Source organism: Gymnoscopelus microlampas (genome assembly GCF_963454915.1).
Source record: "Gymnoscopelus microlampas genome assembly, chromosome: 16".
NCBI lineage: Eukaryota > Metazoa > Chordata > Actinopteri > Myctophiformes > Myctophidae > Gymnoscopelus > Gymnoscopelus microlampas.
Genome location: NC_139953.1, coordinates 39,436,902 through 39,581,080, shown reverse-complemented (window position 1 = coordinate 39,581,080; position 144,179 = coordinate 39,436,902). Strand labels below are relative to the sequence as shown.

General features: G+C 42.7%; 6 protein-coding genes across 9 annotated transcripts in view; 3 read left to right on the top strand and 3 right to left on the bottom strand.

Moving 5' to 3' along the window:
- Positions 1-57,143: 57,143 nt before the first annotated feature.
- LOC311063220 (forkhead box protein A2-like) lies at positions 57,144-61,131 on the bottom strand. Its single transcript, XM_084082506.1, has 3 exons — positions 60,807-61,131; positions 58,945-59,273; positions 57,144-58,494 (listed from the first exon to the last, which is right to left on the bottom strand). Exons 1-3 carry the CDS (start codon positions 60,885-60,887, stop codon positions 57,522-57,524), a joined length of 1,383 nt encoding a protein of 460 aa, XP_083938632.1. The 5' UTR covers positions 60,888-61,131; the 3' UTR covers positions 57,144-57,521.
- A 5,942-nt stretch (positions 61,132-67,073) lies between these two features.
- LOC311062982 (beta-1,3-galactosyltransferase 2-like) lies at positions 67,074-68,183 on the bottom strand (the record flags this gene model as incomplete). Its single annotated transcript, XM_084082202.1, has 1 exon — positions 67,074-68,183. The coding sequence occupies one exon, from the start codon at positions 68,181-68,183 to the stop codon at positions 67,074-67,076; it is 1,110 nt and encodes a 369-aa protein (XP_083938328.1).
- A 2,050-nt stretch (positions 68,184-70,233) lies between these two features.
- On the top strand, positions 70,234-74,328 carry LOC311062563 (protein CEBPZOS-like). 2 transcript variants are annotated; one of them, XM_084081696.1, is made up of 4 exons: positions 70,234-70,365; positions 71,845-71,968; positions 73,168-73,212; positions 74,182-74,328. In XM_084081696.1, exons 2-4 carry the CDS (start codon positions 71,851-71,853, stop codon positions 74,265-74,267), a joined length of 249 nt encoding a protein of 82 aa, XP_083937822.1. In that variant the 5' UTR covers positions 70,234-70,365; positions 71,845-71,850; the 3' UTR covers positions 74,268-74,328. The 2 variants fall into 2 exon arrangements, with proteins under 2 accessions (XP_083937822.1, XP_083937823.1); XM_084081697.1 differs by having other exon boundaries at positions 70,236-70,365; positions 71,849-71,968.
- A 6-nt stretch (positions 74,329-74,334) lies between these two features.
- cebpz (CCAAT enhancer binding protein zeta) lies at positions 74,335-95,928 on the bottom strand (the record flags this gene model as incomplete). 2 transcript variants are annotated; one of them, XM_084081694.1, is made up of 23 exons in its annotated part: positions 95,703-95,928; positions 93,892-94,098; positions 93,465-93,650; positions 92,731-93,064; positions 91,578-91,891; positions 90,636-90,818; positions 88,707-88,874; positions 88,353-88,492; positions 87,451-87,685; positions 86,545-86,701; positions 84,760-84,845; positions 84,088-84,141; positions 83,530-83,632; positions 83,186-83,257; positions 82,435-82,501; positions 81,223-81,332; positions 81,069-81,129; positions 80,181-80,383; positions 79,081-79,116; positions 78,583-78,675; positions 77,752-77,828; positions 75,618-75,699; positions 74,335-74,498 (listed from the first exon to the last, which is right to left on the bottom strand). In XM_084081694.1, the coding sequence occupies exons 1-23, from the start codon at positions 95,895-95,897 to the stop codon at positions 74,335-74,337; spliced, it is 3,327 nt and encodes a 1,108-aa protein (XP_083937820.1). In that variant the 5' UTR covers positions 95,898-95,928. The 2 variants fall into 2 exon arrangements, with proteins under 2 accessions (XP_083937820.1, XP_083937821.1); XM_084081695.1 differs by having other exon boundaries at positions 79,081-79,110.
- Positions 95,929-96,594: 666 nt separating this feature from the next.
- Positions 96,595-114,803, top strand: LOC311063378 (protein arginine methyltransferase NDUFAF7, mitochondrial-like). Its single transcript, XM_084082793.1, has 10 exons — positions 96,595-96,764; positions 104,837-105,003; positions 105,518-105,598; positions 106,162-106,272; positions 108,189-108,402; positions 109,236-109,294; positions 109,757-109,867; positions 111,558-111,701; positions 112,276-112,449; positions 113,212-114,803. The coding sequence occupies exons 1-10, from the start codon at positions 96,704-96,706 to the stop codon at positions 113,431-113,433; spliced, it is 1,344 nt and encodes a 447-aa protein (XP_083938919.1). The 5' UTR covers positions 96,595-96,703; the 3' UTR covers positions 113,434-114,803.
- A 6,515-nt stretch (positions 114,804-121,318) lies between these two features.
- The window catches only part of LOC311063592 (serine/threonine-protein kinase D3-like), a 68,100-nt gene continuing 45,239 nt past the window's right edge, over positions 121,319-144,179 (top strand). The window contains exons 1-2 of one of the 2 annotated variants that reach the window (XM_084083101.1): positions 121,319-121,645; positions 124,642-125,793. In XM_084083101.1, the coding sequence (XP_083939227.1) occupies positions 125,458-125,793 (336 nt within the window). In that variant the 5' untranslated portion in view covers positions 121,319-121,645; positions 124,642-125,457. Of the gene's footprint in view, positions 121,651-124,641; positions 125,794-144,179 lie in introns of both variants that reach the window. The other variant, XM_084083102.1, reaches the window with a different exon arrangement.

Genomic DNA, 144,179 nt, shown 5'->3' with positions numbered 1-144,179 from the left:
CGCCATGAGCCAAGGAATCCACGTTTGCTTGTACAGTACAACCTCAGGTTCAAGAGTTATACGCCAAAACACATGCGGCCTGTTATAGATAGCGCCACCATGAGTTCTATTCTAATAATTTGGGATGTAGGTTCTTCTGAATCTTGCCCTACTGGGAGTGTGCGAGCAAAGTTTGCTGGAGATTAGCTGTTCGCACACGCACGCACGCACGCACGCACGCACGCACGCACGCACACGCACACGCACACGCACACGCACACGCACACGCACACGCACACGCACACACACACACACACAAACACACACACACACACACACACACACACACACGCCTCCCGCTCAGCAATGACAGATAACGTAGCCACAGTGTTATGGAAAAAGGACACAGCGTTTCCTCCCTGCACTGCAGAAGTGAATGGACGTTGTGTACAAACTAGCATCAGGTAAGATGTATCTGGATGCGGGCGCATTGAGCAGCGGGCTGTGGGTGCATTGAGCAGCGAGTGGAGCCTTGGGGATGTTTACCCCATGATGCAGTCAGCCCAACTCCCAACCTGGGTGGTACAGAGACACATGAAGAGGCTCAGAGAGCAGGCTGCCATGATGAGATAGTGCTGTGGGTGTGAAAAAGACTGAGTGGCATGGAGGTGGCATGACAGAGCCACAGCCACAGCAGATTAGACGATTGACGATTAAACTCTGTAGCGTTCCCTATCCTGGTCAATGAAGTAGAAGCGGCCCCCTGTAGTAACTCTGAGGACCCCCTAGGCTTAGGGATCCCGGTGGGAATGTGTGTGCAAAGTTTCACGGTGAACGGGTGCTATACTCACAGACGGATGGGCAGACAGACAGACAGACTCACATGACCAAAAACATAATTTCTCGCCTTAATCTGCAACACAATTGTATATAATATGCAGTGGGGGTCGCTGCTTAATCTCTCTCTCAGCTAAGGGGTCCTTGGCCTGAAAAATGTTGAAGACCCCTGTTGTAGAGGCAACAGATTTAGTATTCATGGATTATCGGAGCGTTAGCTTTTAAAGGTCCACGTTGTATATGAAACAACACCGCAAATATGACAATATGCAGATGCTATTTTCATGTCATGCCACCTCTCCAGCGGTACATTTGTTGAGTATCTGTACTCTGTACTTGAGTATTTGTTTTTGTTTATGCCTTTCACTCGACTACATTTCAAAGATAAATATTTTACTTTTGACCTCTACATTTCCCTCACAACCACACTGCGAACCACACTTATGAATTCACCACAGATGCCCTATTTTACAAATAGTGAAAATAGCCGATCTACAAGCTCAAAACGCACACAGGTTGTGAGCTAATACTCGACCAGGAGCATGTATACTTTGACTCACAAGTACTGTGAGTAGTTTGTGCACCACTGCACCTCTCGGCCACATGATCTCCACACACAAGGCCTGCGTGTGGACCACACAGGTCAGGGCAGAATGTCCTCTCCTCTCCACGTCTGTCTATCCAGCAGTTTAAAAGCTCCCAGAGGAAGTGCCGGAGGTCTCGGGGTCAACAACGGCAGCGAGCGGCCTAGACGGGAACTTTGGACTATTTTCAAAATAAATGACAAGCTGATGGAGGCGGTGAGAGAGCCTCGTCAGAGCCTGTTCTAAGAAAACCCTTACAGGCTGTTAAAGGCAGTCAAAATAACTTTTGAAACAGAAGTTTGTTTTGGGATAAAAGTCGGTTAGCCGCGTGAAGGCTGGCGGCTTTGGAACAGAGAATGGCAAAATGCTGGAAGAGCAGAAATCCTCATTTTGGTCGAGGCACAGAGTAAAACGTCATGGAGTTACATCAGATCAATTCACTTCCTCTCAGTTTGAACCAAGACTGTAATGATTAATGTCAGATAATTGACTGAACACTCCCTAGCACAATCAATACGTATAAGTACCCGTTTGAAATTTGAATACTTCTGTACGATTGTAGTTTATATCTTTGAGTAACTGTAACTGTGTACTGTTGATAATCTAGGATCAAATCCCTTTCAGCTTTCCTAAATTATATTAAAAATATATATTGGGATACTAAGTATTAATACGCAGGTCCTGGGGTGAACATTTGGTAAGAATAGCCGATCTTCAAGCTCACTGATAATTCTTACGAAGAGCCTTGGCGTAGAGGGAAAAAGGAGCGGGCCTTGTATAGACCCCTGGGGAACTCCGGTCAATAAGTATATAGGGTTTAACCACTTGAACCCCAGCATCCATATTCTGGGGGAGACATTAGCCAGAAATAACAGATCTTCAAGCTCACAACGCTTTCACAACGTGATGTTGTGAGATGTTGTGAGCTATAGTAGATCAGCTATTTTTGGCAAAGATATTTTGGTGTAGGACTATACAGGTATACTCCGTGGCTCGGTAGGAAGTCTCTGATTGGCTGACGTTGGCACGGAAGTAGCCTTCGCCTCCGTGTGACCCCTGGTGCTGTCCGTGACCTCTCCGTGACCGCTCTGTGCCCTCGGCGGGGTCATCATGGGAAGGAAACAGATGTCGGGGGGGTTTCTTTATGGTCGGGACGGAGTCCCCCAGCACCCGTTCCACATCTACTGTTTGTTTTTCAAGAGCTGCTAAAGGTTCACAACTGGACCTGAATGGGTTGCATCATGTCAGCCGAGAAACACTGGGAAAACGCCAAGAACCTTGTATGTTCGGTGTGTTCTGTGTGGTCTGTGTGTGTGTGTGTGTGTGTGTGTGTGTGTGTGTGTGTGTGTGTGTGTGTGTGTGTGTGTGTGTGTGTGTGTGTGTGTGTGTGTGTGTGCCGCGCGCACACACACACGCGTGCGTGCATGACGGTTCCATCACACTTTAATAAAATGTCGTAGAAGGCAGGCTGCCCACTCGCTTTAGTATCTTATACTAAACCAGTGGTTCGTTCAGGTCCATTGATTCAGGTCCATTCCATTTCATTCATGTATGATTCTATCCCACATTGAATACTGTTCCACCAACTGGTTGTCTGCTGGCGCCACAATCCTTAAATCCATAGAACAGCTTTTCAAGAGAGCTATCAAGGTATTTGACAAAACACAGCATATACTCATCACTGTACCATTCTAGGAAAAAAAATCACTACTTAAGTTTTGAAAACTTTTTTGAAAAGGTTTGTATAAGTGCTTCTTTCATCTACAGATGCCTACAGGGACTGGCACCCCCTCCTAAAAAGGAATTAATTCACAAGAAAAGAGTCACTGGACGTGTCACGTGGCACTAGGTCAGACACCAGAGGGGACTGTGAGGTACTGTACACTACAGGTGGACCACCTTTGGACAAAACGTCCTTTCCATACAAGGCAGCTTAAAGCGTGCAAGGTGTCGAAATTTAGACAACCACAGTCTCCAATTGCTGAACAGCCTCTGTTGGGGCAACTGGGAGGTTGAGTGTCTGAACTTAAGGCTTCGAACCCTGAATGATAAAACTGAAAAAAGCTGCGGCCAACTCTGAACTTCTTCAGACGACGGATCCAGTACAGCCACTGGATAGCCTTTTTCACAACGCGCGCGGGGTGTGTGGGATACTTGAGGTCCTCATCGATGCGTGTGAACTCTCAGACCCTTTCCACATCAGCGTTGTCGATGAAGATAGGTGTGTGCCTTTTCCTCGTCCACGATCAGCTCCTTGGCCTTGTTGACATTGAGAGCGAGGTTGTCCCTCCTGACACCAGAGTGCCAATGAAGTGACCTCATCCCTGTACAGGGTGACTCGTCGTTGTTGACAATCCGGCCTATCACTGACTGTCGTGTCGTCAGCATACTTGATGATGACGTTGGAGCTGTGCGTGGCTGTGCAGTCATGTGTGAACAGGGAGTAGAGGGCTCAGTCCTGGGGGGGTGGGGGGGTGTTGAGGGTCCTGTTGAGGGTCAGGAGGTCAGGTGCGATACTGCCCATTCTCACCACCTGTGCGGCGGTTCGTCGGGAAGTTTAGTATCCACCAGTCGTATACATGCTCGGATGAGTGGATTTATAGCATATGTGGGGCTAACAGAAAATGTCAGCAGAGTTTCTGTTTTATTTTTACAGAAGGTAGAGATGAAAAGAACAAACAGACAGTCAGTGAGCTCACCGTTATTCCATTATGATGTCATTAAAGTCAGTTCCACCCATGATGTGTTGAGTTATTATGGCCAACTGCAGGTCTCCAGTGCGAGCCAACGCAGCCCCGTGGGCCAGTGAGCGCAACGCTAAAGCTAGTCCAGCCACTTTGATCCTGGTTACACAAACATGGCCGCCGGCGGTCTCTACAGGTCCGGCGATCACACTACACCCACATCTATCGACGTCAAACGTAGAGCGGTCAGTCTGTGGTGTCTGCGTGTCAGATGGGCCGCTATAGCCAAAACAATTGGGGGGAAAATACCCATGGCGCTATTACACCACCCCTTCAGATCTGCAAGCTTGCTGGCCTGAATTGCACTCTCACACACACAAACACACACGTACACACACACACGTTTGTATCGCTATACTTGAGGGGACATCAACATTTTAGGACACCATTGAAAATAGCTGAACGTACCTGATCTACAAGCTCACAATGTGCTTGTAGACAACTTCGGTGTGTGACATCGCCACACAACTAAGTATGAAATTGGGAAAAACTCTGACCCCACCCCTAAACCTATAACCTCTAAATGTCTAATCCTTTTTTTTTTAAGATTTATTTTTGGGCTTTTTATGCCTTTAATTATAGACAGGACAGTAGGCTGACAGGAAATGGGGAGAGAGATGGGGGGTGCCACACATCAAAGGCCGTCGGGATCGGGACTTGAACCCGCGACAAGCTGTCAGGCTTCATTGTAGCCTAGGTACCTAGACCACTACAGGAGCGGTCCAGGCCCTTAATCTATAATAATCCTAACCCTAACCTGAATCTTTTCCTAATTATAAACCAAACTCTAAAAATCTTTATAAACAACCATTTCTCTTGTGAGGACCAGGGAAATTGTCCCCACAATGAATGTTTTTCAAATTCTACTATACTTACAAGGACATTTGGACCTCACAAGTATAATAACACACACACGCACGCACGCACGCACGCACGCACGCACGCACGCACGCACGCACGCACGCACGCACGCACGCACGCACGCACGCACACACACACACACACACACACACACACACACACACACACACACACACACACACACACACACACACACACACACACACACACACACACACACGCATTACACACAGACATACCTCTGGCTCTGGACCCAGCACACACACAGAGGTCCAGAGCTGCTGCTGATGTAAGAAAGTCCATGCGTGTTTGGCAGCCATCTTGTTTTCACAGCCTTTTTCACGGTCCCATCTGAGCCCGGCGCAACAGTTTGTTGCAGCTTATTTGATAGATTCTGTCTGTTAATGCAGTGTTTCTCAAACATTTTTATGTCAAGGACCCCCTAAGTTGATGTTTATTTGGCTGCGGACGGACCCCCATCTGAAAATATTTTGCAGGGACCATTTGAGAGAGGATTTGTGTTTTTAACAATATAGGCAGGGTTGGTCATTTCAATTAACAAGATTTAAAACTTTACTTGTATTTGTTGTTAATGGAAGAACAATGGCTTCTATTTCAGCATGCTAACTATACAGGAAGAGAAAGGACATGGACATGTAGTGTCCTATTAGCTTAGAATCCCAATCGATGATATCATCGGTAGGCAGGTTTCTGAGCTGTCCATAGCCCACCAATGAGAGTGAGTAGACAGAAATGCTGTGTCATCTGTCAATGGGCATTATTGAGGAGGACCAATCATCAAGATATGGTTGAAAATGGGTTCAAGTGCTCCTTTGAGTCAATGTACTTATTTACTTTCTACCACTGGTTAGCTGCTCAATCATTCATAATCAAACATGCACGTATGTTAACTGACATATAACGGCCTTCTTGTCTCATGGAGTCAAAAATCACATGGTTCGAGAATGTCAGAAAGCAGGGAGAGCTCCTCTGTGGGACTATTTATTTTTGCGTGACTGACGGGATGTATTTTTTTCCATGAATGATGGGGAGGGAGTAGGCTGGTTATTTTGGCTGTTTTCTCAGCGCCAGCCCCCCTGCTGTCCAGCAACGCTCTGTCCCATGGCTGCTATTAGCCGTGTCAGTGTTGTACGCGGTGCAGATTTATGATCCTCCGCTGTTGCAGTTCACATTTGGCTATAACAGGATATTGTCCCTGTCCGGTGGAAAAGCTTGTATGGTCCAAACCGTTCCTTTTTTTATTATAATTGTATCATTCTTTTTGGGGTGAAAATAGCCGATCTACAAGCTCATCTTTCACAATGTTTGCGTGTCACTCTTGTATGATAAAGTAGGGCATTAATTTACGGTACAAAAAAAAGAAATTTGAAGTTTCTGTTGTACTGGTCAGCTCCCAGTGACCAACAGTACAAGACTGTGGTTGTACTGGTCAGATCCAAGGTGTGAATGTGTGAAATCTGGAGTCTCTGGACCCCAGGAAGAATAGTCTCTCCACTACGGTGTAGACTAATGGGGATCCTTAATTTTAAAATAAACAATAAAATAAAAGGTTTGTGAGAAATCTAAGCCCTTGACCATGTGAGCTTCTGAACACACAACAGTAGCGGGGCAGCATAGCTTAAATTGTTGCACCAAAACCCCAAAATCTAAATAACTGACACAAAACAAAACCTGTTCACCCTCAGTTTCCCAGAGAAGCACCAACTGTCATTTAGTAAGTATAAATCTTGATCAATAAATGATCTCCCTTCCTTCTTAGAGGAAAGGTGTGTTTCATACCAACTGTACAAACGCACGCGCACACACACACACACACACACACACACACACACACACACACACACACACACACACACACACACACACACACACACACACACACACACACACACACACACACACACACACACACACACACACACACACACACGCACACGCATATTATACACAGTAAAGAGGATTACTGAATAATGGTCAATACTTGCACTATAAGGGTCTACAAAGCCGTTCATTACTGGCAGAAGTCTCACTGGCCCAGACTGTCAGTCCAGTGGTGCTATTGGTGTGATGCCAAGGACACACACACACACACACACACACACACACACACACACACACACACACACACACACACACACACACACACACACACACACACACACACACACACACACACACACACACACACACACACACACACACACACACACACACACACACTCTCTCTCTCTCTCTCTCTCCAGGTTGAGGACTTTAACAAGTGGGGCCTGGGTGACCTGGGGAAACAGCTTAATTGCCCCCGGTGGACCCTGGTTTCAACACTGCTAGGCTGGGTGGTCCCCCCCTCGTCCCCCCCTCGCCCCCCCCTCGTCCTCCCACCACCACCACTCCCTAATACATACATCATCACAATGAGAGCTAAGTGTGTCATAAATGCAGAAAGATATGAGTAATAAATACATCCAGAGACTGCTAGAGTCTCAGAAGAACCTCTCTCTCCTGCCAGATTGTATGAGGTTTTAGGACACAGTGTGCTCGTGTCTCATTCATCACACAGCACGACAACAGCGCTGCAGCAGTTAGTTAATCGATGACCACATTCAGAAGCCGGGCCTATTCGACGCAGCACCAGAGACGAGGGTATATGGCTACACGACACGTGACTGAGCTGAGCCATCCGATGATACACCAAAGAATTCCATTCTGCTGCCTGTACTCTTTAAGTAATTTCCATATGAATATTTAAAAAACTGATGTAGTCTCTCTCTATTACATAACACTACAGGGCCACGGAACAGCAGTTGGGAAACGCTGGTCTAGATACTGTATGTCGTAGTATGTATGTCAATATCTGAAGTTGACCCTTAATTAACCCATTAAGACCGGGAAAGCATGTGTCATTTTAGATTTGAGCCTAAAAGCATTATTTTATACTTTGGCTATTAAAACAATTGCAAATATACAAGCTTGTAGATCTGCTATTTTTTTTAAATCTGCCAAATCTGGCACAAAATATTTTGAGATGCGGGGGTCCAAGGCCAAATAAATATTATTTTGGGGGTCCTTGACATGAAAACGTTTGAGCACCACTGATATAGCGACATATGTTTTTCAGAAAACTGATTTAGAAGACATTTTTAGAATTGGCCTCAGGGATTAACTCTGTGGCCAATCGAACCCTGAACCTGGACTACCTTTTGTTAGCCTCACCTGTACTGATAGCATAGTGTGCTATCAATTAGTTAGCAATGTGCCAAACTTGGGAACCCACAACTAGGCCTATGTGTTGCTGTTTGTATTGTACTCTTCTGTATTAACTCCTCGTCCTTTGCCACTGCACCATAACCAACTATCCTTTTCAGTTGTTGCTTTGAGAAAACTTAGGTACTTTCTGAGTTGTCATACATAAATAGCTTGTGCATCACTTGGTCTTTTTGTCACAATGTGTTTACCGTGGTCTTGCTGAAAAACGTCTGGCACCTTTTCTCCACACCTAAGGGGAATGATTTGAAAAAAATATGCTAACTTCTCAACCATCTGTAGGTTAAGTAAGTAATAGTTTGCTTACTACTTGATAGAGATATATTACAACCTTATATGCTGTTTAATTTCTACTGTGTGACGTACATCAACCAGTCATGAAGGATACGTCCGTGATTGGACGTGGCACTGGCTAGTGGCTACCACTGTACATCTAAAGGTCCAGTGTTTAGTTAGCGTCCTGCTGGTTTATGAGGAAACGGCGCCGTCATTAAAAGCAGTGACATGTACCTCTGGATCACAGTGTCACCTTGTCATCTGCTGTTGATTAGGCTCACGTAGCCAGACAATTATTCCACAATCTCCGTAATGCTATTATAGAGTCTGGAACTACTCGCCTCCTTGAAAGCAGAGAAAGGAAGCCGTCATCTGTCCGGCATTTCCGTTCGTGAAAATATGTATTTTTTACAAATCTTTAAAATGTATTTCCATTTCTGATTTATGCTTCAACTAATTTGATGTACACTGGGCAGATGAAAGACGAAAAGGAGGCGGGACATCCTCTTCACTCCCGGATCGTTTTCAGTGCTTCCTTTCCTCCCCTGTTGTTTTTGTATACCATGATTAGTGTCATCAAAATGGGCATGTTGGGCATGTTGGGCATGTCAAAAGCAAGTTTTTGGCAAAACATAGGCAAACATACTATATGAAAATAGGCTATTATAGAGATTTGGTGTTGTAGAGGGAAAAAGGAGGGTACCAAGTATAGACCCCTGGGGGCCCCGGTCAACCAAATATGGGCAGTGGTGGTTCCCAACCTTTTTTGTCTTTGGAGCCCCCGTCTTACATCTGACACAAGCTGAGACCCCCCCCCCCACACACACACACACACACACACACACACACACACACACACACACACACACACACACACACACACACACACACACACACACACACACACACACACACACACACACACACACACACACACACACACACACACACACACACACACAGACCCCAGATTGGGAACCGAGCTTGCTTCAGTGGTTAAGAGTATCTCTAGCACTACACAAATCCATAAAGAGCCACTTTCCAACCTTTTAAAGCGTTGATTAAAGGTAGGCTAGCGTTGGAGCAGAGATGATAGCACAGGATCAGAGAACAAAGAGGGTCACGCCATACGGTAAAGAAGTGGAGTGGATCTGCAGTCAGATCATATAACTGGACCCGTGTTCATTTGGTTTAAACTCCTAGTAATTAGTGCTACTGTACGTTTTACTACAGGTGAGGAATTTTTATGACTTTTCCACAACTTTAGATCAGGTGACATTGTTATGCTGACAGAGGAAGAGAGAATGATTGAGTGTTTTTTTTTTTGGGGGGGGGGGGGGGGGTGGTCAAATATCAGCCCTGATGCTCGTTTGAGCATTTTGCCTACAGTTGATGGGGATCATTTGGACCCCTGTTGGTCCCCGGATCTCACGTGAAAACCATTTCAAATTCATTTTGAATGCACTTGCACCTCATGGTTCACTAACATCTCATGTCACTAGATCAAAACCTAGAGACCTCTCAAAACAAACCATTAAGACTACTACTATGCCTCACACTCAGGTGGGGTCCAAACATGATTTTTGGGGGGTCTCCAGATGACAGTGAAGTGATAATTTAAGGACTTTTAAGACCTTTTTAATATCTAAAAAAATACCATTACTGCACCAAAAGTAATCAACAAACTATACTATAAAAACTGGTCAAACATTGGCCAAATTGTCAAATAATATAAGAAAGAGGTAAAAAGTTTGAAAATAGAAAATCTACGAGCTCACAACGCCTTGCAAGCTATTTTCAAAAATGTTGACTCTTTCTTAAATTATTTGTCAATTTGGCCAATTATTTATCTATGGAACCGAGTCAAACTAAATGTAATGCCTCAACTCCTACACTTCTAAGTGCTTGTCAGGGTGGGCGGGGGGTCCCCAGTCTAAATATGATTATTTTGGGGGGTCGCGGCCTGAAAAGGTTGAGACCACTGGTCTAGAAGACAGAGTGCATCTTTCAACGGGTCTGGTCTTTAAGATACTCAGAGGATCAGTGCCCAGTTACCTGTCAAACTACATCTCTAGAGTGAGTAATGCCCATGGCATGGGCATAACACCAGAGGGACCTTGTTCCCCCCAAAATTCAGCTCAAACATGGGGAAAAATGCATTCTACTATGCTGCCACCAAAACGTGGAATGCCTTACCAGAAGCCATTAAAGATATCTACTCCCAACTCAAACTCAAAACTAACCTAAAATAATGGATGACCTTAAAATACAATAGGGCTTAGCCGAACACCTTTGAACACCTACAGTACAGTATATGACGCAGGACATTGGTGTGAAATACCATCGGTAATCACCAAAAATGTATTATAATAATAGAGAGTATAAGGGAGTGCCGGTACCTGTGTTTGGAAGGGGAATTTAGTCACGTAAAGCATTTTCTCCTGGTATAAACACACTTAGGCTACCCATGGTATCTTAAAGAGCAGGAGCTGTATACGTGAGAGGGTGATGTGTGATAGATACAACCCGCATCATGGACTCACTCAAGTTTTGACATAAATGCACCCTTCTCCTCTCTCTGGGTGTTTGTTTTTCTCAGACAGAGGTGAGAAAACACCCTACCTGCATCATTCTACTGTTTGTAAGCATGGTGGGACAGACTGATAATCTATCCTGAGAGGTAGGGGCAAGCATAAAATACCTCTCGATGGGGGTGATAAATCCTGTCAAAACTGCAGTCCCTCTATTACAGTGTTGTTCTCAAACATTTGTATGGACCCGCAAATTGATATGTAGGGTATTTGGCTGAACATATTATTTTGTCATATTACACATTTTTCATAATTCTTCAAGATTTTTACATTTTTTTTACAAGCTGACAATGCGTTTCATCACTATGCGTTGTGAGCTTGTAGACCGGCTACTTTCGAATAGCCTGAGGGTCAAACTGATGGAGGGAGATCCCTCTTAGGCTAATGTAGATCTGGTCCATAGCGACTGGATACAAAAACACATAGATTATACAGAGAGCTCTGGTCCATAACTCTGGTCCATAACTCCTTCCATTAGAAGGAGTTCTTCTAACCTCCTCAAGGATCCCAGTTTGAGAACCATTGGTGTACCGTTAACAGTCTCATGCACCAACAAGGAGCGTGCACGTGGGATTCAACACAAGCTGAATTCACACGCACGCACGGATTCTCTTTGCCCTTTGTGGCGTCACATTTCACCTTGACAACGCCAGCTGCCTAACAACCAGAGATATTGAGGCTAATATTCCATATTAATGGGAGTTGTTCATTATTGTTTCGCTCCCTGTTTATGAGCAAAATAGTCATGTTCTTTGGACGAAATCAGATGGAAAACATATTTGGAAATCATAGCCACGCAATCAAAAGACAAACTTCCACACAGTTCTAGTCATGAAATCACCAGTGAGTTATGTGTTTTACTTGCATATAAACCTCCTCTTGCAGCTGTTTGTGCTTCCATGTTTTGTAATTTTTTTGTTTGGGGTTAAAGCTATGTTTTTTAACAACAGGCGTGGGCCCTCAACCATACAAAGACATACTGTACACTGTACCTCTGTATAAAACATGACTAAGGTTTATACATTTGCTAACCCCTGCATGTATCTGTCCTGTGTTTCATACTGCTGTGCTGCTATGACAACTACATTTCGCTCGCAGGATAAATAAAAGTCTGTCTGTCTGTCTGTCTGTCTGTCTGTCTGTCTGTCTGTCTAATACTTTGATACTTTTGTTCAAATAAAACTTTGAATATAGAAGTGGTTCTCAAAGTGGGGTCCGGGGAACCCCAGGCTCCTTGGGTTCCAGGGAGTCACCAGCTAAATTTGGCTGCTCAAAAATAGCAGACATACAAGCTCACAGTTGCAAGCTTAATTGTCTGCGGCCAAATACACATCAATTTGGGGGTCCTTGACATGAAAGGGTTTGAGAACCAGTGGAATGTAGGACTTAAAGTATACTTGTAACAGTGTATTTCTGCATTGTTGTATTGCTGCTTTTACTTAAGTAAAAAAATATTTAAAAAAATATATATATCCACCGCAGACTGTATGCAGCAAAATGTGCTCTGTTGGTCGCACTATTTGTTTGTTTGTCTTTTTCTGTAGTCTATAATTGGCACTTATCTACCATTATAGATTAAGGCTGATATTGCTCACTAATGTCAGCCAAGCAACAGCTCTGTTTGCTGCAATGTAATAGCTCTGGCTAAACGATAACCATCTTGGGGCGGATACACACACACACGCACGCACGCGCTACATCTATGATAGTCTTGATCCAAGGCTGCTACTTTTGATGCTTTTGTGTGACGCTGCAGTATGATCAAGTAGAGCATTCATTTACGAAAAAACTCAAAAGATATAAAAGCCCGGTGATTGTGAGTCGCTACAAAACAGACTGACAAAGAAACATTTTAAACTGCTGTATCGAGGATTCGTTTAAGTTTAAATTCAAATAAACGCAGAAGGCCTTCCATTGTTGTGGAGACAATCTCAGCTTCCCTGATGGCTTTAAAAGATCAACCAGCTTCTAATAAGCAAACACTCATCTGTCTGTCAGCTCCAAGCAAACAGCAACCCCTCTGCCTTGACAGCAGTGGTGGAAAGTAACTAAGTACATTTACTCAGGTAGCTTACTGTTAAGTACAATTTTTAGGTACTTTTTTTTTTTTACTTTACTGGAGTATTTCCAATTTGCAATACTTTTACTTCTGCTCCACTACATCTCAGAGGCAAATAGGCTATTGTACTTTTGACTCCACTACAATTATTTGAAAACTTGAGTTACTGGTTACTTTGTTGATTTTGATTATTAGTACAGAACATACCATGCCATGCCACTTCAGCTATTTGAAAATAGCCGATCTACAAGCTCATAACGCATCGTGGTGCGACACGTTGTGAGCTTGTAGATCTGCTATTTTCAAAAGACTTTAATACATTTTGTACAGGTTAAACCTGCACAGGTTAAATCAATAATTGGCAAGCCTGTATTTTCACAGTAACTAGATAGTGCAAAGCAAACGCCACAGCAAATTCATTACGATAGCCTTAAGTGTCTCTGTCTCTTCTTTCTTTCTTTCTTTCTTTCTTTCTTTCTGAATCATGAATCATTAATCATTGTGTGGAAGAAGAAAAAAACTGGAGAAAAAAACCCTTTAGTTTAATTTGCTTTGAAGCAAGTGATAACTGAGTTCACAAACTGACATAAACTCAAAAGGAAGTGGAACAAATGTACAGTATCTCCTTCATATTTTGTGTTTGTGTAGAAATGTACAGACATCAATTAGCCTAAACAACTCACACTATCTAATTTGTTATATCATTATTTAATTCAAATTGACCGTGTGAGGCATGGGCCTTATTTTACTGTTGTATGTTGTCATATAAACTAATTACAAACTTTTAGTTAATAGTTCAAAGTGTTGGCCAGAAGCAAAAATAGACTTATGACTTGATATGATATATCTAGGCTAATTAACAACGGCATAGCAAGCGGTGTATACAATGACAAATAGGGGTTATTTTAAAAACCCACACATAAACACTCCAAACCGTCTCAGCCATTATAACAAATGGCTACTAGATGATGATTATATATGGCGGTGTTTTGCCTTTCAAGTGCTGGATTTGAGGTATGTGGACCGTTAAAGGGTCTGTAACTCAGAAGGTGTACAGAATGGAACCAAATCCATTTGGTTCCATTCTGTACCCCCTCTGAGTACTAAATAAAGCACTGAGGATGTGTAGAGTGTGTTAGACTGGATGGAATGCATAGTGCTATGAGGGTCTCTCACAGAGAACTATGGGTCTGAACTTGCAAGGTGTTCAACATTCTGCACAAGAACTCTCCATTTCTCACCGTGATTGCAATTCACACACAGTCATGCGTGGAGCACTTCACTATATAGGCCATAATCTGATTTCACACACACACACACACACACACACACACACACGCACACGCACACGCACACACACACGCACGCACACACGCACACGCACACGCACACGCACACACACACGAAAATAACATAACATGTTCAAATACAAATGAAAAAAATAATAAAAAACTTGCGCGCACACGAGCGCACGCACACACGCACGCACGCACGCACACACACACACACACACACACGTACCTTTTTAATTTCAACAACCCCCCAGTTTGATATGGGATGCAATAGGTCACGGACCCGGATTTGATTATAGGCTATTTGTATAATCTGTTAAAGTCCTCAATTTTAACCTGCATGGGGCCATTTGCTTCCATTTGTAGACTAGTATACACTCTTAACAGACCCTTAACAGTCAAGCCACTGTGTCTGTGTGACTTTGATTTGTGGTGCACAGTACGCACGCACGCACGCACGCACGCACACACACACACACACACACACACACACACACACACACACACACACACACACACACACACACACACACACACACACACACACACACACACACACACACACACACACACACACACACACACACACACACACACACACACACAAACACACACACACACACACACACACACAGAGTTATTTTTTGTGTTCTTAGATCACCTCATATAAGAACTGTGTTTGAACAATAAACACACCACCCCGGTGTTGCATTTTACTCATATGGATATGAAGCATCGACTGAAGGCAGAAATGTACAAAGTTACCAAAGAGTAACACAATAAACGCCAGGAGCGAATCAAACGACCCAACGACTACATTTCCCATGAACGCGGCTGCTGTAAGGACAGTGATTTCAGACACGGAAGTGTAGTTTTTAAGACTTTTAAGGCAGAATTGGTAACATTTTCTCCATAAATACGATGTATCAAATATGAATGAATATCATAAACAATGCAGAGCCAACCCCCTGACAGAAACGCCCGGATGATTTGTTTATTTTTGGAACGCAGTTCTTATAGACCCCTTAACAAACGACGTCACGCTGGCTCCAAACGTCATACTGGCTCCAAATGAACCCGATTCTATCAGGTCTCGCTAGGACGCGCCTCACTCGCCAACACACAAGAGGGGGTTGGGGTGCGCTGAAACCAGTGCACCCCGAAACAACAGGTTGAGAATTGATTGCATGAAACAATCACCTGTGTGTCCAGTCTCAATGTTAGTATAAACAAATAATTGGTCCATGATGTAAGATTTAAGAAAATAACACCGCGACCCAGGGGGATAGCGCCCTCTAATGGCACTGACGTCAGACTTCAGCACTCTATTGATAATGAAAGGCTTATTATAGGCCTTATATAGGTTGATGAATATGATGTGAATAATGGAGATATAGGCCTGTTACTAGTGTAGCAGCACAATGGTTCGCAACGTTGGGTCCGGGGACCACTGGGGGTCCAAATGGATCACTAAAATTGTGTTTCAGATTAAACTTTTTTTTTTTACTTGGCCTGCTCTCTACACCTTTGCCAAAAATAGCCGATCTACAAGCTCACACAAGGCATTGTGAACTTGTAGATCGGCTATTTTCGGCTATAGCCTATGTTCCCCTCAGAATAGGGATTCATTAGGGTTCAAGTGGTTAATGTAAAAAGAAAAAAGAAAATATTTGGTGGACCCCCAATAGTAGCTCCTCTGAGGACCCCCTAGAGGTCCCGGACCCCCTGTTGAAGACCCTGACTTAGCACGCCACAGTGTCACACAGAAATGAGCCGATCAGACCTACAAGCTCACACTACTCAATCATGGCAGACAGTCCAATGCAGCTGTGACTGTCTCTCTGTGAGCTTGAAGATCGGCTATTTTCGACGCGCAACTAAGTATAAATCAGGCGTGACGTTTTCACGGTGCGTAAAAATGCGTCAGAAAGCTTGATTCTCCATTCATTCACACACTGGGCTGCTTCTCTAGACACAGCATAAATCTGCAGGTCTACGGCGCGCAGCCACATTGCTGCCAACACACACACGCACGCACCCACGTGCGCAAACAAGCACACGCACGCACGCACGCACGCACGCACGCACGCACGCACACACACACACACACACACACACACACACACACACACACACACACACACACACACACACACACACTCTCTCCTCTCTCTCTCTCTCTCTCTCTCTCTCTCTCTCTCTCTCTCTCTCTCTCTCTCTCTCTCGCCTTTTAGTCCAAAAAGTCTCCAAACAACCACATAATTTCACACAAAACACACAACCTAGACTCCAGAGGCGACACCTCCACCTCAACACAAACCCAAAACGCCACCCGATGTGTCATGGTTGTCCATGGCGACTTTGGAAAACTGTACTGTGAAAGAAGCTTCAATCTTTTTTAATTAGGCAACACACGCGTGTCTTCCAGTCTATTACCTACAGAACACCGCCACCTAGTGTTATAAATAAACCTAGCATTATATTTAGGATGTTTAGACCCTATCACATACTCATTTTCTTCTGGATTTCAAATGGTTATTATTATTTTAATAGTTCGTTTCATTATTTATAGGCCTAGACGTGGAGTCAAAAGTAAAACTATTTGTCTTTTAGTGGAGTGAACCTCCTATAAGCTTCCTAAAAAAAAATAATAGCCTGTAAAGTACATACTCAAAAAAAATTGAAAATTTGTAAAAAATATGTATATATATATTTACTGTCCACCACTGTGCATGACAACCAAACTATGTCTTTGATGGACTCATATGAAGTTTCCACCAGTCTGGTGCCTGTCTGTGAGCCGTGGTTTGGTACAACGGTAAGAGTTTTTCAAGCTTTTAAAAGTGACCGTGAGGCCAGACGCCCGAGGGAACGGATGCTTGGTTGGTTTGAAGTGGTCCAAGTAGGCTAAATGCACAATAAGTCCAGCGGACGGCTGCAAAATCACTTAGGACAGAGTACAGCTGGACAGGACAAAGATCTACAGCAGACAGTGTTGTGTCTTCTCTGGAACTTTTTCTTTTTTTCATTTCAGGGACCCCCATAACCAAATGGACCCTTAAGTGGTCCAGATACAATTCTACTTATAATCATAAGCATGGTCAGTATCATGGTCAGTATCATGGTCAGTATCATGGTCAGTATCATGTCAGTATCATGGTCAGTATCATGGTCAGTATCATGTCAGTATCATGGTCAGTATCATGTCAGTATCATGGTCAGTATCATGGTCAGTATCATGTCAGTATCATGGTCAGTATCATGGTCAGTATCATGGTCAGTATCATGTCAGTATCATGTCAGTATCATGTCAGTGTCATGTCAGTATCATGGTCAGTATCATGGTCAGTATCATGGTCAGTATCATGTCAGTATCATGTCAGTGTCATGTCAGTATCATGGTCAGTATCATGTCACTATTATGGTCAGTGTCACATCACTATCATGGTCAGTATCATGTCAGTATCATGGTCAGTATCATGTCAGTATCATGTCAGTATCATGGTCAGCATCTGGTCAGTATCATGGACAATTTCATGTCACTATCATGGTCAGTATCATGTCACTATCATGGTCAGTATATGTCACTATATAGGGACCAGTAGACCCCTGGGTGACCCTGGTCAATAATGTATATAGCATATAAATCAGACAACTTGCTTACTTGCTTATGGTAGTCCATCGTATCCGATGATGACTTCTACTTCTTCCTTTGGTGAGTTGTGAGGTGACTGTGGAGTCCAATGCGAGAGCCACATCGTCTATTGCAGTGGGGGCAAATCAGACAATGAGCTGTCATAACCACACATTATGCTTAGCTATAGGAAGTACCATGATATTCATAAGACTTTATAACCTTTCATGCAAAATGGGTAGAGATTATGAGCTTATTGTAGTCAAACGTATAATGCCTTATGACTGTTGATAAGACATCTCTTTATGCCTGCTTTGTAATTCCTTATGAAGGTATATAAGACATTATAGACATGCGCTTATACCGACATATCTCATAAAAGCCTCATAATAAAAATGAAGATGAAGAAAATGTAAAGAATCAAATACAAAAAATTGTGCAAAGGAGAAACAGGAAAAACTCCACATGATTCAGTTGTTCACACGCAGTGAAATCCTCAGTGTTCACTGACCCTCTCAAAGTTAAATTAACACCGATGATTTTACAGTGTAAATTCTGGTCCCAGAAAAAAAGTATCAAATGGGGGGGTCTATGGCCTCATGCATATCAAACTGCGGTCCTTGACATGAAAAAGGTTGAAAATCACTGTACTTGACCGAAGCACCTGTACGGGTAGAGAAAGACATTTTTGGGGGGGTTAGTGAGGGGGAACATCTTGTGAGGGCTGGAGCGATCTGTCCTCACATAAAGCTGAATGGTCGGACGGGGAATAGAATGGAAGTAGTAAAAATAGAAGAGGGGGAAAGTGGTCCCTGTTGGCCTGTAGCGGTGGTCTGTACATCTCTCTCTGGGTGACACCGCTACAGCTGAAAACACTAGGCCCTGTTTATGTTTGAAGGAAACATTTTCACATCTATCACTGCCTCCGGGGGGTTCAGAGTCTGTCATTTCTGTCAATTATTGTAGAGAGATAGAGGGAGAGGGGGGCAGACTATACAGACAGACAGACAGACAGACAGACAGACAGACAGGCAGGCAGGCAGGCAGGCAGGCAGGCAGGCAGACAGACAGACAGACAGACAGGCAGGCAGGCAGGCAGGCAGGCAGGCAGACAGACAGACAGACAGACAGACAGACAGACAGGCAGGCAGGCAGGCAGACAGCTTAGGTAGGCAGACAGGTTAGGTAGACAGACAGACAGACAGACAGAAATTAAGTAAAGATTTGGGGAATACAGAAGTGAGAATGTATGTCTGTGTGTGTGTGTGTGTGCGTGCGTGCGTGCGTGCGTGCGTGCGAGCGAGCGAGAGAGAGAGAGAAAGTAGCATTTTCTTTTTGATGCATTTTCGAGGCGCTGTGTAAGAATTGTGACAGTTTATTTTCTCCCTCTTTGAATACTGATTCATTCATTCACATCTGAGAGACTCAGTGACTCAGAAAAAACAGGGTCCCCAGATGACAGTGAAGTAACCATGGTTCACATGACACTTGTTCAGGGCTAACAGTGAAGTAACAATTTCATGGTTTAAGACTTTTTAATGCCTCGAAAACGAAAAAGGAAAAAAAAATACCAAAACTGCATCAAAAGTAATCAACAAACTATACTATATAATCATACACTGCAGAGCGGGGCGGGGCGCCTTTTTTATTATTTTATTATTAGCCTACCATAGCTTACTATTTTATAGCCTGCCCAACATCCGTGGCCCTTATCAAGACGAACATTTGACAAATAATTATAATTTCACTATCATAATAATTATTTATAATTATAATTTAAATGAGCTGGCTGCCATCAGTAAGTTAAAAGTGTCACTTTTCTCACCTGATGCAGTGATGTCAAACCCCTCCCACCTCGTTATCCTTGCAGCTGCAAACAAACAACTTGATTTGAGACAGACAGACAGCTAGCATGGTAAGTTCACTCCCCCATCAATACATTTTGCTTTTACACTTCACGTTTTGTGCAGACTTTAGACTAGCTACAAAACATAACTGAGACTAGCTACAAAACTTAACTGAGATGTGTTCATTTCGTGAGCTTTTGTTTGCTTTGTTTGTACAGAGTCAGGTTAATTGTTTACCCCTCAATCAATTTGATAACATAAGTAAACTGGCTCCTGGCTTTACTGTAGCTGCAGAATTATTTCTCCCTGGTCTGCTACTGCTGAAGCATGCATGTTAAGGCATTAGCTGTTTCTCACCTCAAATGTTTTCAGGTAGCCTCCATATGTTAGTGTAGCCTACTGTTTAAGTTTAAAAACAAGTAATGCACTATCCAGCCTAGCTAACCAACTAATTAAAATCAGGTGTGTTTGGAGGATGAAAATGGGAATGATGGCCAATAGGCAATTTGCACTGATGAAAGTCCCACATGGACTGAAGCTGTCAAATGAAATGTGTTACTTTGCCCTTATCTTAAAGTATATGCTTGGCTGTTTGTGGTGTGGTGCAGGAGGCAGAGGAGAGGGAGGTTATGGCAGTAATGACACGGGCCAATTTATTGTGGTCGTGGAATATCTTGCTTCATTAGCATAAGACATCCAATGTACTACATTTCTGGTGTGAAATGGCACAAGGGACCCCCACAAAAAGACCACCCCAAAAATTGGCACGCGCAGATGTGCCCTTTTGTGGAGTTTGAGCACCTGCCCCTTCAGTGCTCTCTGCACGGCCTTGCAATAAATAAAAACTGGTCAAACATTTGGCCAAACTGACAAATGATATAAGACAGAGGCTATAATTTGTATCTGTGGAATCGAGTCAAACTAAATTGAATGCCTCAACTCCTACATTCCAAGTGCTTGTCAGGGTGGGGGGTCCCCAGACCAAATATTATTATTTTGGGGGGCCTGAAAAGGTTGAGAACCTCTGATACGGGTTGGCTTATCTAGAGTAAGTATATCAGATATATAAGACTGAGCAATTTTGCCCCCCCCCCTGGCGACCGTCCGATTTGTATAAAAAGATATATATAATCATCTTTAAATTATATATATTTTTGCCAATATATGGCAAGTATATGCAGGTATATATATATATGCATATATGTGGATATATAGGAAATATAGGTCTCATATATAGCTTATATATGTCCACATATATGGATATATGTAGGCCTACATAAATGTTGAGCCATGGGCTAGGCCCTAGCTCACTCTTCGCGTCGGAACGAGTTGTGAGCTTGTAGATCAGCTATTTTCACTATAGTTTGGGTCCCGAGGATGACATCAAATTTCTCTTTTGGGACTCTCGACGCTAAAAACGTTGTGAACCACTGTCCTAGGAGACATACAACTAAAAGTCAGAGCAGGTCAGGCCCAGTCCAGACCTAAACTGGAACACAGTCATCATCATCTCACCTCAGACTCCCTGGAGACACCCTCCCCACCTCCACCCCCGTGTATATTTTCCCTGGCTGGTGAAAGTGCCGAGGGTGCAATATATTGGTGTGTCCCTTTTTAGGGTATTATTTAACGTATCGACTCCAAAGCTCACAAATAGACTAACCCCAGCGGAATGTTCCAGATCCAAACCAAACGCCAAACAAACCATATATCAAATACAAAAAGGCCTGATTTATACTTCGTCGTCATCCGACAGTATGGGACGAAGTATAACTTGGGCCATATAACCAGTGGTGGGAGTAGAAGTACTCAATTTCTTTATAAAACTTACAGGTTAAAAGTAGCACTACCACAATGTGTAAATACTCACATTATACTCACAGTTCCAAGGCCTAAAAATATACTTATATTACCAAACGTAAATGTATTCATTTACATTTTCATTACGCAGAATGGCCCACAATCATATTGTAATTAGTAATGCATCAATACATCACTTTAATGTTGTAGTTCGTTAGTTCTCAAAGTGGGGTCCGGGGACCCCCAGGGGTACTTGAGGCGGTACTAGGGGGTCCCCAGCTAAATGATGGATAGGAACCAAATGGACCCTTATGGGTCTGTAACTCTGAAAGTGTACAAATGGAACCAAATTGACCCGTTTTTGTACACTCTGAGTTAAATTAACATTGATTTTACAACATAAATTGGGGTCCCAGAGATAGAAATGCCATTAAATGGGGGTCCGTAGCCCTAATGCATGTCAAACTGGGGGTCCTTGAAATTAAAAGGGTTGAGAATCACTGCTATAGGGCCATAAAAATCTTCTCTTATGGGGGTCCCTGGCTTATCTTTTCAAATGGGGGTCCGTGGGCTAATAAGTGTTCACTTGACATGAAAAAGTTTGAGAACCACTGTTGTAGTTGGTAATGGTGGAGCTGACTTTTATGACTGCATGTGTGGGCAGATTAAACTATATAATAATACATCATCATTTATCACTTCATGTATGTTTTGTAATAATAATTTAAATATGCAAAGTAACAACAAGCTGTCTGTCTGATTGATTGATTGAATACTGTACAGTCAGACATTTATGCTAAAAGCATAACACAATAAAGTCCTGGGGTCTGTTTCCGTTCAAATAATTGTACAACATTTTGAAAATACTTGACATTAAAAGCACCAAAAAAACGTTTTAGTCAAAATTGTACTTATGTACAGTAGCCTACTTGAGTAAATGTACTTAGTTACTTTCCAGCACTGGCCATAACCAAGCAGAGTGTTGCGGTCTAGATCCAAGCCAAATGCCAAACAAGACATATATCTCTGTCTGCTCAGTTTTACAACATAGCGTCACTGGCAGGTGGAAACCTTGTATGTCCAAAACCTACATTTTCAGGAGAAATAAAACCTGTGTTCCAAATGTATCCAACTAGAAGTTCGGGCCGCTATGCGGCCCGAACGTCTAGCGTGACGCGTCGTTCACTTTGCAGTGCCACCTTACAGGCACCTCACAGTGTGAGAGAGAGTTTTGTGCTCTCCTAAACTTATCACTATGGAAGCCGTCGAAGCCGTCGAACTGGTGCGATCTGACGGCATCCTAGAATTTATAGGTAGGATGTGAAGTCATGCTGTCGTGAGATTACGTCACACTGGCGTTGTGTCCATATTCGGGACGACCGTCTCATCGTGATGTCATGCTGTCGTGAGATGACGTCACACTGGCACATACAACGTTACAACGTACATACTGACAACCGACATGGCGCAGGATTCAAATTGTATATATAGATTACTATTTATCACTATGGAAGCCGTCGAACTGGTGCGATCTGACGGCATCCTAGAATTTATAGGTAGGATGTGATGTCATATTGTCTCATCGTGATGTCAGATTGCGTGATGTCAGATTACGTCACACTGGCTACATACAACGTTAGGTAGGATGTGATGTCATATTGTCTCATCGTGATGTCAGATTACGTCACACTGGCGTGATGTCAGATTACGTCACACTGGCTACATACAACGTTACAACGTACATACTGATGGCGCGTCACACTGGCGTGATGTGGCGTGATGTCAGATTACGTCACACTGGCCACATACAACGTTCGTACATACTGACAACCGACATGGCGCAGGATTCAAATTGTATATATATATATACTAGAAGTTCGGGCCGCTACGCGGCCCGAACGTCTAGCGTGACGCGTCGTTCACTTTGCAGTGCCACCTTACAGGCACCTCACAGTGTGAGAGAGAGTTTTGTGCTCTCCTAAATCCACGGCAGGCTTTGAAAGTACCCACTTCAGAAAGAGGTGACGTGCATCACCTCTCCAATGACCAAAACCCACTATGGAAGCCGTCGAACTGGTGCGATCTGACGGCATCCTAGAATTTATAGGTAGGATGTGATGTCATGCGTGATGTCATGCTGTCGTGAGACGCACTGGCGTTGTGTCCATATTCGGGACGACCGTCTCATCGTGATGTCAGATTACGTCACACTGGCGTGATGTCAGATTACGTCACACTGGCCACATACAACGTTCGTACATACTGACAACCGACATGGCGCAGGATTCAAATTGTATATATAGATAGATAGATATAGATATAGATATAGATATAGATATAGTTATTATTTAGTCCCAATCTCTTGTTAATACTTTTCATGGGTTAGATATTTATTATAAACCCCACAGACACAGTTAACCATTTAACCATTTGAGACCGGGAACGCATCTGTGTCATTTTAAGATTTCTTTGGCTATATGAAAATAGCAGATATACAAGCTCAAATCTTTGTTTTCGGGGGATTTTACAAATATCTTCTAAATCCTAACAGGTTTTTTTCCTAAAGTTTTTTTTTTCTTTTTTACTTATGTTGCTATATTATCAATGGTTTTCTAACTTTTTTCTTGACAAGGACCCCCAAAATAATATGTATTTGTCTAATATATAATAATAATATTTTGTTCCAGGGACCACCAGAAGCAAAGATTTGAGTTAAAAATGTATATAAAAGATTTGCACACATTTTCACAATTAAAAAAAAAAAATAGCAGATCTGCAAGCTCGTAGCGCGGCAGCCGCACTACGAGCTTGTATATCTGCTATTTTTGAATAACCAAAGACATCTTAAAATGACACACATGCGTTCCCTTCCCGGCCTCAAAGGATTAAACTTGAGCTACTTTTTGTATGACGCTGTGGTATGATGCAGTACGACATACATTTACAGAAGAACATAAAAAGTTAGAATATGGAGATAGGAGGTTTTCTGCCTGACAGTCAGCGACTGTGTTGAAGCCAGGGGCCGGCTGGACTGATGGATGCATTCCGGATCCAGCCCTCCGTGTTTCCGCTTGTTCCTCCGTCTGTTGGTGGTCAGTGGTGGAAAAAACTAACTAAAGCACATTTACTCAAGTACTGTACTTGAGTATAACATTTTGAGGCACAGTACTTTCACTTTACTTGAGTATTTCCATGTTTTAAAATACTTTATACATCTACTTTGTACTCCACAACAACTATTTGACAGCTTATAGAGTTACTCTGCAGATTTAGGTTATTATTACAAAACATAGGGGCCACACATGGGAAACATACGGCCCGGGGGCCGGACCCGGCCAGGCTCTATGCACAGCAGCCATATTGGAAAGAAATTGGGCCTCTACTTACTTCCTTCACAGGTGTTACCAATGATGCTAATGAAGGCTCTGTTCCATTCTGGTCAGGGTGCTGATATTGTGCACGTTGGCTCACTAGAAACACTCCATTTTGGTTCCCAAATGGCCCCTTATGGTGGGTGTGTAACTCTGAGAGTGTACAAATGGAACCAAATGGACCCGTAAGGGTCCATTTGGTTCCATTTGTACACTCTCAGAGTTATGGGGCCCCTTTAAAATAAGACAACCACTATGCCACACTAAATGGAACAGAGCCTTAATCTGTATTATTGGTGACACCTGTGAAGGAAGGAAGGAAGGGGCCCAATCATTCCCAATATGGCTGCTGTGCATAGAGCCTAAAAGCCCTCAAAGAAAAACAAAATGATCCCCCCCCCCCCCCCAAACAATTCTAAGTATGACATTTTAGTACTTTTTCCACCACCATACTTTTACTTATACGTAAATCCTCTGAGTACTTTCTTGCACCGCTGTTGGTGGCCCATCTAACCCTGATTCACCTCCAGGATCCCACCGCGACCATAAGCTGCCGCTCAGAACACACTATTGAGTCCTTGTGTGGTGGGCCAGCCTTGTGTCCATTACAGCGTGCATGGTGGTGGGCCAGTAGGGTTTTGTTTTGACATCCCCCGGACGCTAAATCAAGTTTTATTTTTTCAGATATATATTATTTTAGGAGGCTGGGGGGGAAACGTGTCAGTTCTGCTAAATGCAGATTTATGCTCATCTGACTTGAGAGATGACGTGATAATTTGACTTCTGACAGATGCAGAGAGGGAGAGGAAGAGAGAGAGAGAGAGAGAGAGGGGGAGAGAGAGAGGGGGGGAGAGAGAGAGGAAGAAGCAGGGGCGTCACGGCCATTCACTGTGCGTACGACGCAACACCCTCTCACTCTCAAAGATCTGTGATTTCATACCCCCCACTTTTTGAAAAAATAAAAAATATATGTATTTTTTATAAATCGGTAAAATCAGGCAAAAATAAGAATTAAATAACCTAACCCTAAAACCGAAATAAAGTAACCAAAACACGAAAAAAAACTAACAAAATCCACCCAAAAAAACGTTGCAAAATTTTGAAAATACAGAATTTGTTTACATTTGACAGTTACAAATGCTTTTCACGCTTTTTCAAAAATAGCAGATCTACAAGCTCATAGCGCGGCACTCGGTGCCGAGCTATGAGCTTGTATATCTGCTATTTTTGAATAGCCAAAGTGTAAAGTAAGGGGTATAGTCCACCGAAAGTCCATCCCCCTCACCTTCTGAGAGCCTGTGACGTCCCTGGGAAGAAGGGAGAGAGAGAGCGAACATAGTGCAGACAGGCAGATGGATCTATAAATGCCATTCACATACATCTCTGTAGAGACATTACATTACATGATGTGTTGATACAGTTGTCTGTAAGCAGGCCAGGGGGACGGTATAGTTTCTATTACCTCTAATATTTCCAGATGTGTGCAGATTCATCACCTCTGGCATACAGTGTCAGGTACGCTGTCAATCACACTGGTTCTCAACGCCAGGTCCGCGGACCAAAAGGGGATCCAAATGGACCCCTTAAAGGACTGTACCCATTCTCAACCTATCTTTAATATGGTACCATTTTAGAACATTAGAATTCTGTATGAAATGGGAGTAATGTTATATTATCATTAAAATCATAGTGTTTTGCCAATTAGCTGGCATATAATGTTGAGAATCACTGCTTAAAGAGGTGGTGCCATGGTTTTGCACTTTTTCTGTTTTTCATGTGTCTATGAGGTTGATAGAACTTCATTAAGCCCCCTGGTGGTGTCACTGAAAATCACGGCACCCCGTCTTTAATGGGTCTTCTAAATGTATGGTATTTTCCTTACCAAAATGGAAAGTGCAGTTTTTAGCAATTGTGATTTCTTATAGCCCTATACTTGATTTTTTTTTTTCACTTTCAACCTGGAGCCCCTATTTTTGGACGTGTCGTTATGTTATGCCGATACTGTATATTATGTAATAATTGTCTAACAGTTTCCAAAATAGTGAAAACAGCAGATCAAAACATATCACAACATGTGCTGTGAGTGAACTTGTAAATGTGCTATTCACTGTTCATTGTTCAACGACCTATATAGGGTTGTGTACTTTTTGAACAGAATACCAGCGGTCCAAAATAAAAATGTATCTGAGAGTCAAATAAACACTGAGGATTTTACAGAGTACTGTAGATTGCCAGTGGTTTAGAATGTGTTTTGAAGAATGTTTGTGTGGTTTGTGTGCAGGTACACCCATCATAGAGAAGATCACAGAGGCCATCTATGGCAGCAGAAAGACCATCTGTGTGATCAGCCGTCATTACCTGGAGAGTGAATGGTGCTCTAGAGAGATCCAGATGGCCAGGTGGGGGCGCTATACCTGACATTATGGGCCTTTTTTCTTTCTTTCTGTCTTTCTTTCTCTCTTTCTTACTTTGTGTGTGTGTGTGTGTGTGTGTGTGTGTGTGTGTGTGTGTGTGTGTGTGTGTAACTAAAAGGCCTGTGTTCAAAATGTTACTTGAGTAAAAGTACACAGAGTATACACATATATATATTGGCATCAAAATATACCAAAAGTACAAAATGTTTGAAAATAGCCTATGTTTAAAATAGTGGTTAATGTATGTTTTATAACATAATAATGTATATCTGCAAAGTAGCTAAAGTTTTCAAATAATTGTACTGGAGTAAAAATACAATATTTGCTTCTGAGATGTAGTGGAGTAGAAGTAAAAGTATAAACAATTGGAAATACTCCAGTAAAGTCAAAATTGTGCTTAAGTACAGTGCGTCACATACAAATGCATCGCATCACAACAATCTTATTAAACTACAGTGCAATATGTAGCACTAGCATATGTATCTGTGCTGTGTGAACAAAACTATAACAATTCAGCCTGTTTTCACATGCATGCTCTGCATTGCTATTATATGTCTGTCTGTCTGTCTGTCTGTCTGTCTGTCTGTCTGTCTGTCTGTCTGTCTGTCTGTCTGTCTGTCTGTCTGTCTGTCTGTCTGTCTGTCCCTTGAATGCCCTGCACAGTAGCCTATACTCTGACAACTGATAGAGCGGGTGCAACAGCTATACTCGATTTGAGGGTGTCGGGTGCTGTATCAGTTCTCCAAAAATATCTTTAAATCCACAAACTCCCCATCGAGATCCCTGACGTCATTAATATGATGTTTGCATCTCTGTCTGTGTCCCTTTTGTGCCCATATGGAGATCCCAGATGTCATCAATATGATGTCATAGTGCTGACGTGACGTTACATCAGATGTAATTGTCCTTTTAACACCAGTCCAGCAACTTCTGGAAACAAATTGCCCTGCCTTCTAACAACCTCTTCTGTAAATTAGTTGCACTGATTCACAAAGTGGTGCTGGTGTGTGAAATGTTTCACTGGACAATACATCTGAAAGGAGGACCTAGGCATTCCTACGCAGCTGCTGTGGTAGTCGGACACAAGCTGTACTCATTTGAAGGATGCGGTAACAAGAACAACAGTGATAAGATTGAAGTCCACGTTTTCAACACAGTGTCTCTACGCTGGAGGAAGTTGCCCCCATGGACAAATGGAAGAGAAGAACATGACCTTGAGGTTCCCTGCGTGCGATGGGGCCACACAGCTGTTCTGGTAGAAGATGTTGTCTACATCTGGGGGGGATATCCTCCTTACTGCAATGTGCTTTATTCATTTGATGTTGACAACCACAGATGGTACAAACCCAATATGTCTGGTATTGTTCCAGAGGGGAGGACCTACCACTCAGCCTGTGTCTTATGGAAGGTCATGTTTATCTATGGAGGAAACAACCAGCTGACTGGACGCACTAATGACATCTACAAGTTGGACATCACCACAATGGTCTGGTCTTTAATTAACACCACAGGCACTCCACCATCTGTTTCATCACGTCACTCTGCCACCATCATTGGGACAAAGATGTTTGTATCTGGGGGCCGTCCGGACCAGGACAACAACATCAGAGTGTTTGACACAGAGACCAACTGCTGGCTGAACACGCCTTCTGCACAGCTTCTTCCAGAAGAACGCTGGGGTCATTCAGCCTTTACCTACAATGGAGAGCTGTGCATATTGAGTGGATACAACAACTTCAATGATGTGTGGACATTCAATCCACAGACCTGCTCATGGAGGAAGATCGAGCCCAAAGGGAAAGCCCTGTGTAGGATGTATTGGATGACTTGTTGTAAGGTGGGAGATCGTATCATCCTCTTTGGAGGAAACGACACACCTGATGACCTGTATATCTTAGATTTAAGTCCAACGCTGAAAACACTATGCAAGCTAGCAGTTATTCAGTACGGTGTGGAGCAGTCTGAACTCACACATGACATCAGGTGGGAACTGACTGTCATGACTGCCAACAAAAAAAGATACAAACGGAACAAATGCATGAATAAATAAATAAACAACAGGTTCCAAGCATAATATAAGAATATTACGACATGATGATTAAGAGAAAGATGATAAAGAGAAAGATGATGGCTCTCAGGAGAAAATGCAGATGAAAAAGAAACATAAAAACATAAGGCAGAGGGAGAGTAGCAGCCAGGATAACAGCTTATGGCACTGGGTGAAGAAATGGGTTACAAAAATTGTGGGATAAAAATGTAAAATCAAAACAAAACAAAATGTGATTCACTGTGTCATGTGTAGACCAAGGACCAGTGGAGGTTATACCCAGAGCTAAGTGGCTGATGTGGGAAGACAGATTCTCTGCTGGAACACTTACCTCCATGACCCTCTGGATAAGTGCATCAAGATGGCAAGATGGATGGATGGATGGATGGATTCACCACATTACGACTAGAGAGTCAGACAGACAGAATACCCCCCTTCTTTTTTTTCAAAGTATCATATTTGAAAATAGCTTAGGGCTGACAGTTTCTCCTGTCATACTGTACCTTTGGACCATACTAAATGTACTTACGGTAGTGCATTTCACCACTGCAGATTTGATGTATGTGTTTACTGTCGCTCTGGATGAAGAGCATCGACTAAATTGTAATTTTTACTTTGAATACTGAAGAATTTTAAAAGCATGTAGCCTTCTCCAGTGCTTTAACAAATTTGACTATTAAGCAACTTTCTCATGTTATGTAATTGTAGATAGTAATATTTTACCAGGAGGAGTATCTATACTTTGTCCACCACGGTCGCGTGTGCGTGCGTGCGTGCGTGTGTGTGTGTGTGTGTGTGTTATAACAGCTGGAACACATAAACAGTGTCATCCTCCTTATAAAGGTGTATGAGCTGGTACTTACATGCTTTGGCCACAAGATAGAGCCATTTGACTACTATATCTCAGAGAGACTGTCTTTGTTCTAGCACAGGCTCCCAAACCTTTTCAGCTGAGACCCAAAACATGCATTTGTTGTAACTCTGACCCAAAACATTAAGCCCCATTTCAAAAGCTTGTAGATCTGCTATTTTCAGTATTTTGTAATTATTATTATTTTTAATTCATGGAAGTTTTAGTTTTAGAAATTCTTTTGAACGTTTTATTAATAGTTTTTGATATCCGGAAAACATTTATTTTTATTTTTGAAAATATTTTTTAAATGGTGTTCATTTATTCATTCATATATTTTTTTTAATAGGAAAACATACAAAATCTATTTCCTCAAGATCCATAGAAATGGGTCTGTGACCGTGACCCAAAAATGGGCCCCGACCCAGTTTTTGTGAAACAGTGTTCTAGCTAGCCAGTATCAAAATGGGGCTCCTTGAAATCCAAATAAAAAACAGTTTAGAAGCTGGGTGGTTGTCAAAGTGGGGTCTGGGGACCCCTAGGGGTCTTTGAGTGGTTTCTAGGGGGTCCCCATGAAAATGAGTTAGTCCTAATACAGCATTATAAGCAGGTTAACCACTTTCACTCTATTCATACTATGGCTATTCGGCAATAGCTGATCTACAAGCCCATGTCTTCAACGCGTCGCATCGCGACACGTTGTCTCTGGCCAAAGATATTTTCAGATGGGGGTCCGTGGCCGAATACATGTCAATTTGACGACGTTTGAGAACCAGCGGTTTAGAGCAGTCAGTGGTTCTCAACCTTTTCAGGCCGCGACCCCCATAATAATCATATTTGAACTGGGGACCCCCCACCCTGACAAGCACTTGGAATTGTATGAGTTGAGGCAATACATTTTGTTTGACTCGGTTCCACAGATGCAAAATTGTGAGCATGTAGATCGGCTATTTACATTTTTTTTTTACCCTTCTTATAGGTAAAATTGTACAATTTGGCCAACGTTTGACACTTTTTTAGTTTGTTGATTATTTTTGACGCAGAAATTGTCTTATTTTTCTAATAATCGTAACTTTAGCATTGCACATTATATGTTTTTTTTAAATATTAATGTTGTATTGTCATTAAAATCTTAAGTGTTTTTCCAATTAGTTGGGGGAGGGGGGGCCCACTTGCAATATCCTCACGGCCCAACAGTATGCCCCGGCCCCACAGGTTGAGAACCGCTGGTTCAAAGGCTTAAAGGGCCAGTTGAGATAAACAGAGTGTTTGCGTTGTCCGTGTGTGAGCGGCCACTGATATGCAAATTAACCATTCTTCCCTGGACCGCTTTCTATTGACCCTCTTAAGCAAACAATCTGACGGGGGTCCGAGTCCAAATAACTTGACTGATTGGTCGCCTCTTGACGACAGACAGTTATTCCGAGGGGAAAAGTGGAAAGCGGCCATTTAAAAGAGTCTAAAAAACAAAAACAAATCAGTTTTTTTTTTACCCGACTTTATTGTATTAACCACTTGAACCCCAGCATTCCTACTCTGGGGGGGTTCGCCGAAAATAGCCGATCTACAGCCTTGCGTTGTGAGGTTGTTGTAGGTTTTTTTTAGATTTATTTTTTGGCTTTTATGCCTTTATTGATAGGACAGTAGGCTGACAGGAAATGGGGAGAGAGATGGGGAGTGACATGCAGCGTCGGGATCGGGAGTCGAACCTGCGGCTGGATTGCCAGTCAAGGTGCCCAGACGGTTACGCCAACCGTCCGGGCCTGATCGGCTATTTTTGGTGAAGATATTTGTCTACGATTTGTATTTGTCAGCTTTCAAGTGCGTTTCGCTAAGCATCTGTATTGTGGGAGAAAGCTTTCCACAATAACAGGAAACAGAAAAGACTCTAGGATAGAGCCTTGAGGGACTCCGGTCATTCAACCATATAGGGTTTAAGTGGTTAAGGCTGACTCAGCGTTTTGGTTGACGTGGTTTAACCACTGAAGCCCTATACATAGGCTACTTTGTCGTATACGGCCCATAATATCGACGCAGGTCCAGACAACCAGGCATTTGGAACGAGAGCGACCAGAGTTGAAGTTCATACGAACACCAGACTGGGTACGAGTACGACAACATGACGACCGAAGACCGAACAACTTAAAGGGGAATACCATTCATTTTCAACATTGAACTGTGTCTTTAATACACCTTAGAGCTGTTGTGTGGCTACTTTTGGCTACACCCCCTCAGCCAAAAGTACACCTTGCGTATGTCCCTGATCACATGACCTCAATCAATTATCCCATTCTAGGCAACATAGAAGGGCTTTTGTCTTATTTCCACACAACAGATCTAAGGTGTTTTAAAGACAATCCCCTTTAAGGAGGAGTACCAGGAGGTGCAGCAGGCCATTGCTCTCCTGCAGGACTTGCAGAAAGGCCTGTAAAACTGCTCCGGAAGATGAAGGACTTGTAAGACGATCTTTATGTCCGGTTGCATGGTAAAGGTCGAGAGACAGTTTGGAAATTAATAATAATAATAGGGATGCCAGGGTTAATAATGGGGTTTGTGCACTTGAGCAAGACACTCAACCAACCAACCAACCTCTCCACTGCTCATTGGCCAACAGCATAAACACTGTGACAATGCTGAAAGTGTCACTGGTGCAAGTGTCACTGATGTGAGAGAGAGAAAAAATAGTAGAGTAGCTACTTAAAAGGGGTCCAAGCACCCCCCCCCCCCCAATTGATTTTTCGAGTCTGGATTTTTGGCATCCATAGGACTTCTACAAAAAATAGATTTTACCAAGAAAAAAGCTATCCACATTGGTTTTTAGTTTTATTTTTTTAATGTTTCATTAGTTACCCCTAATAATTGTCTTTCAGAGACTGTGGCACGCTCACATTTTGAGTGAGCCCAAAGTGAGTGATACCTCTATGATTCTAGACAACCTCAGGTTTTCAATGGGACCATCCCTATCCATGCTACCTGGTCGGGAAGGAGGCTAAATACCTAATGATTAAAAGTTAGACAAAGTTGTGGCGATCATGTAAACATGGCCATGACCATTTTCCAAAATGGTCCCTTGACCTGTCACCTCAATATACTGCATGTGATTAGAATGGGTTATACCTACAGGCCTCCCCAGTACAGACATACCAAATGTATGCTAAGCTAAATTAAAAAAGGGGTATCAAACGACTGTCCATGGACTTATATTCAGACTGGAATGAAAAAGGTTGAGAATCACAGAAATAATAGTTTCTGTTATAATAAATTATATATTATAAATAATATTTATAATTTAAAATAGTAATGTGATTTTTATTATATTTATTTACAAATACAGGCCCTATACCACATAGAAGCATCTATACTGCAACATGTCTGGATAATATTCATAACTGCAACTACTGAATTCCCTTTCTCCTGCAATCTCTCTCTCTCTCCGTCTCTCTGTCTGTCTGTCTCTCTCTGTCTCATTCTTTCTGGCTCAACCCCCCCCCCCCCCCCCCCCCCTCTCTCTCTCTCTGTCTCTCCGCCACACACACACACACACACACACACACACACACACACACACACACACACACACACACACACACACACACACACACACACACACACACACACACACACACACACACACACACAGTGTTTGCTCTTGGTGAGCAAACACAGTGTAAACTGGCTGATAATTCTCCTGGCTGACAATGTCATTTACTGGCCTGTCAGCCTCTCTCGGGCAGGCAGGCAGGCATGTTTGCTTTTCATTCAAACAGGACCACAGTGGAGGAGCCCCCCCTCTCTCTTTTCGCTCCAGCTATATGAATGAAAACCACCGCATTATTATTTAACCCCTAATCTAAAATTCATTGGAAGTAATCTGACTTTTTCTTCTCGTCTCTTTTTTTTACGTTTCAGTGGAGACGAAACAAAACAAAAAAAAACATCTCCCTCTTGTTTACATGGATTTTTATATTGTCTCTGTCGGGTGGAAACGTCATAATGTCCAAAACTGTTACTTTTCAGGATTTAAATTCAAAAGTAGCAAAAGTAGCAGATCTACAAGCCCACAAGATCTACAAGCACGTGGCTTCGCGCCGCGTTTCGAGCTTGTAGATCTGCTATTTTTGATACTTTTGTGTGACGCTGTAGTATTGATCAAGTAGGGCGTTCATTTACGAAAAAACACAAAAAGTAAAAATATGGAGATAAGAGGTTTCTGCCCGACAGCAACGATGTAAAGTTTAGGACGGCAACTATTGATGATTTTCTTAGCGATTATTCTATTGATTATTTTTTCGATTAATAGAATAATCGAGAATCGCTTTTTAACATATTTTGGCACATTTTTTATAATGAATCAATGAACCACATAAGTGTAATTTTATATACTTTGTCACACAACGGTGTCATGCAAAAATAGTGAAGATAGCAGATGTGCAAGCACATACAAATTTAAAACTAAACACAAATCTTCTCTTATGGGGGTCCCTGGCGCAAAAATATTTTCAGATGGGGGTGTCTGCAGCCAAATACATATTGATATAAGGGACGCAGACAGACGGACGGATGGACGGACGGACGGACGGACCGGACCGGACCGGACCGGAAGACAGACAGGACCAGACAGGACCAGACAGGACCAGACAGGACCAGACAGGACCAGACAGGACCAGACAGGACAGGACCAGACAGGACCAGACAGACAGACAGACATCTCCATATATGGGCATAAAACGGACACAAACAGACAGACAGACAGGTACTCTGACAACAGGTGCAACCGGTATAGCGTAACCGGTTTGCCTTTGTGCGGTTTTCAAATATTGCTTGACACAGAATCAAATGTTTTATGGTGATGATTCACCAGAAGCCTGCGATGGCTTGGTTCCAGGCTTAAACTAATTAATATAAATATTTTCGGAAGTCTCTATCTCCACAGCTGTATGCTCCATTGGGTCCTTGACATGAAAACGTTTGAGAAGCACTATTGTATTATGACTTTATCACTCCTATGACTATGACTGTATAATGAATCGTTTATGGCAGGCAACAAAACACGTCAGTGCAGGTGTGTGTCAACGCACGCTCATCTCAGGGTCTATATGTATATGTGTATCCATGGCAACCGCGTCAGGAGGACTGAATAGGAAAGGCATGGTGTTGTGTTTGGGGCGCAGGTGGAGCAGCTTTCACCCTTCATGCTCCTCTTACATCCTGTCATCACACAGTCAACTCAACAACGCGGGTGAGGGTTAGCTGAGATAGCTGAGCTGGTATCCCATCGTCCGGAGGGATGGCCACGACGCTATTGGCTTGATGGTTGTTAAGGCAACCTCTCCTGATGAGATGAACACAAATCCCTGTTTGTTACTGTAGCCAAGACAAAAAAAAAGATAGACACGCCATCTCCGGTTTACTTACCGTATCTGTGTGAAGTATAGGTGACCCTTTTTAGGAGACATGAAGCAGGTTGGAGTCTATTAATTCCAAAGGGAGAGTGAACGTGAACACAGCTTCTGAACCATTCTTTAGCCCCATGGTCACTGAACTAAATATTGAACCCGGTCGTCACAAGCCACACTATCTTCCCAGGATTTTCATACTAAAATGGCTTTTTTTCAGAGAGACAAATCAACTTTGTTATCGACCATTCTCTGTCCCACCAACACACCCTTGCAGGATCTAGCACCGGTAAACATAGGACGTTTGTGAGATTTAGAGACTTAGGAGACCATTTGTAGGATTTGTGTACCATTTCGCCTCTAGTGGCTCCAATTGCTATGGTCTATCTTTCTATATCAAACATCTTTGAACGTAGGCCTGGATTTCCATGAGGTGGCATACCCCTTTCCTGTTCCGCTTTATTTTCCCATAACTTCCTTTGATCCAAGACAAACAATACCAAAGCAAGACTTTCCGTTTTAATTCCAGTATCTGTGTGAAGATGTAGGCCGCCTCTTTAGGAGACCAGAAGCAGGTTGTGAGTATTAATTCCATTGGGAGAAGTGGACAAGCCACACATCTTCCGAACATTCTGAAATTCTAAAGACAGAAAAATCTGTATAAAATCAACTTTTAATGATCTTTCTCTATCTCAGAATCGCGAGAAAAGTAATCGTAGGACGTTTGCTCCGATGTGTGAAGTCAGACGGCACCCACAGTCTACTGTAGGAGACCATTTGTGTACGAAGCGTGGGATGGCAAGATCTTCGTCATAAAATAATTCAGCATCTTTGATTTGATTGTCTCAGCAGCAGATTTGAACGGTAAACATATATGACACCTTCACTTGTGTTTTCCAGTTCAAAATCATCTGCTTCTGAGCCAATCAAAGGAAGCTTTGGGAAAATGAACCACAACAGGAAACAGGTAAGCCACTTTATGGAAACCCGGGACAACAGTTATGCACAGAGACTATTAATGAACATGATCTTTCTTGTAGGTCCTTACATTTTAATACATTGTTATTATTACTATTTTACAATTATTATTATTATTATTATCATCCAGGTGATCATCCCTGAACCAACCAGCCTATCACTGTGTGACTGTCCCTTCGGGCTATGGGATGTGTGGTATGGTCAGAATGCAGACTGTTGTGTTGTGTTAATGGGATTAAGTGTAGCTCAGGGGATGGGCTGTTAATGTGGGAGAACACAGGCTTGACAAAGCTTTCAGTGACCACCCACATGCACACACACAGACCCCCCCTTCCCTCTCTATATACGTATATATAATATCAAAACCTCTTATCTCCATATTCTGACTGTTTGTGTTTTTTCTTAAATGAACGTCCTACTTGATCATACTACAGCATCACACAAAAGCATCAAAAGTAGCAGATCTACAAGCTTGTCGATCTGCTACTTTTGCTATTTTCAGTCTTCATACTAGGACTTATGTGTAAAATGTCCAGGTGACCCTTGTGTCATCTTCAAGATCTTCAGCATCCACTGGAATGGATTATTTTGTGTGCTGCTCACTGCTCACTATGCACATGGTTTCTATTGCTAAGTCATGGCTGCAGCGTTGATTTTAACAGCTATTTTTGATTTAGTCTTTGATGAGAATGCTAATGACTTTTAGTCACATTTTAGTCATTTCTAGGGTGTGTCAGTCAGCTCCGTATATGGAGGTCTGGGTGGTTAGTAGTGTCCTTATATGGAGTTCATGACATGGACCAACTAGCAGCAATAGCGGTAGGACCTATCAAACTAACTAGATGACATGGAACAAACACTGGCTCTGTATAACAACACTGTAAAAGAGTACTGTACACACTAACACTTTTAGTTCACCGGCACAAACGGCTCGCAGAGTTTGGCCAATCCGTGAAGCTGATAGATTCACGATGATAGCATTGGATAATCAAGGGAGCCGGTGCCTGTCATCTCCCCAATATGGCAAATTGACACGTGTTGTGTTGTGTACTGTAACTTTACCACACTACACTGTGTTGTGTTGTGTTGTGTAACTGTACTACACTAGACTGTGTTGTGTTGTGTGTGTTATAGAGGTGTCAAGATCGGTACATAGTACATACTATCTTTGGAGTCATGTGATCAAAATGAATATTTAGAACATTTCATTCCAATTGGCTATTCCACATTTTGCAGGCCCTGGGTAGGCAACACGGGCCGAGCAGTGATCTGGCTCAGAAAAAAAATCCTGAGTGTTAATTTAAACATTTGAACCAGTTTTGGGTGCACTTGTACTGTAGGCTATCCTCTCAGAGTTAAATGGTTAAATGAGTATTTCACAGTGCAGTCTTTGTCTTTTCTTAGTTGGCCATAGAAAGTTTTGACGGTTCTCCTCCACACCAGTACCGTCCATGGCTCACCTACGCCTGACCCTGCCTCACTTTGTTCAAGAAAGCAATCACCAGCCTTATGAATAATAATACCCTGATGTGATGGGACTAATGGAGAAGCTGCACCATTCTTAAGCTTGAGTTAGCAACCGGAAAATAGCCGATCTACAAGCTCACAACGCGTCGCTATGCGCCGCGTTGTGAGCTTGTAGATCGGCTATTTTCCGGGTGCGTGACACACCCACGCGCAACTAAGAATAAATCGTGGCTTTAGAAGCAACCGAAGGCTTTGCTGCAGAGCTTAGCCGCCACTGGCTTGTTTGGATAGCGAGCGTTTACCATCATTGATCCCTTGGCTGTGGGCGTGTGCATGCATGCACATGCATGCACACCAGACTCGGTTAGCAATTATGCACAGTTATGGTTTACGGGCTTTTTAGAGACATACAAAATAATGGACGGAAACTGGGGCTTCTTTCCTAACCCTTTTCTTTTTGTATACTGTATATATTCTTTATTCAGTTTTTATTTTGTTTGGATAGGATAATACACTAGGGGTTTCCCTTTTCATAGCGGAATAATAGCTTAATCTGTTGGTTTGGTCTTAGTCGACCAAAGAATATGTTCGTCAATTATTTGTTTTATTATGCATGTAATGGGAAATTCATGTAGCATTCGTGTAGCACAGTGGCCAGGGACTTCTGTAGAGCAGGCCTTAGGGTCCAGCATTCACAGCTGTATATGCCATTCCGATCACTCCATGCAAGCTAGGGTGTCCCCCTGCAACACTCTAGCCAGGATGTCAAACTCCTCACTGTTGCCATCTGGGGTCATCACCTTGCCTCTTGCTCTTGTACTACTGTACCTTCTTTTTTCATGTATCATCAGATGTCCAGCTCAATGTCATGTAGCCACGCCCTCGTCTCAGGTCCCACATCAAAGAGGCCGTCCTCTGATGCTGGTCTATACCGGGGACAGGTGGTGATGAAGTTGTTTGGCAGTCTGCTCAAGCTTCCTGCACTTACATGCTGCGCTGTCTGCCAGGCCCCGCTTCTTCATACATTTTTTTAAGCAGCTGACCCCGGTACGCAGTCGGTTCATTGCCGGTGTGGCAGGTCATCTCCTTTAATGCCATCTCCTGGGTCCCAGAAGTAGTGGTGACAACATGTGGGCCCAGTTGACTCCCTCTCCTGCTTCCAGGATGCCGCCATCCATGCCTGTGTAGACAGGTCCTCAGGGATAGAACTGATCGTCGCTTGTGCCGCCTTGTTGTATGGGTGGCGGGACTTGAGTCTGTTTGGAGACAACGCTATTGTAGTGGTGTCATGCAGGATATGCCAGTCATGTTTCTGGGCTTTCCTTGCTAGCGCAAGAGTTGCAGCCTCTCTTTAAAGGCCCAGCTGGAAATGTTACTAGTGTATGCCTTGAAATAAATTGAGAGATTAAATAGAAATCTAGATAGATAGAATCTTTAAATTAAACAATCATTGGTAAACAGTTAAGTATGAGGTTTCATATTTAGTGCTGTGACACCCCAACAAAACATTCTATTTATTCCTTCAAGCACCTTAATTTCACCTGTTAATTTCAGTTCCAAATCTCAAACATGCATGCATGCACATTAACTCACCTGGAGAATAAACACAGTTGGAAAGAAAACGACCTATATGCACTAGTCTTTCAACTGCCACAGATGTGACTCAGCACAATAATAACACTGACCACTCTACTCAACTTCCATGTGGCTGAACGTTACATTACATGTAGTTTATTTAACTTTTTTTTAAACTTCCAAACACAACAGAGCTTGTAATGGAGACTCTCTGTCTGTTTACAGCAGGTGTGGGCGAAGGAGGCGGGGCAAGCGGAGGGTTTTAAAGAGTTTGCCTGAATAATGCTTATTAGGGAGTGTCTACCAATAACCTGCATTCACAGTGTTTTCACTTTCTAGGGAGTATCTGACAATAACACATTATATTGTCTCTTTTTCCCCCTTTTGTTTTGAAGACTATGTTGCCCTTTTAGATGTTGCTCCCAGATGTTAATCAAGCACACTTTATATTAATGCCGGTTGTTCAATTGTGCCAAACAAAGAGAATACAGTCAAAGTGAAATAAGACTAAATAAGCCATCACTATCACATCACTATAAGGCAAGTCAATGGAACAGTGGGTCTGCTTGTTTCAACAGGATATTTGTGGTGCTGTTAAAAACAAAATATTGGCATATAGGCTCCTTGTTCTCTCTCTGATTCCGAAAACTGAACATTCACCCACTCATCCACACATTCACACAGCAAAGGCAACCATGCAAAGCGCCAACCTGCTCATATGGCAGTGGTTCTCAAACCTTTTAGTGCCAAAGGACCCCCAAATTGATATGTAGCCTGTTTGGCCGCGTACCCCCATCTGAAAAGGTTTCGTGCCAGGACCCCCCCCCCCCCCCAGAAAAGAAGATTTGTGTGAAAAAAAAATCAAAATCATTCAAAGCTCTCCAAGGTTTTAAAAAAAAAAAGTTCTAATGTACAAGCTCGCTGCGCACCACGAAGCTAGTATATCTGCTATTTTTGAATAGCCGACTAATAAAATATTCATAAAATGGTTAAAGTGATTGTGATGCTGTGTTAACAAAATTAGCTGGGGACCCCCTGTAACCATCTCAAGGACCCCTGGGGGCCCCCGGACCCCACTTTGAGAACCACAGCATTAATCCACCCATCCATCCATGGCTCTTTCCCTCCACACCTCCTCCAAGCCTCCTCCAAGCCTCTCGTCCAGCCTGTCCTCAGTGTCCTGTGATCAGTGCATATATGCCCTCGCTCGGGGCTGAGCAAACCCTGCCATGTGGGCGGCCATCTTCCTCATATTTGCAGTGGGCTTTACGGAGCCCTGATCGGTCGGTGTCCAGGACAAACTTTAGGGGAGAAAAACAACAACGGCGACAAGGCTGTGAGCCAATAGACAGAGCGACGATGGCCAGCACATGCGGCTGGCCCTCGGTCAGTGCTATTTAAATGCCCCGGGGGAAGTGTTTTTCTAAGGATTTCTAAGGAAGTGATAGGAATGAATGAGCCACTAGTGGGGTCAAGGAGATGTGTCTCGGCGAAGGCTTTGTAGCCGCGCGTGTGTGCGTGCGCCCACACTCAAAAGCATGTGCGGTACTATGGCTATTGTGCTACTTTTGTGTGACACTGTAGTATTAGCAAGTAGGGCGTTAATTTACAAAAAAGCACAAAAGGTTTGAATATGGAGATAAGAGGTTCGCGCCGCGTTTCGAGCTTGTGGATCTGCTGCTTTTGATGCTTTTGTGTGACGCTGTAGTATGGTCAAGTAGGGCGTTAATTTACAAAAAAAACACAAAAGGTTTGAATATGGAGATAAGAGGTTTCTGTCCGACAGCGACGAGTTTAAGGGTTTAAGTGGTTCAGTATTATAATGATAGTGTGCAGAAAGCTAACATGTTGGTTGGTCAACATAAAGTTTGAGTCAAACAGGGTCTCTGGATGTTTACCCACGCACAAACATTCTGATCAAGTACGGACACGGCTCTGTAAATATGACTTAATGAATGAAAGACAAACGCGCACACACACACACACACACACACACACACGCACACGCACACGCACACACACACCGACCCAGTACTATAGACAGCCACAGAGCCAAGCAAAACTAAAAAATGTATAAATACACTTAAATCCTCAGAGTTAAATTAACTCTGAAAGTGTACAAATTGACACATTTTTTGTCAATCAGACACAAACAGACACAACACACGCACTACATGACCCATGAACCATCATGGATCTATTAGTCACTAATAGACCCATGATGGTTCATGGGTCATGTACTGTAGTGCGTGTGTTGTGTCTGTCAACCCTGGATTTCTACATAATTTCATTATTTTATGCAGCTGGTATTTCAAACCATTATGGTTGGATGTTATAGCCTGGTAAACCACCCCGGTTACGGAAATCACAAAATGTGAATTCCGAGACAGGGGTGGGTTACCAGGCTAGTTGGATGGGGCCCTCCTCGTGCCCCATTCATTCCCTACAAGAGGTCATAAAGCCTACTTGACTAGAATCTAGTTTGTTTTGTTTCCTCTGGAAACGAGTTTGCTCAACTTCTCATCAGCTGCCTCGGACTCATGTGGCCGTGCATCGCCGTCACCCACTGAAAATGGCAGATCTGCAAGCTCACAGCACATCCAGTTGTGTTGTTTTGTGAGCTTGTCGATCAGTTATCTTCAGTGCACGACTCTGAGGCTGTATTCTAGCACACTATACAGTATATATATATATATATATATATATATATTGATCGTCTCTGTCGGTCGTAAACCTCATACGTCCAAAACAGGTTTCAAAAATACCAAAAGTAGCAGATCTACAAGCTCAAACAAGCGTGTGGATCAGCTACTTTTGATGCTTTTGTGTGATGCTGTTAGTGTGATGAAGTATAGGGTATTCATGTATGTGTTCTTTTACTAAATCTAACCCTGGTAAGTATAGGCTGCAGTGTGATGTGTAAGCAAATGAAACGGCAGTATAGTGTGCTACAAATGTTGGCTAATCACTCCGGGTGGAAGCTCACAGATGTGGGGCGGAGACGAGTGCCGAGGTGTCGTAGGACTGGTGGGGGGGGGGGGGGGGGGGGGCATAGCTGTCCTTGTTTGCCGTTGTCCCTGACAGCGCGTGCGTGGAGTCCTAAACACCTGTATTTGCTCACCGGCTTTCCTCAAGCTCCCGAGGAAAAAGACAGCGGCGTGTCACGAGACATTACAGATAACACCCCCTCCCCTCCCCCCGGCGCTGACAGAATACAAAGCCTCATGGGCCTTTTAATACTGTAAATGATTAATGGGCAGATATCTCTTTCTGTTTGATTGATATTGATTGCGTACTTTATTAACAGTTTGCAAAAAGACACAATTATGCAATAATGCTAAAAGGATAACACAAAAAAAGCCCTTTGGGCTTGTTTTCATTGTGGTCCTGTGTATTCAATTAATCACGACATACAAACGATCAATTCTAAGAGCAGTGAAAGTATATTTTTGTGACGCACGCGGAACTGGCTCTCGCCTACAACAACTGCGGACAATGTTTTTGGGCCGATAAAGTATAGTTTTGGACCGCGACGGAGGCGTGCCGTCTCAAGCGAACATGAGCCACGAGAGGCACCGCCGAGCGAGCTAAAGCGAGCGAGTCGCCGGGCCGAACGTTGCGAAGTTCGCTTGAGCCAACTAAGCGCTGTTCGACTCAAAGTGGCAAACTGGCCAATCACAGCGCATCCTTGCACAAGCGGTATCACCGGCTTCGAATGCTATCAATGCATTGAATGGGAGATTATCACGTTTTATCAGACCATTGAATGGGGCGAGTAGGTGACGAGTAGGCGATACACGGACCTACCTGCGATTTGTCAGACCATTCATTGGGCGTAATCAGGAGCTACTGACCTACTTTGGAGGCGGAGCAGTCCCCACAACAATATTTACGATTCTGTGCCTATCGGTACATAACTCCAACGGCGCTGAGTAGGCTCAGGCGAGCGTCGCACCGCTCAGGACGGCAACTCGGTCGCTTTAGCTCCCTCGGTGGTCCTTCGCGGGGCTCCAGCTCGCCTGAGACTGCGCGCCTCTGTCATGGTCCGAAACCAAAACAACCAAAACCAAAACCGAAACTGAACTATTTAAGTCATCTCCGTTGGTAGGTCAGTATGTCTTGATAACACCCAATGAATGGTCTGATAAATCGCGGGTAGGTAAGTAGGTCGCCTACTTCGCCCATTCAATGGTCTGATAAAAGGTGATAATGTCCCATTCAATGCATTGATAGCATCCGAATCATGTGGCGGTATAAGCTTTGGGATGAAGCGTCACAGACAAGGTCAGAGAGAGAAGGATGAGGCTGACTGGGCAGGCACTGCGACAGGCACCTGGAACTGGTGGCAAGCAAGCAGTCATGCCAGCCTTGTAAAAATGGCTAAGTGCTCATGTGCCTGAGAAAGTTGTCCACCAAACATATATTCTTAAAAGTATGTGAAAGGTTATTCATCTAACTTTTTTCTATGCTGGGCCATAGACCCTCATTCCATCTTTGTTGAGTTGGGAGGAGAGAGGCTCCCAGCTCATTCTGAAGGCCGAGTGTGTTCATTAATTAATGAGTGTGTTAATTAAAAGAGGCCCTCCAGCTCACATTCACATTCAATTCACATTCAATTCATTTAATGAGTGAGAGTTGTGATTAGCCTTTTCTGGATTATATTCACTGCTGATGGACTGTAGTGCACTACACCGCAGAGACCCTTGTTACTGAACAAACACTCTATAGCAATGATTACTATCAATATATAGTGTTTTAACCTTTTAACAAAAACTTTTGTTTTAACCCCCCAAAAAAATCACTTACCTTACCTTTAATGTGCAACATTGTTTTCTCACTCGACAGTAAACAAACCAACATACAGTATAAGTGTATACAGGGTATGTGCACATTTCTAAAGTTAGAAAGACTTTTAAGACCTTTTTGATACCTGTAAAATTTAAAATAATATTAATACTAAATAAGACAATTACTGTTCAAAAGAAATCAACAAACTGTATACTATAAAAATGATCAAACATTGGCCAAATTGTCAAATATTAGAGGCAACACTTGCGTTGGGAGGCATTGTGAGCATGTAGATCAGCTATTTTCATAATATTTATGTGTAAAACCGAGTAAAACTAAATGTACTGACCACTTTCTTAACACGCTGAGGAAGGCTTGACGCTGTCGTGGAATTCTGGATCAATCAGCAATTGATGAGGCACATACTGTAGGAGTCGAGACAATATTCTAGGTGGTGGTGATTATTATGCTTTATGTACATGATATCGTGGTCAGAAGTACATTAACACTCATGTCAGTGGTACGGTAGTTCTGCGTTGAGCACAGGGCAGGGATCATAGTTATACTGTAGCTGCTTGAAGGACAAACTGAACCATAACAAGATAGGCTGCACCAAAACAATAGCTATTAGGCCTAGTGGAGACATTTAGGCTCTTAAGCTGTCAAATATCATAATGTATTGTAGAAGTATTAAGTGATGGTATAATATATAGAGGTTAGATATAAGCAGCCATATAACTTCTTCCTCAACGCCGAAACACTATTAATTAAAAAGTTCCATGAGGTTTTTTTTTTTTTACCCGTTAAGACCGGGAACGCATCTGTGTCATCTTAAGATTTCTTTGGCTATTCAAAAATAGCAGATATACAAGCTCATAGCGCGGCACCGGGTGCCGCGCTATGAGCTTGTATATCTGCTATTTTTTTTTAAATCCTGAAAAAATTTTTTTTTTCAAAAAACTGGATTTAGAAAACATTTTTGGAATCGGCCTCAGGTCTTAATGGGTTAACTGTCAGTCTTGACTTACGGGGCGAGATGGTCCGGTTGAGGGGCCGTTGGTTGAAGGGGTCACGCCCCGCTCTGCGACGTCGGGCCTGCTAGCAGCCCTGCATCATTCCTTGTAATCAAGAGGGCATTGTTTTCAACAGCTGAGACGATGCTGCACCTTGCACCCTCTTAACCCTGCAGCTCAGAACATGCTACACTTTAAGCAAACACTCCCAACGCCGAGCTTTAAGCCCTAACCAAAGATTAACCTGAATCCCTTGCAGCCTCCCTGACTGACACTTAAAATGAGTCAAAAGTAAAAATAGAGAAGTCATATATAAAAGAGGTGGAATGTCGTCTTGGAGGTATAGGTGCAGGTAAGATGGATGTCTGGTTAAACATTGACTGCATACCTTTGCCGGGTGCCATGGCAGGGTCAGAGGTCAAACAGGGTCAGGTATATGGTATTGTTCTCCCAAGATTGCGAGTTTCTCCTTCATACTCTGGAGTTAATTTCGTTGACTGAAACTATGACGAAAAATGTTTTTTTTTTCACTGACAAAAGCAAAATAAAAACGAAATAAAAACTAAGCTATGATGACTAAAACTATGACTAAATATATTGACAATTTTGTCAACAAATAAAAAATAAAGACTAAATTGTTAGGGAGGGACTAGTAGAGAAGAGATCCCGTAGAACTAAGACTAAGTCATTTTATGCTTGTTTACGCGTGGGTGTCAAGCTCACAGGACTAGGTGTGGCTTCATGTGGCCAGTCTGTGACATCAGTCATCTATGATATCGTCGCTGTTGGGCAGAAACCTCTTATATCCATATTTTAACTTGTTTGTGTTTAACGCCATACTTGGATAATACTACAGCGTCACACAAAAACATCAAGAGTAGCCGATCTGCAAGCTCGAAACGCAGCGTGAAGCGATGAACGTGATATTATCGATATTATCTATGATGTATCATTCCATTTTGGGCAAGGCGTGTTGAAGTGCTGCACTCTACGGGCAATATCAATAGAATCTTTCTGTGTTTCTAGCGTATTTAGAAAGGCAACGCCGTAATGTGCAAACGGAGACAGAAAGAAACGACACAATAATGCACAGAGACATCTCTTAATAGTTGGATCTCTTTTGAACCGTTATTATGCATGTCAAAAGTGGCTGCGTTTTTCCACACAGACAGCTGTTTGTCATTCACGGAGATGTACAATGTGTACAATGACGCTTTCTTAAGATGAAAAGGACTTAAGCCGTGTGCTCTGTATGCCTTTCAGACCTGCAGGCTGCACGCCCAGCCCACCCACACAGCCCTATGGGGATGTGGTGATGGGCTTTCTGGGGATGGATGGGGAGCAGAAAAATGGCCCGGGGGCAACGGCAGCAGGGACTTGTAAGGATGTGCTTGTAAGTTAGTGATTCTCAAACCTTTTTTTAACTTCTAGGACCCCCAGTTTGATATGCTTTAGGTCACGGGCGGACTCCCATTTGATTCCTTTTTGTTGGGGACACACCCCATGCAGTCAACCCTTACGTTTGGTTCCCTTCTTGCACAACTCTTGAGTCTCAGAGTCACAGACCTGTAACACCTCAAGGACCCCTGGGGGTCCCTTGAGAACCACTATTTTAGCCCTATTTTGTACTTCGTCATATGACAACGTCACGCAAAAGTAGCAAAAATATATCTCACAGGCTCACAATGCATAGTAATGTCGTGAGCTTGTAGATCTGCTATTTCTTTGCTATTTTTGAGACATTGAAACATTTTGAAAATGTTCGCCGATAATAACATGTCCATTTGGAGGCCAGGTTGTAAGTGGGTCTGTGGGTTTTATAAATACTTAACCAATATTAACAACAAGAGCTGCACAATGCATCGCAGCACAGCACATTGTGATCTATGTAGATCTGACTGCTATTTAAGAAAAGAAAATTGATTCTCTTTAAGTGAAAGTGGTTAAGTGTGTCTGTGAGTTTCATAAACATTGACCTAATGAGTGGCTAAATAATAACCACATTGGATCCAACACAGGTTATTCTTTGCCTTTCCTGAAAAGTAACAGTTTTACACGTACAAGGTTTCCACCGAACAGCGACGATATTATGTTTTATATCCTCATCTAATAGCTGAGGATGCGAACCCTGCCGCAAACAAAAGAGGCCCTAAGACGGTGCCTTGATTCATGGGAGAGAGCATGGCTCTGCCTTTTGTGGCGGCTCTTCTGCAAAGCAAATATTCCAAACTGTTCATTGCCCCTGTCTCCTCCTGGCACATTGTCTGTGTCCTTGCATTTCATTCTGACGGGGGGGAGATTGCTCTCAGAGCCAGAGAGCAAACAGTCTAGAAAGGGAGGCTGCCATCTTGTCTCTGTTCCCAAGAGAACCTGCATTTTCTTTTTCTTTTCTCTCTCTCTCTTTTTTTTTAGCTCCAAGCTGTCACGCTGAGCCAAGAGTTTAAGTCAGAATGCTGAATTAATTGCTTTAAGCCACGGGGGCCTGGCCCACCGAGCATGGGATGCTCCTTTTTTAAAATGCAGTTTCTTATTCATTCTTATTATTATATGCTTCCTTCTTATATCATCGCTGTCGGTTTGGAAACCTCATATGTCCAAAACTGTTACTTTTCAGGGTTCAAATTCTAAAGTAGCAGATCTACAAGCGTGTTTCGAGCTTGTATATCTGATACTTTTGATGCTTTTGTGTGACGCTGTAGTATGAGCAAGTAGGATGTTAAGTATCTCTATCTCCAAATTAACCGCAACATAATCAAAATAATGAAACTTGTATGGGGGGGTTACATAAATGTTTATCATGATCTGTGTTTGGGTGTTTTCACTGTTTGTTTTGGTTGGCCAAAAAAACGTCCCCATCTACCAAAACAAACAGTGAAACCCCCCAAATACAGGCAATGTGTTTCTGCAGGTAAACACCACCACAGTACTGCAGCGGACCAGTATATAAGTCCTGACGTCACTCGTTCATCCCCTGGGTCGCGGAAGTCATTTCTCTATGGAGAATAACATTGGGTCATCTTAGAATCGTCTCATATAAGAATTGTGGTCCAAAAATAAACCAATTTCCCGGCGATATTTTCAGGGAGGTGGCTCTGTATTGTCTCTCATATTTGATACAGTCTGTTTCTGGCGAAAATGTAATTAATTTGGCGGCGGTAACATTAACATTTTCTCGACGTCAGTTGATGCTTCATATCCATAAGAGTAAAACCGCCGGGATCATTTGTTTATTGATCCCGGCGTTTTTTTTTTGGGGGGGGGGGGGGCGTGACCCGGGTAGGATGTGTAAATTACGTCAGCCTTCGGTGCTTTGTTGAGGGAAAATGATTGGTAAATTTTTATCAGCTTGCAGAGCTGATCAGTAAAGAGACGCTGCAACTAGGCGTCACTTTATCCTCATTGGCTGGCCTTGGTAAAAGACCAGCCAATGAGGGTTCGCCATTTGGCTTCCCATGTCATCTCATGTCATGTCAACAACTAGGCAGCATATGGGATCTAAACATTACGGATGCGATACTGTGTTCGGCCGCTGTATAATATGTGAGGAACAGCGCCATCAGATTTACCATAGAGATATATTATATCTCTATGGTAAATCTGTGGCGCTGTTCCTCACTCGGCCAGCCAATCAGAGGGCTAGCTCAGTTTTGCAGAAGCAGCCATCTTGTTTAGCCTTTATGCAGATAGAATCACAGACTGGCAAATATGGTTTTGTTTAACGATAGTAGAATGCAAAAGTACTACTAAAGTATTACTAAACACATGTATGACATTGTGTGTTTAGTCAGAATGCTATGCTGGCCATGTTCGATGAAGAAAATGGTTATGGAACATTTTTTGGACCTGGTTTGAAACGCTGTCCAATTCGCTTTGTAATAGGGCATCGCAGTTCCCGCCCACTTCCTGGTGCCGGAAGTAAATAATCAATGCATTTTTCCCATTGACTTTTCCAAAAATATTTATATCAATTAATTTAAGCCTAGAATCAAGCTATCCAGGATCCTGGTGAATCATGACCATAAAACGTTTGATTCTGTGAAAAAACTTTTTTTGAAAACGGCAAAACAAAGGGTATTTATTAAATATAGTATATCATATCATTAAATATAAAATAAAATAAATCACAGAAAAAAAGGTTTTATGGTCATGATTCACCAGGATCCTGGATGGCTTGATTCTAGGCTCAAATGAATTGATATAAATATTTTTGGAAAAGTCAATGGGAAAAATGCATTGAGTATTTACTTCCGGCACCAGGAAGTGGGCGGAACTGCGATGCCCTATATGCATATCCGGTCTACAGCGGACACGGAAACAGCTGTTTGTGTTCATGTATGTGTGAGTTGAAATGATCAGTTACAGTAGGCGGGATCTAAACCCGGACCAACTTGGGAACACTATCATGAGGATTTATTGATCATTCTGTCTGTTTTATCACCCCAAAACAAGTTCAATATATATATGTTTGGTAATGTTTAGTGAGAGTCATGAGTTGACGGGTTTAGCTTGCTGCAAGCTGATAAAAATAACTCTGTGAAAGTTCTCATTATGCAGAATGTCCCATTTGACAAGATTTATAAAAAAAAAAAGCTTTGCAAATGTGTCAAAATCTTTTAAATATATAATCTACTAGCTCACAATTCATCACATCGCAACTACGAGGTAAAAGTACCTCAAAATTGTACTTAAACACAGTATCTGAGTAAATCGTCTATGTCGGGTAGTAACCTCATATGCCCAGATATGTCCACAAGCTATCGGACATATGAGGTCGAAACACGCCGCGTTTCGAGCTTGCAGATCTGCTACTGCTTTTGTGTGACACTGTACAGTACGATCAAGTAGGGCGTTAATTACAGTGGTGTAAAGTAACTAAGTACATTTACTCAAGTACTGTACTTAAGTACAGTTTTGAGGTACTTTTACTTTACTGGAGTATTTCAGAAAACTTAGTTACTAGTTACTTTGCAGATATAAATTATTACACAATAAAACATACATTAACCACTTTAGCCCTGTTTCATACCTAGGCTCCTAGGCTATTTGAAAATAGCCGATCTACAAGCTCACAACGCGTCGCATCGTGACTCGTTGTGAGCTTGTAGATCTGCTATTTTCAAACATTTTAGTACTTTTACTTTTGGTACTTTAAGTACATTTTGATACCAATACTTTTGTACTTTTACTCAAGTACATTTTGAATTCCGGTCTATTACTTGTAACGGAGTACTTCTACATTGCAGCATTGATACTTTTACTTAAGTAAAGAAATTGAGTACTTTTTCCACCACTGGTTAATTAACGGAAAAACACAAAAAATTAGAATATGGAGATAAGAGGTTTCTGCCCGGGGCGACGAAATGTACTTAGTTACTGTCAGTCCACCACTGATAAACACCACTGTGTTTGTTGGGAGCATGTAGCAGCTGTAGTCCAGGTGATCGACACAGGTTGCAGTTGGAGTCACAGGGGTTAATAAATAACTTAGTGTGTCTACAGAGAGACTGTTTCATTGACCAGCCTAAAAGCCTTATTCATCTTCCCGCCGTGTCGCGCGCTTAGAGCTGCCCGAGAATATCAGATCGACAAGCTCAAAATGCGTCGCTTCAGCGACGCATTTTGAGCTTGTAGATCTGATATTCTCTGCCGTGCACTGAAGTATACGAATCGGGCGTAAGAAGAGACATGTCACAGCCTGTCTGCAACGTTGATCTTTCTTTATGAGAGGAGATGCGACCGATCCAGGGTATAGCTGGTGATGTTATTGCATTTTTGTCTGTTGTTCAAGCCAGTGGTTTCTCAAAGTGGGGTTCAGTTTAACCACTTTAGCCCTATTTATTACTTTGGCTATTAAACAAAGTACTAAACATTTAGAAACAATGTGGGGAAAATTGCAATCATTTTGAAAACCTTTTAACACTAAGGTTCTCTTATATTGGGCCCTGGCACAAAAATTGTTTCAGACGGGGATCCACAGCCAAATACATTGTCAATTTGGGGGTCCTGAGCTTGACATGAATATGTTTGAGAGCCACTGATTAGACTAACAAGCTTTCGTTCAGCTGGTTATCGTCACTTTGCCAAGTCAGTGACGTTAGGGTCCACAATGGAAACAAGCCCCTAGGGCTTTTTGTGTTATCCTTTTAGCAATCATTGTAGTATCGTACCACTGTACTATTTGCAACTGTTAATAAAGTATTCGATCAATCAAAATCTAAATGTTCTACACATGGGTGAACTAGGCTAGTTGAATGAAGCTTTGAATCACGCTTATAAGGCCTTCAGTCACTGTTGAACAGCCCTGCAGAGATTAAACACCCCATGAAACCTTGAATTCATGGAGATTTTTTTTGTTTTTGTTTCTTACTGTAAGTCAATAATTTGATGACCAGCGGATGTCTCCAGTGGGAGACTCGAAGAGTCTCGAGTCCCCTATTGACCGATATCCCGGTCATCAAATTATTGGCTCAGGAATGCGACAAAAAAGGAAAATGTCCATGAATTCAAGGTTTCAGCGGGTGTGTAATTGATAGAAAATAAGTCATTTTTGGGGTGAACTACTCCTTTAAGTGGTTAGTTAACCTTAGAGATCCTGAAATTGTCCTGTCCTGTTTGTCAATGGAGACACATCTGAGCGCTTCCTGGGTGTGTTACTCTCTAATACAGCTGGATACATACATGCTATAATAATGTTCTTTGTAAATGAGGCCAGTGGAGACAACGGGGTCCCAAATACAAGTCAAAATAGCAGATATACAAGCTCATAGAGCGTCACTTTATGCTTTGCGCTATGAGCTTGTAGATCTGCTATTTTTGAAAAATCGTGAAAGTGTGTGCAAATCTTTGAATATAAATATATTCTTTAAAGCGAACATGTTTTGAGATGGGGGTCGGCGGCCAAATACATATCATTTTGGGGGTCCTTGACACGAAAAGGTTTTGAGCACCACTGATACTGTACATAGCAACATGAGTGATTTGAACTGTTAGGATTTTTCCCAGTCTACACCACAATCTCTTATAGCCGAATGTTTTCCCCAGAAACAGGGACGCTAAGGTTCAAGCGGTTATAGGACAGAGTGCAGTATTTTTCCAATGAGTTTATTTGCATGCAGTCACCTCACATGAGCACTGACACGCTGTTCAGCCAAAGGGCAGGAGATAGATTTATTGAAGGATGAATGGAGAGGGTTTACTCAGTGTAAAGAGGTGTGAGTGGGGAAAGGGTGAGGCCAGGCCGGGTTCACATAGAAGGCGTCTCTCTCTCTCTCTCTCTCTCTCTCTCGGCCCTCGTCAATGGAACCAGTGTTGACACACGGCTTTCTGGGAGGGACTCTCGAGCCGCCCAGCGTAAACGTTGCAGAGGCTGCTGGGCCAGCCCCGTGAAAAAAAAAAAACCTCTTCCCTCGCTCAAACAAAAATGTCACACCAGTATGATGAAAAACCCTGTGCTGTCAAGGCTGCAGTCTCACCCATCACCCTTCAAGAGCCTTGACTCATGCTGCACATTCTTTGCTGAGAACGGACGTCGTCCATCTTAGTTCTAAATATCTCAAACAGACTAAAACCATTTAAACCCCCATATGGTTGAGCGGAGTCCCTCAGGGCTCTATGCTAGTGTATTTTCAGTTTTATGTTACTGTGGGGAAAGCTTTTGCTGAAAATAGCGAACATTGCGAAGGCCGCCAGAGCCGACTCGGCGCCGTTCGAGTTATGTACCGATAGGGACAGAATCGCAAATTATCCCCCCCAGGCAATGCCAGCGCTGAGCATGCTTTTCCACCACGGAGGAAAGCCGGGCAGTGCTGTCCTCCTGCATGTGAAGCATGACGTAAACAGCACTTTAAATATATTTTGATACCAATACTTTTGTACTTTTTCTCAAGTAAAATGTTGAATATAGGCCTTTTACTTGTATTGTGCTAGGGCTATACTTTTACTTAAGTTCAAAATCTGAGTAGCCTACTTTGTCCACCAATGGTGACAGACGTTGGTCGACTGAGACCAAACCGACCGATTAGTCAATTAATCAGGGTTCCTTACGAGGGTTCCAGGGGGGGTCCCCATGGAAAATTAATAAATATTGCATCAAAATCAGTTTAACCAATTAAGTTTAACCCTATATTAATCATCAATTTGAAAGTAGGAGATCGTCAAGCTCCATTTTTGAAACATTTCCATGTGTATTTTTGAATCATTTTAGATGGGGGTTTGTGGCTAAATATATATTAATTCTGGGGTCCTTGACATGAAAATGTTTGAGAACCTGGGCTGGAGGACAGCCCTATATATTAAAGGACCACTTCACCCATTTTCAACCTATATGATCATAATTGGTCCTCACTAATGCTCATTATAAGATGGCACCATTTCTGTTCACACTGTGTCTCAGAGGAGGGCTGTGGACAGTTCAGAAACCTGCCTACCAGTGACATCATCATCGGTAGGCAGGTTCGGTCATTTCAGACAAATATTTGAAACTTTTCTTCTTTTGATGTTTACAAAGAAGAACAGTGGCATGCATGCTAACTTTCCAGGAAGAGAAAGGCTGTTGTTTATAGCTTGGAATCCCCATCGATGTCCAGTCAGCCCATCAATGTCCAGGGACCCCCAGGGGTCCTTGGGGGGTTCCGGCGGGTCCCCATTAAAAGCCTCACAGTCATTTTAATCACTTCATCCATATTTTATACGTTGGCTAATCAAAAATAGCAGATACAACATACAAGCTATACGTGACACGTTAAAACGTGTCACGTATACCGCCTGCAAGCTTGTACATCTGCTAGCTTTGAACATTTCTGAAAAATATCTAAATCGATTTTTTTCCTTTTTTTTTTACATAAAACTTCTCTACTGGGGGTCCCTGGAACAAAACATTTTCAGATGGGGGTCCTCAGCCAAATACATGGCAATTTGGGGGTCCTTGACATGAAAAGGTTTGAGAACCACTGTAATATAATGAGCATTAGTGTGGACCAAAATATATATATGAAGATAGGTTGAAAATGGGTAAGAATATTACGTTTGATTAAAATCCAGTGTGTGGGAGGGGGGGGGGGGGGGGGGGGCTGGGGGGGCTTGATCTTCAAGGCTGTCATGAATATAAAATCCACAAGTCACACAGAATGAGCCCCCGATGGTCCAAATTGTACTGCACCCCATTAACCTATAGTTTGAAGACTGCAGAGATGCAGGGCCGTGAGCGCACATCTGTTACCAAGTAATTGACAAATATGAAGTCTGCTTTAGAAAGTGAACAAATCAATAATTCAGTGAGGAAGACTTGTATAGAAGCAGGGGCTATAGGAAGAATTTGCGTTGACGCAATGTGACATAGCTCTGTTTAACACAATGCTGTACCCCCTTCAACTGTATATGTACTTCCCCATTTTCTTACTGTTTTTATGATATTTTGACACTTGCTTTGGCAATGTAAATGTACAGTATGTTTTCTCACGCCAATAAAGCTCCATTGAATTGAATTGATATCCCAACTCCATTTTATGAAGAAGAAGAAGAAGAATAGGCTATTATTACATTATAAATAAACCTCATGAGCCTCTTTTTAAAGTAATTAGGTCTACAGTACACTGGTTCTCAAAGTGGGGGTCCTTGGGATGGGGGGTGGGGGTTCTCAGCAAAATTAGTTAATATAGCATCACAAATCACAACCATTTTAACCACTTTAACCATATGTTATACTTTGGCTGTTCAAAAATATGCTCATAGCCCCTCACTTCCTGCGCACTATGAGCCTGTAGATCTGCTTTGTGCAACAACCCCAAAAAAGTGCAAATCTTATATATATATTATTATTGTATAGTGAAAAAGTTTTACTCAAATCTTTGCTTCTGGAGGTCCCTGGCACAAACTATTTTTGAGGGGGTCCCAATTGACATGAACAAGTTGGTTTGAACACCATATTGCCCTACAGGTTCACGGTGAAATAGAATTACCATTCTTCATACAATTTTGTTAAAATAACAAAAATGTTCATGAGGACCAGTCAGTGTTGGGGTGCGTGCGTGCGCGTGCGTGCGTTGGTAGGTAGGAAAGGTGGTGCGTGTATGCGTGCTCCATATGCCATTGTCAGCTGATCTAAAGGCTTTGTTTTGTTTTCAACCTGTTTGACACTTTTTTTTCACCACGTGCTGCTGTTCAGTTGATGATGCACTTTTCCATTCGATTATTTGTCATGATATAAATAATGTATTAAAGCTAAAGCACTTTATAAACCATGTAAATAAGCTGTATACAAATAGATTTTTTTAAATCATTTATGATAAGGATAGATGTAGGCCAGTGGTTCTCAACCAGTGGTCCGGGGACCACCAGTGGTCCTTGGGGGGATAGGCCAGGTCCCCGATGGTTTACCAGGCTAGGGTCCCCATGCAGTGAAATTAGTTAACATATTGTCACAATCGCTTTAACCACTTAGCTTTGGCTATTCAAAAATAGCAGATATACAAGCTCATAGCGCGGCACCGAGTGCCCATGAGCTTAATTGTAGATCTGCTATTTTTGAAAAATCTTGAAAATGTGTGCATATCTTTGAATATATATACTTTTAAAGCGAATATTTTTTACTCAAATCTTTGCTTCTGAAGGTCCTTTTCAGATGGGGTCCGCAGCCAAATGTATATCAATCTAGGGGTCCGTGGCATGAAAAAGGTTGAAAACCACTGATGGAGGATATAAGGATGGAGAGGACAGGGGCAATTTGTCAGTCAGCCTATAAAAGCCTGCACATTTTCTATTCAACGTATAAATTGAGCCTAATGGTCGAGACTTCCCCTTATCGTGTTGCACGATAACAAAACGTGACGCTAAACTGGTTTAAAGATTGGTTTTAAACAGCACCGATTGTCCATTGTTCCAACACTTATCTGGAAGACAGAGCTACTAACCCCAGGGACAATGTAATCTCTTTTCCCGTGACCCTTTAGTTAGGTGATAATGAGACCAACATATAGTAGGCCTACATGTGGGCCTGCCCTGCAATGCAAACTGATTGTATCAAACAATCTTGTATTGATCTTTTGTTTACAATTCATTCTGTTATTATGTTATGTCTTCACCTGCATGGGCCCTCAGTCTGAAATAAAGAAAACGCTACAAATTAAATTACACAATACAAACCGTTTGTTGATGTTTGTTCGTGTCAAGGACCCCCAAATTGATATGTATTTGGCCGCGGACCGCCATCTCAAAACTATTTTGTGCCAGGGACCCCCAGAAGCCAAGATTTTAGTTAAAAGTGTTCGCTTTAAAAATATATATATATATATTCAAAGATTTGTGCACATTTTCAAGATTTTTCAAAAATGGCAGATCTACAAGCTCATAGCTACGAACCAATGTTTTACTACATTTGACCATGTTTTCACAGCACTTTCGTTCACTTTATAATTCGTTTGGCATGCATGCGTTGGCTGAAAATAACGAAAACAAAAACGTGTCAGATATTAGAAAATACATCGAAATAATATTTTATTTTATATAAAGATTGCATCTGTTACACACAAACTTGTTGATATAGGCCTACAACATGAAAGACATTTGGACTTTTGGACACATTTCGCAATTGTCTTTTTTTTTCTTCCCCCACGTGAATCCTTCGTTTAATTGGAAAAGATGCGACAGGCCTGAATTAAGCCTATAGTTTATTTCATCCCAAAAAACGCCACCGATTTCCGAAAAAAATGTGACGGAACATCATTTAGTATAAAAATCCACAACTGTACAAATGCTGTTTTTTTATATTGTAGATCGTGAATAATTCCCTGTCCTTTATTCCGTTCCATCATGCCATGTGGAATTAGCCTATATTATAATCTCACGAGGAGTTCATTATTGGCCTAGAATACACTCCTTGGTAGTAGGCCGAAACGTCCGTGGAGGACGCCATGCTATCGAATCCCGACTTGTGGTGTGCCATCGACCCACCCACGGACAGATGATGGGGTCCTCCGGGGGGCACCGTGGACCCCCCACCACCACCACCATACCCGTACCCCATCATCACCTGCTCGTACGTTTTCAGGTCCATTTTACCGTGGTGGCTCTGCTGCTCCAGTGACATGAGGTTGTTGATGGAGAAGGGGTGATTGAACGGGTAGTGAGGGTTCTGGTGGGGGTGGAAGTGGTCCGTAGGAGGAGGACCGCCGGGGACGACTCCCAGCGGGTGGTGATAGTGACCGTGGCGGGAGTGGAGGTGATGTTGGACGGGAGACGAGGAGGACGAAGGTTCGGTAGCACCACCACCAGCTCGCTTGGTGTTCTTCGCCGTAGAAGACGGCGCGACGGTGGAATGCGGAGATCCGGCGGTGCCGTTGCTGCTGTCCTCGCCGGTTATGGAGACGCCCTCGCCGGGCAAACCTCCGCCGGTCGTACCCGGTGCGACCGGCGGAGGTTTGCCCGACGAGGAGGTCGTCTCCTCCCCGGCTTCGTCCTCCACTTTCTTCTCGCACTTGAAGCGCTTCTGCCGCCGCAGGTAGCAGCCGTTCTCGAACATGTTGCCCGAGTCCGGGTGCAGCGTCCAGTACGAGCCTTTGCCCGGCTTGTCCGGCGAGCGCGACACCTTGATGAAGCAGTCGTTGAAGGACAGCGAGTGACGGATGGAGTTCTGCCAGCGCTGCTGGTTCTGCCGATAGAACGGGAACAGGTCCTGGATCCACTGGTAGATCTCGTTGAGGGTGAGCATCTTGGAGGGCACCTGCTCGATGGCCATGGTGATGAGGGAGATGTAAGAGTAGGGCGGCTTGGCGTGCGTGTAGCTCCGGCGGTACGTCGTCTTGTTGCTGGGCTCCCTGGACCGGAGAGGAGGAGTAGGACTGTCATGTCAGTTGACGATCATTTTGTCACTCAAATAATTGCGATTGACGATTTCGTTGTGTGTTTGGTGTTGAACATTGGAACATAATGAAGCCTTATATGGCAATAAAAAAAATGCACAGGGCAGATATGAAAAATAACTGAAATATTCAAATAAATTATTGACATATTTAATTATTTTACATAATGTAGACAAATGTAAATGTATAATAATAAAAAAGCAGAAATAGCTGATCTATAAGTGACGTGTTGTAAGCCTGTAGATCTGCTATTTCTGCTTTTTTTTTTATATTTGAAAATGTGTGAACATTTTTCAACATGGAACCGATTATGACGATTATGCAAAAAAAAATGCGATTATCTCAAATAATTGCGATTATTAGACGATTATGTAATAATTGTGACAGCCTGCCATAGGCCTATACCTGAGAGGCGACTGATGGCCGTGGTGGTACACCGGGCTCATCACGGCCATGCTGGGGTACGACGAGGAGGGGGCCTGCGAGTTGCCCATGATGGGGCTCAGGCTCGGGGGGTTGTTGAGGCTCATGCAGCCGGCCATGCCCACTCCCATGCCGGCGTGGTGGTGTGCATGGTGGTGGTGGTGCATCGCCCCCCCGGGGGTTGGCGAAAGGCTCAGCCCGGCGGACACATGGTTGACCACGGCCGGGTTCACGTAGGAGGGCATGTTCATGGAGCCAGACACGGGCATGTAGGAGGACATGGAGGTCATGTTCCCCACGGTGGAGTAGCACTGAAGAGACAGACAGAGACAGAGATCAGACTATACATCGTGGCGGCCGGTCACAGGCAGAAATCTCGTATCTCCATATTCATTTTTTACTTCAGTGGTTCTCAAACTTTTTCATGTCAAGGACCCCCAAAATGATATGTATTTGGTCGCGGACCCCATCTCAAAATATTTTGTTCCAGGGACCCCAGCAGAAGCAAAGATTTGAGTTACAAATGTTGGCTTTAAGAATATATATTCAAAGATTTGCGCAAAAAAATAGCAGATCTACAAGCTCATAGCGTGGCACCTCTGCTATTTTTTTTATATAGTCCAATGGCCCTGGGGGTCCCCAGACCCCATGAGAACCAATGCCCTACTTCATGATACAGGAGTCTATCTATAGTGTCGCAATGCAATGCTGTGTGAGCTTGTAGATCGGCCATTTTCCAGTATTTTATATAATTGTTTTTAAATAATAAAAAAAGGAACGGTTTTAGACATACAAGGATTCCACACGACAGCAACTATATCAGAGACAGCATGTAGGCCAATAGCTTATATTTTATAATCAACAATTATTATGTATATATTTTTACCACTTTCAAACCACCTGCCATCTATATGTTTTGGCATATCATAGCCTAATTATAGACGCATTTAAATGATATGTATATTTTTGATATGTCATAAATTATAACAAATTTGATCACAACTATCGAAAATAGCAGATCTATCCATAAAGCTCATACAATGCATCACATTGCAAGGCGTTGTTGTGAGCTTGATGCGACACGGTACGCACAACGAAGTAAAACTGGGCTTGTGGTTTATTTGAACAACCTTGAACAAAAAGATTTGACTTGTCAAATGCTCAGTGCGTGTACGTGCGTGCGGCAACTCACTATATGTAGGCTACTAGGCCTAAAAACAAAAGATAAGGCAATACGTATTATAAGTATAAGTTAGCCTAAAGTCTAAAGAACATTTAACTTTAGCCAATGTGCAAAACAGAGCATCGATATGACATTTGTGTAGAGAATGACAGTAGAATTGCGCACCTATATACCTGGGATAGTGAAAAGTGTATAACATGGTGATTTAGGTTAGGATATTATAGGCCTCACATTGTCACAATACTATAGTATATTTAATAATGCATGAATAGTAGCCTATATAATTGTAGGCCTATATTAGATATCAAAAAAGGAATGCAACTTGGTTTAGTATTTATTGCCAAGATCATATAGCCCATATGCTTCTCGTATTTCGTCTCATTACAGAACATAAAATCTAGGCTTAATAATTCTTCCAGGGGACAAATCGAGATATTTATCCAAAACAAAAATATAATATCATACAATACACAACTAGAACAGAATAAACAAAACCAATGTTTGTTCTTCTTGCATGTCTGTCACTATCAATATTTGATCTCCCTGTTGATCTCCAAGTTAAAATTATCTCCAGGCTAATATCGAGATGGAATACACAACAGCATGGGATGATAATAATACATATATACAGTATAAACCCTGTCTCCTATATTAAACCCACCTCGGCCTCGGCGTAGTAGCCGCTGCCCCAGTCCGCATGCGTCTCAGAGTGTCCTCCTTCCATTTTAACGGAACTCAACATCGTGGAATAATAATTATAAGCTCCACAAAAAAAGTTGCGTGACTCCTTTAAAGGTTCCTCCTGAACGGGGGTCCTGAACGGGGATCCTGGATGGATGGTAAACCGTCCTCCTCCTCCTCCTCCTCCTCCTCAGGGTGCAGTCAGTGGGGTTATATATGTGGCGGGGTGCTGCTGACCTGGCCGGTAGAGGTGGTGGGTGCTGTGCTGCCTGCTGGCTGAGGCTTCACATTCTGTCTGTCGTGTGTTTTCGGTTGTAGCTGAAAGAGGGAGAGAGGAGGGGAGGTGCACTTTAATACCCACTATAAGGAAGGCAGTGGTTCTCAACCTGTGGGTCGGGATCCCCATGGGGGGTCCCTGCATGATTTTTGGGGGGGTCCCTGCAGGTGACATTAAAGTGTCAATTTGAGGACTTTTAATACCAATAAAAATCAAGATGCATCAAAAGTATAATGAACAGATTATACCATCAAATAATATAAGACATATTATAGGCAACAACAAAAAAAAGCTGATAGCTATTCGTAAATTTATATGGAGCTGATCTACAAGCACACAACGCCTCGCGTTGGTGTTGTGTGCTTGTAGTTGTAGATCTGCTATTTTCACAATATTTATCTATGGAACCGAGTCAAACTAAATGTAGGCCTAATGCCTCAACTCAAATATGAAAAGGTTGAAAACCACTGCACTAAGACACTGTTTCCCAAACAGTGGGTCGGGACCCATGTTTGAGTCGCGGACCGATTTTTTTGGGGGTCGCGTGTAAATATCCCCCTTTTTCGTTTCCTAATGTTTTACACGAAGAAAAAAAAAACAAGAATCCATAATTTTTTTTTAATTCAACTGTTGAATGGATTTGTTTTGCTGTTGAATTTCAACAGCAAAAAAAGAAGAAGACATATATCATTTTTCAAAGGAATTTCATAAAAAAATAAATCAAAGAGATTCCATCAAAGTAGTGAAAATATAGCCAATCAAGCTCACAACGTGTATAGCATCATGACATGTTGTGAGCTTGTAGATCTGCTATTTTCACTATAGTTTGGGTCCTGCTAGAGATGTCAAATTTCTCTTTTGGGTCTGGGAGACGCTGATGCTACACTTTGAAATCCGTAGTGTTAATCATGTAACCCCCCGTGAGTGTACAAATGAGACCACATATGGACCCAACAGAGGTCTCCCCCCCCCCCCCCCCCTCTCTTTTCTTCTCTCTCTCTCTCTCTCTCTCTCTCTCTCTCTCTCTCTCTCTCTCTCTCTCTCTCTCTCTCTCTGCGCGTGTCCACTTTGAATATCCTATAATCGCACCTTGTTGTTGGGTTACCCCCCCCCCCCACCCGTTAACACCTTGTGAGTGATTGATTTTTAGGTCATCGATCAAATAGAGAGGGCTTTTTTTCCCCTTGTCGAATCAAGTGTTTGTTGAAAAGGGACAGGGGGGGGGGGGGGGGGGGCCGAATGTGCACACAGCATTTTAATGATTTATTTTAGCACCTCAGCATTTAACTCTTTAGTGATAATTTAGCATATGACCTATAAAGAAATGAGCAGTTGTGGGAAAAGTACTTTTTTTTTTACTTAAAGTAGTGGTTTTCAACCAGTGGTCCGGGGACCACCAGTGGTCCTTGAGGGGGTTCCAGGTGGTCCCCAGCTAAATGATGGAGAGTTGGTAACCAAATGGACCTTATAGATCTTACGGGTCCATTTGGTTTCATTTTACACTCTCAAGAGTTAAACTATTGTTGAAAACATCTGCATTAATTATATAATTGTTATTTTGATCAACGTTTGCCTGTTATCTCTCCTATGACACCAACCAATACAGCATGGAATTGTGGACAAAATCTCATCCAAAGATAACAAAATATTCTAAGTTTTGGGTCTGAGAGTCTAAATCTCATCAATCTCATGGTGGTCCGTGGCTCAAATGCAGAATAAATGATGGACCCTGATATGAAAAGGGTTGAAAACCACTGCTTGAAGGGATATTTGACTTTACCCCCAAAATTGGGTCATTTTATCGTCTACTCAGGCGTTTGTGAGAACACCCCAGACAGTTTTTAAGTTACTTGATTCAGTATTTAGATATTTGATATTCATTTTTGTCAGACACACCCCCTTCCTATACAAACCCATTATAATCAAAAACACCATGCCATGCCGATAGGGTGGATATAAAGTGGTTATATAGCTAGTTCATTATATTAACTAATTTTGCTGCATGGGACCTCCTGGAAACCCCCTCCTCCAGGACCCCTTGGGGGTCCCCGGACCCTGCATTGAGAACCACATGCTGTGATGGAGGAACCATGAACCTTTCAACCAGGCCTGTTTGTACAAGAGGAGGGTCCACGAGGTCCAACATTGATTGGATGGTGCAGTATGACATGCCAGTGAGGGGCCAGATAAGACAATAACTGGATTATTTAGAACAGTGGTTCTCAAACTTTTTCATGTCAAGGAAGGACCCCCAAAATTATATGTATTTGGCTGTGGCACTCGGCTCATAAAATAATCATATTTCAACTCGGGACACCCCCCGGGACCCCCCCCCACCCCCCCCACCACCACCCTGACAAGCACTTGGAATTGTCTCAATTGGTGGTTGAGAACCACCGGACTATAGAGTCTATATATGCACCTGGGGCCAGTTGCACCACCTCACACTAAGTTCAAACTTAGCCTAGTTATAACTTAAATGGCTTTTAAAAAAGCCATGTGTGCAAATCTTTAAGTATATATATATTTTTTTTAAATATATATTCAAAGCTTTGCACTCATTTTCACGATTTAAAAAAAAATAGCAGATCTACAAGCTCATGGCGCGGCACTTGGTGCTGCGCCATGAGCTTGTATATCTGCTATTTTTGAATAGCCAAAGAAATCTAAAATGACAGAGATACTTTCCCGGATTGAATGTGTTTAAGCTATAACTAGGCTAAGTTTGAACTTAGCTGAGGTGGTGCAACTGGCTGGGGATTAATGAGGATCAATCTTGAACCGTTACCTAAAACACGTTTACATCTTCGTCAACAAATGCATTAAAGTAAATACAAATGCATTGACCACTTGAGCCTGACCTATGTCAAGAATGTAACGAGAATATCCGATTTTGCATGGCAGGTTGTGGTTAAAGGAAAATACCACTCATTTTCAACATTGAACTATGTCTCTAATACACCTTAGAGCTATTGTGTGGAAATAAGAAAAAAGCTTAGAACTGGATAATTGATTGAGGTCATATGATCAGTGACATACTCAGGGTGCACTTTTGGATCGGAACCCCTTGAAAACACACACACACACACACACACACACACACACACACACACACACACACACACACACACACACACACACACACACACACACACACACACACACACACACACACACACACACACACACACACACACACACACACACACACATCATGTTTGAATACTATGTTCAGCCTAGTAGCCTTAGCCTACTTGTTTCTTGTTTTAGGTGAGAACCTTGAATACCTTGAATTTTAATAATTGTTACCTTATATACTGTCTTTATTGTGCGAATACACACACACACACGCACACACACACACACACACACACACACACACACACACACACACACACACACACACACACACACACACACACACACACACACACACACACACACACACACACACACACACACACACACACACACACACACACACACACACACGCACACAAAGCTTGGTCACCCCAGCTGTGTGTGTCTAAGGTGAGCAAATACTGTCACGTATTAGTTAGACTTGTAAGGTCCTTGAAGTGAATGGATCTTTATTGTCGGGGGGTCAGGGAGTGTAGGTGGTCCTAGTAACACGTACCATGGACTGGGTATTTAAGGGGGGGCAGGTGGCACTGACACTTTAACCACTTAAACCCACTAGACGTAAGGTAGGGTAAGTGAATTGTCTTTGGCTAAAATAGGTGTTAAATAGCTCTATATTCTGATAGCACTCATTGTGTGTTTGTGTTCAGTAACAGGAGTCGCCATGTCTCTCCAGCTCTTTAATAAACAGACAATGCATTTTCAGGGTCAGGAATCAGATAGCAATTCTATCCAATCAGGATAGAGCATTGGTTCTCAAAGTGGGGTCCGGGGACCCCCAGGGGTCCTTGAGGGAGTTCCAGGGGGTCCCCAGCTAAATGATAGATTAGGCACCAAACGGACCCTACGGGTCTGTAACTCTGAGAGTGTACAAATGGAACCAAATGGACCCTAACGGGTCCATTTGGTTCCATTTGTACACTCTCAGAGTTAAATTGACGTAGATTTTACAATATAAATTGCGGTCCAAGTGATAGAAATGCCATTAAATCTGGGTCTGTAGCCCTAATGCATGTCAAACTGGGGGTCCTTGAAATTAAAATGGCTGATAATCATTGCTAGAGCCGTAAAAAATATTCTCTTATGGGGGTCCCTGGCATATCTTTTGAAATGGGGGTCCGTGGGCTAATAAGTCTCAATTTGGGGGTCCTTGACATGAAAAAGTTTGAGAACCACTGGGATAGAGAACTCAGTCAGGATACAGATTGAACAAGTGAAATGACTGTAGAAGTGATGATGACACAAAGACATCAGCAGACAACATTGGAACTAGAACGTTATAAAAACTGAAGCTGATAAATGGGAACTCTCTCCTGATTGGTTGACATGTTGCCACCTATACCTGAACATGTATTTTCTGTTTATTAAATATCTGGATTGATTGATTGATTGAATACTTTATTAGCAGTTTGCAAAAAAAAAAGCACAGGAAAGTATACAGTTCAATAAAATACAAGTTCTACTAAGAGGCTTTTAAACCTAAGAAAGCCTATGGAGAGACAAGGAGAACCCTGTGACTGAACTGAACAAAAACTTTATAACAATGATTACAATCAGAATATAGTGCTTTAACCTTTTAACAGAAAACTTTTAGTGTTAACCTAAACCTATTACCCTACCTTTAAGTTAAGTATAACTGGACGTGAGTTGTCTCTGTTCTTGGACCGTTTTTTTTCCATCTACATACACCAAACCTCTTCACCAAAAATAGCCGATCTTATCTACACGTTGTGAGCTTGTAGAACGGCTATTTTTGGCTAATTCCCCAGAATGGATGCTGGGGATCAAGTGGTTATCAACCGTGGTCAACCAATGCATTGTGAGCTTAGATCAGCCATTTTCAAATGGCTGAAAGTTATATAGGGTTGAAGTGGTTAATGTATGTTTTGTGATAATAATCTAAATCTGCAAAGTATAACTAGTAACTAAAGCTGTCAAATAATTGTAGTGGAGTAAAAGTAAATTTTTTGCCTCTGAGATGTAGTGGAGTAGAAGTAAAAGTATTGAAAATGGGAAATACTCCAGTAAACAAGTAAAAATTCCTCAAAAGTGTACTGAAGTACAGTACTTGAGTAAATGTACTTAGTTTACTGTGTTGAATTTCTCTCATCTGTGTAAGCACATACTAATGATACCCTTGATACCATGACCATCAACTACTTTATCAGATAGAACAGTGGTTCTCAAACCTTTTCATTTCAACCCCCAAATTGACCCCCAAATTGACACGTATTAGCCTTATTAGACCCCCATCTGAAAAGTGCCTTCTCTTATGGGGGGTCCCATAAGAGAAGATGTGTGCGGCTCTATAGTGATTCTCAACCATTTTGATATCAAGGACCCCCAGTTTACGGCTACGGATCCCCATTTAATGGCATTTCTATCTCTGGGACCCGAATTTATATTGTAAAATCAATGTTAATTTAACTCTGACAGTGTACAAATGGAACGGGTCCATTTGGTTCCATTTGTACACTCTCTGAGTTACAGACCCATAAGGGTCCATTTGGTCCATAGCCCACCATTGGTGGGCTATGGGTTACAAAAATCATGGGATAAAAATTTTAGAAAAAAAATAAATATATAAATATAAAGAAACAATATATAAAAAGATGCATGTTTCTGGGATGCTCTGAGAAATATAAATTCATGGTAGCAAATAGGAAAACGGCAATCTGGATCAAGAACTTTCCAGAGCAGTGGTTTTCAACCCTTTTCATATCAAGGTCCATTATTTATATAAAAATACAACTTTTTTTTTTCGCTATTATGAGCTCAACCCCACGGTATGCATCACATAACCATATGGGAAGCGGTTATTGTCCAACCCTAGCTCTGGTCCATAGCGTTAGAAGGAGTTCTTCCGCTATGGACCAGAGGTAGTCCAACCCTAGGCGTTGGCACGAGCTTGTCGCCCTGCATTTTGTTCCAGTACTGCAGCACCTCACTGGGATTAAACTTGTGGACTGTGACCATGTTGTTGTACTTGAATCTGGAGTAGGGCAATCGGTTGAACAGCCCGTTGGGCGAAGGTGTGGGCTTGATCCCTAGCTTGGCCAGGCAGACTCCCACGTACACATCCTCAAAACGCAGGAGGGGAATGCTCAGAGAAGCTCGGTACATTTTCGTCGCCATGTCTCCGGAGAACACATAACCCGGCCCGTCGCAGTAGGTAGGGTACATGTTGCTTGGGTACTCTTCTGGGGGCATGTAATACTTGTTGTTCCTTTTGTCTCGGGATGGCCTAGTGCCCCTCCAGATGAAGCCCGTAATGTAGTTTGTCTTGGGCTTCAGTTCAGGTCTCAGCAGCTTGTGGATGAGGTAATCGGTGTTGACAAGCACGTCACTGTCAACTTTCATAACATAGCTGGCCCGTGGGCAATGCGTGGCCACCCAATTCATCCCCATCAGTACCTTGATAGTCAGGTTGTGGTACGTATCCAAAAAATCCTGCTGAAGGATATCGTGGTGCCTCTGGCTCTCAGACTCCAGGGTCTTCTGCTGTAGGCGTCCCAGCTCGCCTTCCTTCACCCCCAACAGGAACAGCCGGATGACCCCAAGGCCTGGAGCGAGGCCCTCATTGCCCCACGTCTGCCGTATGACATTCCGTTCCTCTACTTGATGAGCCTCGGTGAGTATCAGAAACACTAGGAATGGTGGTGCCTCTCCCTCTGGACATTTGTTTGACTCGTTAATGATGTCGGGGAACGGCCGGGGAGTTGGCTGACCATGGTCAGCTGGATGGTCACCTGGGTGGTGAGCTGGACGATGGTCAGCTGGATGGTCCCCTGGGTGGTCACCCTCTTCATTTGGCTTGTCATTACCTCTCTGCCAGCCCTCATGGACCCGAAAGACCAGAACAGACAGAAAGACTAAGAACAAGAGGAGACACAGAAGTGCAGCGATGTGCTTACAGTAGTGGCGCCCCTTCCACTGCATGGCGTCTGTACTTGCACTGCAGTCACGCTGGTGAGAGATTATCTGCCCGTGAACCTCAAAGAGATGTGGCTTCACGTCTAGCAGCCTAAGCTGAGGTATGGATCTGAATAAGTCTTGTATGGTAAGGGGAAAACGCTATAAAAATCCTCAAAGTGTAAAGTCCGATTTTGGCTTCTCTCTGGCTTCTCTGAGACCGAGACGGCGGGTCTTTATATACAGTCTGCCGAGGGTGTCATGTTATCCCCGATGATGTCATGATGAGTCAGCCAATCCATATCAAGCTCACAGGACAGAGGACAAGTGTCGTGTCCTGCTCTGCTACTGCAAGTTTGGGCCCAAGACATGAACGAGTGAAAAGGGCTTCGACCAATGGGCTCGATCGACTCCGAGGCTTTTGCTGGTTCATATGTTGATTCGTCAGTGTGTGTCTTTGAGTTATGTTTGCATTAGCTTGGGGTCAAGTGTGGCATTGTTAGTCTAGTGTTGTGCTTGCTTATGACGTTGTCGTGTATGATTTTGAGTTTTGAGTTCCGGCCTTTGGGTCCCGCATAACACCTCGTTCTGTGACACTACCCTGCCTCGAGAAAGGCAGGTGTGTGTACGTACGTCTGCTTGATAACAGACATGTGTTAGTATGCTGTAAAAATATTTTCTCAAGAGTTGAGAGACTCTCGGATTCAAAAGATTCACATTGAGGATTTGTGCGTGTATGTGAAACCCTGTACATTGCCAGTATGTCTAAACCGTAACTGTTATCTAGAAGGACTATGTTTCCATGTCTACTTGGAAGCAATCTGGGTTCCCAGATTTTTTCCCCTTTTCCTTTGAGTGCTGAATATGTCTTGAGAGATTAACTTGGAAGTGATTGAGAGCCTCCCACACATCCTGGCAAAAATCTCAGTGTTATTGTGTTATAGTCTAATGTGCTTTCTCAACTGCCCAAATAGTTTAAACTATAAAACATATATAGATCGAATTCTTCATTGAGACTTTCACGTTTCGTTGTACTCATTTCTCTTTTGCAGACAAATGTTGTTTTTAACAAGCCCAAATATAAGTAGTATTAACAAGTTGAACAGTGATTTGCAGACTTGCCACACCTATTTGCAATGTGCCAATGCACTATAAACACACAAAAAAAATATTAACAGGCTATATAAGCCTTTTGAATAGCAGAACTTATTTTATATACCATATAAGTATAGAATTATTTTGGTATGTGAGCCGGCATCTTCTTGATCTTCATACCCAGGTGGTGGGCCCTTGAGTTACACAAGGCTGAGAACCCCTGATTTAGGGCATGCCCACGTAGCAGGCACACTAAATGATGGGGGTCCCCAGCAAAGATGATGTAGCATCACAATCATTTTAACCACTTTATCCATTTATACGTTGGATATAAAAACAATTGCAGATGTACAAGCTCACAGCGCGTCACTTCGTGTTGCGCTGTGAGCTTGTACATCTGATATGAAGTATTTTGAAAATGTTTGGAAGATTTTGAATAATTTTTAACTTTTTTAGACAATAAATCTCTTATGGAGGTCGCCTGGCACTATACCTTTTCAGATGGGGGTCCGCGGCCAAATACATGCCTATATCTATCTATATCTATATCTATATCTATCTGACTGTCTGTATATGTATATATATATATATATATATATATATATATATATATATATATATATATATATATATATATATATATATATATAACCCAGCAACCCTATGTAAATTACAGTTACACCACTGCTGAAAAACGTTCCAGCCAAACAGTAACGTAATTAATAATTGGGCCGTGCGACCCGGACATTTCCGTAATAATCCTAAAAAAAAAAAAATTAAAAATAAATAAATAATAATAATAATATATATATTTATTTTGTTTGGGTGGCCCACCGGCCGTTTGGCGGCCCGTAAATGGCGCGGCCGTTCTGGAATTTTCCCGAATTTCCCTGTGGCCAGCACCAAATAGCTCCCTTTGTCCATATTTTTTTACAGTCTATGGTGTGACCCTGCCGAGCATCCGTACTGCGGAAGTACTACTGTTCACTGTAAAACACACCAATGATGCAGGCGCATAGTTGCAGGCGCTGTTAGGTTCCAAACAACAGAACGTTTCTCTTTAAAAATATATTTGTTCGTTGTTTTGTTGTGTTTGTTGTGAACTGAACGGAAGGTAGGCTTGTGTGTTTGTTTTTACACTTTAAACGTTTAAAGGACACGTTGTTTACGTGTGTTTGTTCTTGTAAGCTCACATAGTGACCTTGTATTATAGAAGCATTCTGACATTATCTTTAGTGGTTTTAATTTGCAATCTGCAATCATTATAATAATAATAATTATGATTATATGATAATAACAATAATGATAATAATACGAACTGTATACAAGGTAAAAAGTCATTTATTTTTCATGAACTCAAACTTTATTTTACTCCTGATAGAAAATGCTAATTGAGGACAAGTCTCTCTGACTCTAAAACATGTAAACCAGGGGTCTTCAACAGGGGGTCCCCTAGGGGGTCCTCAGAGTTACTACAGGGGGTCCGCCAAATCTTTGTGATATTTTTTTTACCTTAACCACTTGAACCCAACATCCCTTTTCTGAGGAGAACTTTAGCAAATAAAAATAGAAAATAATAGGTATAGAGGGGGAAAAAGAGCAGACCAAGTAAACAAAAAAGGTTTAATCTGAAACACTATTTTATACAATATAGAGTAGGGGGTCCCTGCTTCATCTCTCTCTCAGCTAGGGGGTCCTTGGCCTGAAAACGTTGAAGACCCCTGTAAACATTGACTATTGACAATTTGGGGGGAATTGAGCCACACTTCTCTGCCGGGTCATTTCGGACCCTAACACCACAAGTGTCACTTTTTTCAGAACATCAGAATTAATTAAAATGATGATAAATCATTTTGTTGCGTTAAAATGGCTATTTCTGAGGATATCATGAAGCCTTCCAATAAAGAAATGTAAAGGGTACTTTTTACCTATTTAAACTTGAAAACGGGTAAAAAATGACCCTAACACAATGGAAGGGTTAAGTTTATCATCATCTGGGACCCCCCCCCCCCTCCAAACAATAATTTGGGGACCCCCTGGGGGTCCCAACACCCAGTTTGGGAACCACTGGTTTAGACTGCTTTCCATGATGCCCCTCGTTTTTTTTTTTTTTTACCTTCTTTCTTGTTTATTGGTGTTTTCTAATGTTGTTTTAATTCTCTTGTGTTAATGTTGTTTACTGTCTGTTACACATTTTACATGCTGTTTTATTATGATGTACACAGCTCTTTTATACCAGTGGTTCTCAAACTTTGATGTCAAGGACCCCCAAATTGATATGCATTTGGCCGCAGAACCCCATCTGAAAATATTTTGTGCCAGCTAGGGACCCCCCATACAATATTTGTGTTAAAATGTTTCAAATATATTCGAAATGTTAAACATTTTTACGAGATTAATTTTGAAAATAGCAGATCTAAAAGCTCACAAGCTTGTATAATGTATATCGGGCTCAAAGCGGTTAAACTGAATTTAATGCACAATTAACTCATTTAGCTGGGAACCCCCAGGTCACCCCTCCCAACGACCCCCGGACCCTACTTTGAGAACCAATGCTTTATACACACATTTGACATGTGTTTGTGTGCTCCAGACAGAGATGCCTCCCAAACCACTGGAGCCCTTGGCCAAGAAGCTGTTTAAAGGAGTGATCGTTGTGGAGCTGCTGGGGGTGTTTGGAGCGTACGGTCTGTTCCACATGATGAACACCAGTCAAGGTAGAAAAATAGGCTATGTATTGGAAAGAAACCCTAACCCTAAATAAGAATTAAATAACCTAACCCTAAAACCGAAATAAAGTAACCAAAACACGAAAAAAAAACTAACAAAATCCGCCCAAAAAAACGCAAAATGTTGAAAATACAAAATGTGTTTACATTTGACAGTTACAAATGTTTTTCACGATTTTTCAAAAATAGCAGATCCACAAGCTCATAGCGCGGCACTCGGTGCCACGCTATGAGCTTGTATATCTGCTATTTTTGAATAGCCAAAGTGTAAAATAAGGGGTATAGTCCACCGAAAGTCCATCCCCCCCATCTTCTGAGAGCCCGTGACGTCCCTGTTCACATGTATTACCAATGAAGGCTCTGTTCCATTTATTGTGGCACAGTGGTTCTCAAACGTTTTAATTTCATGGACCACCATAACTCAAGAGTGTACCAACAGAACCCAATGGACCCTTACGGGTTCCATTTGTACACTCTCAGAGTTACAGACCCATAAGGGGCCATTTGAAACCCTCAAGGACACTTTGAGATCCACTCCATGGAGACTTGAATACTTGGATATTTTTGAGCGGTGCAACCGCTCCTATAAGAGGTTTTAGGACCCATCCGTGGTGAAAGTTTTTCTTTCCGTCGGCGAAATGTGTCTTTCGCTGTGACGCCATGGTGTGGAAAACACTCCCATGGGCTAAGCTTTGCAGGACGTGCTGTGATTGGCTAGCGAGACACATGATGAAATTAACTTCAAACTTCGCAGACGCGCTGTGATTGGCTAGCGAGACGCATGATGAAATTGATAATAATATAAAAAATGTAAGCACGTCACTTCGCAGGACGTGCTGTGATTGGCTACCGAGATGCATGATGAAATGAATAACTCATAAATAGCACCGCTCACTTCACACTGGGTGTTCCTAAGCCAATAATTTGATGACCAGCGGACCGGTAGGCAGCGGTTCCGGTAGGAGACACACAGGAGAACCGCCGCCGATCATCCAATTATTGGCTTAGGAATGCGACAAAAACTAAAAAATATCCATGAATTCAAGTCTCCACTAATCGATCGGGGGAAAAAAAGTAATTTTGGGGGTGAACTATCCCTTTAAGGAACCGGAATCGTTATTTTTGATAGACCTCAATTGACAACATATACTGTACACTGAGAGCTCCCACTGTCTCCTCTGCCACAGATTTCAGAAGCACCATGAACAGAAGGTTCCCATCCATTCTAGAAGGTATGAAACATGCATGCGGTTCTCCCCCTATTGTCTTTGTGTTATGTAGAGGTGCAACAACTAATCAGTTTAATCGATTATGAAAGAGCAAAAAGCTTAAAGGGATAGTTCACCCCCAAAGGGACTTTTTTATTGGCTTAGGAATGCGACAAAGAAAAATAAATATCCTTCTAGTCTCCATGGGGTGACTAATCGATTGGATTTTTTTTATTTTTTTGGGGTGAACTACCCTTTAAAAGAAATTACCAGAAGAAAAGTTCAGAAATAGTGAAAATAAAATATTTACGTTTTGAGGGCAAATAATAGAACATTTCCTTTTTACTTAGAACCTGCACTCTGTACTTAACGTTCCTACAAGGGGATTCAAACCGTGGTCCCACTGCTTAACTGCTGACATTTGTACCACTGAGCCAATAGAGCACATCCGTTTTACTCTGGGGAGAAATTGGATGTTGACCTCCCGGCAGTACCACCTGTCAACCAGTAGAGGTCCCACCAGACTTGCAGGATCTTTTCTCAATAGAAGATCAGCGAGACCAAACACAATCACAGCAGTGGTGTTCGTTATATTGAATTAACATACTCTACCATACAGATTGATCAAAATAACATTTTATTCAGACAAAAGGGTGTAGCTTTAAGTACAGTTTTTAAGTATCCATTATTAATGACATCTGGAAAACGGAACATACACTTTTAATACACACTCGTATCAATGTACTGTTAGCTTAACTATTTTAACCCTATACAATTTGTTGTACAATGAATAGGGAAAATTGCAAATCTACAAGCTAACAACGCGTCGCCATGCGACGCGTTGTGAGCTTGTAGATCTGCAATTTTCAAAAGAAAAAATAGAAAAAGATGGCTATAAACATGCACAAAATAGGGATGCCAATTCTTTTTTTGTGTGATCACCCTCTTGTGTCACAGAAAATGTCCCCTAACAGTCGACCGTCTCTCCTCCAGTGTACTACAAGTCCAACGAGTGGGCAGGGGTCTTCGGAGTCCGGGAGAGAGACCGCGAGACGTGGGGGGCCGCCAAAACGGACTGAAGACAACCGTCGACGACGACAACAAAACACAACAAAAAAAAAAAACGTGTGAAAATCTCCCCGTGTTTTATTTTTTCTTCTTGAAAGTCCTTCCTTTGGCCTTGACCTGGCCAAACATGGTGGTCATCTTCCTCTTGTTGTTGAAGGAGCTTTTCTTGCGTCGCAGGGTCTTGGCGTCTCTGCCGCGCATCCAGTCGTCCCTCTGAGCCTCCCACTTGAGCTGCTTCACCCCTGCGGGAAGAAGACACGACGACACAAGACGAGGGAGAGTTGAGGTCAAGCGGACGCTTTGAGCCATTGAGACCTGAAGCCGATTCTACATGTCTCCTAAATCTCAACAGTATTCTGAAAAACGTATGTTTCTATATCAGTGGTGCTCAATCTTTTTCATGTCAAGGACCCCCAAAATTATATGTATTTGGCCGAGGACCCCCATCAAAATATTTTGTTCCAGGGACCCCCCAGAAGCAAAGATTTGAGTTACAAATGTTCGCTTTAAAATACAGTATGTATATTCAAAGATTTGCACAAATGTTCACAATTGTTCAAAAGTTAAAACATAGCAGATCTACAAGACTGCTATTTTTTATATAGCCAAACTATAAAATATGGTTAAAGTGGTTAAAATGATTGTGACACTATATTAACTCATTTTGCTGGGGGTCCCCAGACCACACTTTGAGAACCAAGACTTAAAGCCAACCCCCACCAGGGGGTCTTTGAGAGGATTCAAGGGGGTCCCCCAGCTAAGTGATTGATAGCTAGGAACCCAAATGGACCTTTTAAGGGCTGTAACTCTGAGTGTGCAAATGGACCTGGTTCCATTTGCACACTCACAGACAGACAGACAGGGGGTCCTTGCGATAAATAAATAAAAAGTTTGAGAACCAATGCTTTAACAAGAGGAAGGCTGGACCCAACAGAATGGGTTCATCACCCAAAAGGGCGTTCTCTCTGTTGAGAAGATTATGTACTTTGGCTAGCATCTAGCTCACTGAATAAACATATTACAGACGATTTTGTTATTTCTTTTTTTATTTATTTTCTTTCAGTCTAGTGATCAGTCGTCCATCTATCTAGTCCCACATAGCAAAACAATTTGAGATATTCACTAGAGCTGTCACTCTTCATTCTATCGATGCTTTATTCAATTTAATCATATAATCAATAAATATTTATTGCTAGTTTGACCCATTCTAATAATCTTTAATCTTATGTAAATGACTGAGAACTTTTAATCCAATCCAAATCTTTACGGCCATTTTATAAAGGTCAATGTATTAACAGTCCGCCAGTGACAAAACCAACAAACACTGGCAGAGAGACTGGTTCAAAGTGTTGGGGTCTTACCTGCTTTGTCTGTGTTGGCCATGGCGTTCATACCGGTGCTGTCAAACATGGACCCGGCGTTCTCATCCAACATGGAACCAAACTGGAACAAACATTTACACCCAGGTTTCAATGTACAGATTATGGTTTTGATAGTATATTGTTCAGACTGACGCTAGGTTCTTGGTTTACCTGTGATCCTAGATTACTGAGGCACTTACACGTCTCTCTGCATTTGATGTATGTGTTTACCTTGCTTATTGCAAGTTGCTCTAGATAAGAGCGTCTGCTAAGTGCCTGAATTGTTCAAAATCACATCCCGACACCAGCAAGGCTGAGTTTGCTCAGACTGCAGGCAAACCTGATTTGTTCCTCACATCAGATCTTTAACCCATTAAGACCGGGGACGCGTCTGTGTCATTTTAGATTTCTTTGGCTATTCAAAAATAGCAGATCTACAAGCTCATAGCGCGGCACCGAGTGCCGCGCTATGAGCTTGTAGATCTGTTATTTTTGAAAAATCGTGTTTTTTTTTAAAATATTTTTTTCCAAAAAACTGTTAGGATTTAGAAAATGTTTAGAAGCGGCCTCAGGTCTTAATGGGTTAAGACTGACTGCCCATACTTATGTTCTCGTTGCTGTCGGACAGAAACCTTGCATCTCCATGTTTCACATGTTTATGTTTTGTCGTACATTTAATGCCCTATTTCCTCATACAAGAGAGTCACACACAAAAAAAAGAGTTTTAGAAAGTGATCAGATTGGATTTGTGTATTCAGACGGCGCCACAAATAGCCATTCTGCAAGCTTGTGACTGGGTTCCCACGGTCATGAAATTCCTGGAAATATTTTGCAAAATATTTTGATATCATTTTGTTCATAAAAAAACATGTCCCAAAACAAGTCTAGCATTACGACGTCCTGTATAATGAATACAGGACGTCACGTGTTAAAAATAATAGATCTACAACATACATGTGTATGTTGCACCGTGATTCGTTGTTAGCTTGTAGATCTGTTCCGTTTTTCACATGACACCTTTGTCCTTCGCTCGAGCCTGTCTTGGTGCATTGATAGAACACTGGTGTATATAGCCTCATTATTGCTTTTTATTACACGGCTTGGTTGAATGCTCGATTCTGATTGGTCAGTCATCGGTCATTATTTCTCGATAATGACCGCTGAGCTCAATAACGGACCGCTGTGTAATCAGAGACTCAGAACACCTGCTCATATCAACCTCCGCTGCTTTGTTTTATGCTTTATCCAACATGACAGCCATGTAAACAAACAACCAATGTCATTTACAACTAAACGTTGCTCTCAAGAATGTTTTTGAAAACATTTGAAGTGAGAAATAGACGATGCAATGACCGAAAAGTGATTCTATTTGATCCACTGCACTTCCTTGTTTATCGTGGCTACGGGGGAAATACCAAAACGCTCGCCCCAAAACACAGTCGCCCCGGGGCAAATCCGGCGGTATTACAGGCAAATCGGCAGTATATAGAATGGGGGGCGAGTTTTTTTCTATTTTGTCATTTGTTTTCCGAGGCAAACTCCGCCCAGCCCAATAGGCTACTTATGGAATACTTTCATTGCCGTAAGCAAGGAAATACTTCGTTTTGTTGTTACTTTATGTATTTATTAAGTAGCCGTGTAATAAGCGGGATAATGCATGGGGAGGCAGTCATTATTGAAATTTAAAGCCCTTCAGGGCGATTAACCGCCTCGGTGGTTAATCGCCACAGTCATTATTTCAATAATGACTGCCTCCCCATGCATTATCCCTTGCATATTATATACTTCAGAAAAGTTATGAAAAGGTTTTGAAAATTCATTGTTAAAAATGTGCGGGAACCCTGTTGTGAGCTTGTGGAACGGCTATTCTTGGCAAGCGACACCATAGCGCGTTGTACGATGTCGTATCCTGACTGAGACACTGAGAAATCAGATTTGAATCACTTTTCAAACCACCTACACTGTATAGGAATGTGGTTCACATCTGATCAGCACACATCTGTTTCCATGTTGGTTTGCTGTTCAGACTTGATAAAACCAAATCGGATTCTGGATAGGCCAAAAATCAAATTTGTACTGACAGTGTGAATATATATAATGTATAATATATATAAATAGATAATAATGATCTTACCTCCTCAGCAGACGCAAACATAGAGAAGTCCGCCTTCTTTGCTTTCTTTAATTTATTTTTCTTCTCTGGTTTAGAACCTAAGGTGTAGGAGGGAGTGTTACTCATCCACCGTGGCAAAAAAAACATTACTTATAACACATTACAAAGTGCTCAATACATAAATGTCAGTTAATATAGCCATAAATGTGTATTTATTTAACCCATTAAGACCGGAACGCATTTGTGGCATTTCAAGATTTCTTTGGGTTATTCAAAAATAGCAGATATACAAGCTCATAGCACGGCACCCGAGTGCCGCGCTATGAGCTTGTAGATCTGCTAATTTCTTTTTAAATAGTGAAAATGTATATTTTTTAAAGCGAACATTTTTAACTCTGTTACAACTGAGTTACAAAGTCCACGGCCAAATACATTTAAAAAAAAAAAACTGTTAGGATTTAGAAGACATTTGTAGCATCCCCAGAGGCAAATATTCGAGTTACAAATGTTTGCATTAAAAAATATATGTATTCGAAGATTTGCACACATTTTCACGATTTCTTTAAAAAATAGGTCTACAAGCTCATAGCGTGGCACTCGGTGCCGCGCTATGAGCTTGTATATCTGCTATTTTTGAATAGCCAAAGAAATCTTAAAATGACAGATGCGTTCCCAGTTGTAATGGGTTAATAAAGTTCTAACAACTGGTTCTTGACATCGCGTCCGGGGGACCACGAGGGGTCCAAGCGGACCTTTGTTACTCTGAGAGTGTACAAATTGAACCAAATGGACCCAATATCAAACCAGGGGTCCTTGAAATGAAACAAAACGGTTGAGCATCACTGAACAAACCTATGGATTCGGAGAAGTCCAGATCTTCTGTGATCTTCCTCTTGGTCTTCTTAGAGCGGGACGGCAGCTCCGGTTCCTCCTCTACGTCAGAGTCTGAAGAATGAGGCATACATGACAACATATTATATATATATAACAAAATAAAAACCAAATAAACTAAGCTATGATGACTAAAACTATGACTAAATATACTGACAATTTCGTCAACAAATAAAAACTAGACTAACATGTTAGGGGGGGGACTAGTGGAGAAGAGATCCAATAGAACTAAGACAAGTCATTTTATATGCGTGGGTGCCACACTCCGAAAAATATATCTACAAGCTCACAGCTTGTCAGCAAAAGTACCTAAAAATTGTACTCGAGTAAATGTGATAGGTTACTTTCCACCACTGGCTGGGTGTGATGCGCGAGCAAAATGTCCCCCTTGTGAAAATGGTAAATTACATGACATTTACATTTGATAAACCAAGTGTATTATGTACAACAACTACTCACCATCATCATCATCTTCCTCTTCATCAAGCTCTGGTACTGCGGAGAGAACACACACGTTAGCAAACCAATCAGTACACAGATTTCACATTATCAGTTATTAATATGTGGCTTACACACACACACACACACATACACAACTATTTGGATGTATTGATGAATGATACCAAAATAATGGAGATTGCCTTCTCACTTCCTCACTTGCCAATAGGCTCTATGCACAGCAGCCATATTGGAAATAAATTGGGCCTCTTTTTACTTCCTTCACAGGTGTTACCAATGATACTAATGAAGGCTCTGTTCCATTCTGGTCAGGGTGCTGATATAGTGCATGTTGGCTCACTAGAAACACTCCATTTTGGTTCCCAAATGGCCCCTTATGGGGGGTGTGTAACTCTGAGAGTGTACAAATGGAACCAAATGGACCCGTAAGGGTCCATTTGGTTCCATTTGTACACTCTCAGAGTTATGGGGGTCCTTGAAAATAAGGCAACCACTGTGCCACACTAAATGGAACAGAGCCTTAATTAGTATCATTGGTAACACCTGTGAAGGAAGTAAGGAAGGGCCCAATTCATTCCCAATATGGCTGCTGTGCATAGAGCCTATTAGCCCGAACTAGGGAAGCCAGGGTTAATTTGGTTAACATGGCGACCATTTTTGCTAGCTTTGCTTGAACGTGAATTGTTGTCAATTCAACCACCCGAGTCATCTAATACAGTGGTTCTCAAGGTGGGGTCCAGGGGCCCTCGGGTTCCTTGAGGGGGCTCCAAAAGGACCCATACAGGTCTGTAACTATGAGAGCGTACAAATGGAACCAAATGGACCCTTAAAAAAGGTCTGTAACTCTGAGAGCGTACAAATGGAAATCTCAGTTATTCTGGTCCTTGAAGTTAAAGACCTTTACAGGTCTGTAACTCGGAGAGTATAGAAATGGAACCAAATGGACCCCTTACGGGTCCATTTGGTTCCATCTCTATACTCTCAGAGTTATGGGGGTCCTTGAAATTCCCCCAAAAAGTTTGAGAACCACTGATCTTAACATCACCACTAACAAAAATATTAGTAATAGTATCAGAGAAGAGTATTTTGTTGATCCATACTCTCATCATCATCATCGTCGTCACCGTCTCCCTCGGGGCCCATGAAGGTTCCTCCCTCCTCCTCCAGCTCGTCTCCAAAGTCCTCCTCGTCCATGCTGCCCAGAGACACCTCCTCGTCGTCCAGGTCATCCATGTCCGCGTCAGAGTCCTCGGAGTCCGCCTCCGATCCCTGCTTCTTCTTCCCTTTACCGCTCTTCACGTCACTGACCAGAACATCACGTTAACAATGTTAACTTCATAATAACATAACAATAACAATAATATAACATAACAAAATAACATGATTTCAGTTAACTAAATTTTCTTTTCCAATTCTAGTTTTGGTTAATTCGTTTCAATCCGGGAACGCATCTGTGTCATTTTAGATTTTTAGCAATAACCATTCTTTTTAGACTTTGGCTATTCAAAATCGCGCAATGAGCTTGTAGATCTGCTATTTTTTAAACATCTTGGACATTTGTGCACATTTATGAATACTGGTACATATATTGTTTTTGAAACAACATTTTTAACTCAAATCTTTGCTTCTTGGGGGGTCCCTGGCACTAGCCTGGTAAACCATTCCCCTTCCGGAAATCTCATTTGCATTTAGATGAGTAAATGTGGGTTTACCAGGCTACCCTGCCCTGGAACAACATGTTTTGATGGGGATGTTTGGATGGTCCTTGACATGAAAACGTTTGAGCAGCACTGAAATAGCAACATTTGTTGAGACATTTGACAGTTACAAATGTTCGCTTTAAAAAATATATATATATATTCAAAGATTTGAGCTTGTATATCTGCTATTTTTGAATAGCCAAAAGAAATCTAAAATGACGAGAGATGTGTTCCCGGATTGAATGGGTTAACTGTAAGTGTCAAAGTTGTAAGTGAATCAGTTCTTACCCAGCAAAGTCCAGGTCATCTTCAGGTAGATCAATGAACAAATCGTCTCCCTCAGCAGAGTCTAAGAGTGCAAACACAAAAGACATTTGTTTATCTGTTGTGTTACATAAAACACAGGGCAAAGTTACGTACTATGCCTTTACGCGTAACCCACCCAGTATTCTCTCGAACTCGTCATCGTCCACCTCTTCCACGCTCTCCTGGTCGTCCTCTCTCTTAAGTCGACGCTTCTTCTGCTTCTCCTTCTCCTGCTTCTTGAAGAACCTGCCCAGAGGTCACAAAAGTACAATAAAGAAAGTGACCCATCTAGTCTGCTTCAAATAACTTTAATGACATAGACCAGGTGTCTTCAACAGGGGGTCCGGGACCCCTTGGGGGTCCTCAGAGCTACTATAGGGGGTCCGCCAAATTTTTGTGTGATAGGATTTAGTTTTTTTACAGTAACCACTTGAACCCTGCAATTCCTTTTCTGAGGGAAACGTTGGCCGAAAATAGCAGATCTACAAGCTCTCAACGCCTCGCGCTGCGAGGCGTTGAGAGCTTGGAGATCGGCTATTTTTGGCAAAGAGGCTATAGGTGTAGAGGGAAAAAAAGAGCAGACTAAGTTGAAAAAAAAAAACTTTAATCTGAAACTCAATTTTATACAATAATACAGAGGGGGTCCCTGCTTCATCTCTCTCTCAGCTAGGGGGTCCTTGGCCTGAAAACGTTGAAGAACCCTGCCATAGACGTCAACCAGTAAAAGTGTCCTACCCGACACCCGGGTCTTATGTCTCAATGGAAGAGTCCACCCGGCTTCGAATGCTATCAATGCATTTGAATGGGACATTTTATCACCCCATTGAATGGGCGAGTAGGCGACATACTGACCTACCCACGATTTATCACACCACCATTGAATGGGCGAAGTAATCGAGATTCTGACCTACCCGTCCCACAACAGTACCCACAACATGATTTACGATTCTGTGCCTATCGGTACATAACTCGGACGGCGGTGAGTAGGCTCAAGCGAACGTTGCAACGATCAGCACGGCAACTCACTCGCTTCAGCTCGCTCGGTGGTGCTTCACGTGGCTCCAGTTCGCTTGAGCTGCGCGCCTCCGCCATGGTCAAAACCGAAACTTAACTTATACAAGTCATCTCCTTTGGTAGGTCAGTATGTCCTGATAACACCCAATGAATGGTCTGATAATTTGTGGGTAGGTCAGTATGTCGCCTATACTTCGCCCATTCAATGGTCTGATAAAACGTGATAATGTCCCATTCAATGCATTGATAGCATCCGAATGGGATGGAAGAGTAGGGTGTGTGTGCTCTCTAGTGTGAAGTGTCAGAGTGTGTGTGTGTGTGTGTGTGGTCTCACCGGTGGAAGAAGATCTCGTCCACAGGGATCTGACTCTCGTCTTTCGACAGAAACGCCTCACAGTTCACTGGAAAACAGACAGACATCCTTCAACCACATGAAAACCCTAGTATCCCTATTCTGGCGCAAATTGTCCATCTACAAGCTCACAACGCGTCACATCGTGAGCTTGCAGATGGCCGATTTTCGGTAAAGAGATTTGGTATAGAAGGAGAAAAAGAGAAGGGGACTGAGTACAGAGCCCTGGGGGACTCCGATCAACAAAGTATCTGGGTTTAAGTGGTTATATCTCAAACAAAATGCTAAACCACTTTTTGAACGTAATTCTAAAATTACACTAAAATTACAATCTTTCTATCCAAAAAAACGTGTGTGATCTCTGGTTATTTAAATACAGCCAGACTACACTTGAACTGATTTCCTCATAAATGCTCATACAACTAGAAGAAAAAAAACCCCACAGAGACGATATCACACGACCAACGCACGGGTTCGTCTGATGCCCGGCTCTGCGCATGGTTGCCAGATCTGCTTATTACAATTTCCCCGCAATATTCTATTTTCAAATAGCCGATCTACAAGCGCACAACGCGTCACATCGCGACGCGTTGTGAGCTTGTAGATCTGCTATTTTCAAATGCTGGTTTCAAATGCTGGTTTTCCTTGACCTGGTTGCTTGTTTCTCTCACAGAATCTGGCAACACTGGCTCTGCGTCCATGATGTGACACAAAGCAGAAGAAATGAACTGACCTGCCAGAGAGCGGACGTGGTTGTTCAGGTATATCTTCTGTTTGGGTTGCATCACTGTGGTGTCTGTGTTTTCTGAGGAGGAAAGTGCAACAAAGTGCATTATCAAAACCACTCTCAACCTGGTGTCACTGTTTTGTCATTATACTGTAGGCAAAACTGTTATAATAATAATAATACATTTTATTTGTAACGCACTTTACATTTACAAATCTTAAAGTGCTTCATGACATACAAAGTCAAGAAAAGAGATACAAATTTAAAACAATGAAATGAATACAATTTCAAACAATGGCACGAGCCCCCCTTATGCACAACTAATAAAAAGAAGTTAGAAGTATAATTACGTTTTCCTTTGACTTGTTTGGGGTTCCTGAAGACGAAGCGGTCCAGGAAGCGGATCAGAGTGAAATCCTGCAGTGGATCTCCGGTGTACTGGATCAGTTGTCCCTGGACGATACAACACACACACACATCCAGGTCACCGACGATCACATTCCTTAACCACAAGAACCATAGCGTCCCTATTCTGGGGGTGAACATTTGGCAGGAAAATAGCCGATCTACAAGAGATGGGCCATTGTCACTGACGCGTGCTTATGTATACCACCGCTTTTCTAGGGAGACCCACTGTGATTGGCCAGTAGTCACTGTGATTGACAGTTCTCGTTTTTGCAATTATGCCTAAACCCAACCCTAACCTCAGTAAAACTATGCCTGCCAGGGAGCCAATCAGACACAGGTGAGGCGGGTCTATCCCATAAGGTTGGTGGAATCCATAATAACGCGTCACTGACAGGAGAAGCATGGAACTCTGGGAAAAACAATGCACTGGGTCTTTTCTATTGTCCAAGAGTGTTAGTTTAGCACCTGCCACCCGCAAACTAGATGCTGTAGTGCCATACCTGTATGATGGTCTTGGCAAACAGAGACACTGAGGGGTGGTAATGTTCTGAGAGCTGGAAGACACACACACACACACACACACACACACACACACACACACACACACACACACACACACACACACACACACACACACACACACACACACACACACACACACACACACACACACACACACACACACACACACACACACACAGCACATGAGAGAAACGATTAATTTACAGTTACATGTGAAGAACAAGCTAGAACATCACACTAGTAGATATATTGTGATGATAAAATAACAATAAAAACAATTTATGTCAACCTCATCTGCAAACCACTTTTCACCCCTTCTCCCAAATTAGTTTTTATCAACAAATACAAAAGATGCGGATACACAAGAATGTTACGAATGGCACTTGACGTCAAATGGTCAGACCGCATCAGAAGGTCAGAGAGAAAAGGATGAGACTGGCAGGACATTGTGTCAGGCACCCGGAACTGGTAGCGAGCATGGTGCACTACCTACGTAGACACACTGCGGCGTGACAGCCGAGCTAAAAAAAAACACTGCTGCGGGCAGCGATCGGTCGGTGTCGGCCAGTCCGCACTCTCGCATCGTAGGAAAGTTGATTCCTGATTGTTGAAAAAGGCGTAACCGCTAACCAGTATGTAAAAGTACGTACCCGCTGTAACTCCCACAGTGTGGAGCGGTCAGCACCACAGTATAGAGGGTTTCTGTGCAGAGGGTCGTACGTCTCCATGTTCTTCCCTGGTAAGAAACAATGGACACAGTTGACAATATGAGAAGACATAATTCATATTTCACCCCCAAAATAATCATATTTTAACGGGGGACCCTCACCTCCAAGCACTTGGAATTGTAGGAGTTGAGGCATTACATTATGTTTGACTCGGTAACAGATACATATTGTGAAAATAGCAGATCTACAAGCTCACAAATGTTTGACCATTTTTATAGTATAGTTTGTTGATTCCTTTTGACGCAGTATTATTTTAGAGGTATTAACACATTGGGTGCCAAAACCGTGATTTACCGTGTTATCAAAGAGCTAGCGCAGCTCTGGAATCACCCACGGTGACTCTGAGAAGGAAGGGACAGATGGATCACCGTGCCAAATAAAAATGGCTCCCGTCCGCTCCCATTCTCATTATCTCCTTGCAAAAAAACTCCTTAACTTTTTACAGTGGGGAAAACGAGTCCCGTTCGATCCGAGATCACTCCTCCATGGTGACTCACGTGAGAGATGTTATTGTTCCAGGCGTTAGCCAGGACCATCCACCAGAGCACGTGAGCGGAGCGGGTGGAAATGCCGCTCGGCGCTCCAGGGGGCCGGTTTCACGCTCGCTATTCGCTCACGTCAACTCCCCCCGCGCTCCGCTCCCCGTCGCTCCTCGCTCACGTTGATTTGCGCAAATCTCGCTCCACGCTCCGCTCAAACCGGGTCGCTCAACAGTAAAAAAAAAAGAAAGGAAAAAGAAAGTAGAAATTCTAATGAAATCTCGGTGCGCTGTGCACTGCGGATGTCTGTGTGTCTCTGAGTCCGTGCGACCGGGCATGCTCAAACATTCGGTGCGCGGCCCCCGCGAGGGCGGCCTGGAGCGGGAGGCGGTCCTCGCTCTGAGTAGCGCTCCAACCTTTTTATAACCAGCTCCGCGCTCACGTCAAAATCACGTCGCTCCGCTCGCGCTCCGCTCCGCTCACATGCTCTGCCATCCACCATCCTGCACGCATATATTGTTTACAATCGGGTGCTCGTCGTGGAGTCTGCAGCTGTAAACAGCGTAGCTTTACAAACGGTGAGATCTCTGGCACTCAACGTCACTTTTTTTAAATAAAACTCTGGCACCGAATGTGTTAAAAAGGTCTTAAAAGTCCTTAAAGCAGCACTATGTAACCTTTTAACAACTATATAGCATATTATGTCCCACAAAATGATAAAATTACATATTTAAGCAATAACAATCATCCTTCCATAAATGTATAGACTCAGGGGGGTCCCTGCTAGGGGGCGTGACTTTATTACTATGTACAGGGGAGATAATGAGTTTCATCCTGGCATTTGCCAAGGCTCCAAGGCAGAACTGTCAGTCAAAGCGAAGAGTGGCCAATCACATCGCGTCCTCGCCGGACATGCTTTTAGAGACTCTTGGGTAATGAAGTCAAAGACGTTGGGGCTGCCATGTTATTTGTGTCCAAAGTGGCCACTGATGCCCCAAATGAGTGCTTCTTTAAATTGTCACTTTAGAAATGTGCAGATACCCTGTATACACTTATACTGTATGTTGGTGTGTTTGCTGTCGAGTGAGGAAAACATTTAGCATATTAAGCTAATCATCTGGGGACCCCCCAAAAAAATCATCTGGGGAGCCCCCTGGGGGTCCCGACCAACAGGTTGAGGAACCACTGACACCAGATCCCGCGGATATGATCTTAACATCACACCTACCCTCCAGGTTCTGGTGATGTACCCATGATGCCGCGGGTCTGGGCGGTTCGGCGGTCAGTTCTGCACTCTGTCCTTCCTCGACTTTGTCGGCGTCCACAAATCGCTCCTCTTCGTCTTCGTCGTCAGCGGCGTCTTTGAACACCTCCTCCTCGCCGTCCTACAACACGAATACAATTATAATAATAACAGACAATGATGAGACAATAACAGAAACCGAGATGTTCCTTTTTAGTGATGCCGGGTTAAAAATGTATTGTTTGAATACTTTATTAGTCAGAAATGTAAAACAGCACGAGGTACAGTAAGACGTTAAAGCTAAAAGGATAACACAAAAAGGTCCTGGGGACTTGTCTCCACTGTGTTCCTATGTATTCAATTCATCAACAAAACATACAAAATGAACACAAAAATACATACAGTATCGTCAACAAATACAAACACTATATGTACAAAAGAGATGGGGAAAAATATGTTTATCTCCTTTTTTGGTCTCCTGATAGAGGTTTTTAACCCATTAAGACCTGAGGCCGATTCTCCGAATCGAAGTTCTCACAAATCAGTAGTTCTCACACTTTCAAGATTTTCTAAAAATGTTCAAAAATAGCAGATGTACAAGCTCACAGCGCGTGACGCGCTGTGAGCTTGTACATCTGCAATTATTTTGAATAGCCAACACAAAAATCTAAAATGACACGGATGCTTTCACGGTTTTAAATAAGAATTGAATACATTAAATATCAATACGAGGCAACTTAAAAATATATATTTTCTAATGGTAATGGATCGAGAGAGAGCATTTTCGTCCAAACTAGCAACATCAACTAACCCACGGGCAGCAGAACTCGACAAAAGGGTAAATTCAGCGCGTCAACGTGACGTCAACGGTGTCGTGGCGTCTCTCCTCACCTGGTTGTTATCCTGCAGCAGGAGGCAGAGGCCCGGCTTGTTCTTCATGACCTCTGACACCAGGAAGAGGGCGCCGCAGGCGAAGGTGGCGTTCTGCTCCTGGCTGACCTGCAGCAGCCTCTTGACGAAGGCCTTGACCCTCCTCAGCACGATGTCTGCCTTCATGGACTTGTAGAGCAGGTTGAGGAACATGCTCTGTCTGGAGCTCACGCACAGGCCCGGGTCCAGAAGCTTCCTGACGACCACAGACACATACACAACCGCATTAGATTAGATGCGACCATAAACATTATGTCATGGTCGGTCGGTCGCTTTCTCTCTCTCTTTCTGTCGGTCTCTCTCACACGCAATTGTGTGCATTATGTGATGGTCTCTCTATCTCTCTCATCCTGCAGTGCTATGTGATTTAAGGCTCTGCCGATATCAACTGCGCAACCATTTCTAACAATAACCGTTACCGGTACGTACCGGTACCTGCCTCATATGATTGATGCTGTAACGAGACAGCCATTATTTCCTAAAAAAAATGCTACCTAGGAAGCTTCCTTGCAACTGAGACGGAGCCATTAGGTGTGAACTGCCTTTGACTTCATGGTGGAAGAACTTTAAACTAGGGCCCGACCGATGCCAGATTTTCCGGTCCGATGCTGATCTTGACTCCTAACCCACCAATTATCCATGTCGACTTACGAGCTCACAATCATCTATCTTTAAAATTAATGAATGATCACCTATAATGGATATAACACGCTTGAAATAGGGATGCCAGGATTTAAGTGGTTAAAAATAGGGGCAGCGTATTTTCAGATACCGATGTTGTCAAAAACAGTAAAATAATGACCGAAACATCGGTCTGGCCGATAGCTCCATTGAAAAACAACAACAAAGTTAGACAACAGTACTTGTAGAGTGCCACGTAGTAGCGATCTGAGATGGTCTGCTGACAGTCCATGGCCTGGAACAGCAGCATGAGAGCCTGCACTGCCGTGTTGAACCTGACCATGTGAACCACCTTGAACAGCGTGTCCAACTGCTCCTTCACCTAAACAACAACAACAACAACAACAGGAGTGCAACAGTTAATCCAACTGATCCATTATAAATCGTTGCTGTAGGGCAGAAACCTCTTATCTCCATATTTTAACTTTTTGTGTTTTTTTCTCGTAAATTAATGCAACGCCTTGTGAGCGCCTTGTGAGCTTGTGGATCAGCTGATTCAGTCTGCGGCCAAATACATAATTAGTCTGGAGGTTTACCTTGTCGTCCCCTGCCTTGGTGTAGGGATAGGCGCGGTTGACGCCGGTCAGCAGCGCTCCCAGCATCTTGGAGTTGACGTCCTTGTTCTTGACGCAGGCGCGGAAGAAGGAGAAGTACATGGAGATGAGCTTGGTGGCCAGCTCCGCCTCCTCGTGGCTGAGCAGCACCTGGTGGAGAGAGAGGAAGCAGACCAAAAACAATGATATATCGTTGCATTTGAACTTTTTGTGTTTTTCGACGATAAAGTAGGCTATTCTCTAGGAGGGGCAGGATGATTTGATTGACAAGCTACACAACCAATAGCATTCATTCCCCGCCCCCGCTCTTGATTGACAAGCTACCCAACCAATAATGGTCTGGTCTCATTCTGCAGGACGCGATATTGAAAGATGGCGGACCTACAGTCTTGGAACAATCGGCTTCATTTTCGGTCTGTAGAAAGCATGGGAGTGGCTTTGTCCATCTCATTTATACAGTCTATGATTTGGACTCACACCGGTTTGTTTGCACCCGTCTGGCACCTCGCCGATACATGCGTCGCAGGGTTATGACGCAAATTATGACATATTGACAGACATGTTGAAACTTTGTATTTATTCTACACATTTTTACAATATTGTAGAACATAAGAATGTATGTGCCATGTTTGGCAGACCACAGCAACGATAAATAAAAATGTATATATTGTGGCATCACGAGGGGACAGGTGGTAGATGGGTGCTATATTCCTACACCCAAAATGGCCGTTGTAGAAAGAACTGCAACTCCCAGGGTGCCTCAGCACACAAACAAGTGTGGGTGTTTGAGGCACCTAATTGAGGCAGAACTGGGAGAGCAAACAAACAGGACAGAGACACACAGAGGACTGGATGGAGCTGGACCCCAGGACAGAAAGGGAAGGCTTGTGTTAAGTAACCGTGTGGACTTTGTTTGGACTTAAGAACATTATTCTCCCTTTGCGGACATTTATGTTTCCTTTGAAAATTGCCTTATGTTGGCCTACCTGAGTTATTTACCTGTGGGAAAATAAAACTAATTTAGTTTTCACCCTGGATTTTGCACCGGCTTCGAATGCTACCAATGCATTGAATGGGAGATTATCACGTTTTATCAGTCCATTGAATGGGCGAGTAGGTGACGAGTAGGCGATACATAGACCTACCCGCGATTTGTCAGACCATTCATTGGGCGTAATCAGGAGCTACTGACCTACTTTGGAGGCGGAGCAGTCCCCACAACAATATTTACGATTCTGTGCCTATCGGTACATAACTCCAACGGCGCTGAGTAGGCTCAGGCGAACGTTGCACCGCTCAGGACGGCAACTCGGTCGCTTTAGCTCCCTCGGTGGTCCTTCACGGGGCTCCAGCTCGCCTGAGACTGCACGCCTCCGTCATGGTCCGAAACCAAAACAACCAAAACCAAAACCGAAACTGAACTATTTAAGTCATCTCCGTTGGTAGGTCAGTATGTCTTGATAACACCCAATGAATGGTCTGATAAATCGCGGGTAGGTAAGTAGGTCGCCTACTTCGCCCATTCAATGGTCTAATAAAAGGTGATAATGTCCCATTCAATGCATTGATAGCATCCGAATCAGGTGGGATTTTGCCTGTTTGATTCTGCACTGCCTCGCACTAGCCCGCTCCATACCTCTCATGACATTACAATATGAAGAAAATAAATATTGTTAATTTTCATATCTTTTACTAAAGAGCCGCGGGGTAGCTGACCCCCGTACTACAGCGTCACACAAAAAGCATCAAAAGTAGCAGATCTACAAGCTCGAAACGCGTCGCTTCGCGACGCGTTTCGAGCTTGTCGATCGGCTACTTTTGCTAATTTTTTTTTATTTGGAACCAAATTTTGGAACCAAATTTTCTTTGTTTTTTACATAAACAAAGAAAAGTAAAGAAGTGAGCAGGTACCTGGTTGAGGAAGCAGACGGCGTAGTACTGGGCCTTGGGGCTGATGTTGGGCCTGAACATGAGGCGCTCCACCTCACTGCACACCACGCCCTTCATGTTGGGGTGCTCGTGGAGCAGGGTCTCCAGGAGGTACGACGCCTTGGCCGCCGTCTGAGACTCGGGGTCCCCCACTTTGTTGACCACCTTTCAAGAGAGAGAGATTTTATAGAATCGGCCTTCTATCGATTAGTCACCCCATGGAGACTTGAATTTATGGATATGTTTTAGTTTTTGTCGCATTCCTAAGCCAATAATTTGATGACCAGCGGACCGGTAGGCAGAGGTTCCGGTAGGAGACACAAAGGAGACTCTTTGTGTCTCCTACCGGCACCGCTGCCGGTCATCAAATTATTGGCTTATAGGAATGGGACAAAAACAAAAAAAATATCCATGAATTCAAGTCTCCATGGGGTGACTAATCGATAGAAAAAAAGTCATTTTGGGGGTGAACTGTCCCTTTAATGTGTTAAAACAATTAGAAACAACAGAAAAATAAGACCGGTTGTTTGCTTCCCACTGCTTGGGGGAATCCATGATCTATGTTCACCAGTGTTGATTATTTTGACAGCAAATCTTTATTTAGTTTTAGCCATAGTCTTTTGAATACAATTCCATTTAATTTTAGTCATATTTCAGCCATATGAAATGTTTTAGTTTTTGTCTAGTTGTAGTCGACTAAATCGACAATAGATTTAGTCGACAAAAATGTATTTTGGTGGTGCCTTGATGGCGTCGTAATGGTTGATTTTACACTTGGTTGCATGCTGAAAATAGCCGATCTACAAGCTCACAACGCGTCGCAGCGTGTTGTGAGCTTGTAGATCTGCTCTTTTCAGAGCGCAACACCCGAGAACAACCAATCGTCATAGTTTTAGTCGACAAAATCAACACAATGTTGTTCACCTGTATGAGCAGCGCCTTCTCCTGTTCGGGTCGGCCGCACAGCAGCCGGTGAGCGGTGGCCAGGGCCTTGGCCTTGTTGGCCGCCACGGTGTCGTGTGCCACCCCGTCCAGCGCCGTCACGAACTCGGCCACGTGGCGCTTCAGGCGGTCCTCGAAGTACCAGAGGACGAGCCGGCGGTCGCGGGAGTCCCGGTTCCCGCTGGCCATCTCCTCCAGCCGGTCGAAGGGCCGCTGGGCGAAGTGCCGCAGCTTGCGGCCCTCCGGCAGCAGGTCGGACAGCAGCAGCTCCGCCAGCGTGTCCAGGGCCATCATACCTATGGTAGGGACGAGTGTCAGAGTTAGGGTCCGAGTAGGAACCGCCGGCTACCAGGCATACAGTGATCATTTCGTTGACTAAAACTATGACGAAAAATGTTCGCCGACTACCTTTTTCCACTGACAAAAACTAAATAAAAACTACGCCATGATGACTAAAACTATGACTTAATATATTGACAATTTTGTCAACAAATTAAAAACTAGACTAAAATGTTAGGGAGGGACAAGTGGAGAAGAGATCCAGTAGAACTAAGATAAGTAACATAACGCTCGGCTGCGCCCAGGTGTTGCTTTCCGAAAATAGACAACGACAATCCCAGCAAAAGTAGTTAATATACTGTAGTATCATAATCATTTGAACCACTTTATCCATTTATACGTTGGCTATTCAGAAATAGCAGATCTATAAAAATGAAGGATTCGTTATGGATAATCATTTAAGGGTCCAGTAAGTTTCCTATAAATGAAGCATAAAGCAACTGCTTTCTGTATCAGAGGTTACTATCTATCCATTACATTTCTTCTACTGAAAATCATTGATGTAAAATTATTTGACAGGGACAATTGTTTTTGGTTAATTAAAAAAATATATTTTTTAGAACAAAAATGTTTCAGCATTGGGCTCTATTTCAGATACTACTGATATACACAGCTAGTAATAGCAAATACAATTTACTTCAGTTAACGTTTAACAAAAATAGGTCAACATTTGACCTATTTTTTTTTTACCATTATGGAACCGAAACGGGGAAAAGATCAGAAGAACCGGAATCAGATAGGCAGAATCTGAAATCGATAAAATCCCAAACGATTACCCATCCCCAAAAAATCCTACCTTGGCGCCGGCTGGCCTTCTTGGTCACCATGTTGACGAGGTTGTCCACGTGCTCCAGCGTGTGCACGGGGGCGTCCTGGATCAGCACCGTCATGGCCGCCATGCGATCGGGCAGCGTTCCCGTGGAGACCACGTTCTTCATCCAGGCCGTGTTGGCGCCCTTCTGCATGCTCTTGCGGGTCTTGTACAGCTCGGCCTCGGCCTCAAACAGCTGCTGGGCCAGAGCCTTGTACTGGTTGACCACAGACGTGTCCTGAGGTGGTCCCGAAGAGTCTGGGGTCTCCGCCGAGTACTCCAAATCGTACCATTTACCGCCGGGCTTCACCAACAGGAACTGTGTCAGGGAATTTGTCAAAGGTATCGTTTAGCAATTGTTGAGACGAACGGAGTCGGCATTTAGTGCCACGCTATGAGCTTGTATATCTGCTATTTTTGAGGAGCCAAAGAAATCTAAAAATGACACAGATTCTTTCCCGGTCTGAATGGGTTAAACATTCAGGGTGGTGGTACAATAGTTCTTTAGGGAAAGCAGATAGAGAGAGTAGTTCTATACAAAGATAAGAACTTGCTTGTGTCACAACCAGGTCCAAGCTGTACACAAAACAATAAATACCGGGCCTGTGCCATGGCATCATGACTCTTATAATATGCAAAATGTCAGAACTTATTAAGGCAAAAGCTTAACTACATAATAACAATATATACGGTACAATTGTGCCACAATTCTTCCTCACCTGTCTGGGCTGGAACTCGAACACAGTGGCGCTCTGCTTGGCGTTCTTCCTGGCGTTCTTCTTTGTCTTTTTTTCCTTCACTTCTTGCGTGTCTTTGCTGGCCTCTGGATCTTTCTTGGCTTTGGCCTTCTTGCTTTCCTTCTGGCTGGCGTCCTCGGATGATTGGCCTTCTGTCTGAGCAGTGTCCTGGGGAGTACAGAAGGACTGTCACAGTTAGTACATAATCACCTGTTATTTGAGCTAATCGCAATTATTTTGCATAATCCTTAGCGTCGTCTCCATTCATCTGTATAAAACAATGTTGTCCACTTTTAAACTGGCCTCCCTTTTTGGGGCATATAACGAGGCACATCGTGACACACTGTGTTCTTATAGATCGGCTATTCTTGCAGACTCAAAATGTCACGCTCACGACGACGGCTCTAACCTGGGAAGCTCCACCCCCCGGTTCTTCCGGTTCTTCTGGTTGGTCGGGTACGATCTGCTGCGCGGCGAACGAGCGGATGCCGATCTGGGCGATAAACTTCTCCAGCTCGCCGTCCTCCAGGTCGTCTATGGCTCCTTTCTTTCCTCCGTCCATGAGCTCGTTGTCCTCGTTGTCGTCGGTCATGCTGGCGAGCATCACGTAGTCGGCCTGCAAGACGCAAGTGTGGAAAAAGCTTCAGTCATCATGTTTCACACATCAACAGTTCCCAACCTTTTCTGGATCATCAGGGCCCACTTGGAAATCTTGACCCACCCATCTTAACCTAGTAAGATCTGAGGATGATTCAAAAAAATGTCTTCTAAATACTAACAGTTTTCTGAAAAAGCTTATGTTGCTACATCAGTGGTGCTCAAACTTTTTCGTGTCAAGGATCCCCACAATCTCAACATATTTGGTGCCAGGGACCCCCCAGAAGCAAAGATTTGGGTTAAAAATGTTCAACAATATTTTCACGATTTTTGAATAGCAAAAGGATGCTATAAGCCAAAGTGTGCTACAGTATATCTAAAATAACACAGATCCTTTCCTGGTTTTAATGGGTTAACACGGCAGCCATTCGCATGGATTAAAGCAGAAACAAATTTCACGACTGAAACGTTTTGTTAGGCCAAGTCCTAATCTGTGATTTGTGAAAGAGCGTGAATAGGAGCCCCCTCACACACACACTGCGCTGGGTTTCATAAACAAGCAAAATATGTAAAATAATTAGAATGTTTTGGTAGCCATACAGCCAGCCATTTGGAGAAATTGCATATTGAGGCTTTTTAACCTTTGCTTTTATGACATATGCAATTAGGGTTTTATGGAAGATTGAACATGTATTATATCATGTAATATATCGTTACACGCTTCCATAGAAGTCAGCATCCAAATGACTGACATCAGTCGTGGAGACTGAGAACTTTATTCTATGCATTCGGCTGCCGTGTTAAATGGTCAGATGTGGAACATTAAATATATGTTATTTAACCCATTTAGACCGGGAACCCCTATACGTAACTATACCTTTTTAATCAGGGAACCCCTTTTGGGGTTATTGTTGCCATGTACAGTATATAGCGACATACATTCTTTAAATAAATATTTGAAGTTTTTCAAAAAACTTAGGTCAGGATTTAGAAGTTTTTTTTAGAATCAGCCTCAGGTCTAACTGGGTTAATGTAATCTTGAGTGTTTTGCCAATTATAACAGTAGCTGGCTACAGTAGTCAGTTTCGATGCATAATTCATCAATTCCCTAATGACATTACATTCACATAAAACTCAGGTCAAGTCTAACTAAAGGCTGCAGTGAAAGTGCCCTGAACATATAATTAATACTGTTGTGACAGTATTCACAATACTGTTGTGTTCATGTGTGTGAAATATTACATCCATAAAACCTGAGTATAATAATAACAATAATAATAAGTGGTGCAAGGTCATCATCTCTGTACAGTAAACACCAAACAGAACACATTCCACTGATGCCATTAGCCATAATAATAGTGTCATGACAATTTAGGCATTTAGCAGATGCTCTTAATCCAGGGTTATTTACAGTAAGCAAGGTAAACATGAGATAATACATAATATGTAAAGAACAAACCTATCATCAGTCTAAATAATCTGTACATTGAAACTATACAAACTATAGGAGGCATCTGTCTACATAACATCATCAATTTACATTTTAACCTTTGCATAATTACAATGTAATAAGCATGATATTGTGATATTAATGTGTTGTGTGTGTTTTAAAGGTATATTTACTTGAGTTCCCCCCCATCTCAACACATCCTCTATCTTCAGCTCGTCGTTGTCTTCTTTCTGCTTTGGCTCTTCTTCTCCACCACCAGCCTCATCCTCCTCTTCGTCATGTTCCTCTTGAGGCTTGACTTCAAGTTCGTTAAATTTAGTCATTTTGTTATTATTTCTTTTCTTCTGCTTCTTGTTTTTGGGAGCCATGCTGGAAAGAAAAGCAGCATGGATTACTGTGGACGAACGACCCGGAAGTGGAACACCACCACCAGCACCAGTGTTGCCCGGTTTTGTGAGAGAAATAAGCAACCAGGTCTAGGAAAACAAGCCCAAAAGAAGGAACATGAGCACTTTAAACCGTACGCACAAAACATTTTCAGATGGGGGTTAGGGACGAATACATATTAATTTGGGGGTCCATGACATGAAGATATCTGAGAACCACTGGTTATTTTATTTAATTTTTTTGTGAAACAAGCAAAAATAAGCACTTTAGAAACAAGCAAAAATAAGCAACTACACTTTACAAACGAGACAAAATAAGGAACTACACTTTAGAAACAAGCCGCAACTACCAATATTTACAAGCAACTTTACAGAAAAATAAGCCCTAAGTCGCTTATAATAAGCGGACATGGCAACGCTGAACAGCACCAGGCCAGCACTATAACAAAATAAACGGATATTTATTTATTTTTAAAAAGAAAAAAGTTATAACTCAGGTTCGTTTAATTCTTATTGTACGTGAATTTCATAATATATATTTCTTAAATAATTGCTATAATTTTCACTGTTATTTTTGGCCAACGGAATCCATTTCCGGTAACGTCACCACCCTTTTAGCCAATCGGGAAGTTTGTTGTGCTGTTACGTCACTTCCTCCTAGGGGTTACATGGAAATGACATGAAGGAAACCTTGTCAGACTGATTTCTACAGCAGATTTTGACTGTTTGTTTGTTTGTCAAGTTATATTAATATTAATAGTATTATTATATGTAAACCACAGAGTAGGATGAGAACTCTGCGCATTCTAAACAGAGTAGCTGTTAACCATTTTCTTCCCCTGGCATCAGGTAAGGAAGGTTACATGTGTTCAGTCAATGATACATCATGGCATTGGATGCGACATAGTCTTTATGTACTTTATATTTTACACAAATGAGGGACATTTTCTCACCAATGTAGAGCTATAGAAACAAAAAAAACACTGTTTGTCTGCAAAGTGCATGTTCTTCTGATTCGTTGTTTTTTGTCATAAACACACTGTGTCCAAAACAAATGAGAGTGTGTGTGTGTGAGCTGTGTTCCGTCAGCAGAAATAACGGAGCAGAAATAAGACTTCCGGTTGACGATCTCTTCAGAATAAGAGTACCCTCTAGAGTAAAAAGAAACCATTGAAAACCATTGAAAAACGGTTCATTTGCACATTAAAACTATAAATTAAGCATTTAAACGAAGCTAGAAAACACATATTATGTATATTTGTAATAAAAAAAGTGTATAACTGTTTTAATAACATAAAAAATGTATCTAAATGGATAAATGCTGTTCACTGGAGTGCATAGACTTCACAAATTGGGCGCTGGACACGAGACAGGAATTTGTGGCGGCACTTGTGACATACGCACGCGTTCAGGGAGACCCCCTCTACAACGCCACACTCTCCGCTAAGCCAGACAGGTGTATTTGGAAAAGTGGCGGGCCGTCCAGTGAGGTCAGGGGTCAGAAAACAGCCATTTTTAGTGCATAGACTTCACAAATTGGGCGCTGGACACGAGACAGGAATTTGTGGCGGCACTTGTGACATACGCACGCGTTCAGGGAGACCCCCTCTACAACGCCACACTCTCCGCTAAGCCAGACAGGTGTATTTGGAAAAGTGGCGGGCCGTCCAGTGAGGTCAGGGGTCAGAAAACAGCCATTTTTAGTGCATAGACTTCACAAATTGGGCGCTGGACACGAGACAGGAATTTGTGGCGGCACTTGTGACATACGCACGCGTTCAGGGAGACCCCCTCTACAACGCCACACTCTCCGCTAAGCCAGACAGGTGTATTTGGAAAAGTGGCGGGCCGTCCAGTGAGGTCAGGGGTCAGAAAACAGCCATTTTTAGGGCATAGACTTCACAAATTGGGCGCTGGACACGAGACAGGAATTTGTGGCGGCACTTGTGACATACGCACGCGTTCAGGGAGACCCCCTCTACAACGCCACACTCTCCGCTAAGCCAGACAGGTGTATTTGGAAAAGTGGCGGGCCGTCCAGTGAGGTCAGGGGTCAGAAAACAGCCATTTTTAGTGCATAGACTTCACAAATTGGGCGCTGGACACGAGACAGGAATTTGTGGCGGCACTTGTGACATACGCACGCGTTCAGGGAGACCCCCTCTACAACGCCACACTCTCCGCTAAGCCAGACAGGTGTATTTGGAAAAGTGGCGGGCCGTCCAGTGAGGTCAGGGGTCAGAAAACAGCAATTTTTAGTGCATAGACTTCACAAATTGGGCGCTGGACACGAGACAGGAATTTGTGGCGGCACTTGTGACATACGCACGCGTTCAGGGAGACCCCCTCTACAACGCCACACTCTCCGCTAAGCCAGACAGGTGTATTTGGAAAAGTGGCGGGCCGTCCAGTGAGGTCAGGGGTCAGAAAACAGCCATTTTTAGTGCATAGACTTCACAAATTGGGCGCTGGACACGAGACAGGAATTTGTGGCGGCACTTGTGACATACGCACGCGTTCAGGGAGACCCCCTCTACAACGCCACACTCTCCGCTAAGCCAGACAGGTGTATTTGGAAAAGTGGCGGGCCGTCCAGTGAGGTCAGGGGTCAGAAAACAGCCATTTTTAGTGCATAGACTTCACAAATTGGGCGCTGGACACGAGACAGGAATTTGTGGCGGCACTTGTGACATACGCACGCGTTCAGGGAGACCCCCTCTACAACGCCACACTCTCCGCTAAGCCAGACAGGTGTATTTGGAAAAGTGGCGGGCCGTCCAGTGAGGTCAGGGGTCAGAAAACAGCAATTTTTAGTGCATAGACTTCACAAATTGGGCGCTGGACACGAGACAGGAATTTGTGGCGGCACTTGTGACATACGCACGCGTTCAGGGAGACCCCCTCTACAACGCCACACTCTCCGCTAAGCCAGACAGGTGTATTTGGAAAAGTGGCGGGCCGTCCAGTGAGGTCAGGGGTCAGAAAACAGCCATTTTTAGTGCATAGACTTCACAAATTGGGCGCTGGACACGAGACAGGAATTTGTGGCGGCACTTGTGACATACGCACGCGTTCAGGGAGACCCCCTCTACAACGCCACACTCTCCGCTAAGCCAGACAGGTGTATTTGGAAAAGTGGCGGGCCGTCCAGTGAGGTCAGGGGTCAGAAAACAGCCATTTTTAGTGCATAGACTTCACAAATTGGGCGCTGGACACGAGACAGGAATTTGTGGCGGCACTTGTGACATACGCACACGTTCAGGGAGACCCCCTCTACAACGCCACACTCTCCGCTAAGCCAGACAGGTGTATTTGGAAAAGTGGCGGGCCGTCCAGTGAGGTCAGGGGTCAGAAAACAGCCATTTTTAGTGCATAGACTTCACAAATTGGGCGCTGGACACGAGACAGGTATTTGTGGCGGCACTTGTGACATACGCACGCGTTCAGGGAGACCCCCTCTACAACGCCACACTCTCCGCTAAGCCAGACAGGTGTATTTGGAAAAGTGGCGGGCCGTCCAGTGAGGTCAGGGGTCAGAAAACAGCCATTTTTAGGGCATAGACTTCACAAATTGGGCGCTGGACACGAGACAGGAATTTGTGGCGGCACTTGTGACATACGCACGCGTTCAGGGAGACCCCCTCTACAACGCCACACTCTCCGCTAAGCCAGACAGGTGTATTTGGAAAAGTGGCGGGCCGTCCAGTGAGGTCAGGGGTCAGAAAACAGCCACTTTTAGTGCATAGACTTCACAAATTGGGCGCTGGACACGAGACAGGAATTTGTGGCGGCACTTGTGACATACGCACGCGTTCAGGGAGACCCCCTCTACAACGCCACACTCTCCGCTAAGCCAGACAGGTGTATTTGGAAAAGTGGCGGGCCGTCCAGTGAGGTCAGGGGTCAGAAAACAGCCACTTTTAGTGCATAGACTTCACAAATTGGGCGCTGGACACGAGACAGGAATTTGTGGCGGCACTTGTGACATACGCACGCGTTCAGGGAGACCCCCTCTACAACGCCACACTCTCCGCTAAGCCAGACAGGTGTATTTGGAAAAGTGGCGGGCCGTCCAGTGAGGTCAGGGGTCAGAAAACAGCCATTTTTAGTGCATAGACTTCACAAATTGGGCGCTGGACACGAGACAGGAATTTGTGGCGGCACTTGTGACATACGCACGCGTTCAGGGAGACCCCCTCTACAATGCCACACTCTCCGCTAAGCCAGACAGGTGTATTTGGAAAAGTGGCGGGCCGTCCAGTGAGGTCAGGGGTCAGAAAACAGCCATTTTTAGTGCATAGACTTCACAAATTGGGCGCTGGACACGAGACAGGAATTTGTGGCGGCACTTGTGACATGATCAACATGTCAGTTATTCACGTCCATGTAAATGAGCCAGAGTTGGCTAATTTTCATCTGTAGTCCCTGGGCAGGCTGTTAAAAAAGTGGTATAGTTATCCATACAAAAAGAGACATTGTCAACTATACAAAACAAGTAGACATAGTACAATACAGTAAAATAGGAGGAGACACATCAGTGATTAATGGAGGCGAAATTTACTCACGATTACAAATTTGGTTAGCTTTTAGCCATCTTTTAAGGTTGAATTTGAAGGTTAGAAAGTTGTTGGTCTCTCTTACTTCGGTAGGAAGACTGTTCCAGTGATGGGGGGCTCTAACAGAGAAGACTGTTTTACCAACACACTCCGTCTGAATGGTACCTCACAGTCTCCTCTGGTAGTTGCCCTTGTTGATCTGTCACCACTCTCCCTTCGCTCTATGAACTGTTTTAGTGGTGGAGGTGCAAGCCCATTTAAAACCTTAAAAATGAGACAGGCATCTGCAAAATGTATAAAGCTATCAAAATTAAATAAATTATGCTTTTGAACTATACGGCAATGGTGGTAACGGTTGGGTTTTTAATGTCTGTTTGTAAAGTGATTCTATGGGTTTGAGAGTTCTTAGATGTGTCTGTCAGTGCATTGTGCAAATAACATTGTGCAAATAAGTGTCAATTGGTCACCTGGTAGTACCAGGTGACACTTTGCCGACTGGGACTGTACGTGTGGGACTGGGACTATTTTAAAATAGTTAAAATAGGCGATATACTGTACAAGCTCACAATGTGATTTACAATTTAGGCATTTAGGCATTTAGCAGACGCTCTTAATCCAGAGCGATTTACAGTAAGCAAGGTAATACATCAAATGCATAGAAATAGTAATCTAGGATCATACTGTATGTAAACCAAGAATCATCAGTCTAACAGCTCCCTATCCCCCCAAAAAATCTATAATCTCTACATTGAAACTATTCAAACTATAGGATGCCAGTTCAACAATGGCCTGGCATCTGTCTACATAACATGGTATCTAATTACATTTTAGCCTTTGCATAAGCCTGCAAGCCTGCAATGCGTTGCTATCTTGTATTTTTGCACATTTGCCACTGCTGCTACAGATTATCATACATGTTTTAAGAGGTTTATCATACATGCCATTCCATCTGTACTTTCATTTTATTTCTGTTATCTATAATTCTAAAAAGATATTGATATCTGTCTGGCTTAGCGGAGAGTGTGGCGTTGTAGAGGGGGTCTCCCTGAACGCGTGCGTATGTCACACGTGCCGCCGCAAATAGCTGTCTCGTGTCCAGCGCCCAATTTGTGAAGTCTATGCACTAAAAATGGCTGTTTTCTGACCCCTGACCTCACTGGACGGCCCGCCATTTTTCCAAATACACCTGTCTGGCTTAGCGGAGAGTGTGGCGTTGTAGAGGGGGTCTCCCTGAACGCGTGCGTATGTCACAAGTGCCGCCACAAATAGCTGTCTCGTGTCCAGCGCCCAATTTGTGAAGTCTATGCACTAAAAATGGCTGTTTTCTGACCCCTGACCTCACTGGACGGCCCGCCATTTTTCCAAATACACCTGTCTGGCTTAGCGGAGAGTGTGGCGTTGTAGAGGGGGTCTCCCTGAACGCGTGCGTATGTCACAAGTGCCGCCACAAATAGCTGTCTCGTGTCCAGCGCCCAATTTGTGAAGTCTATGCACTAAAAATGGCTGTTTTCTGACCCCTGACCTCACTGGACGGCCCGCCATTTTTCCAAATACACCTGTCTGGCTTAGCGGAGAGTGTGGCGTTGTAGAGGGGGTCTCCCTGAACGCGTGCGTATGTCACAAGTGCCGCCACAAATAGCTGTCTCGTGTCCAGCACCCAATTTGTGAAGTCTATGCACTAAAAATGGCTGTTTTCTGACCCCTGACCTCACTGGACGGCCCGCCATTTTTCCAAATACACCTGTCTGGCTTAGCGGAGAGTGTGGCGTTGTAGAGGGGGTCTCCCTGAACGCGTGCGTATGTCACAAGTGCCGCCACAAATAGCTGTCTCGTGTCCAGCGCCCAATTTGTGATGTCTATGCACTAAAAATGGCTGTTTTCTGCCCCCTGACCTCACTGGACGGCCCGCCACTTTTCCAAATACACCTGTCTGGCTTAGCGGAGAGTGTGGCGTTGTAGAGGGGGTCTCCCTGAACGCGTGCGTATGTCACAAGTGCCGCCACAAATAGCTGTCTCGTGTCCAGCGCCCAATTTGTGAAGTCTATGCACTAAAAATGGCTGTTTTCTGCCCCCTGACCTCACTGGACGGCCCGCCACTTTTCCAAATACACCTGTCTGGCTTAGCGGAGAGTGTGGCGTTGTAGAGGGGGTCTCCCTGAACGCGTGCGTATGTCACAAGTGCCGCCACAAATAGCTGTCTCGTGTCCAGCGCCCAATTTGTGAAGTCTATGCACTAAAAATGGCTGTTTTCTGCCCCCTGACCTCACTGGACGGCCCGCCATTTTTCCAAATACACCTGTCTGGCTTAGCGGAGAGTGTGGCGTTGTAGAGGGGGTCTCCCTGAACGTGTGCGTATGTCAAAAGTGCTGGCGCCAACAGCCGTCTCCTGTCCAGTGTCCAGTATTGTCTGAAATTGGCACTTTTCTTACGTCAGGCCGCACTGGGCGGCCTGCCACTTTCTTTTTTTTTTTACAAATTATCTCTCAAATGTTCACCAATATTCTCTACTGGTCTGTATCCATTTTCTATCAAGTTTAGGGGCGCTCAGTTATGGAGAAGTACACACACACACACACACACACACACACACACACACACACACACACACACACACACACACACACACACACACACACACACACTAAAAATTTACTAATATTTCTCTATCTTTTTTTATGCTGTGTTTCCATGTTGTATATATGTTGTTAAATAATATAAATTTGTAATATTTTTTTTCTGATTACTTTTGTATTTGTATTGTATTTTAGTTTTTAAATACGTGAGATCAACTTTATAAACCCCAAATTCTTCTCTTTTTTTTTATCTCGCTTGCACTATCTACTATTATTATTTGTAGCATATTTTGTGGTCTCTTTTATCATTGTTTATTTGCTTCTGCAATAAACAATATTATATCATCATCATTTTCCAAGAGTGACCTGGCCTAGAGTCATCATTATTACAACAATGGACAAACAATACAAAAACAATACATATATGTAACACACACAAATCAATATCCAGTTAAAGTGCAAAACAGTGCTAAGTGCACATTTAATGGGGGTCAATAGCCAATTTCAAACTGGAACAACCTGGCACTTAGAAGTGATCTAGTATAAGCCATTTAAAAAGACATAATGTACATCATAAATGTATTTTTTAAATACAATTGTGTCTTTCTTTTTTAAACTTGCCACTTAGAAGTGTTTTAGTATGAGCCATTTAAAAGGCATACATCATAAATGTATTTTTAAATTAGATTTGTGTCTTTTAAAAAACATAAAAAATGTACGCTCTTATTTTGAAGGCAACCGGAACCCTTATTTCTGCTAGCTCGAAAACCGGAAGTCCAATTTCTGCTGACGGAACGGAGCTGTGTGTGTGTGTGTGTGTGTGTGTGTGTGTGTGTGTGTGTGTGTGTACACTAAATATTTTGTAAAAATGTAAATTTGTGTTTAATATTTTCTAAATAACAAAAAAGCATAAACTAGGGAAGTGGTTGAACTGATTGTTAATGCTATATCAACACATTGTGCTGGGGGGGGAGCACCTGTCCAACTCAGATGCGCCTATAATGCCTATAATCTGGCATCTGAGTTGCAATACCAACCCTTGACAGCCCATTCATCCAAACAGAAAAGTTCTATCTGATGTTATTAAACAACGTTAAACTCACTCACTAGACTGCAGCCGTACAGAAAGCTTGGATTATCCTCTTTGTATCTGTCAAGTTCTTGTTTCATGCAAATCCACCGTAGACATGTTATCTTGTTATGAGCTACTTTCTGTCAATAAATTCCATGCAGGTGATTTAGTTAGTGTTCGAGTTTGGAAGCACTCAGCGGTCCTGCGTTAGCCTGGCATGGCCAGACTAATATCACTGTGTAAATATTAGTCTGGAATCTCTGGGTGGAACCTGCATTTCCAAGGGGCGAATTAAAAAAACGCCTCTGGTGATGAACCCGCCCTACATTTTCATACTGGGCCCTGATTGGTCCCTCACTACTTCAGAGGGAGTGAGATCCAATCACAAGTTAACTGAGGGGTGCCAGACCAAATCTGCAGAGGGCATTTATTTTTTTGCAATGGCAGATTCGTCTGGCTAGTCCTGCGTACCACCTGTTTCGAAATTGCACATTTTAGGAGGTCCTTGGCAGTTGCAAAGAGGATAATCGAAGCTTTTCCGTACAGCTGCAGTGTAACGTAGTTTAATACAATCAGATAGGACTTTTCTGTTTGGATGAATGGGCTGTCAAGGGTTGGTATTGCATCTGAGTTGCTTGTGGCTCGTAATGCATAACAAACTGGGAGTCGACTCAAAAGGTTGAGAATCACTGAAATAATGACCTGTAATATATGTTTCAGTGAGATGGAGAGTGGCAGGCAGCAGATGTTGTTCCTCCAACTCCAGCTCCCAGGAGCAGCAGAGACCAGCTCCCTCCATGCTTAGACACCTGACCACCAAAATAAAAGCCACCGGTCCCATTTCAGTGGCCGAGTACATGAAAGAAGTGCTCACCAACCCAGTGACGGTACTGTAACTTTAAACTGTATATGGGTGCAACAGTTAATCTAATTGCAATGGTTCTCAAATGTTTTCTTAAGTCAAGGACCCCCAAATTGATATATGTATTTGGCCCGCGGACCCCCATCTGAAAATGTTTTGTGCCAGAGACACAAAACAGTCAAAATTATTCAAATTATTCTAACATTTTCAATATTTTTTCAGAAATTAAAAAAAATAGCAGATGTACAGTACAAGCTCACAGCAAGTGAGCCTGTAGATCTGCTGGATAAAGTTGTTAAAATTATTGTGAGGCTACATTAACTACTTTTGCTGGGGACCCCCCGGAACCGCCCCAAGGACCCAACTTTGAGAACCAATCTACCTATCTAACTGATCTAACAAATCATTGCTATGGAGGTTTTTTTTTTTGTGTCCCCATCTCTCCAGCTCTTTAGTAAACAGAAAATACATTTGATCTGATTGTATATTGTCATGTGATCATCAGGGTTATTATGTGTATATTGTCATGTGATCATCAGGGTTATTATGTGCGCAACGACATGCTGGGTCCAGAGGGAGACTTCATCACATCACCAGAAATCAGTCAGATCTTTGGAGAGGTTAGTTTCTCCTTTATGATTCCATGATTAAAGGCCGTTCACATTAAGCACTGTAGCTACTGAGTTATAGTTTAAAACATGTAAAAGTCAAGTAGATGGCAGAGTTCACACACCACAACTTTAACAAGTATGACGGTGAACAATCTAGTTATAGTTATCATTGCTGTCAGGCAGAAACCTCGTATCCATATTTTAACGTTTTATTTTTTTCGTAAATCAATGCCCTACTGTACTTGATCACACTACAGCGTCACACAAAAGTATCAAACATAGCAGATCTTTTGAGCTTGTCGATCTGCTGTTTTTGCACATTTTGAATTTGAATCCTGAAAGGTAACAGTTTTGGACATAATGAGGTTTTCACCCGACAGAGACGTCATTTTATTTAGAATTCATACTCAAACGATCGCTCATATGATATCACAATCGTTTGAAGGTCTTCTGCAATCTTCAGCATATCACACACTTCTCCATTTGTTGCTAGTACTTTTGTAACATCACCCAGATGATTTTACACAGATTTTACAGTGTTTCATAAACTGTGTTGTTCTTTTGGCTGGCAGCTGCTAGGTGTTTGGTGTGTGAGTGAGTGGATGGGAGCAGGGAGCCCCAAGCAGCTGCAGCTGGTGGAGTTTGGCCCAGGACGAGGCTCCTTGGCCAGTGACGTCCTCCGAGTACGTAGCCTTTTGTCACACACACACACCATGGAAGAACTCTTTGGAGAAGACTCTAGAACAGGGGTCTTCAACGTTTTCAGGCCAAGGACCCCCTAGCTGAGAGAGAAATGAAGCAGGGACCCCCTCTATATTGTATGAAAGTGTGTTTCAGATTAAACTTTTTTTCCCTCTTTTTTTCCCTCTACACCTATACCTCTTTGCCGAAAATAGCAGATCTACAAGCTCACAACGCCTCGCAGCGCGAGGCGTTGTGAGCTTGTAGATCTGCTATTTTTGGCTAATGTTCCCCTCAGAATAGGGATGCTAGGGTTCAAGTCGTTAATGTAAAAAAAAAAAAAGAAATCCTATCACACAAAGATTTGGCGGACCCCCTATAGTAGCTCCGAGGACCCCCTAGGGGCCCCGGACCCCCTGTTGAAGACCCCTGCTCTAGAAGATATAAATAAAGCCTCTTTTACAGTGTATCCGTAATATGATGATGGAATCAATTAACAAGCAAATGTTCATATCTAAAAGCTCACAACGCATCACATTGTGACACGTTGTGAGCATGTAGAATGGATAGTTTTGTTATTTATTTTAGATTTTGTTGGGGCTTAAAACTGGCACAGCTAAAAAATATTGGAAGACAATGATTTCATATCCACCCAAAATACTAGGCAATATTTCAATGAAATATTGATTTCAGTATGAAATATTGACAGAAACTAAAGACATTAAGTAAGGACAGCAAACACAAAGTTTCAGTAATTCATCTTTTTTTGTAAAGCCTAGTTTAAATTTTTCTTTCAGTCAACACACATATTTTTGATTCTAGTTTTTGTTATTTCTTTAGTTTTAGTTAGCCCAACTATAATGACCCTGGTATAAATTCAGCTTAAATGTTCAAAACTGGAATGTCTTGTCTCAGACCCAATACTGTCCAATGTGATTAGAATCTGTGAGACATTCATTTCAAGACATGATCCATTTTGAGGAAACTTCTTTAACAAAATATCATTACACTGACTTTACTTATCACCTTCAGCCCTGTGTGGTTACATTAATCTATGGCCAGTAGAGGGAGGTATTTCCTTCCTGAGATTTGTGTGGTTTCATAACTGAAGAAATAATCAACAGTTAGGCCTGTCAGAATTATTACATAAAATCATCTCATCGCAATTATTTGAGATAATCGCAATTATTTTGCATAATCGTCATCATCGTTTCTATGTTAAAAAACGTTTATGTATTTTCAAATGTATAAAGAAAAAAGCAGATACATCTGATCTACAAGCTTACAACGCGTCACTTTGTGACATGTTGTAAGCTTGTTGATCAGCTATTTCTGAGTTTAAGTATAAAATGATGAAGTCAGTAATTTCTTTGTATATTTAAGTTATTTGTCATATCTGCACCTTTTTTTTATACGAAGCCCAGGGGCGCAGCCATGGGTGGGCTGGGGTGGGCCGTGGCCCACCCACATAGAGAGCTGGCCCACCCAATCGATTTTGCAAAGAAAAAATGTTTAAAAAAAAAAAAAAATATATATATATATATATATATTATAATTCATTTTTTGATAAAAAAAAATTGGTAAGATCAGGCAAAAATAAGAATTAAATAACTTAACCCTAACCCTAAAACCGAAATAAAGTAACAAAAAAAACAAACGGCCAATATCCGGCCAATAACCGCGTGCGCACGGGTCGGGGACAGCATGCGCGCCCACCCGCTTCTGCTCAGGCCCAGCCTATACTAGCGTTTTGGCTGCGCCATGCCAAAAAACGTTAATCGCAATTATATGCGTGACAATTAATCGTGACAGCCCTATCAACACTGTGCAACAATGCTTGTTGTTGCAGTATATATGTGTGTGTGTGTGTGTGGTCTGACATGGTTTGGTTGTGGTGTGTGTGTGTGTGTGTGTGCAGGTGTTCGGTCAGCTGCACCCGGTTCTGGGTCAGACGTCTGTGTCGGTCCACCTGGTGGAGGTCAGCCCGGTTCTGAGCCAGATCCAGGCCACCTGTCTGACCGGGGAGCAGAACCAGGCGTCTGCCAGTGAAGATGACCCATGCTACCGACACGGCACCACCACCACCGGCCTGCCCTGCTCCTGGTACCGAAGCCTGGACCATGTACCCAGAGGTACAGTAGTCATTCACTATTACAGGGGTCTTCAACGTTTTCAGGCCAAGGACCCCTTAGCTGAGAGAGAAATGAAGCAGGGACCCCCACTACATATTGTATGAAATTGTGTTGCAGATTAAAATTCTTCATAGATTTCATAGATAGCTTCATATACTGTATTTTCAGACATTTAACCACTTAAACCGTCAATACTTAGTAAACTTGACCTTTGGCTCTATACTTGGTCTGCTCTTTTCCCCCCTCTACACCAAACCTCTTGGCCGAAAATAGCCGATCTACAAGCTCACAACGCCTCGCGCTGCGAGGCGTTGTGAGCTTGTAAGATCTGCTATTTTCGGCCAATGTTCCCCTCAGAACAGGGATTCTAGGGTTCAAGTTGTTCATGTAAAAAATAAGTTCCTATCACGCAAATATTTGGCAAACCCCCTGTTGTAACTCTGAGGACCCCCTAGGGGTCCCGGACCCCCTGTTGAAGACCCCTGCACTATTACATTTCGTCGCTGTCGGGTGGAAATCATGACAAACCATGTCCAAAGCGGTTCCTTTTTTAATTATTATTTTTAAAAGCATTTTAACGCTCGCAATGTGACGTGTTTGTGTATTTTCACAACTTTTTTGCGACACTCGTGTACTCATGTAGTAGGGCCTTGATTTACAAAACAAACAAAAACGTAAAAAGTAGAAATACGGAGATATGTGGTTTCTGCCCGACTGCAACGACATGCAGTATGTGTATTGATCATGTTCAGGTGTGAGTGAGTTTGGGGTTCTTTGTCTTCCAGCATTCAGCATCTATCTGGCTCACAAGTTCTTTGTTCTTTGTCTTCCAGGATTCAGCATCTACCTGGCTCACGAGTTCTTTGACGCTCTGCCAATCCACAAGTTCCAGGTCTGTTGACAACAACACATTATCATATAACCGTACAACGGATATCCTAGGTTTTCCTTTCACATCCCTATTGTGATCATGTTTAGTTCTGTTTAGTTGACTCACAGTACACACGTTTATCATTTGAATCATTTTAGAGAGTTAGAAAAAAGCACATCTTGATCCAAAGCTCTTCAGACTCCACCTCACCCCCTAGCACTCCTTGTACAGTTAGTATCCCTTCTGTTTCCAATTTTTTTTCATAGATGCGTTTTTTTAAAGTTAGTTAGTTGTTCACATATCGTTTTTGACTTGTTGTCGGGCAGAAATGTTATTGTTTTATTCATAATGTTCCAATGTTCAACGACAGAGACGCAATTACATCATTAATCGCAATCATTTAAGTGACAATTAATCGTCAAGTAAACTGTCATAATGGTGACGGCCCTCGTGGGTGTGTGTGTGGGTTTGGTTTGTGTGCAGAGGACAGAGCGAGGCTGGAGGGAAGTGATGGTGGACATAGACCCGGAGAAACCTGGCCAGCTGAGGTTCGTCATCGTCCCCAACCCCACCCTGGCCTGCACCCTCATACAGGTGAGAAGAAAGAACCAGCTTCTGATGACCTACGCCAGACGTGCTTCTCAAACCTTTTCAAGTCAAGGACCCCCCCCCCCCCCAAATTGATATGTATTTGGCCGCGTACCCCCCATTTGAAAAGAGTTTGAGCCAGGGACCCCCCAGAAACGGTTTAACTTTTAAGGTATTAAAGAAAAAAAATACCAACAATTTGGGGGCCCACTAGCAATTTCCTCACGGCCCACATACAGGTTGAGAACTAGTGCGCTATACTGTACACATACAGTATATCATTGTGATAAGTTAAGTGTAGGTAATGTAACACTGTAGGTTCTCTCACACAGCCGTGTTCAACATGGCCTTTTATTATCCTGAGTTTTATGTCATCTATATATTAACACACTGTTGTTTGGCACACACACACAACACATTCAAACAAGCACATAACACCTGTATACACACATACACACACATTCACACTGCACACATTGCACGCGTATACACACACAGCAGCACATACTGTACTGTACTCCTGTATACGTTAACACACTGTAACATACACACAGCACATGAAACACACGTACACACGCCCAAAGCACACACCCAAAGCATAGAGCCAGAGGCTTACATCATCACTCAGTTTAAAGTACCCTACTGCTCTTTTAAATCCTGCTTAATGCACTCAGTCTGTACTGTAGCTCCTCACACACACGCACGCACAGGGACGTGCACAGATAGACTCTAGGTGGTGCTAGAGCACCTGCCCTTTGCCCTCTTGACCAGAAGTGCCCTTTTGAAAAAAGGGCACAGCAGGGGTCTTCAACAGGGGGTCCGGGACCCCTAGGGGGTCCGGGACCCCTAGGGGGTCCTCAGAGCTACTACAGGGGGTCCGCCAAATCTTTATGTGATATGATTTTTCTTTTTACCATAACCACTCGAAACCTAGCATCCCTTTTCTGAGGAGAACTTTAGCCAAAAATAGCAGATCTAGATCTAGATCGGCTATTTTTGGCAAAGAGGTATAGGTGTAGAGGGAAAAAAGAGCAGACCAAGTAAACAAAAAAAAGTATAATTTACTTGAGCACCTGCCCCTCAAAATGTCTGTGCACGCCACTGCGCACGCACGCACGCACGCACGCACACACACACGCACACGCACACGCACACGCACACACACACTCCTCACAACCACTGGACTGGCTCACCCCAAGTTAGGCCTGTCGCAGTTATTATATAACCACCTAATCGCAATTATTTGAGATAATCGATATTTTTTCTAAATCGTCAAAATCGTTTAATCGTAGAAAAATGCTTGTACATTTTCAAACATTTTCCAGACACCCCAGTAGTAGACCCCAACTACTACAATACAGCTGTTCACTGGTCACCAGTACAGCACCGTGGCTGTACTGGTCAACTCCCAGTGACCAACAGTAGAAGACTGTGGTTGTATTGGAGAGTGTGTGTGTGTGTGTGTGTGTGTGTGTGTGTGTGTGTGTGTGTGTGTGTGTGTGTGTGTGTGTGTGTGTGTGTGTGTGTGTGTGTGTGTGTGTGTGTGTGTGTGTGTGTGTGTGTGTGTGTGTGTGTGTGTGTGTGTGTGTGTGTGTGTGTGTGTGTGTGTGTGTGTGTGTGTGTGTGTGTGTGCGCGTGCGTGCGTGCGTGCGTGCGTGCGCGCGTGTGTGTGTTTGCCCCCCCCCCCCCCCCCCAGGCAGATGAGAAGAGACGACATGTGGAGGTGTGTCCAGAAGGCGGGGTTATCGTCCAGAAATTGGCTAATCGCATTGCAGAAGACGGGGGCGCGGCTCTCATCGCAGACTATGGCCATGATGGAACCAAGATGGACACCTTTAGAGTACGGTGGAGAAGTTACGCACTCCGTGTTTGTGTGCGTGCGTGTGTGTGTGCGTGCGTGCGTGTGCGTGTACGTGCGTGTGTGAGTATGTGTTTCTGCGTGTGTGACATCAAGACCTGAGGCCGATTCTAAAAAACAGTTTTCTGAAAAAGTAATGTTGCTATGTCAGCGGTGCTCAAACTTTTTCATGTCAAGGACCCCCAAAATTATATGTACAGTGTATGTCCCCGGACCCCACTTTGAAAACAAATGTGCGCTATATATGGTTCCGCAGATAAATATTGTGAAAATAGCAGATCTACAAGCTTGTAGAACGGCTATTTACACAATATTTGCTTCTTTCTTGACAATTTGGACAATGTTTGACCAGTTTTTACAGCATAGTTCGTTGATTACTTTTGATGTAGTAATGGTCTTTTTCTTTTCCTTCTTTTATTTATTTTTTAGGTATTAAAAAGGTGTTAAAAGTTCTTAAATTGTCACTTTAGTGTCATCGGGGTCCCCCCTGAAACCATGTGGGAACCCCCCCGACCCTACAAGTTGAGAACTGTGCTGTGCTCTCTCTCTCCGTCAGGGGTTCAAAGGTCACCAGCTGCATGACGTGTTGGCGTCTCCGGGCTGTGCTGACCTCACGGCCGACGTGGATTTCAGCTACCTGAGGAGCCTGGCCGGGGAGGGCGTGGCCTGTCTGGGACCCGTCGCACAGAGGCACTTCCTGAAGAACATGGGCATCGACACCCGGATGCAGGTGAGTGAGTGGGATGCTTTGTATTAGGGCTGCAACTATTGATTATTTCCTTAGTGATTATTCTATCCCATTACTTTTTCGATCAATTGAATAATGAAGAAGTGCAGGTTTTTTATACATAAAAAAAAGTCTATATATCAACGACTCGATCAACCACTTAACCTGAGGCCGATTCTAAGAATGTCTTCTAACTCCTAACAGTTTTCTGAAAAACGTATGTTACTATATCAGTGGTTGTCAAACTTTTTCATGTAAAGGACCCGCAAATGATATGTATTTGGCCGCAGACCCCCATCTCAAAATATTTGGTTCCAGGGACCCCCAGAAGCAAAGATTTGAGTAAAGAATGTATATATTCAAAGATTTGCACAAATGTTCTAGATTTTTCAAAGATGGCAGATCTACAAGCCCATATGAACTTCTATATCTGCTATTTTTGAATAGCCAAAGTACACAGTAATGGTTGAAGTGGTTAAAATCTAAAATTACACTGATGCTTTGCGGTTTTAATGGGTTAAAGGACGACTTCACCCATTTTCAACCTGGCTTCATATAATTGGTCCTCACTAATGCTCATTATAATATGGAACCAAAGAACTTACTGTACCTTTTTAAAAAAGATCACATGCCCGGTTATATTGTGCACGTCTTGAAGAATATATGCCAAAAATAAAATACAAAACCATATTACATTTCTGTGAATTATTTTATATCAAAATCCAAGACTCCATTAACCCTGTTGTTTACCTCTCACCCGGCCAGGTTCTGTTGAGGAACTGCACCGACCCGTCCACCAGGCAGCAGCTGATCCAGAGCTACGACATGCTGACCAACCCCAGCAGGATGGGAGAACGCTTCCAGTTCTTCAGCATGCTGGCTCCCAGCAGGCTGCTTCAACCACAACCACCAGCACAGGGACTGAAGATGGAGAAGAAGAACCCAGCACCGCTCCCTGTGGCCGGCTTCACCGAACTGAACTTATGATGATGCCAGGACTTGTAGGGCAGTGGTTCTCAAACGTTGAAAAAAAAAACGTGGCTTACCAGCTCGGATGGCGTGTTCGTCAATGCGCGCAGCCAATCAGCTGCTCCCGCGGGCCACTCGCCAGCCTCACGCCAGCGCTGTCGGCGCCACGCCTGCTTTGTTGTTGAGGTAACAAACTCGAGCGGTCCTCTACCCCCAGCAAGAGTGGGTAAAACAATATAGCGTTCTTCTGTCAAAGGGTTGCTGTGAACAGTTTCATTTTCAGTTTATTTATTTAACAAGAAAAAAGTATATTGTTACTGTCGGGCAGAAACCTCTTATCTCCATATACGCCCTACTTGATCATACTACAGCGTCACACAAAAGCATCAAAAGTAGCAGATCCACAAGCTTGAAACGTGGCGCGAAGTGGCGTGTTTTGAGCTTGTAGATCTACTTTAGCTATTTTTGATATATGAGGTTTCCTCCCAACAGAGACACTATAAACACCATAAAAGGTCAATATGTTTGAGCCCTGCTCAGCCAAATTGCTGGTTTTCAGGCAGAAAAGAAAGAGGGGAAAAAAGAGACACTTTAAGAAATAGATATCATCCGAGGAAACGGATTAGACAATTTTGAGAAAAGAGATGAGAGCATTTAGGATAGTCTGACTCAGGCCTGTGGCAGTCTTAAGTATTACCTCATCACCCAAGGGACATCAGGAAAATATCTGAATGCATTTGATCAGTTTCATTTATTTAATAGTTGACATTTTGTCAGTGTTCCTCTGCAAGGTGAGAGGTGTGTAGGGGGTTTTGTTTTAATAATGTTGAAATTGCACAAAGGTTTGACACTGTAGTATGGAAACATCACCTCTGACATACAATTACATAGTACAAGACGTAGACATTCATCTCAACATCGGAGACTAATAATCGTGACCGTACTGATAAGCTATAATAGCTTGCTTGAGGAACCGAATATGACATGGCGCCACTTCTCCTTTGAATTCAATGGACAGTATGTGGTCACCATGTTCTTTTCTGTCGCCCTATTACTTTCAATGGTGTGCACGTTCTAGGATGGTGTCATCCAGGCCTGTACCAGTAAACCAATAGCTGTAAACCAGTAGAACCAGCCACATGGTTTCAGACACATGTTTATCAGTAATTCAGTGTCATGTACTAGAAGAGTGAAGCAGCTCTGTTCTCACTGCTGCAGTGCTACTAATTAAAAGCTACAACTCATTAATGGCAGCCAGGGCGAAGTCTGTTGTGTTAATTAAATATTGTTTTCAGACATAACAGGCTTGTGTCTTCAACACATCTCCCTGTGGTCGGTCGGTCTCTCTCTCTCTCTCTCTCTCTCTCTCTCTCTCTCTCTCTCTCTCTCTCTCTCTCTCTCTCTCTCTCTCTCTCGCATTGTGAGCTTGTAGATGTGCTATTTTAGATATTTCTGAACATTTATGAGAGATTTCTCCTGCAATGACATTTGCACAACGAGGACAACTTTATTTAGGCAACGTTTCGGTCAATAGACCTTCAGGCATTAGCAATGACATGCCCACTATAGCAGTGGTTCTCAAACTTTTTCACGTCAAGGACCCCCTAATTGACACTTATTACCCCGCGGACCCCCATTTGAAAAGATAAGCCAGGGACCCTAATAAGGGAAGGTTTTACGGCTCTCTAGCAGTGATTCTCAACCATTTTAATTTCAAGGACCCCCAGTTTGACATGCATTAGGCTACGGACCCCCATTTAATGGCATTTATACCTCTGGGACCCCAATTCACATTGTAAAACCAATGTTAATTTAACTCTGAGAGTGTACAAAATGGAACCAAATGGACCCTAACGGTCCATTTGGTTCCATTTGTACACTCTCAGAGTTACAGACCCATAAGGGTCCATTTGGTTCCTGTCCATCATTTAACGTCCATCATTTAACGGTCCATTTGGTTCCATTTGTACACTCTCAGAGTTACAGACCCATAAGGGTCCATTTGGTTCCTGTCCATCATTTAGCTGGGGACCCCCTGGAACCCCCTCAAGTACCCCTGGGGGTCTCCGGACCCCACTTTGAGAACCAATGCACTATAGAGAAGCTAGGGTTAAAGTTTTCAACCACTTTAGACCCTCTATAAGTAAAATGGACCGGAGTTGCACTGTACTTGTTACTCTCTTGCTTTCTATCTACACCAAATCTCTGTGCCAAAAATAGACAATCTACAAGCTCACATGAGCTTGTAGATCCGCAATGTTTTGGCGACTGTTCCCCCAGAATAGGGATGCTGCAGGTTTCAATGTGAGAGAACTCCTCATTCATTTTACCCATAAGGGATTCAAACCAGCAACCTTCTGGTCACTCAAAGCCAATAAATCCCAGCAGTTTCTGGTGCTGCTGACCCCTAGTGTAATTTCAAAATGTATTCTCAGTTCATTCTAGTGGTTGCACTTCTGTTTCACTTTCCTCTCTCTGTCTCAGATCTAATCTTTCATCTGCAAGCTCTCCATTGTGCTGCTCAGTCACTGCCTGCCACTGTTTCATCAACACTATGAAAACATTAGAACCCATGAAGTACACGCAAGTACAGTACTCCCATGTTTCACTTAACCCTTTAAGACCTGAGGCGATTCTTTTAAAAAAAACGTTTTTTTGGAAAAACAAAACAAAAGAAATCAAGATTTTTCAAAAATAGCAGATCTGCAAGCTCATAGCGCGGCACTCGGTGCCGCGCTATGAGCTTGTATATCTGCTAGTATTTTTGAATAGCCAAAGAAATCTGAAGTGACATAGATGCGTTCCCGGTCTTAATGGGTTAAGTAAAAGTAAAGCAATACCACAATGTGGATATACTTAGACATAAAAGGCTTTTGTATGGTAAAATGTGATATTAGGATCAAGTGGTGTAAAGTGTACTCACCTTTTAACTTATATACTGCAATACAATACTGCAATATAGATGTACTCTGGTACAAGCAGAAGTCCCGCATTCAAAATGTACTTGAGTAAAGGTATCGGCATCAAAATATACTTAAACTTGGGTTGCATTACAACACCATAGCAACCCATGGTCAATATTTACTCTGAAACGTTCAGCAGCTCTACTGCACAATACAGTAGATGCAGATAAAGCCTTAGAACAATAATTTCTACAAACTGCAGCAGTAGAGGAAATGGTTCCTGTAGATTCTACAGTGTAGAAAGAAGAATGAACATAACCACTTAAACCCTATAATACTTAGTTGACTAAGTATTAATAGGGCTCTATACTTGGTTCTCAACTTTTTCCCCTCTACACCAAATCTCTATGCCTAAAATAGCCAATCTACAGCTTATGGATTTATTTATTTTTAAATTTCTTTTAATGAGGAGTCTTTATTTACAGATCTGAATGTAGAAAAAGTTTATTGCTTTCTCTTTTGACAATACATCGTACACTTAACCAGTAAACCTAATATCTTCAAGTATAAAAAGTAATAAAAAACATTATCTACAAATATAAATACATCTACAAAATAAAAAAGGCAACCTTGAGGTATACATAGTTGAGCCTTGAAATGTCAAACGTTGACATCAGTTTATACATGATATCAGCGGTAAGGTAACACAGGGAATATAATGGCTTCAGTCAGACAAGCTTTCAAATGCATGCAGTCTCATCCTCACGTTGAATAGTTCAGAAGTTATAACAATGTGTAAACGTCACAATCGGGGACTTAACTAAAATGTAATTAATAAAAGGTTATGTTGACCAAATGTTAAAACAATATAACTAGTACATATGTATGGTAGAGCAGTGGTTCTCAAACTTTTTCATGTCAAGGACCCCCAAATTGACACTTATTAGCCCGCGGACCCCCATTTGAAAACATAAGCCAGGGACTCCCATGAGAGAAGATTTTTACGGCTCTAACAGTGGTTCTCAACCATTTTAATTTCAAGGACCCCCAGTTTGACATGCATTAGGCTACGGACCCCCATTTAATGACATTTCTACCTCTGGGACCCCAATTTTAATTTTGAAATCAATGTTAATCTAACTCAGAGAGTGTACAAATGGAACCAAATGGACCCGTTAGGGTCCATTTGGTTCCATTTGTACACTCTCTGAGTTACAGACCCATAATGGTCCATTTGGTTCCTAACTATCTATCATTTAGATGGGGACCCCCTGGAACTCCCTCAAGGACCCCTGGGGGTCCCCGGACCCCACTTTGAGAACCAATGTGGTAGAGTATGTAAACACAATATAAATAGTACATTTGTATGGTAGAGTATGTAAACACAACATGACTAGTATATATGCAAATGTCTCCTCCATTGAGACATTTAGGTTGACAGTGTCAGTAAAGTTATTTGAAGCAGACGGGGGACAGGATTGGACAGTACAGAGATGCATGGACATCTTTACTGGAGCTTTGGACATTGTTGCGATTACCTCTCGCCGCCAGGAGAGGGAGACAACAGACATAGAATGTGAGGATTGTAGCTTATAAATTAATAATTTGCCTTCTTGACTTTTACAATTTTGACCAAATGAGTTGAATGTCAGATATGGATTATGAGATCTAAAATGAAGGTTCATCGTAGCTTTGTGTTGTGATGATTTGACGATGATACAATGTGTTATTTATTGTAGAGGGTGACAAACACACACACACGCACGCACGCACACGAACGCACACGTGCACACACACAGCCTCATTACAATGGTTTCAGACAGTCACTTCACGGCTCAACTAATAAATAAATACAACATCTACCTGTATATATCAGTGGTTCTCAAAGTGCGCTCCAGGGACCCTCAGAGTCCAAATGGACCCTTACGGGTCTGTAACTCTGAGAGCGTACAAATGGAACCAAATGATTTGGTTCCATTTGTAAGCTCTCAGAGTTAAGAGAGTCTTTGGAAATTATAAGAGCTTGAGAACCACTGGCCTATGTAACATTTGGATACAGGAAGAGTGGGCACCTGAGAAAGTCTGGGTATACCTCAGTGTGAAATTGGCTTTGAGAAAGAAAAGAATAAAAGCTTTAGAAAATGGTCTGAAATAATGTAAAGTATTTGAACATGAGCACGGTACATCATTATTGTCAGACCTAAATTTACCATTCAACGTATTGCTTATGTCCATAATGACTGAATATCTACAGGTTTTGTTGCCATTTTATAGCAATTGTTGAAATATTAAGGCCTTCAATGTCAAATGTTCAAGCATGTTAAAGCTGCACTATGTAACTTTCCTCTTCTACCCTGGATTTGAACCCGGTTGAAAAAGTGCTGACATTTTCACCATTGAGCCAATAGAGTCTGCCTGCTTGCTCAGGGGATAAATTGAATCTTAAAAAAAAAAAGAAAAAATGCTTTTTTGATAGTATACACAGGAAATGGGGAGCGACACGCAGCAAAGGTCATCGGGATCAGGATTCGAACCCGTGACACGCTGTCAGGCTGCATTGGAGCCTATAGATGCCCAAAGCGGTCCAGGCCAGATTAACAAATCTTGACCATCGGCTCAAAATTTGTGTCAGACCCTGTGTCTAGGTGAGACATGACCTTTGACACGATCTTTTATGTATTTTATTCATTAAAAAAAAAAGTTACATAGTGCCTCTTTAACTTATTTCAGTCCATTTTTCAAAGCATACATTATATTCTTTTTTTTGCGTTTTTTTTGCCAATTTAACTGAGGTGCCCAGACTCTTCTGGTTACCTATAACATTCTCTACTGCAGCACACATGCGTTGGGGCCACCATGTGCTGCGTTGTTGCTGCAAATCTGGGCCTGGCAGATGGCCACCATCCAGCTGGTCTGTTCAGACTCGCTGCAGGCCCTCAGGTAGAAGGTCCTGGTGCTGTCTTTGGGGGTGATGCTCCAGCCGAACGTCCCATCAGCAGCAGCAGCACCTTCCAATGTCTCCACCAACGCCCCCACCAGCTCTATAGCCTTCTGGGGCTTCTATATTACAAAGCATAGCAGAGAGGTTAAACAAACAAACAAACAAAAAAAAACTTTGCATCCATAAATGAGTCTATATTTATTGTTTGTGTATTGTCAAGAAGACCAGTGATTCTCAACTTCTTTTTATTTCAAGAGCCTCTAGTTTGACGGCCTTAGAGCAGTGGTTCTCAAACGTTTTCGTGTCAAGGACCCCCAAATTGATATGTATTTTGATGCGGACCCCCCATCTGAAAATGTTTTGTGATCTGCTGTTTTTGAATAGCCAACGTAAAACATATGGATAAAGCGTTTAAAATGATTGTGATCAACAAATTCTTCTGGGCCTACTCTCCAGTACTTTAAGTCAATTACAAATTTGACTTAATTTTTATTTCACTTGTAGTTGTAGTGGAGTAATATTTGACCAGGAGTAGGCCATCTATCCTTTGACTCATGCAAGCAAAGGAGCTGAGTACTTTGTTTTTATAGTCCAAACTTCACACAGTAACAGCTACAGTCTGCAGCTTTGGTGTGACCTAACTTCAACCTGCTGCAGGGCTCTCTCTGGTTACCGTGGTAACCACACAACAACAAATGTCGGGGGGGAGGGGACAGTCAGTCAGCTAAAAGTTACAATGTCACTCCTGTGGTGGTGGTTGTTGTTCCTATTAACCTATATGTTGTATTTCTCTCTCCCATAGTTAGTGTATTATTATTATTCTCACCTCTTCGTGTGCACCGTACACCAGTTGAGTGTCTTTCAACTGAAACCACGCAGGTTTCCAACGGTGAGTGAACTGGGTTCGTTTGGACAACCATCCTTTCTTCTTCTTGTCGTCTTGTTGACAATTTTCACCGTTAGGGCTCGCAGATTCTACCGTCATCATAACGTTTTTTTTTCTTTTTTAATTGCAAGTCTAAATAAATAAATAATTAAAATAACGGGACAGAATATTGCTCAGAATAATGCCCTGTAATAAAAAAAAACACGCATGCGTGATGTGGAGTTGGCTGTACGCTGGTTATTGTAGTTTTTCTGGCTGTAGGCCGATACACGGTCTACGACGGATATCGGCAAAAGGGACAGAACATTCCGAACTGCAATTCCCAGAAGGCCCTTAGGCACAGTTGTATCCTACGTGCACGGACACTGACATTTGTGACCTAACGAATTCGGACACCCCCAGGTGTAGCTGTTTACATTCTTTTCTACTTCAAGCTCTATGCACAGCAGCCATATTATCACTTCCTTCACAGGTGTTACCAATGATACTAATGAAGGCTCTGTTCCATTTAGTCTAGCACAGTGGTTTCCACGACCCTCATAACGCTCTGACAGTGTACAAATGGAACCAAATGGACCCGTAAGGGTTTTGTACACTCTCAGAGTTACACACCTGGCTGTAAGGGGCCATTTGGAAGCCCATGGGTCCCTGGACCCCAACTAGACCCACTGGTGGTGTAACAGTGTTTCCAGTGAGCCAACATGCACAATATCAGCACCCTGACTCTGTTTGACCAGAATGGAACAGAGCCTTCATTAGTATCATTGGTAACACTTGTGAATGTCTTCATAATATGGCTGCTGTGAATAGAGCCTAGAAGTCAGCTGAAAAAAAATTCAATACATTGTAGACAAAATATTGTTGAACAGTTAGAATAGACCAAACTGGCAATACATTAAATACTTTAGACCCTATGGTTCTGTAACTCTGAGAGTGTACAAATGGACCTGCTTTGGTCCATTTCATTTGGTTCCATTTGGGACACAAAACAGCGACCTCTAGAGTCACATAATTCGATGGTCCACCGTCTTGTGTGTAACGGAGAGAGAGAGAGAGAGAGAGAGAGAGAGAGAGAGAGAGAGAGAGAGAGAGAGAGAGAGAGAGAGAGAGAGAGAGAGAGAGAGAGAGAGAGAGAGAGAGAGAGAGAGAGAGAGAGAGAGAGAGAGGCATTCTCAGCAGCAGTGATAATAGGATACGCATGAACTGAACGCTTCATGGGAAGAAAGTAGTGGTAGGTGAGAAGGGGAGGAAAGTTTATGAAAGAAGACAACTTAACAACAATAATAACTGAGCCGTCTTCATCCTCTAAACCAGGAGAATAGTGTGTTTTTCTCTTCTTTAAAAAAAAAACTTTAATCAATGCGAAAAACTCAGCAGCACGGAAACCGAAGTTGTCGGTTTGGATCGGAATTAACACACATTTTCCTTCCTTTTCTCATCAGTAGGAACTACACACGGGAGGAGGAGGAAAAACGCCCCTGTGTGTGGAAGTAACGAGAGGTAATGTAATGTTGACTTGCTTCTCACTTTCTCTGCTGTGAATAATAAGCTCAAGAATGTTTTTAAACTTGGAGGTTTGTTCACCAACCAAAGAACACGCTGCCTTCGTCGCAGGTTATCGCGTTGTTATCCGTTATCTCTCATCTTTCCCCAATAAAGCGAACATCCAGATGTTCACGACACCACACTGCTGGCGGGGATTGGCTCCAGATGTGAAGGCTGAAAGTGCGCAAAAAAATCTTATTCTTATTAGTATTGGTAGTAGTGTTGTGCCTCATTTCCCCCCCAATTGTCAATATTCAATGTTTACATGTTTGAGAGTGAGAGAGACTTATCCTCAATTAGCATTTGCTATCAGGAGTCAAATAAAGTTTGAGTTTATGAAAAATAAATGACTTTTTACCTTCTATGGTATACGGGTCATTTCGGACCCTAACACCACTAGTGTCACTATTTTTTAATAATTTTAAAACATTTTAAAGTTAAAAAACGAAAACAAGTATTTGGGCTGATTTAAATCACGGGTCAGGCTGGTCATTTACATAAAATAGTTGCTGCATATAAAAGAGATACAATTGCAAATAGAAAAGAAATATATATGTATGCAGAAAACATAATATATGTAATGAAAGAGGAACAAATGAAGGCTAATCATGATTTATACCCTACATAATAATTACATGGAATTATGTGTAAATCCACCAGCATCAGCAGTGGTGGAAAAAAGATGTAATTAAAAGTATAAAAGTATCAATATTGCAATGTAGAAATTGACAAGTAACAGTCCGGAATTCAAAATTTACAGTACAAAAGTATTTGGTATCAAAATGTACTTAAAGTACAAAAAGTAGAAAGACATTCTGCTCATTATGCAGAATGTCCCATTTCACAATTTTTCAAAAGTATAAATTGTATAAGAATCTTTCGAAAATAGCAGATGCGACGCATTGTGAGCTTGTAGATCGGCTATTTCAAATGGCCGAAATGTATCAAGGGTTGAAGTGGTTAATGTATGTTTTGAAATAATAATACAAATCTACAAAGTAACTAGTAACTAAAGTTTTCAAATAATTGTAGTGGAGTAGACGTAAAAGTACTGAAAACTGGAAATACTCCAGTAAAGTAAAAATACCTCATCATTATACTTAAGTACAGTACATGAGTAGATGTTACTTTACACCACTGAGCATCATTCAGTAGCCTACCTACTTTGTTGGTCTTCGAGTAAAGTATAATTTGTAATGTGATCTAGTTTTTGTAATACCTGCCTTCAGGGCAGGGGTCTTCAAGGTTTTTCAGGCCAAGGACCCCCTTGGCTGAGAGAGAGATGAAGCAGGAAGGGACCCCCACTACATATTGGATAAAATTGTGTTGCAGTTTAAACCTTTTTCATATATAGCTTCCTAGACTTGTTTGACAGCACTGTCATCAGTGTTGGATTCGTGTTAATGTGTATTTTCAGACATTTAACCACTTAACCCGTCAATACTTGCTAAACTTGAACTTTGGCTCTGTACTTGGTCTGCTCTTTTTTGGTCTGCCCCTCTACACCAAACATCTTTGCCGAAAATAGCCGATCCACGAGCTAGCGCGAGGCGTTGTGAGCTTGTAGATCTGCTATTTTTGCCTAAAGTTCTCCTCAGAGTAGGGATGCTAGGGTTCAAGTGGTTAATGTAAAAAAAGATATATCCAATCACACAGAGATTTGGCGACCCCAACTTGTAGTGGTCCCGGACCCCTTGTTGAAGACCCCTGCTTTAGGGACCATATGGATGTAAATTGGCATCTTTGCTAATTGTCTACATATTATTCTTATATCGATGTTCATTAATGTGATCATTTTCTTACCGATTAATCTATCGATTACTTTTTGAACTATGAGCTTGTATATCTGCTATTTCTTTTAAATCTTAAAACATTTTTTTTTTGGATTTTTTTCAAAAAACTGTTAGGATTTAGAAAACATGTTTAAGAATCGCCTCAGGTCTTAATGGGTTAAATCAATTATTTTGACAAACCGTTGCACCCCTAGTTCATTAAGGTGCTTTGATAGTCCTATATCAAACAAACAAACAAATGAAACGTAGTAAATAAAGGTTAATGTCAGTGCATTGGGTTAGAACATGCTGGGGGCTATGGACCAATCAATGCTCACATATATCCCACAATGCTGAATAGGCAGCCTGTTGTTGCTGTCTTTCATAATTAAACTGAACAAATTGGGTAACTGAAGGGTTTTGTTTATTGTGAAAAATGGTAAAAAGTTCTCATTCAAATAATTGCTGTAGCAACATGAAAACAAAGTACAAAGAGGGTTTGAAAGAATAGTAGGTCACTGCATATCCTTTAGAGATAAAACGATTGCACTCGTACACAATATGAAGACACACACGTTTGCATTACCATACTTGTGAGAACCTCAACACTTTTACAGTTTTAAACCTAACGCCGAAAATAGCCAATCTACAAGCTCATCGGCTATTTTCGGTGCACGACACAGGTGCAACTAAGTATAAATCAAGCATAACTCCTACCCTAACTGCTAAACCAAAACTTTAAACGCTTAATACTAACTACAACCCCAACCTGAATCTTATCCAAATTGTAAGCATACATCTAAAAAAATGTTTTTTAACCGGCGTACGACAACAATTTATCTTGTGTGGACCACGAAAATTGGTCCACACAAGATGTCTATTTCCCGAATTCTACCATACTTATGGGGACATTTGCGTGTGTGTGTGTGTGTGTGTGTGTGTGTGTGTGTGTGTGTGTGTGTGTGTGTGTGTGTGTGTGTGTGTGTGTGTGTGTGTGTGTGTGTGTGTGTGTGTGTGTGTGTGTGTGTGTGTGTGTGTGTGTGTGTGTGTGTGTGTGTGTGTGTGTGTGTGTGTGTGCGTGCGTGCGTGCGTGCGTGCGTGCGTGCGTGCGTGTGTACACACAGCCCATGAGCATTTTGATAATGTCTTCAACTCCGGTTCGTTGTTTCTCCTCAACAGATGCTGTCGGTGAAAACATTAAGGACTAACTGCTGATGGGCCACTCATCACTGTTTACTATTCTGACGTTCAAAGACAGAGCAGGATAGACAGCTTTTGGATTCCAAGCAGCGTTTCTGATCAGCCAAGACTGAGGCGGAGTACAATACACGATAAACTGAAAATAGTCAAAGCTCCTTAACATTGAGGTCACATTAAGGTGAATTGACTGTTCACCATTCAAGATGCACGACCACAGAAGAAGCCCAGTGACTTGTTATTAACAGATGAACACGGCAATAAAAAAGGATGTCCCGAAACCGTCACGGTTTAACAGCACGTCCCGAACAATGCTGAACCTTTGATAGTCGCCTGTTGGGAATAATCGGACGTTTTTTTGGATGTTATACACGTTGGACCCTTTCGCGGGAAGGGACACTAAAGCCATACATCTTAAACCACTAGCCTACAGTGGAATCCCCCTTTGGGCCAAGGGGGGATATTAAGGTCTTTTAGGGTCTTCTTCAGGCAAAGGCTCTCTGCTCCTACACTCACCTCCACCCTTTGACCTCCATCCACCCCAACCGGGTAAAAACCTGATGATCCGGGTCACGGCACCAAATGTAACGCCCGGGATTCGAACACCGGGTCTCCTGCGAGTAAAGGGGACACTAAAGCCAAAGATCGTATCCGCTAGCCTCAAAGGGGAATCTCCCTTTGTGGCCAAAGTGGAGGTAGATATTAGACTCTTTTTTTGTTGTCTTCAGGCAGAGGCTCTAGCCTGAGCCACTCCGCTAGTAACACAGAGGACAGTTAGCGGCGATCGAGCCAAAAACAATGGCGGCCTGCAACAGTTTGCCTCCTCCCACGCCGCTGCCTCGGCCTTTCCTCGTGCCGCAGAACCCCGCCCCCGTCGCCCCGCCCACCCCCTCGCCGTCGCCCAGCCCCCCCTCCACAGCCGCCTCCGCCGGCGCCGTGGCGCTCTACAGCCGGCTGTCCAACGGCAGCCACAGCGCCGTGGTGCCCAGCCCCACCAGCTCGTCCCGGGGGTCCTTCCACGGGGTCTCCTTCTTGCTGCAGATCGGCCTGACCCGGGAGGCGGTGAGCCTGGAGCCCAGTGACCTCTCCCTGTCGGCGGTGAAAGAGCTCGTTTGTTCCATCGTGGATCAGAAGGTAAAAAAGAAAAAGAAAACGTTTTCGCAAGAGTTGTCTTTTGTGTGTGTGTGTGTGTGTGTGTGCGCGTGTGTGTGCAGTGGTGGAAGAAGTTCTCACATTTTTTTGTGTGTTTGTGCCTGGATGCCGAGTCTCAGGCTCAATTACTGTGGACAGTGATGCTATTCACTGAATGGAATATTGTGAAATATTGCGTCGGGAGGGATGTTACAATTAACGTATGGCATTTTTCCAAAAGTAATTGCGATTTAACCCATTAAGACCTGAGGCCGATTCTAAAAATGTTTTCTAAACGTAACAGTTTTTTTTTTTTAATCTAAAAAAAAAAAAATCTTTCACGATTTTTCAAAAATAGCAGATCTACAAGCTCATAGCGCGGCACTCGGTGCTGCGCTATGAGCTTGTATATCTGCTATTTTTTAATAGCCAAAGAAATCTAAAGTGACACAGATGCGTTCCAGGTCTTAATGGGTAAACGATTGCATTGTGTTTTTGGCACTGAACATTGGGAACATAATAAATACATTATTTACAAAGCCTAAAAAGTAGCAGATGTACAAGCCCAAGTTTAGAGCTTGTCTGCTACTTTTGATGTGAAAAGTAACAGTTTTGGCGCATATGAGCTCTCCACCCAAACAGAGACTAGATCATCTGGGATTGGCATATATGTGATATGGCGTCAACAATACACATAGGTCAAATGTGAAGGCGATTGTTTGGAGATATGTGAAGGACAGAACTACGCACGCACACACACACTCACTCACTCACTCACTCACTCACTCACTCACTCACTCACTCACTCACTCACTCACTCACTCACTCACTCACTCACACACACACACACACACACAGACTTATCGATAGATGAAGAGACACATGCCTACACCTGCCTATTTAGGCACCTGAGTTCTATATCCTAAATCGTACAACAAATGGTGATAATAGGCAATCTATAAGCTCACAACAAGCGTGTGTGAGCGTGTAGATTGGCTATTTTGGAGCATTTCTTATGTTAGTAAGTATGTAAGTTAAGTTTCACTTATAATGCCCCAAATAGCTACGACATGTTGAATTATAGAAAGACTAAATACAGTTTTCAAAGTATTGCAGGTAGTAAAAAAAATCAGAATAAAATAATATATATACTTGTAAATATTGTTCAAAATTTTGGAACAAACCAGTAATTTCATGGCAATGGTATTTGCGTTATTAATAATCATATATCTCATTGTCATGAGATGATGACAAGAAGGCGTTTGGTGTGAAATCTAAAAGTGAGAGCAGCAGAGCAGGGTGTGGGTTTGATTCCCAAAGACAGAAGGCGTGTGTTCTGTACCAGTTGTGGTTGTTTTTAAACGTGCGTTATCTTGCGCATCGCCTCCTGTTTTTCTGTGCATGTACAGTTCTTTGGCACCTGTGCGTTGTTGTGCACTCCATCAGTGTTGCCAGGAATTTTGCGAGGGAAATAAGCAACCAGGTCTATGAAAACAAGCCCAAAAGAAGCGACTATAACACATGAGCACTTTTAACCTAATTATATATTGGACATCGGATATTTGAAAAGCTTGTAGATCTAAATTCCCCAAAAAAATCTTGGGAAAAAAGTGATGTTTGAAACATTTTAACAACACAAATCTGGTACAGGGGGTCCCTGGCACAACATGTTTTCAGATAGATATGCGGACAATTACATGTTTGAGAACCACTGGTTTAAACAACATGACTCTGTTATTTTAGGTCAAAACTAGGCCTTCTTTACTGTTGCTTTTTTCTCTTCTGTTTGTACCCTTTTAGTAGTGTTTATATTCTCTCTTTTTGTAATGTCGTAGTTTTCTGGACTACGGATGGAAATTAGCATTCTTGCTAAATCCGGCGTATTTACATTGCATTGCATGTGTGGTGTTCATCAATATGTGCTGACCCTCCCAAACAAACGTATAAATAGGAAATTAGGAAGCAAGCCCAAATAAGCAACTACACTTTAACCCATTAAGACCTGGAACTGTGTCATTTTTAGATTTGAGCTAAAAAGCATTATTTTACACTTTGGCTATTCAAAAATAGCAGATATACCGCGCTATGAGCTTGTAGATCTGCTATTTTTGAAAATCGTGAAAATGTGTGCAAATCTTTGAATATATATATTTTTAAAGCGAACATTTTTAACTCAAACCTTTGCTTCTGGGGGGTCCCTGGAACAAAATATATTGATGGGGGTCCGCGGCCAAATACATATCATTTTGGGGGTCCTTGACATGAAAAAGTTTGAGAACCACTGATATAGAAACATACGTTTTTCAGAAAACTGTTGGGATTTAGGAGACATGTAGAATCGGCTTCAGGTCTCAATGGGATAAGCAACTACACTTTGGAAACGAGGCCAAAAAAAATTGGCGACTTTACAGAAAAAACAAGCCCAAAGTCGCTTATAAGCATGCGAACATGGCAACACTGCACACCATGTGCTTTGTCCCATGCAGGCAGTTCCATGCACGTTGTTGCAACGTCTTTGCAGAGCGTGGAGATGCAGATACAGAAACCAAAGGTGTTGTTGATGAGCATTGAACAATTTACAAGCTCTCACAGTGTGTCCCGTTGCAACGCGTTGTTGAGTGAGCCTGTAGATTCTGGAGAGATGGAAGAGATTTGGTACAGAGGGGGGGGCCCCAAGGACAGACCCCTGGGGGACCCCACCGGTCAACAAAGTATTTAGATATCTTGGAGGTTATCTAGGAGGGACAGACTGATAATGCTCATTGTGTGTGTGTGTGTGTGTGTGTGTGTGTGTGTGTGTGTGTGTGTGTGTGTGTGTGTGTGTGTGTGTGTGTGTGTGTGTGTGTGTGTGTGTGTGTGTGTGTGTGTGTGTGTGTGTGTGTGTGTGTGTGTGTGTGTGTGTGTGTGTGTGTGTGTGTGTCAGTGACACTCCAGAGAATTCGGACAGGGGGGGCTATGTGGGGGCTGACTTTTTTCCAGCGGGGGCTTGACGCATGCACGCGCGTTTTTTTTGCAGTTTCGGGTCGAAAAATGTGCGGGTTTGGGTGGGTTTTGGTACTTTTTTTCCTTTACTTTATTTCGGTTTTAGGGTTAGGGTTAGGTTAGGGTTACGTTATTTAGAGTTATCCCATCATTCGGTAACATAGAAGTCAGTCAATTATTTTTCACACATTTATATATTTTTTATTTATTTATTCCATTAAAAAATATCTTAAAAGAGGGGGGCTAGGCCTTTGCCAGGGGGTGCTTGTGCCAACCCAAGACCCCCCCTGGCGCCGTCCCTGGTGTGTGTGTGTGTGTGTGTGTGCGTGTGCGTGTGTGTGCAAAGCATTGAGAAATAAACACTGTGAGGACAGTTTTTATCGTTAGGTTTGCAATGAGTAATAGATTCAGGTTATTCAGGTTTGGATTAGACTTTAAGTGGTTGGGATTAAAGTTATTTCATACTTAGTTGTGCAGCGATGTCACTAACGCGATACGGTGTGAGCTTGTAGATCCACTATTTTTCAGCTGTTTTACAGTAATAGTAATACTGTGTGTGTGTGTGTGTGTGTGTGTGTGTGTGTGTGTGTGTGTGTGTGTGTGTGTGTGTGTGTGTGTTTGTGCGCATGCGTTGCAGTGTCTTTGCGGTAGGAATGCATTGAATAGGGCGGTTGCTAGGGAGACTGATGGTTATCTAATGTTTACATAGACTCTGTCCTTTAGCTGCGGGGTCAAAGGTCGTATAATAAGACCCCTGCAGCAGCCAATTCATGCAAGTATAGACACTCTTGGTCAAATATTACTCGACTACAAGTGAAAGTTGCTCAGTCGAATCTTTACTCAAGTTAAAGTGCTAGAGTAGTCTCTCAAGATGTCACCACACTCTTCTTGGTCGTCAGTTACCCAGTCTGTTCCTGGTTGTCACTGGTACTCCCACTCCCAGAGGTTTCAGTTAATAAAACTACAAAATCAAAACATGATGTGCCGGAAAGGCCAACAAAAAAATGGCTTGTCAGGTGGCCTTCCTAGCTTAGGAAATAAGGTGTCGATGAAAATATGGGGAATATTCTATAACATACATGGGCAACTGGCGGCCCAGGGGGCCACATGCTCCCCCCACCTTCAATTAATGCGGCCCGCAGGTTAATAGAATGGCGAAGAATGGCGAAGTGCGGCATTCATTTACAAAAAAAGTTGAAATACGGAGAAAAGAGGTTTCTGCCCGACAGTATATGCAATTTGTCCCTCTGGAGTGAATGTGGAAATGATGGCCCTCTCCATCATCAAAGTTGCCCACCCCTGTTCTATAACAACAATAAATAATCATGGCCGGGGGGGGTGTACTTGTACATCAGGCCACCTCAAGCTACAGAAACAGGAGATAGGCTCCTTGCCCTATGTGAGCCACATGGCTTGACAACCATTGGATCCCAAGGCTACTTACTTACTTACTTACTTACTTACTTACTTACTACATAGAGAAAAACGTGATATTTGACATTGTTTTGTCCGCCTGGCAGCACAGGGCCGCGGTGCTTCTGTCAGCTCTTTTCACTTCCTCCCTTTCAGCCTCGCTGTCCTTGTGTCGCTACAGTAAAAACGGGAACAATGAAAGCACTGACTGTCGGAGCCTTGGAAGCTTTAACTTAAAGACTCCACCGAAAAAAAAATGTGTTGTGGTGGTTTTGAAGCTTAACCATGAAAACCCTTGGTGGTTTCTTGCACTCTAGCATATTATCTCTAAAAAAGCTTTAATATCGTCGTTGTCAGACCAGGAACCTTATTTCAACTTTAAATGAAGGTTCATCATACTACAGTGTCACACAAACGTTGCAAAAATAGCTGATGTAGGCCTGGGCCGCTGGTGTGGCGGTCTGGGCACTTGGCTGCAATGCAGCCTGACAGCATGTCGTGGGTTCGAATCAGTGTTGATTTTGTCGACTAAAACTATGACGAAAAATGTTAGTCGACTACCTTTTTTTCAATGACAAAAACTTAATTAAAAAAAAAAAAAACTAAGCTATGATGACTAAAACTAAGACTAAATATGTTGACAATTTTGTCAACAAATAAAAACTAGACTAAAATGTTAGTGAGGGACTAGTGGAGAAGAGATCCAGTAGAACTAAAAGACACTTGGGTGTTGCGCTCTGAAAATAGCAGATCTACAAGCTCACAACCCGTCGCGCTGCGACGGGTTGTGAGCTTGTAGATCGGCTATTTTCAGCATGCAACCAAGTGTAAAATCAGCCTTTTAGACGCCATCAAGGCGCCAACAAAATACATTTTAGTCGACTAAATCTACTGTAGATAGATTTGGTCGACTAAAATCTTATGATATTTAGTCGACTAAAACTAGACAAAAAGTAATACATTTCGGATGACTCAAATATGACTAAAACTAAATGGAATTTTATTCAAAAGACTATGACTAAAACTAAATCAAAATTTGCTGTCAAAATCAACACTGGTTCGAATGCCTATCCCGACGACCTTTGCTGCGTGTCACTCCCCATCAAATATCGCGGCATAAAATATATATAAACAAAATATAAGGCATAAAAGCCCAAAAATACATTTATAAAAAATGTAATTAAAAAAAATAAGCAAAATAGCTGATCTACAAACTCACAGCCTGTCGCATCGGCATCACGCTGTAGATTTTTGTTATTTTTGCTATTTGCGAAAACTTGTGAAAGTGGTTACTGTAAGTGGTTAAGCATAATTGTTTAGGTGGAGTAGGGCTTTAAAAGGGGTGTTGTGTTGTTGTCGTATAGTAGCAGCAGTCACCAGACTCCACCATGTTGCAACATGTACTGTATGCTGGATTTCTCCTATGAATGAGAGTCATCATCATCGACGACGCATTGTGTGATGTGGCCATACTTCTTCCATGATTCAAACCATTACTTTAACCCATTAAAACCGGGAAAGCATCATGTTTAACCACTTTAACCATTATTTTGTACTTTGGCTCATTGCCGTGTTATGAGCTTGTAGATCTGCTGATTTTTTTTGCAAATCTTGAATATAATTTACATATATTTTTAAAGTAAACATTTTTAACTCTTTAAATATTTGCTTCTGGGGGGTCCCTGGAACAACATATTTTGAGATGGCGGTCCGCGGCCCAAATACATGTCATTTTGGGGGCCCTTGACATGAAAAAGTTTGAGAACCACTGATTATGGCAACATACGTTGTTTTCAAAAATCTGTTAGGATTTAGAAGACATTTGTAGAATCCCCAGAAGCAAAGATTTCAGTTACAAATGTTCGCTTTAAAAGATGTATATTCAAAGATTTGCACAAATGTTCATGATTTTTCAAGAAAAAATGTGATCTACAAGCTCATAGCAGCTTGTATATCTGCTATTTTTGAATAGCCAAAGTGTAAGATAATGGTTAAAGTGGTTAAAATCTAAAATGACAGATGCTTTCCCGGTTTTAATGGGTTAACACTTCAACCCTAGCATCCCTATTCTGGGCAAGCCATAATAGCCAAAACATTTGGTGAAAATAGCCTATCTACAAGCTCACAACGCATCAGGTTGCAACAGTGAGCTTGTGAGCTTGTGGATTGGCTATTGTCGGCAAAGAGATTTGGTGAGGATTAGGTGAGGATTAAAAAAAAAAAGTTGTTAATGACATTATACAGTATAGCCGGGTTTAAGTGGTTATGGAACGCTGTTACTCTTGTTACAGTTTTAGTTGCTTCACCTGGTCAGACAACCATGGTTGTGTCCTGGTGAAGCAAATAATACAGTGAAAGGACATTGCTGAGTGCTGCCTTCTCTCTCTTCTCTAAACCCCTGTGTATGACAAATATTTTGGTCTAGTATACCCGTGGTTCTCAACCTTTTCCAGGCCGCGACCCACCAAAATAATCATATTTGAACTGACAAGCACTTGGAATTGCAGGAGTTGAGGCATTCAATTTAGTTTGACTCGGTTCCACAGATGAATATATATAAATAGCAGATATACAAGCTCATAGCATGGCACCGAGTGCCACGCTATGAGCTTGTAGATCTGCTATTTTTGAATAAATCATGAAAAATTGTTCAAATCTTTGAATATATATATTTTTAAAGCGAACATTTGTAACTCAAATCTTTGCTACTGGGGGTCCCTAGAACTAAATATTTTGAGATGGGGGGGGTGGGGGTCCGCAGTCAAATGCATATCATTTTGGGGGTCCTTGACATGAAAAAGTTTGGAAACCACTGATATCACAGCAACATAAGTATTTCAGAAAACTGTTGATTTTAGAAGACAATTTTGTAGAATCAGCCTCAGGTCTTAATGGGTTAAAACAAATCATCTGGACCCCACAAATCACCCACTGCAGTATGATGTCATGGTGGTGACAGCCCTATACATGGGGTGGTGGGGTTTAACTGTTAGACCCTCTGGCCTCCCTGCTAACGAGGTGGTGTCCAGGAAGCCTATAGGAGGGAAGTCCTCCTCCCACCCTGCTGGGCCGGGCGGGGGGGTGCTGTCCTGACCTGCCCAGCCCCATGACCCCACTCACCCCCCCACGTCCCATGTGTGTGTGTGCTGTCCTGACCAGTGTTGCCATGTCTGCTTATTATTACAAGTTTGTTTTTTTCTGTAAAAGTGTCTTGCGGGTTGCAGTTTTTTGGGCTTGTTTCCAAAATGTTGTTTTAACCCATTAAGACCTGAGGCAACACCTGAGGCAACACTAAATGGCAACACTGCCCGTGACCCCACTCACCCCATCCTGTGCTGCAATACATAATTATGACCTTAGAGTGTCTCGTTACTCTGGTGCTCCATATACAGACAGTGGTGTAAAGTAACTGAGTACATTTACTCAAGTACTGTACTTAAGTACAATTTAGGTGTTTTTACTTAACTGGAGTATTTTCAGTTTTCAGTACTTTTACTTCTACTCCACTACATCTCAGAGGCAAATATTGTACTCCACTACAATTATTTGGAAACTTCAGTTGCTAGTTAGTTAGTTACTTTGTAGATTGTGACTATTATTACAAAACATGCATTAAATCAAATCAACATACTGTATTTATAGTTCATGTTCTTGGTGGACAAAGGCCCGCAGCAGAGACTGAACCCAGAACATCTAAAGGTACACGTGGCTCCAAAGGTTAATGTATAATGTGGGGAGCAACATCTCAATGCCACAGTGAGACAGGAGACACAGTACAGGACCATAACGCACCTGTATTACTGTAAAGGTAAACAGGATCTGCTATAAGTGCTCAAATAATGGCAGTAGCAGACGATCTCTCCTATCACTGTCCCTTTCTATAACAGCAGAGATAAGGGCAGTAAACAGTTGGGCTACATCCTGTATGAAGCCATTTCATTTGAAATAATATTATTGTGCACCAGGGCGGTAGTGTAGTGGGCACCACACAACAGACTCCTTGTTAGGACTCTGCTCTGTCGCAGCACGCTGTGTGTCCCCGACACACTTTAGCAACCAGCGTTGCCAGATTGATTTTGCGACAGAAAACAAGCAACCAGGTCTATGAAAATAAGCCAAAAAGAAGCAACTATATATAGGTGAGGTCACATGAGTACGTTAACTTTTTCATGTCAAGGACCCCCAAAAATTATATGTATTTGGCCGCAGATCCCCATCAAAATATTTTGTTCCAGGGACCCCCAGAAGCAAAGATTTGAGTTAAAAATGTTCACTTTAAAAATATTCAAAGATTTCTGAAAAGGTGACTGTACAGGTAGCAGAATGGAAATGTACAGTGATGACATAACAGGTGGAGGACATTTCTAGCTCTACATGCTGTGTTGACTGTAGTTGGTAGGTATAATATGCAAGGGATAATCAACTGGGAACCGCTCATTATTGAGAAATAAACCCTCATAGGGTGATTTTGACCCTGACACAAAGCGGGGTGGGTCTTCATCCCGTTTATTACACAGCTACGTAATAAAGAAATTAACAAATTGACCCAAAAGTAACGACAGAACGATTTAATTAAATGATTTTAAAAGGATTTCATCGCTCGCGGTCATGAAAGTAGTCTATTAATGTATGCCAGGCGCGTTCAGTCCAACACGGTCAGCTACTCTTTGATTATTATTTTTTTATATAAAAAATTGAATCATTTTGATTTTAGTTGTAGACAAATCTTCTCTTCTGGTGGTCCCTGACACAAAATATTTTTCAGATGGGGGGTCTGCAGCTAAATATATTTTGGGGGTCCTTGACATGAAAAGGTTTGAGAACCAGTAGGCCTACTGTGCGCCATTAAGGGTTGACGTGGGTTATGGCTAAACCATGCAGCAGGTTGCATGTCCTCTCTGTCAACAGGGCTGTCTCTGCTCAAGGATTATTCAACAGGAACAAAGGCTGATGAGGGATTATAGATGCCTACATTAAAGTTGCATCATCATCATCATCATAGCTGTCACCGGGCGGAAACCTTGTAAGGCCAAAACCGCTACTTTTCAGGAAATGAAAAAAAAACTAAAACAAGAAATGACAATGACTCAGTCATATTATACCAGCCTGTGGCAAGTTGAAACCCTTGAAAACTACTGTCATGACTCTTGCATCTAAACATTACCAACATTAAGGTGCCTTTTGCATCTAAAGCTCATTATGGATTTATTCATGCACTCTTACAGGCACAAACAATGCAACATCTAACTGTAAAAAAACAACAACAAAAAAAGACAACTACTAGGCTTCTTTCTAATAAAAACTGCAGTTTTAAATAACATATTCAATTCCTTTTCACACTGTTTCAGAGCAAATTTCATTTACTGAATATAGACCAATTTCGCTTCACACAAGCTGGTAAAAAAATTAATGGATCCAATGTAGTTATTTAGTCACACAGCGCTCTTGTTAATGCTTTGGTTCGATATTTATAAAAACACACACACAAACACACACACTTACCACTTTACACTTTACCTTTATACACTTTTCTAAAGCATAATGAAAAATAGCCGATCTTAAAGCTCACAAGTTTTGTGTTGCAAATAATGCGATGCGTTTTATTATTGTATAGGTCTGCTATTTTTGCTATTTGTTTTTGTTTTGTTTTTATTCTAAAAAGTAACAGTTTTTGGGACATATGAGGTTTTACCACCCGACAGCAACGATTTAATGAAATGGAGGTTAATAGGGTGTAGAAGGAGGAGGCGAAACGCTGTCCTTTTTGGGGGATTAGATCATATCTAAAAAGTGGATTTGTTTTGGTTGTTGTTGCGTGTGAGTGTTTTGTGCACGTGTGTGTGAGTGGGTGTTGATTTGATCTGAGGAGAGAGAGAGGGTGCAGTGCAAAAGCAGGAACCCAGATTGGGAGAAGTCTCCGTTTGTCTCTGAGTACAAAGCATCACAATAATTTAACCCATTAAGACCTGAGGCGATTCTTAAAAATGTTGTCTAAATCCTAACAGTTTGTATAACTGCTATTTTTGAATAGCCAAAGAAATCTAAAGTGACATATGCGTTCCAGGTCTTAATGGGTTAAACCAAGTTAATCATTAAGTACGTTAGCTGTTCAAAAATAGCAGATCTACAATCGTGCCGTGCTGCAAGCTTGCACATCTGCTATTTTTTAACGTAAAAAAAAGAAAAGGTTTTGAATAACAAAGAATACAAAGAATAACTGTTTGTTAACGTAACTATTTGTAAGGATAACTTAGCTTGCACATTTACTGTATGTTTTATATGTACACATTAACTGTCTGATAGGTAGTTGGAGGGCATGAAGAGACATACAGAAAACTTTGTATGTATACGTGCAAACGTACGTGTGTGTGTGTGTGTGTGTGTGTGTGTGTGTGTGTGTGTGTGTGTGTGTGTGTGTGTGTGTGTGTGTGTGTGTGTGTGTGTGTGTGTGTGTGTGTGTGTGTGTGTGTGTGTGTGTGTGTGTGTGTGTGACTGGTATAATGAGGGGACAGATCGTATTGGCTGTCAGCCCAGCCTAACACCCGAGGTGTATGTCTAATGTAAATGTATAGTTTAATTTGAACAATCAAGGCGGATATCACTGGATCTCATCTCTCTCTCTCTCTCTCTCACTCTCACTCTCTCTCTCACTCTCTCTCACACACACACACACACACACACACACACACACACACACACACACACACACACACACACACACACACACACACACACACACACACACACACACACACACACACACACACACACACACACACACACACACACCAGGAAGTGGAATCAGTGCCATTGCCATGATGTTATCCAGGGGTGGAAGAAGTACTCTATTTCTTTGTTGAGTAAAATTACCTAAGTATTGGCATCAATATATACATACAGTACCAAAGTAAAAGCAAATGTTCCCCAAAAGTTCTAACTTAAAAAAGCAAAACAAAGCTGATCTACAAATACATTCATCAATTTGGGGGTCCTTGACTTGAAAAAGTCTCCTGTTACTGAACAAACACTCTATAGCAATGAGATTACAAAGAATATAGAGCTATTTAACACTGATTTTAACCAAAGAAAATCACTTACCCTACCTTTTAATTTAGTACTTGAGTGAATGTACTCGGTTACCTTCCAGCACTGATGTTATCCACACAGTGCACTAGGGAAGGAGGAAACGGGAAGTAAAGGTCAGAGCTTTAGATGTTCATATTCATTCAGTGCAGGTAAACGGCTCTAATCTGAGCAGGAAGTCACAAGTTGTCAGTTCCCACATTTGCATCCCAGAAGAAGTCACTCTTACGGTTTGGTTTGGTTTGATTGATTTAATTGCAAGCAAACATCACATTGAAAGTTTAGAGTTTAGTTTAGTCATGTTAATTTCAAATTATGTTAACAAAAACAGAAAAAAAAAATTGCATCGAAATCACAGAGAAAAACACTTAAACTGAATATCAAATTAAATATTGAAAAAAGCAACAAGAAAAGGAGTGAAAAACTCCCACCCCTTTTATCCGTAATTAAATAATTAAGTAATAAAAAAAAAGGTTAAAAGACAATCGAGGATAAAAACACAATAAAGTCAGAGACATATTTCCGTTGTGCTCCATCTCTCACAAAGAAAATCAAGAACATAGTATTACTATGTTCTTGATTTGTTTTGTGAGAGATGGAACACAATGGATGTAATGGTACTTGAGTACATGTACTTAGTTACTTTCCACCACTGCCGTCGGGAAACCAAAGAAAATGCTGGGAGGAATAGCGTTGGAGGCCATGCATCGTGCGATCCAAATTTGGTGCTGATCGGATCCTGCGTTCGTGATATATGGCGTGATATATTACGCCAAACAAGAGACTAATGAAACAAAAACAAGAGGCCAGGGTCAACTAATATAAGACTAAATGCCAAAGGGCAACAAGTGAGTGTTGTGTGAAGATACTGTACACACACGTTTACACCAGCGGCCTCTTGCCTTGCTCAAGGGCACCTCATGCCTGATATATAGCCTACTTGGTTCCGTGCCAGTGTTGCGTCCCGGGAATAGCCGATCAACACTACAACACAGCAATGACACTGGCAAGGGTTTCCGTTAGCCGGTATTTACCGGCCATTGACCGATAAAATGTTAATTGGCCGTTAATTATAAACCAAAAATGCTGTTGTTAGGCTATTTTATTATTCAAGCAAGCATATATAGTGACTGTCTGTCTGCAATGGATAAAGGTGTGAGATTTGGTGACACACATAGCCTACATTGCAGCCAAGTAATCAACCTACCTTTCGCCGTCATTCATGATGACATAATTAACATTAACAAAAGAAAACAAAATCTGTAGGTTTTGCATATTAACCCATTAAGACCTGGAACGCATCTGTGTCATTTTTTTATTCGAGCTAAAAGGCATTATTTTACACTTTGGCTATTCAAAAATAGCAGATATACAAGCTCATAGCGCGGCACCGAGTGCCGCGCTATGAGCTTGTAGATCTGCTATTTTTTTTAAATTGTGAAAATGTGTGCAAATCTTTGAATATATATATTTTTAAAGCGAACATTTTTAACTCAAATCTTTGCTTCTGGGGGGTCCCTGGAACAACATATTTTGAGATGGGGGTTGGCGGCCAAATACATATCATTTTGGGGGTCCTTGACATGAAAAAGTTTGAGCATGACTGATATAGAAACATACGTTTACGTTACGGTTGAATGAGATGTAAAGCCCAAAACACATATTAATTTGTTTATAGCCTACTGTGCGACGGAGTCGCGCAAGCAGCAAGCAGTACACTCACGGTCACTTTATTCAGTTCTATTTTGGCAAGCGACACCTCTGCCCAAAAATGGCCTCGCGGAAACCCTGACACTGGCGCGCAACTAAGTATAAATCACCATTATAAGAAGCAGCTTCAGTAGCTCTGTGTGTGTGTGTGTGTGTGTGTGTGTGTGTGTGTGTGTGTGTGTGTGTGTGTGTGTGTGTGTGTGTGTGTGTGTGTGTGTGTGTGTGTGTGTGTGTGTGTGTGTGTGTGTGTGTGTGTGTGTGTGTGTGTGTGTGTGTGCTTGACACATCCACTTCCCGTGGTGGGTCATGAGGTTGCCGTGGTCACCCCCGGTAACATGAGGGGCGTGGCTCGCTCCTCAAAACAACATCGCATCACTTCCTGGTGGGTGATGTCATATCCCCCCCCAACCCCCCCCCCCACACCACATGTTATGGAACAGCCAGACCTCTGCTGCAGCCCACTTCCCTACAACACACACACACACACACACACACACACACACACACACACACACACACACACACACACACACGCATGCACACACACACACACACACGCACACACAAACCCACCTTTGCAACTGTACTTGTGAGAACTGTGTTAAAAGCACACACTCTTCCACCCAATGTCACCTGAAACTTTATAGCTGCCTTTATTATCCCACACGTAACATCCGTTAACATTAACCCATTACAACCTGAGGCCGATTCTACTTAATGTCTTCTAAATCCTAACAGTTTTTTTTTAAAACTTATGTTGCTTATATGAGTGGTTCTCAAACCTTTTCATGTCAAGGACCCCCAAAATTATATGTATTTGGCCGCGGACGCCCATTTCAAAAATATTTTGTTCCAGGGACCCCCAGAAGCAAAGATTTGAGTTCGCAAATGTTCGCTTTAAAATATATGTATTCAAAGATTTGCACAAATCTTTCAGATTTTTCAAAAATAGCAGATATACAAGCTCATAGCGCGGCACTCTGTGCCACGCTATGAGCTTGTAGATCTGCTATTTTTGAAGAGCGAAAGTATAGAATATTGGTTATAGCTAAAAAATACCGGACTTTTACTTGTAACAGAGTGTTTCTACATTGTAGTATTGATACTTTTACTGAAGTAAAAGATTGTTGTACTATTTCCACCACTAGTTGTCAATGTTTTCTGTTTTCATCCTGTGTGTGTGTGTGTGTGTGTGTGTGTGGGGGGGGGTCTTCTCCAGTTAACCTTTTAACCCGGAAGCCGGATTATAATTTATATGCTCGATAGAGTCTAATCCCTGCTGTAATGGATGGCTGAGCAGATTAAGAGTGTGTGTGTGTGTGTGTGTGTGTGTGTGTGTGTGTGTGTGTGTGTGTGTGTGTGTGTGTGTGTGTGTGTGTGTGTGTGTGTGTGTGTGTGTGTGTGTGTGTGTGTGTGTGTGTGTGTGTGTGTGTGTGTGTGTGTGGTAGGGATGTGGTGACGGCAGCTCAAGTTGATGGATTTGTGTAAAAAGACACTTCCTGTGTAGTTGCTAATGATGATGGGAGGCTTAAAGTCAGGTTACAGGCTGTGTGTGTGTGTGTGTGTGTGTGTGTGTGTGTGTGTGTGTGTGTGTGTGTGTGTGTGTGTGTGTGTGTGTGCGTGCGTACGTGACAGGATTTAAGCCAGGCTAATGGTATGTTGAATCTCAAAGCTAAAACAATCCTGTTTTCAAATCACTAAGATGTTAATGAAAGTTAATGATGGTGTGTGCGCGTGTGTGCGTGCATGTGACTTGTGACAAATTAATATGTATGTGGCTGTCATTCCCGTCCTGGGCATGACGTTAAACTGCCCCGTTGTAACTATCACCGTTAATGTAGTCGGTGCACATTTAAGATGCATTCGCAACTTTTGGGAACTGGGAGCTGACCAGTACCGCTAAAAACAGTCTTCTTTTTAGCGGTGCCAACCGCTCTATATCTGACTTTGTCTGTGTGTCCGGGTGTCCGTGTGTCTGTCCGGGTGTGTGTCTGTCCGGGTGTGTGTCTGTCCGAAAAACAAATATTGATGACAACATCAATACGGGGCTCATCAAAGGCACCGCTTCCTTCACACAGGGTGTTTTTTTCTTTTTATGTGGCTTAGTCGGTAGCGTTGTCACCTCATAGCTAGAAGGTCCCGGGTTCGATTCCTGCCGGGGACGCTGTGGGCGCTGGGGGCGTGTCTTCTCCTCCGCGTCATCAGCGCCCATACCCTAGGTGGGGTTGGCGAAAGGGCCTACTCTGTGTGGAGTTTGCATGTTCTCCCCGTGTCTCTCAGGGTAGTTAATACCCTCACCAAAACATGTAGTAACCCTGGTCGCTATACCGCCTCCCCCATGACAGCCGGGGAGCCTGATGGAGGGGAAGGGAACTGGTTGGAATAACGTGTTCCTTCTACGCGCTACGTCCAACCAGGGAAACTCCCCCCTGTCACGTGACAAGAAGGTCAGTTGGCTCTCATGCATTGAAGGAGGCATGAGCTCGGCCCTGGCCTCCCTAGGCTGGTGAGGGGAGTGTAGCGCCCAGGATCCCTTAGAAAATTGGCACCGGGTGAAAAATATGGGTGACAAAATCGCGGGATAAAAATTATTAAAAAAAACAAAACAACCACAGTCACTGGGAGCTGACCAGTACAACCACAGTCTTCTACTGTTGGTCACTGGGAGCTGACCAGTACAACCACAGTCTTCTACTGTTGGTCACTGGGAGCTGACCAGTACAACCACAGTCTTCAGCAATCAGAGAACACAGTAAATGCCTTGCTCAAGGGTATCGTTAAAGTACATCGTCGCTGTGTCGGCCAGAAACCTCTTATCTCCATATTCTAACATGTTTTTTTTTGTAAATTACGGCCTACTTGATCATACTACAGCGTCACTCAAAAGCATCAAAAGCAGCAGATCCACAAGCTTGAAACTTTACTTTTGATGTTTCGTTTATTTGGATCCTGAAAAGCATAGCTTCCGAGTGTACCTTTTTCACATGTATGTACCTAAACTGTTCATCTAAGACTAAGTGACAAGAAGGTGAATCTGAAAAACTGGTCAAACATTTGCCAAATTGTCAAATAATAAGGAAGAGGAAAAAATTCTCACAACCTATCACCTATTCACTATATTTATCTGTGGAACCGAGTCAAACTAAATGTAATGCCTACAATTCCAAGTGCTTATCAGGATGGTGTGGGGGGGGGGGGGGTTCAAATATGATTAATTTGGGGGGTCCCGGCCTGAAAAGGTCGAGAACCACACTAGTGTGTGTGTGTGTGTGTGTGTGTGTGTGTGTGTGTGTGTGTGTGTGTGTGTGTTAGTGTGTTGTTGTTGTAGGCTGCAGTGGTGCGTGGACATACAGGATGTAGTAGCAACGGTGTCAATAACACAGGCTCTGGCATAATTTATGATGGTGTGCGTGGGTGTGTGTGTGTGTGTGTGTGCGCGCGAGCGAGCGTGCATGCATGCATGCGTGTGCACGTGCGTGTGGGTCATGCCAGTGCAGCTGACCGGATAGCAGGGTTTCCGTTAGCTGGCATTTACCGGCATTTGGCCGACTAGAATTTCAATTGGCCAGTAAGTAATACAAATATTGACGGACATCTTTTGCCAGGAATAAATATATAAATATATACAGTATATGTATTTATTTATTTAATATTGTGATTGAATATGAAGGGGCAGAAAGCTAAACCAAGCAGTCAACTGTCAACCAAAGGTATCTCATGACACTTTACATAATCATTGCTGTCGGGCAAAAGCCTCTTATCTCCATATTTCAACTTTTTTTTTTTTTTGTCCCTGGAACAACATATTTTGAGATGGGGGTCCGCGGCCAAATACATATACATTTTGGGGGTCCTTGACATGAAAAGGTTTGAGGACCACTGATATAGAAACAGAAGTTTTTCAGAATACTTTTGGGATTTAGAAGACATTTTGTAGAATCGGCTTCAGGTCTTAGTGGGTTAAATTTGAATCCTGAAAAGTTAACAGTTTTTGACATAATATGAGTTTTCCCCCCCCAACAGAGACGATATAGAGCAGAGGCCAAGGCCATACTCTTCTTTCATTTTCAGTAATTGATGAGACGAGAGGAGTCAAGAGACAATACTACAAGGTGGTGGTGGTTGTACTCATTAGCTGCTGCCTGGTAAACCCTCCCTCCGGAAATCTCATTTACACCAAACGGACGAGCCTATCAGCGTCGTCGCACATCGTTCTATGATTGACAGCGACAGTTGGCCAATCAGGTGGCGAGTTCGAGTGAGCCCGAATGGCACCGAGTGCAGCCTGAATGCAGCCGACAAAACACGAACGGCAGCCATCTTTTCTGTCCGCTATTTTCTCCACTGTTTTTTTTACTTCAAAAAGCTCTCAAACTTCTATTTTGAGGCACGGAATGTACTTATAAGATATCGTTTGGATAGAATTTAGTTGTTTAACTTCATACATGTGGTCAATTAATCATGACAGAGCCTATTTAAAAATAAAATTTCAGAGAACCGGCCGGGGCGGGCAGTGACACACATGTATCCGAATAAGGCAACCTATTTTGGGCATGGCCGTCTCAAAAGTCCCGTTGCGTCACATTAGTCTGGTGAACTGCTGATTGGCTGAAGGGGAAAAACGATCATTGGCTGAAGGGGTTGTCAGTCAACGGTATTACTCCCACCCAACTCCAGCCCACAGCCAATATTGCAGAATGGGCGATCAGGCCAGACTCACTCCTGAAATCAAATGGAAATGAGATTTCCGGAGGGAGGGTTTACCAGGCTATGTACTTATAGGGTTGGGATAGTTTTTGTTATTTCGTTAACAATAATAACCTTGCTACTGACATGATATCATGGGGAGAAGTTCATTTAGACGCACGGATCGGTGGTAAAGTACTTCTGCCACGAGCAGCAGGGCTCAGACCATAGTTACAGTACACTCACGATAAAGAGATTAAACTGTTTTGTGTCATTATAGGAACAAGCTGTACCCAAAACAATAGATACCAGGCCTGTCTGTGCCATGGCATCTTGACCCTTATAATATTATCGCCTCTGTCGGGTGGAAACCTCATATGTCCGAAACAGATCTACAAGCTCAAAGCGCGTCGTTTCGAGCTTGCAGATCTGTTGCTTTTCATGCTTTTGTGTGATACTGTAGTACAGGGGTCTTCAACATTTTCAGCCCAAGGACCCCTTCCTGAAAGAGAGAT

Excerpts from the sequence above, each read along its gene's own strand:
- LOC311063220 (XM_084082506.1), bottom strand. The coding sequence starts at position 60,887 with ATGTTGAGTTCCGTTAAAATGGAAGGAGGACACTCTGAGACGCATGCG. Across the intron at positions 59,274-60,806 it reads GCTACTACGCCGAGGCCGAG|TGCTACTCCACCGTGGGGAA; the intron begins GTGGGTTTAATA and ends CTGTCTCTTCAG. Across the intron at positions 58,495-58,944 it reads GGCCATCAGTCGCCTCTCAG|GGAGCCCAGCAACAAGACGA; the intron begins GTATAGGCCTAT and ends TCTCCGGTCCAG.
- LOC311062563 (XM_084081696.1), top strand. The coding sequence starts at position 71,851 with ATGCCTCCCAAACCACTGGAGCCCTTGGCCAAGAAGCTGTTTAAAGGA. Across the intron at positions 71,969-73,167 it reads CATGATGAACACCAGTCAAG|ATTTCAGAAGCACCATGAAC; the intron begins GTAGAAAAATAG and ends CCTCTGCCACAG. Across the intron at positions 73,213-74,181 it reads GTTCCCATCCATTCTAGAAG|TGTACTACAAGTCCAACGAG; the intron begins GTATGAAACATG and ends TCTCTCCTCCAG.
- LOC311063378 (XM_084082793.1), top strand. The coding sequence starts at position 96,704 with ATGAGAACTCTGCGCATTCTAAACAGAGTAGCTGTTAACCATTTTCTT. Across the intron at positions 109,295-109,756 it reads TGCCAATCCACAAGTTCCAG|AGGACAGAGCGAGGCTGGAG; the intron begins GTCTGTTGACAA and ends GTTTGTGTGCAG. Across the intron at positions 111,702-112,275 it reads CCAAGATGGACACCTTTAGA|GGGTTCAAAGGTCACCAGCT; the intron begins GTACGGTGGAGA and ends TCTCTCCGTCAG.